We start from the raw sequence: 133,807 nt of genomic DNA on the forward strand, positions 1-133,807 counted from the left end.
CCTCATATGCGTGAAACAGCTTCTGACATAACTGAAGGTATTCAGCTGTCACTCACGTAGATGTGTTAAAAGATTGGTGTTAACTAATATGTTAAAGTTATCGTTTTGAAATTATAGGGTTTTACGTTAGCTCATATTTTAAAATTTGAACATAATTCATTGAAGTTTTAAATTTGTGACAACCCTTTCGGTTGCACTAGGTATCTCCAAGATTATGTCGAGGACTCCAAATCCAGTGCCTCGGAGAAGCCCGCCACCTGTACCATCATCAAGTGAAGCTACTAATTTGTCGACTTCAAACACTACTAGGGGTGGGCTTGTAGGCGGTGCTTTTTGGTCCACAGAGCATGCTAAGGATACTCTTGTCCCAGAGGAAAGAGGTGAACCGAAATTTGATGATGAAAAGCCGTCCCAGAAAGAAGATAGGAGCCGGTCAGAGAAATATAATTTGCATGGTAAAGCCAGTCCTTCTGGGAGGGAAAATAGTCAGGCTAATCCAATGAAGTCTAGTAGTGCCTCAACTTTTGAGAATGAGGCTTTCAACAGCTTTGTTGCTGATTTTGACACATCTAAACTCAGTCCTACTGGCAATGACACGAAATCAAAGAAGGATAATTCCTTGGAAGCTGAGATAAATAGACTACAGGAGCAATTGAAGCAAGCTAATGCAGAGAAGGCAGAAATTACTTCAAAGTATGAGAAGCTTACTGCAATTTGTCGATCACAGAGACAAGAACTACAGGAGCTGAAGCAAGCGTTGGCTTCCAGAACTCCTTCACCTAAAATGGAGTCTACGAGGAATCAACCATCCTCCAGCAGTAAAGTCGCTACTTCTCAGGTATCAATCCCCCCACCCCACCCCCCCCCCCTCCCCCTCTCCCCCCTTAACATACACAAAAAGAACTCTATAACAGTGCGGAGAGCTTTATTGGTAATAACCTTAAAGTATCAATTTGTCTTCCAGAAAACCTAAACTTTCGACATACTATGAGTTACTTAAAAGCTATAAAAGCTACACATCTTGTTATGAAACATCACATCTTTCCTTCATGGAGATCTTTCGTATAATTAGTTGTAGTAAATGTTCAATTTTTTTTGGTTTTAACATAGTTTACTTTGATCATGTCAGAGAGCAAAAAACGAAGGCACAGTGTTAGAGCTCCAACAAGGTTTGCTTGACAAAAATTCCACAACCCCAGAATTGAAATCATGGCAAGCATTTTCCCCTTCACCAACATCTCAAGCTGATTCATCTAAATCTGTTAGGACCAGGAATGGTCACTCTAGCAAGCAAGGTGCTTCAACTGGATCAACCCAAGATGGATGGGGATTTGAAAATGAAAGCTTCACTGCAGTTCCTGCTGCTAGCTCTAGGATCACTAGATCTGGCGAAGGTAATACTTCCCTACGTTTTGGGGATTCAAATAAGTTAGCAAGCAAGAATACTGCTTCTCAACCAGCTGGCTGGGCTGGGTTCTAAGTCTTCTTACTCAAAAGGAAGAATACATATTCTCTGTAAGCCTGTAATACTTTTGTTCATATAATTTTGCATGAGAAAACATCATTTCTCTTATTCTATGTAGCAACCGTCTCTTAGCCAATTGATGATTTTGTGTTGGCTATTGACTCACAGTTATAATCTACTTATAATCAATGTTGCTTTCATTTGTTATGTCTGTTTTATAATTAATAGAGATGATCACGCTGAAATTTTATTGAATTACGTATTTATCCCAAGTAGGTATACCATTAGAGGAGAAATCCTCTGTTGCAATGTACTCTGTATGTCAGATATTGTATTATCCTCTATTTGGTGGTGTAATTATCAGGTATAGCTATTATGTGATGCACAAATAGTTGTATATGAAATCTTTTCACATTGATAGAGTTTCCTTAGCCCGACTACCTGATTATTTAAAGCACAACTACCAGATTCAACAACAGAACTAACATATACAGGAATCGGGAAAAGAAAAGAGCAGAACTAATGAAGTTTCAGGTAATACGTATTGACATTTTTCATTGACTATTGCCATCTTCCTATCAGGTTAAGGATTAAACCGAGCAGCCCAACTCAAGGATTGAATATCTGAATCGAATCACTGCCCTGAATAAATAGGAGGTGTGGGCTATAGTTCGGAATAACTAAGAACTGATACTGTCATACTGATCAGCCAAAAAAATACAGTGATGTACGGTTTGAAGGGAAAAAAAAGTTTGGGTTTATAAAGGCAGACAATTCATTAGAATAAGGGGAAGCAATAGTAAAAGCCACATATATAATAAAAGACTTTCAAGTTTTATTTTCATTTACATGTAAGACTTAATATTAACAATATATGATTACTAGTACAAAATATACGGATCAAACATGGCCTATTCATGAATGGAGGGAGACTGTATAATTATTTTGAATCCTATAACAATAATTGTATACTACATACAATTTCTAGATTTCATGACTTGTCTGAGAAGTTCAATAAGCTGATAAACAAACAGTTCATAAACAACATGACAATCAAGTGCTGATGCTACAAAATTCACTCGAGAAGAGAAGAATTCAAAGGCGAGAAATACAACACTAGTATAAATTGTTTATGCTTGAAATATGTATAAAACACGCGTGGGAAAATTCTCTCAGTACTATACTCATTACTCAGCAAGCTGCATTTCACTATGGAAATTACAGAAGTAGCATCTTCTGAAGCAAAGATTACATTAAAAAGATAAGCATATAAGGCTTTTTCAGGCCGAGGCCACTGTGTTCTCAGTCACCCCTTCAGCTACTCCGTTTGCAACACCATTAGTAACTTCACTTGTAACCCCATTAGAAACTCCATTTATTACCCCATCAGAAATTCCATTAGCATGATGTTGAGTTGCCAATTGACTGAAGTTACCCTTTTGTTTGAACAGCTGGGAGTGATGGTGTCGACAGTACAGACGATGCTCATGGGCTACATAATTTGAAGGACTGATAACACATCCTCCATGACAGCATCTGAAGCATCCCTTGTGATAAGAACTGCCATCAACTGCTACCTGAAAGCCGAAATATATATACCAATTACCATTCAATGCTCAGAAAGCTTTAGATATGATATGAAATGTAGAAATTACAGTAATTAAATTCAAGTCTCACCTTTTCGATTGGATAAACTGTTTTCTGGCAAGAGACACACTTCTCTTGAGTACCACCAAACATGCTAGAGACTTTGCTACTGGTTTGAACCTGCTCAGATCATCAATTTAGACAGTATAATGGGATAAAGACGATTAGACGATAAACTTACTTCTGCTACAATTTTTTTTCCTCCTTTTAAACCTTTCTAAAATTAGAGGCAGAAGCCTTCCCATAGAGTCCGGCTAATTGCATAACAGTTAGTCGAATAACAGGTGGTCAAATGATGATTGTAGCCTAACTTGTTTAGCTACAGTTTGTTGCTTACTAAAGGTTTTCAGGATGGTTAGAAAAATTGACTTCTTTCGAAAAAAATAAGAGGAAAGGAAACATCAAGAAATAATAAGCCACTTAAAGCTTAACCATCTTACCTGTTCAGAAGATCTCTCTCTTACAGCTCTTGGAGCAGCTGCAAAGAATAAAAGCAACAAAAGCGTTACTAAAGTGTAGGTATCGCGATGCATTTGAGAAACCATAAAGAGGGAAGAAAAGATTCACCTTCAAAACTTTTGTCCAAACTACCAGTCATCTTGAAAAGCTGATCAAAGTGAGGCTTGCAATATAACACCCCTTCAAATGAGCTATAATTGTGCAGCTGCAAAAGGAAAACAATAGCAAATTAAATTGCAGAATTTATCAGACAAAATATAATCCAAACTAATGAAAAGAAGTTTGTACGAAATAATATGAAACAGATAAGCTCAATCATATCAGACTTGGCAGTGTAAAGTTTAATGGCATTGTCAATGTTAACCTCAAAGTTTTTTGAAATATGCTACTGTCTCAGACTCATTAGAGTAAAGCTGATCAAGTATGTTTCAGCCTGGCCTGATTATACCGGGCTTGGGTGCACCTTTCCTGCCCCATCCCGAAGCAACAGGCTGACTTATTAAGCCACCTACCCGTCCATGATCATTACAAGTCCGTGCTTAGTTAAGACCATCATAAAACCTAATTTTTGTACTACCTCCACTTATTATTATTCGCAACAAAGGGGTATTATTTGTGAGACATAAAATATTTCTTTGTTGCGAGCAATAAGAACCAGAGGTAGTATTACAATCAGTTAATTGGAAGAAAAAAAAAATGGAGAGGGTACTTCATTGAACAAGAAGTAGTGTCTATATTACCACTTCCAATACTTTATTGAGCATCCAGTATAATCTAGCTGTAACAACCTTAAATTACATTAAAAACAGTAAAGTAACTGTCATTATTACAGAGGATTTCAAAAACTGAACACTCCACCAATCTAGAAATCTCTTATTATTGATCCACAATTATCTTTGGAACCTAATCAAATTCAATCTAGTTAATATAAATAAAGTGTCATTAAATTCAAAAAGATCCTTTTGTTCACCTAATTTAAATTTAGGGGAAAAAAAAGGTATAATGATCTTATTTGTTCACCTACCCCAAAACACTCAAAAATTGAAAATGAATCAAAAAATTAATCTTGACCAAATAAAATAAAAACAAGTTCAAACAATATCAGAGAATACATGATCAACATCTTCAAGAGATAAACTTTGAGTTATACAATACCTTTTTTTTTAATCTATTGAACATAACTAATAATCGAATTCGAAAGGGTGATTCAAGTTGTTCATCTATTAAAAAAATTGAAATGAAATAAACCATTCAATAAACATTAACAATCAAATTTGAAAGGATGATTCAGGTTACATAAATAACATAGAAATAAATGCAAATTAAAATTTCCATTAATAAAAAGAAATAAACCTTGAGGGTGCTCTTGCAGTGATGACATCTGAAACAAGCTTTATGATAAACTTTACTGTCAGCTGTAAGTTGATCAACCAAATATACAGTCTTTTCACAGGCTTTACACTTCTGAGTTGTTCCTCCAAAACTTGCCATTTTTTTTTTCCTGACACTTTGATTCTGTGATTAATTTCACAAAAAACCCAGAAAAATTGAAGTAGAAATCTTGTAAACTTTTCTTTCTTTGATGCTTTTCTTTTGTTCTACCTCTTTCTCTCTCTAAAATTTCTTTAGTTGAAGGACTTTTAGTTGCTCTGCTTTTATGTAAAATATGACTTTGGGTGCTTATGAGATTATGACAAAGTTTGCATATGTTGGAGTTACAGCTCAGACTAAACTTATTTTCAAAAACTGCAAAATTTAATTTAATGCCTCTCATGTCCACTGCTGACCTGGGGTTATTTTTGTCATTTCGCATAATAGTCATAGGCATATTGTACATTTGTTCTTATCTAGCAAATCGGTGGTCGGTTGATCAGGTTGGGTTTGGGTTGGGTACTGTATTTTGTATACCTATAGTAGTATACAGTATGATAGGTTTGTGCTTTTAAAATTAACACTTAAATTTTTAATTAAACTATGTACACGTTCAGGTCATTTTTAGATCGAAGGTGGGTTAGGAATATGTGAATTAGTCTCAATCTTTGGATTTTAAGTGCATTTTATGAATAACTTTTGCATAATGAGCCAAAACTTTGTGCTCGGTTTACTTTTTAACTCCTAACATGTGTTTTTATAGCATCAATAATATAAATTGAGTTTATTTTTAATTTTTTTTTATTTTTTTTATGAATAGTACTTAATGTGATCTATTGATTAACCTATACTAAAAGCAAATCATTTCATGACACTGTTCACTTCTTATTCTAGACATATGCAAATAAAATCAACAACAATAATTTATCACAGCAAGTTGAATTTAATCTTTTTTATATTTTGACAAAAAGTTGAATTTAATCTAGTAAAGAAATATAAATAAGCAACAATTTAATAAAGTATTTTTTATTCTTTGAAGGGTCTCATTGACACAAGGATTTTATAATAACTTTTACTAGGTCTTAAAAAAAAAGAAAAAAAGAAACTTTTACTAGGTCAAATGGCGCAAGTAAAATAAAACCCAATTATATAGGTTTGCTGGTTTGGGTGGTTTATGTTGACACTATTATTAGGTCAAATGACGCAAATAAAATAAAACCCTAAACCCCCTATACCATACTTCTAAACCCTAAATCCTAAACCCCTAAAGTCCTCACTTTCTTCTCACAGGCAATTCGACACTACTTAGCAACAGTCTTCCGGTAAGCCAATATCGATCACAATTTCACAAAATTAATTTTATTTATTTTATAGCTTACTAGTGCCTGTTAATCAGTTTTATTTTGAAATTCATATTGATTTTTTTTTTCAATTTCTCATGTACGAATCTAATTTAATAGATTGATCAGAAGGAAAATTTTGATGGGTTTTTTTTTGTTTTTTATGATACTTTTTCAATTTTTGTCGATATTGATTAATGATTTGATCCTAAATAATGTAGTAATTATGATTTTGCAGTTGCTAGTATGTGTGATCAACTATTAAAGGATAGTTTAATCACTTTTCTTTAGTGATGAACGGATGATGATGTGATGTACAAGAGTGCTTTAAACTTGAAAATTTGTAGAATATACTTTTAAATTTGAAAGTATTGAATGTTTTAATCATTTTTTTTTTTGGTCTTATTTTGGAAGTTTGGAACTAGTCCGATTATTGGTCAAAGATTTGGGTCTATGATTGAGACCTTCCAAATGAATAAAATAAAATAAAATGGAGGGAGAAAGTATAAAAGAGAGTTAGGGTCTATTTTGTTCACCTTATTTTTCACTTATTAGGTTAAGTTTAGATTAGTTTAGTTTAGGAAAAATAAGTTTTAATAAGGATTATCCAAGTACAAATTACAACTAAAATAAGTTTTAATAAGGTAAAATAAGTTCAGAATCAAGTGAATAGAATTTATCCTTACTATGTATGCATTTTGATTAAAAGCTTCAAACCTTCTGCTTGTAATGTACTCCCTCCATTTTTTTTACATGTTGAAAATAGGATTGCGCGGAGTTTTAGAAGATTTAATAAAATAAGATGATTGTGGGGGTAGATAAGGTTATTATTTTGTTGAAAAGTAAAGTGGTGTGAGAGGAATGAGTATCATTAGAGGAATGGGAAATGATAAAGTAAAAAATAGTGAATTAGTGTGTACATTATTGGCTATAGATATTCTAGTATTATTAAATTGTACTCTCTCCGTCCCATAATTACAGGCAAATAACTCTAAAAAGTACGGTTTTTAAGGAGGATGAAAAAAGTAGAGGAATATTGTATGAAAAAAGATAAAAAGTGAAAAATGTTGTATTGAGATAATAAAAAGTAGATAATATTGTATAGAAAAGTTAAAAAGTAAGTAATGATTGTTTGGGTATGTGTGTACTTTGTATGAAAAGGAGAAAAAGTAAGTAATGATTTTTTAGGTATATGTTATTTTTAGTAATAGGAGGAACATTTTGGGACACCCAAAATAGTTTATTTAACTGTAATTATGGGATGGAGGAAGTACAAGATTTTTAAAAAGGAACTATTAACTTATAAAAAAACCTAAGAAAAAAAAAAGTGGGAGTATAAACAATGTATCTGTACAACTGTAATAAGTGTTCTAGCTTGATGAAAGTTGTAATCTTGTAAATATGTTCGTTCTCTAGGGAGTAGCGGAACTTGGGAAGTTAGATGCTTGTTCAAGATTATGCATTGTGTTGTTTGTTTAATTTCGTGTTTGTACTAGTTTTTCATTTGAAGGTGAAGATCGAAGTACTTATGTATGGTTTTACCTTTAATATCGGTTAATTTTGAGTTTAGTGGGATCAAATGGAAGCAAGGTATTTCCGAATCCTAAGGCTATTAGGAAAAGGTAACAGGGCAAGAGCTGAAGCAGATGGTCGCTTGTTGCGCCTAAAACTGGGTTACAGCCATGAAGTTGAGTTGCCAGTTCCGCCTGCTGTTCGTGTCTTTTGCTTTAAACCTGACAAAATCTGCTGTGTTGGAATCGATAAGGCAAGAACGCTTCAGTTTGCTGCTACTGTTAGGAGTGTTAAGCCACATGACACATACAATGAAATAGGTATACGTTACAACGATGAAGTCGTAAAGATGAAGCCTGGAAAGAAGGGCAGATTAAAGAAAAAAGGTTACATATTCTGAAATGGTACATGTTACTGAAATGCTGAATCTCCATGAGAAATTTAGATCAACTCGAATAATGTCTATCTTTTCATGTACTACCTCCGTTACATATTATGTGCAACTTTGAAATTTTTTCTCTTTTAAATAATACCCTAAAGTTGCACCTAATATGTAACGCAGGTAGTAGCATTTTTTTCAAAACCCCTTTTAGATAACAGCTGTACTAAAATGTTGCTAGGGATCCGCTCTCAGAGTCTCAAGGTTGTGCTCTATATTTTGAAGACACAACTGTTAATTTAATTGGACTTTACGACTTTCTTCCTTCCTTTATCATTTCTGTAGGCTATGCTGTTAAAAAAAATCCACTTCATTTCCGATCACAAGTCTATAAAAGGTTGTTTGTAGCTCTTCATTTTGCATTTGATCAATTAATTTTCTGTTGAAACTTGGGTTTACGCTAGTTAGGGTGCTAATTGAGTTGAGCAGCTTGCGAGCAACTCGAACTCAACTCGGTTAAAGCTCGGTCAAAACTTGACTCGATTTAGCTCGACTCGAGATGTTAACGATCACGAGTTGAGCAAGCTAAGATCTAACTCGGTTCGATAAGTTAGTGAGCAACTCGATGATAAATTTTATTAATACATAATTTACAAACTTAGTTATCATGTTTAAAGAAATTTGACACCGTAGATCTCTAATAATAAACAAACAAAAAACAAAACTACATAAAATGAACAAAAAATTAAATAAAGGCACATAATTTTAGAAGGATCAAAACCTTAACGAGGAGATCATGAGGTACTCCACTCGACTTGAAATTTTAACGAGCACGAGTCGAGCAGGTTTTCTTGGACTCGAAACCTTAGCGAGCATGAATTGAGCACAAGTAAAAAGTTATAGAATTGAGTCGAGCACCCCTCAGCTTGTGATCGACTCGCTCGATTAGCACTCCTAACGCCAACAATCTAAACAGTACTTCTAGAATTCTTGTTTTAGATTTGTGACAAAAACGACAAGGTGACATGATTAAAGCCCAGTTCTAGCAATTACGTTGTACTCCCTCCGTCCATTAATATAAAGCCTCTTTTGGTTTTTGCGCGGGAATTAAGAAAGTTGTAAACTCTTTAAAACTGATGATTAAAAGTAGACATGTGCATGTGTGGTTAGAGAGAGATAGAGAGAGAAAAAAAAGTAGATGGAAAAATTAAAGAGGAAGAGAGAGAAAGTGTTGGAAATTGATGTTAAAAATGCAAAAACGTTAAGGAAAAAAGATGATAACTCACCATATAGAGGGTAATAATGTCAAAAAAATACAACCTTTAAATAGAAAGAGACATTGTATTTTTGGTTTACCCAAAAAGAAAATAAAACTTTATATTAAGAGACGGGTGGAGGGAGTATCAATCTATGTATTATTATGGTTATTGAATGACATCTCAAGCTAGCCCAAAAATTCATCATTTGCAACTCAAAGTAGCCAAAAATCTTACTTGTATAAAGAATTATACATCCACGTATACAATGATAATTAGTTTGGCAAGCAATGAGGTCAAATTAGATAATGAGAAAGATATGTTGTCACCACTCACCAGCAGTATTTAATTCAAATATCCAACATTAGGCATTTGTCACGTTCCGCATTTCAAATTTTATTGGCGCAAAGTTATGGGCTCCAACCAAAGTAGCACTTTTAGGGTTATTTTTGTATAATACATCTTTTTTGATGAAATTTTGAGATTTCGGGACCCGGTGGAGAAAAGTATTGAAACCCTAAAGCTATTAAAAACTGACCCGACCCGAGTACCCGACTTTGACCGACAATGATCTGAACCCAGCCTATACTTGAACAATATTGCCACTTTTCGCCACCGGGCCCCAAAACCTCAAATTTCCTTAAAAAAACGTGGATTATAGCCTTCAATTTTGTAATTTTTTTTACCTTTTTTTTGTCCGAATATAAAAATAGCCGATATGTTAACCATGGTCCATAATACCCTCCAAGAGTCCAATTTCTCCGGTGGAACCATCGAATATACTCTTAAACGGCCATTTTACCTGTTCACAACTTGAAGTGATTTCGTAAAATCAAGCCTACCACGGACGTTTATGACAACATATAATGATCATATGTGGTTTCAAATGGAATTATATGACCCTGAGATGTATTCCTTAGTGTCTCAAATTTTTCGCCACCGGGCCCTGAAATCTCAAATTTTCCTCAGAAAGCGTGGATTATAGCCTTCAATTTTATAATTTTTTGACTTTCTTTCGCCCAGAACTAAAAATTTTCAAGATGTTTACCATGGTCCCTAATACCCTTCAAGAGTACAATTGAGTTGGTGGAACCATCCAATATGCCCTTCAACGGTCATTTTACCCATTCACAACTTGTAGCAATTTCGTAAACTCAAACCTACCACGAACGTTTATGACAACGTATAATGATCATATATGGTTTCAAATGACATTATATGACCCCGAGATGTATTCCTTAGGGTTTCAAGGCTTTTCGCCACCAAGCCCCGAAACCTCAAAATTTCGTGAAAAAGCGTGGATTATATAACCTTCAATTTTATAATTTTTTGACCTTGTTTCGCCCAGAACTAAAATTTTTCAAGATGTTTACCATGGTCTCTAATACCCTTCGGGAGTACAATTGGGTTGGTGGAACCATCCAATATGCCCTTCAACGATCATTTTACCCATGTACAACTTGTAGTAATTTCGTAAACTCAAACCTACCACGGACGTTTATGATAACATATAATGATCATATATAGTTTCAAACAGCATTATATGACCCCGAGATGTATTCCTTAGGGTTTCAAGTCTTTTCGCCACCAAGCCCCAAAACCTCAAAATTTCCTTAAAAGCGTGGATTATAGCCTTCAATTTTATATTTTTTTGACCTTTTTTCGCCCGGAATAAAAATTGACGGAAATTTACCATGTTCCCTAATACCCTCCAAGAGTCCAATTGGGTCGGTGGAACCATCCAATATTCTCTTAAAAGGTCATTTTACTCGTTCACAACTTGAAGTGATTTCGTAAAATCAAGCCTACCACGGACGTTTAAGACAACATATAATGATCATATGTGGTTTCAAACAGAATTATATGACCCCGAGATGTATCCCTTAGGGTCTAAAAAGGCTTTACGCCACCGGGCGCCGAAACCTTAAAACTTCCTCAAAAAGCGTGGATTATAGCTTTCAATTTTGTATATTTTTTACCTTTTATTCGCCCGAAAATAAAAATTGCCGAGATTTTTACCATGGACCCTAATATCCTCCGCAAGTCAAATTGGGTCGGTGGAACCATCCAATATGCCCTTAAACGGTCATTTTACCCGTTCATAACTTGAAGTGATTTCATAAACTCAAGCCTACCACGGACGTTTATGACAAAATATAATGATCATATATAGTTTCAAACGACATTATATAACCCCGAGATGTATCCCTTAAGGTTTCAAGGGTTTTCACCACCGGGCCCAAAACATCAAAATTCCTTAAAAACGTTGATTATAGGCTTCAATTTTGTAAATTTTTTGGCCTTTTTTCGCCCGGAAATAAAAATTGCCAAGATGTTAACCATTGTCCCCAATACCCTCCAAGAGTCCAATTGGGTCGGTGGAACCAGCCAATATGCCCTTAAACGGTCATTTTACCCGTTCACAACTTGAAGTTATTTCGTAAAATTAAGCCTACCACGGACATCACAGACAACATATAATGATCATATGTGGTTTCAAACGGAATTATATGACCCCGGGATGTATCCCTTATGATCTCAAGGCTTTTCGCCACGGGGCCCCGAAACCTCAAAATTTCCTCAAAAAGCGTGGATTATAGCTTTCGATTTTGTAATTTATTTCACCTTTTTTCATCCGGAAATAAAATTTGCCGAGATGTTTACCATGGTCTCTAATACCATCCAGGAGTCCAATTGGGTCAGTGGAATTATCAAATATGCGCTTAAACGATCATTTTACTCGTCACAAATTATAGTGATTTCGTAAACTCAAGCCTACCACGGACGTTTATGTCAACATATAATGATCATATATGGTTTCAAACGGCATTATATGACACCGAGATATATCCCCTAGGGTCTCAACACTTTTCGCCACCGGCCCCAAAACCTCAAAATTTCCTCAAAAAACGTGGATTATATAGCCTTCGCTTTTGTAATTTTTTGACCTTTTTTCGTCCGGATATAAAAATTGCCGAGATGTTTACCATGGTCCCTAATATCCTCCGGGATTCCGATTGGGTCGGTGGAACCATCCAATATGTCCTGAAATAGTCATTTTACCCGTTTGCAACCTGCACCGATTTCGTAATCTCAAGCCTACCACGAACGTGTATGACAACATATAATGATCATATATGGTTTCAAACGGCATTATTTGACCCCGAAATGTATCTTTTAGGGTCTCAAGGCTTTTCGCTACCGGCCCAAAACCCCAAAATTTCCTCAAAAAACTTGGATTGTAGCCTTCAATTTTGTATTTTTTTTTACCTTTTTTCACTCGGAAATAAAAATTGTCGAGATGTTTACCGGTCTCTAATACCCTCTAGGTGTCCAATTGGGTCGATGGAACCATACATCCAATATACCCTTCAACGGTCATTTTACCCGTTCACAACTTGCATTGATTTCGTAAATTCAAGCCTACCACGTACGTTTATGACAACATATAATGATCATATGTGGTTTCAAGCAGCATTATATGACTCTGAGATATATCCCCTAGGGTATGAACATTTTTTGCCACCGAACCCCGAAACCTCAAAATTTCCTCAAAAAGTGTGGATTATAGCTAGAGTTGTCAAAAACTGACCCGACCTGAGAACCTGACCTTAACGGACAAAGATTTGAACCTAGGCTGTACTCGAACGATGGGGTGAAATTAGTGACTTGTAACCTGACTTGAACTTGACCTGATCTTTACCGAAAACTCATTTGATCCAATACTTTATGACCTGAACTCGAACCTGCCCCGACCTGATAGTAATCTTCAAACAATTTAATCCGACCCGAAACAATCCGAACATGAACTAGTACCCGACTCAATTAAAACATGGACCCGATTCATGGAAGGTTTAATAATATTTTATATACCTTTTATTCAGCTTATATACTAGTATAATTCTGTAAATGTTCAATCCGATTTAATAAAATCTTTTGTTCAGCTTATTTAACTTTTGTTCTCTATTACTCGTATATAGGTTTCATAAAATCTTGATGATGCTTGATCAAATTATGGATGGCGTAATTATATAGTTCAACTTGACCACATCGATAGTTATTAGAATTGAACTTGAACCAGAACTCGACTCAACACTAACCCGAACCCGAATGTACCATCTCGTTAACCCATCCAAACCCGACTCAACACAACTCGAACCTGAAATTGAACCCGATCTGATTTTAACTCGAATTGAACCCGACCTATATCCGAAAAGGTGAACGAACCGTTATAACTTCAACTGAAATTGGCCCGACCTGAACCTGATCTACTCCTTTCTACCATGATCGAGTTCTTTTGAGCTTAATGTAGTTGAAATGGAAAATTGAAGAAGATGATTCCAAGTTTTATGTAGTTGAAGAGAAAGATACATAAAAAAAAAATTAAAAAAAAAAAAAAAAAAAAAAAAAAAAAAAAACGTGAAAGCATAAAAGTCGTGTTATCCAAAAATTGAGATCGAGTTCCTTGTACAGCATTTTACCCCTTTGTAACTCTCTTTGTAAACAAAGAAAAAGAAAAAAGTCTAATTAATCCTACAAAGTGGGAATTCACCTAAACAGTAAGCACAATATCAATTAAACTGAATTAACTTCTTAAGGGCTTGTTTGGCATCATTTTTGGTTTTCAGATTTCTGTTTTTTTTTATAAAACTAAAAACCAAAAACAGGAAACAAGAAACAAGAAACAAAAAAAAGGTGTTTTCACTTTTTTGTTGCCAGTTTTCAAAATTATCATGATTTTAATAAGTCTTAATATTTTTTGATCCATTATGTAACATATGTAATATACTTTTAAAAAACCAAAAAACAGAAAACCACAGCGATACCAAACGGACCCTTAAACTTTTGATTGTATTTTAAAATCCTTCTATAAATAGAACTAGATTAGTACCCATGCGTTGCACGGTGATGATAAATATTTTACCTAATTTAAATTTATATTATTATTTGAAATTAATCATTATCATGTGTTTTTTATTTAGTGAGATTAAAAGTTTACTTGTTCTTATCTTCTTTTATATATATATATATACATAATCAAATTAATATGTTGAAGTAATAAAAAAAAATAAAAGTAGTCGTACTTTCTTATACTCATCATAACATATTGGACATTTTGGTTTAGATGAATTTTACAGTAAAAGATGTGAGTATATATTGTATAAAAATAAGTTAGCATTAATTCGATAGTATCTAATCTCTATAATAATTGTTTTGTATTTGACGTAAGTATTTATTTTGAATATATTATCAATACCTTTTAATCGAGAAATAGCATCTCAATACTATAAATCATTTGGATTATCAATGTTTGGTGGCTTCCATCAGCGTATTATTCATATCTTAATTGTCATATTTTCCTTCATTGGAGTTATGTTTTTAATGAACTCATATTGTTGTGCAGTGCATGATTAAAAACGTTAATACCGAATAATCATAATAATTGACATCAATATGATCGAGCAAATTTAAATTGTTAATTGAAATGTGGAAGACAAATATTTTCATACCTTCAAATACATAAGACACACAATGTTGAAAAAAGTTGCAACATTTAAATATATATTAGCAAATGCTCCACATGATCACCGTGCATTAGATAAAGTTTCATATTTAAATATATATTAGCAAATGCTCCACATGATCACTGTGCATTAGATAAAGTTTCATATTCATAGTATAATTATTGCTTTTTTTTATTATTATTATTTACACTTATCCTCACAAACTTTAACTAATGGATGTTATCTAATTATCTAATAGTGTATAATACTTGAATTTAGAACAATATACAATTTGATAGATAGCTACGTAATTATAGGCAACCAACACCAAAACAAACTTTATCTAATGCAATTTGTTATGCAATTTGATACAACCGTATTTATAGTTTATAATATGCATCTATCTATCTATTATCTTATTTAATACAATATTTATAATTTGATGCAACTTGTATAAAACAAAATGGCGGGAAAATTTTTAATGTGGAAGTGACACGTAGGACAGAGAGGGGGGTGTATAATGTCAGCAAACTTTTGTTTTAGTAATAGTTAATAGATACCCGTAGTAGCTAGATTGGACTAATGCCATATTGCCACTTTATAATAATCAAGAAGTGTGACTAAAAATTATAAATGCCCCCCCCCCTTCCCCATAAAGCCGAAAGTAGGCCTATACTGTATATCATTCATACGAAGTATGTCCTACTAATTTACTTTTGTCATTGATTGCTAACAATTAGTAAGCAAAGACATATTCGTAACTAAGAAGTCTAATTTGTCCAATTAAGTATAGAATGGTCAAAGGGTCTGTTCTTATTTACTGAACTGAGCTGAACTGAACTGAAATTAAGCTGAATAAAACATGCCCTAAGCATACTCCATCGATTTTTAATTGGTGACAAATTTTTTTTGAAAATTGATCATATATGAAAAACTTGTTTGGTTGTTGGTTATCTCACCTAGTAACTAGTTTAACCATTTGGATTTAAATAGATGTTTTTATTGGTTGTTTACAAAAAATGTTTGATAAAATGATATACTAACTATTTATGTGTTCCAACTTCCAACACAACTACTCGTAAAAAGTAGTGTTAAAAAAAAATCCGAAACATTGGGTTAGGATATATTATGACCCAACCCGAAATGACTCGTGACTCAAAGTGACCCGACCTGACCCGATCGATCCGATTGACAGGTCTAGGCGCAAGTAAAATAAAATCAATGATATGGGTTTGCCGATTTGGGTGATTTTTGTTGACACTTTTATTAGGTCAAATGACGCAATTAAAATAAACTGATTCAGGATTTGTTTAATTACAAATTTACAACATTTCTCCTGCCGTATCTAAACCCTAAACCCCTAAAATCCTCACTTCTTCTCACCGGCAATTCGACACTGCCTAACAGTCTTCCGGTAAGCCAATATTGATCACAATTTCACCCCTTTATTTTTATTTTTTTTTAATTTTCTTTTTATAACTTACTACTGCCTAGTAATCAGTAATTCTAGATTTGGAAATTTATATTGATTTTTTTAACTTCTCATGTATGAATTGCCATAATTAACTAGCATTTTGGCCCGTTCAATGCACGAGTTATAATATAGGTTATTTTTATATAAATGTATGTTTTTCAATAGTTGAAACTCCAAAGTTATTGTTACATGACTTTAAAAGTAAATGTTGTGAGAACTTTTTTTTTTGGTTAAGTATATATAATTGAGAAAGAAAAATTAATTTAGTTAAGTATATATACTCCAAAGGAGTACATGAATATTGTAGAATATAAAATGACATATTAGTTTAAGCTATATTTTAAGTTTAAGAGATAAGACTATTTTTATTATACTTCATATGTTTATGTAATAGTTAATTCAACTTTATTCTATCATGATAGAAATTAAACACTTCATTTTCTTACTTAAATGTGCAAGACTTTAACATTATGTAATATTTTTAAGGGAAATTCTCAATGGTAGCCCTCTATTTTTGCTTATTTTCAATGGTAGCCAATTTTTATTTCGATTATCTTTGGTAGCCATATACTTTTATAAATTTTCAATCGTAGCCTTATTAAGTCTAAATCCGTTAAATAACCGTTAACTTTAACCACGGTTAACCTTATATCTCTATTTAACCATATTCTTTATCATTCCCTTATCTTTGATGGCTGCCAGGCACCTGCCACCGTGCACTAACCCCAAATCCCTCCACCAGCAACACCTTCCACAGCAAAAAAAACCACCCCCTCTCCATCCCCTCCACCGCAACCTCCCCCAAAATCGGCCATCGCCAACCCCAAACCCCACTCAAAATACCCTCCACCCACAAAAACCACAACCCACCAAAACCTCACCCACGAAAAATCCCCCCACGAAACCAGCTGGCCACCCACCAAGACCCTACCCAAGAAACCCCCAACCCACAAAAACAACATCCGCCAAAACCCCACCCATGAAAAATACTCCCTTTCCCACGAAACCGATCACCCATCAAGACCTCACCCAAGAATCGGTTTTAGTGCTTGAATTAGGGTGTGGCTTTGATGTTCAATTATCCAATAATGGTGCTAATCCATGAGGAGTAGAGAATCAAGAACTCTAATTTTTTTTTGAAGAGGAACTCAGGAAAGAGGGGAATGAAAATGGAGGGGGATTACTCTGGGTACTAACTACAAGCATTACATTTTTTTTTTTTTAAAGTTAACCTTAGTTTTTTAGTCATGTTTGATTTAACTGAATTTTAACGAAAAAAATATCATTAAGGTTACGGTTGAGAATTTATAAAAGTATATGGCTACCAAAGATAATCGAAATAAAAATTGGCTACCATTGGAAATAAGCAAAAACAGAGGGCTACCATTGAGAATTTCCCTATTTTTAATTTAATATTTTTAATATTGAAAAGGTAAGGGAAGTAACATTTGCATATGAGTGAGTTGTGAGGACATGTGGCATACGAATAAGTTGTGAGGACATGTGGCATATGAATGATTGTGGTTTGAGTTTTTAAATACTATGTATAGATTTGATTTTAGATTGATCAAAAGGATAATTTTGATGGGATTTTTTTTTTTTTTTTTTTTTTTTTTTTTTGGTAGCACTTAATTCTTACTGATCGATAATATGATACTTTTTCAATTTTTTGTCGATATTGATTAATTATTTAATCCTAAATACTGTAGTTGTTATGATTTTGTAGTTGCTAGTATGTGTGATCAACTATTTAAGGATAGTTTAATCACTATTCTTCTAGTTAGTGATGAACGGATGATGATGTGATGTACAAGAATGCTTTAAAGTTGAAAAATTGTACTCCCTCCGTCCCCTTTTAATATTGCTTATGGACATTTTTCACGGGAATTAATAAACACAAATAAGAATAGTAAAAGTACATTGAAAAAGTAAATTGGCAACAAAAAAAATAGAGAGCGAAAGTAACAAAAGTACATGAAAAAGTTAAACTTGCACAAATATTGTTGCAAATTGGAGGGAATTTTAGTTGGTCTTATATTGGAACTAGTCCGATTATTGGTCAAAGATTTAGTTCTATGATTGAGACATTCCAAATGGATAAAATAAAATAAAATGGGGGGAGTATAAAAGTGAGTTAGAGTCTAATCTTCACCTAATTAACTTATTTTTAGATAAGTTCAGTTTAGGAAAAAATAAGTTTTAATAAGGGTTATCCAAGTATAGATGACAACTAAAATAAGTTTTAAAAAGATTTAAAATTAAATAAGTGATAATCAGATGATTAGAATACACCTTTACTGATGTATGCATTTTAATTAAGACCTTAAACCTTCTGCTGATAATGTACTCCCTTTTTTTTATATAAGCTAGAGATGAGATTGTGTGGAGTTTTAGGAGATTTGATAAAATGAGATGATAGTAGAGTAGATAAGGTTATTATTTTATTCTTGTCAAAAAAAAAAAAAAAAAAATTATTGAAAAGTAAAGTGGTGTGAGAGGGAGTATGGACCATTAAAGGAGTGGAAAAAGATAAAGTAAGAAAGAGTGAAGATATTAGTTGGTTAAGATATTTTATGAAATTGTAAGAGATATCCAAAAATAGAACTTTAGTTTATAAAAAAAAAAGGTCGAAAATAGTAACTCTAGCTTATAAAAAAAGTAAAGTGAGCATAAATAATGTATTCGTACAAGTGTTCTAGCTTGATGAAAGTTGTAATCTTGTAATAGAGTTTGTTTTGCATCGTTTTTCGTTTTTAGTTTTTAGGTTTTATAAAAACAAAACACCAAAAGAAAAAAAAAAACAATGAAAAAAATGTTTTTCCTTTTTGTTATCAGTTTTAACAATCATCATTATATTAATAAGTATAATTAATTATTGATTCATTATATGTACTATTCTCTAATATGTTCGTTCTGTGGTGACTGGTGAGTGGTGGAACTTGGGAAGTTAGAATGCTTGTTGAAGATTATGTATTGTGTTCTTTCTCTAATTTCTTGTTTTAGAATCACAAAAAGTGGAACGAAAGTACAATGTAGAATAAAGTAACTTTGTTCAAACTTTTGGTATAGAAAAATTTTGATCTTTGATCAACTTTTACAGGTTTTTGAAAGTGTAGTAACTCCGATTAATTTTAGCTTGGGAACCTGACCAATACCCATGTTTAACCAATATGCACTGGTTATGTTTGTACTTGTGTATGGTTTAACCTCTAATATCGGTTAATTTTGAGTTTAGTGAGATCAAATGGAAGCAAGGTATTTCCGAATTCTAAGGCTATTAGGATTTGGTTACAAAGCCAGAGCTGAAGCAGATGGTCGCCTCTTGTGCCTAAAACTGGGTTACAGCCATGAAGTTGAGTTGCCAGTTCCGCCTGATGTTCGTGTGTTTTGCTTTAAACCTGACATAATCTGCTGTGCTGGAATCGACAAGGCAAGAACGCATCAGTTTGCTGCTGCTGTTAGGAGTGTTAAGCCACATGAAACATACAAAGAAGAAGGTATACGTTACAAGGATGAAGTCATAAAGTTGAAGGGGCCTTCTCTCAGGTGGCCTGCTCTCAGTTAAAGACAAAGATCCGCTTGATTTCCGATCACAAGTTTGTAGAACAGGCTGTTTCCACTTTGTAGCTCTTCATTTTGCATTTGAATTGATTTCTAATCTTCAAATTTTCGTTTAAAACTAGATTCTATGCCAGCAGTCTAAAAGAGAGAAACTTGCTACTTCTGGACCTCATGTCTAAGATTTATGACCAAAACGACAAGGCGGCATGATATGAACCTAGTTTTAGCAACAATGTACTCACTATCAATTTATGTCTATAATTATGGTTATAAAATGGCATCTCAAGCTAGCCAAAAAATCATCATTTACAACTCAAAATAGCCAAAAAAATTATACTTGTATGAAGAATTATATATCTGACCGCGTTTTGTAAGCCACACCATATGGCCGGACAAAGTAACCCCTATAACAGTACTAATAGAGTAAGGGCTTGTTCTCATTGACTGAACTCAGCTGAGCTGTACTGAACTTATTAGAGTTGAATTGATTTGAACTGAAATGAATATTTTATAAGAGAAGGAAATTAGGAGCTGAACTGAACTTATTAGAGCTGAACTGAACTGAAAATATACGTATGAGAACATGCCCTAACCCGTATAATACCGACCAAGTAACACAAATTAGATGTTTTTATTGGTTGTTTACAAAAAATGTTCGACAAAATGAGATACTAACGATTTATGTGTTCCAACACAACTACTCGTAAAAAGCAGCGTTAAAAAAAAACTGATAATCTCTTTCAAAATGGATGAAAAATCATGCGGAGTAATACCAATCATACGCTTTTTTTGTTGTTTGAACTCATGAAAAACCCAAAAAATCAAACTAAGGTATAATAGAGACCCTTCAAGACAGTCGCACATACCAGTATAATTAAGGCCAAAAAAGTACTCAAATTTACTAATGTTACCCATTATGCAATTGAATAAGATCTGCACAGAGAGAAAGTTATGCAACTCAACAGAAATGTACACTACTTTCAAAACAAAAAAAGCAAAGATTTTAGTCTGAGAAATTTTTATAAATAGTCGTAGGACTTGGTGACTTGAAATTTTATGGTTAATATGCTGAACAATTGAACATAGCAAAATAGATTAGACGAAAATAAAACATTCAACATAAATCATGAGTTCACCTTTAGCATGTAACACAGCTACGGCCAACAACATAAACCTTAGTTTGAAGCTGTGTTCCAAGCTGCGTTAAATTGCTAGCAATAATAGAAACCAGAAACACGTTCATTCTGTAATTTCTTTGGCAAACAAGCAGTAATCAGTTCATCCAATACTTCAAACCGGAAAACTATTTATGATTGATGTTGGAAAAAAGATGTAAATTTCAGAATACAGAAAAGAACCTTAGTGCCAAAGAATTATGTATGCTACAAGCAGTTGAAGATGACTTAGTTGGGCCTACTTATTCAGGTACTAATAGCAACCAGATAGCACCAGCCATAATCACAGGAATGTAACAAAAAAACTCATGCTTGATTTTGCACTTCAGCATTACTGCTTCCTGGAGTCCTCTCGGGTAGTAAACCTAACATAGAGCTCGTAGATACAGCCTACAAGCAAGACAGCAAAAGGCACTTTTAGGTTAGAGCGCAAGATGAAGCCAGACCAGCAAACTCCAATGACAGCATCACATTAACTCGCAAGAAGACCAGGAAAATGACTTTTTGACAGATATTTGAGAGTTCCTTTCAGTTGGTAAGAATGGTCCCTGATTTACATATAACTACTCGGAAATGCACAAAAATCCTAGGGAAGGGAAGCCTAAAAGAACCAAGCGCCTAAATAAGCAAGAAGCAGAACATAAAAGTGAGTGTTCAGATGCCATTATCCAGAGTGGCGATTTCATCATTCCAAAAGTTTGCATTGCCACCAACTCTATTTACAAGAGCAAGGGTACCATAATTAATCAATTATCTAGTCAAAACTCAACCCAATCCTATCTCCTAAGCCAATAGTCTAATAGTAACATTAATTTAGAAGTAATAATGATTAAAAAGATGACACAAGTTAAAAGGTCATAGTGGACTATATTGTTTTAATAACTTTCAAGTGTTTACAAGCTCTGAAGCTCATTAATAAAAGTCTTCGTCTTCTGATTTTACCAGTTTAAAATTAAGAACAATTGTTCTAAAACAGATTATAACAATCAGGGAGGGGAAAATTTCAGGTGCAAGTGAAACAATAGCAATCTTAACAACACGGAAACAGCCACATGGCTTTGCAGCATAAGATTTAATACAGTCAGCCAGTTAACACACTCATTCAGATTTCAGATAGTAAGTAGTGCACAAGTCATTGTTGCTTATCCAACATTATTTGTCACAGGCTCACAGCAGCTTACCACTGCCCCCCCCCCCCCCCCCCCCCCCCCCCCCCCCCCCCCCCAAATAAAAAAAAAATAGTAATAAAAATAATATAAAGACCAAAATAAAGGAAGAAAGAAAGGAAAAATCCCAAATAAAACAACAGCACGTCTCAAAGTACTTGTAGAAAGCAGAAGAATACCAGCCATAACAACGATCGTGAGAACATCTCCTGCTTTTTTAATTCTCTTTACAGTCTGTGTACTCGACTTGAACCGGCTCAATGCTGGGTCCTTTTCCAAGAGCTGTGAGGAGATTAGATAACTAAATCAGTATGCAACAGAAAATAAATGCTCTAAAGTTCTTCAGCAAATTATAATGGATATTCAATCCTTCTAGCCATAAAACTTCTACAAATAAAATGTTGTAGATTAATACCTTCTAGCATATCAAGTTGATGTGTTATGAAAAAAGCATAGTTGTAAACAGGCTTTTTTTTTTCCGTCGACATTGAAAATAAATAAATAAAAAAAAAAACTAACAAACTATGGCATAAGTTAGGTCACTAATCAGCAACTGACAAACACAAATTCAAATGACACTCAAGAAAAAATAAAAACTAAGCACAAGAAGCAGAATTTTGGAAACTATTGAGCGTCAAACAATCTATTAAATTTGTGCCTGATTTCTTTTCCAACAAAGCTAGATTAGTTGTTTTAGTAAGTTTTGAGATACTCGAAACAGTTTCCTAAGGTGTCATTGTCATATAAATAGGCAAATATAGGATTGACATGAAAATAACTGCATAAACAAGACAAACTGTGAGACTTGATCAAAGATAATTTACATCAGTGCCAGTAAACCTGCTATTCTAGTTAACGACAAGGTCACAAACCAATAACAAGTCAAACACCATGATAGTGTATAAGGTAAATCAAAATTTTCCTCTAAAGCAAATTATAAATCATATATAAAAGTCATTCTATAACATTAATGCAATAGTAAGTGTAAATTAAGATATCAATTTAATATGAAGTATTATACATCCCTACTTTCTTTTAGTTATTCCATTTTAAAAGTGCACATTTGCCAATACACAACTTTCCCCTTTAATATCAACTTTGTTGCTAACTCCCAATTAGTACAAATTATAAAAAGTTGATTTTATAAAAATATACGTTCAGTAACTAACAAGATCCAACATGACTAATTTCTATGTACTTCATAGATAACTAATTAATGATGGTCAAAGTGAAGTATGTAAATTGTGTCAAAAAGTAGGTCACGTAGTACTATCAATGGAATAGCCATTTCAAAATCAAAGACATATATAAATCCTAGTCCACAATTCCAATTGTAGTTTCCGACTTTCCGCTAGATACAACTTACTCTTGAGTCCAGTCTTGAGACTCTTGACAAGTACTTCATATAAGAATTGTTAATTGAGTTAAATTTGGATGAGGGGGAGGGTTAGATATTATTCTAAGGGCAGGATTACTGCCTTGATTTTTAAAAAGAGAGCCTCAAGAGCCAAGACACCTTTCATGGAGTCACTTAACTCTAGAGTCTGGACCATATTAGGTAAGGGCATCAAGAAGAATCATGTGAACCAAATCAAACGCTTCTGTTATTCTCCGTTTCCTGGTCCATATTAAATATAGATTGCTAATTGAGGTAAAGAACTACAATTCAGCAACATGATAGCAAGTTAGTGTTTCATAATGGACAAAATGTTGTCAAACTATTTAAAAGTATACTAGTGAAACCTTTATGCCTAGAGTCAATGATCCATGCACCTATGCCTCACACCTTGCGCCTTAAAATTGACATAAAGATCCTTTGAGCTCTAGTCACCAGTATATGTCGTGCCTTTTAAATCAAGCTTATCATTGCTTATGATGCTAATTGAATTGGCTGAAACTTGGTAATGATCTTTATGTTTGATGATCTTAGTGTTTGAGTTTCTCAAGCACCATTGACTACAGCGAAGCAAAGGATGTAGAAGCTTGGGTTAGCCTTACATAAAAGGTAAAATCTAATGAACCCGCCATCTAGGGCGTTGAATGGAAAGGTCTGTTCAGAATTTTTTTGGATACCGGAGTGTTAGAGTGTTGGACATACCATGGAACAAACAAACAAGCAAGCATGGCTGTCTCTACAGGTTCAAAACACCAATTATGCAAGTACATTCCTAAATAATGGTACTGTCAAATAAGAGTATGAGACATATCAATTTACTAATATCACTAATTTTCCAAAACCTAATTTTCCGTATCCTCGTCAAACCCTCCAATAAACATCTATGATGTAACCAATTTTATATCCATGCTATACTGTTAAAAATCAATAATTGTAACTAAAACCCAATTCAATTCAATTCGAGATTCTACAATCAATAGCTCCAAATAATACCCAATTCAATCAATTTCACACAGCAGCAACTCAGCAAGAAGCTTATTAGACCTGATCAATCAAAATTTCTAACCAATTATTAATTTCATAAAATGATCCACGAATCTGAAGAAATAACAATATTGATTCAAAATCAAAGAGAGAGAGAGACATACAGCTTTCTCACGCTCGCCGAGGTCGATGTGGAATTTCCGGCTTGGCTGCGCGAACAAACTCTCTTTCCCCTAATTTCCAGAAAAGTTATTTGCAATGAAGATTATGAATCGCTCAACCCATGAATTGCATTTGATATACATGAAAAACTAGGAAAGAAGAGAAGGATTGAATCGTAGATTACCTGAGGATGAGATCGCAGATGAGAGAGAACTGAAGATTTGAGAAAGGACGCCATTGATGTAGTTGAGCTTAAAGCTTCTTCTGGAAATCGTAGAGATGATGAAGGAGGAGTTGGTGAAAGTTTTCAATTTGTTCTTCTTTTTGTTCGGTTCATAAATTATTACTCACTCGAGTCAGTCTGCCCCGTTGTTGGCCCTGGATTTATTACGATTTACGAGTACTTATTCAACTACGAGTTGGAATTATTAGAAGTTAATCGCTCCACACAACATCATCAGCGAGACAGCAACATAAGAATTGAAACGATTTTAACTAGTATTTACAAGAAATAATTTATTTTTTTCTTTTATTGGTGTTTAGAGAGCCACAAGTCCAAGTGATGAAAATCGATCCCAGGATCACTTAGAGCCTGGAGGCTGGAGGGGAGCTCTAACTACTTGAGTTATACCTCATTCTCACAAGAATAATTTTCTAGCATTGATAAAAGTTAATTAGGTAAATGGTGTTAAAACTCAAAAGTCTCAAGCAAGCACTTTAAGAACATTGAAGGATTATTAGGAAGTGTAAAGTTTAAGGGGCCGTTTGGTTCACCCGGGGTAAACGGAATGGAATGAACAAAGGGAATGGAAGAGAATGGAACGATGGAATGAAAATACCCAATATTCTCTATGTTGTTTGGTTTAAAAACAAAGGGAATCAATCCCAACAGCCCACCACCCCACAACCACCTAATTCATTCACTTTCCACCTTTTCTAGCCACCATCCATCCACCAAACCACCAGATGGACCTTCGCCGCACTTCGCTGGTCGCGCGCATCTCTCTCTTCCCCGAAATCAACCCCGAAAAACCCATTTTCTCTGTCCTCCAAATACCTCCACGAATCCTCTCTGCTGCATTGCTCTTGTTTTCCTTTGATCGTGACAAACCACCCACCGGAATTTCAACAAGAAACCGTCGAAAATCAGGTTTGAATGCCTTAAAAACAAAAATCACACTCAAATCACCGGCAACAATGGTGGAATCGATCTGGGTTTTTCACGGCATAGTTACTTTGCTCAAGTATCGAGGGGAGGGCTTTTTGGGCGGCGAGGGGAAGGGAGTGTAGATCGGTGGGCGATGAGGGGAGGGGAAGGGGCTGCGAGGGGAGGGGAAGGGGCGGTGGTGGCTAGGGAAAGGGAATGGAAAAGTCTAGGGGGGTGGGGAATGAAGTTGGAAGGATTTGGGGTAATGGAAAGGGTAAAGGGAATGATTAAAAGTGCTTAGCAAACAACAAAGGGAATCGGGACAGTTGATTCTCATTCCTTTTTCTGAATACCCCCAACCAAACGGCCCCTAAATATATTCGGATAAGAGTTGTGCATAGAGATCAAATTTTAATACGGGCATGAGCATAACGAGCCGACTTGCTCAATTTTAACCAATTAATAAACATCTAAGCATTATTCAAGGGACTTCCTGACACGGCATGACTTAACATGTGTGTTAGCGTTGTACGCCTATGCATCATAAACCTTGTGTATGGAAGCATAGGAAAAGCTTAGTTGATGCCTAAAAGGGCCATGGCCCTAGCGGTGTTTCTCTTACTAATGCTTTGTCCTATTTGCACTAATTGAAGTAGCAAGGATGCATATTAGACCTGTCCCCCTCCTCAATCGCTCAATCGCGCTTATTACATCGGGCCCCCTCCTCAATGAAGTCTGACTTTACCCCTATATGGAAGGCTGACACTAATCTAATACCGCACAACTTTTTCTTAGCCAATTTCAAGGCTAATATGCTCAAATTAAGGCTCGGTGACACAATACATGAGCCAAATCAGCCTTGGCGCATGACCTCCTTTTAATTGGGCCCTTGGCACACAAACTGTTTACATGGATCAATTGTTGCCACGTTACACAACCATAGGCAGCAGCAAAAAAAAAAAAAAAAAAAGTTTCATAAAATCAATTCATACACCATAACAATATTCACACACCATCAAAGATCCCCCGAAAAATCAGTTTTTCCCTACACAAATCTCAAAAATGGCGCTGAGAAATGCAATTTCCATAGGAAGAAGACGAGCAAACCCAGTATTACATACATCAGCAGCAATTTTTGCAACTTCAAAGACTCCCTCTCATTTCCAACGTTCATTTCCTTTTCAACAAACCAATCCTGGTATAATGCTATTTCATTTGTAAACTTGATTTTGGAATGAATTTGATCATTACCCATGAAATTACATTGTAAATTCTAACAGAAATGATTGTTTTGATGGATAATTTAAAGCTTTTCGACATTCGATTCGTGCTATTCAAGATACAACATTGAACCCAGTAACACCCAACAAAGATGAAGAAAAGAAGCAAGATTATGATCAAAATTGGAAAATTAAAATGCTGTATGATGGAGATTGCCCACTTTGTATGAGGGAGGTATAAATAAAATTTATTCCATCAATTTTTTTTATTTATTTTTTATTTTTTAATATAGAATTATGATGACTTGAATTGAATGATTAGGTGAATATGTTGAGAGAAAGGGATAAAAAATATGGAGCTATCAAGTTTGTTGATATAGGTTCTGAAGATTACTCACCTGAAGAAAATCAAGGCCTTGATTACAATACTGTAATTTCTTCATTCCCCCTTGATTACAAAAGTTTTCCTTTAAGTAATTGAATGTGATTTACATCATGCTCTCGAGTGTAGGATATAAACGCTAATCTTTATTTACGGAAATTGCAATAAATACTCGAAAGTAACTGATGTTATGTTGTTTTTCTTGCTGTCTTACAAAGGTTATGGGTAAAATTCATGCCATTCTTGCTGATGGAACTGTAGTAACCAATGTTGAGGTACTTTACTATGGCTAATTAATAATCAATGATGTCTGAAGTATGATTTGGTATGGCACATTTTACTAACATAGAAACTCACTGATAAAATTGACTGCAGGCTTTCAGGAAACTGTATGAGGCTGTTGGCCTTGGATGGGTTTACGCAATCACGAAATTTGAGCCTGTAAGTCCTCTGCATCATCTTTTCTCAGTACATCAGACTTTATACTTTTACATATTGTGTTAATGCTGTTGGGAATCATTTCTTGCTCAGGTTGCAACTGTAGCAGAAGCAGTTTACGGTGTATGGGCAAAATACCGTCTTCAGATAACAGGTAATTCATACTAACCTCTCCAAGAGTGTTTTATAAGACCTAATTTTCATAATTCTTTACATTACAGTAATATATACTCCATATTTGTAATTTCAGGCAGGCCGCCTATAGAAGAGATCCTTGCATCAAGAAGGAAGAAGGTATACTCTGCAGCCAGATAAATGCTTTGAATTTAATAGCCTTTTCATTATAGTACTCCATATCTTAAATGCAAACGCTTTATCAATTTATCTTGCATTTTTTATAGTTCAGTATTCACATCCCAATATAATATTTGAGAAAATCCTACAAGTTTATGCCATCTGAAGCTATAAACATCATAAAATGTCGAACTTACTGCCTTTGCGTGTGTGGGTGTGTGTGTTTTGACAATCACTTCTATTTTTGTAAGCTGTCTTGTTTAAGTAGCTCTTATGGTATCTGATTTCCTGCTAAATTAAAGTAGATTTATTCAAATTCTGCACCCCGTAACTAGACTAACTTCTTTTCCCTACAGGTGAAATGTGTAATGACAGCAAATCTTGCAAAATGTAAAGATTCCAAGAGCTTGAGGAATGATCAGGATGTCTAAACAACACTTACCACTGACAATCCTTGCAGTCAAAAGCAGTGAAGCACCCCACTGTATATTTTATACTTATGAAAGTAGCTCATGTATACATAAAGAAAGCTCTATATTGTAGATTCAGATGAAACATGAATCCATATTGTACAACTAATATGGCATATTCGAAGTACACATTAATTATTTACTCTCTACTTATAGCTTTGTGCTGCTTTTTTTTTCTGCAGCGTCTGCAAGAACTTGTCTATATTTGACTCAGAACTACCACCTTTGCTTACTGTCCTAGCAGCTTGCTTACACCAGCTACAAGAATTTTTCTTTATTTCTTCGCTGCTCAACCCTGCTATAACCTCCCTTACACTTCTCTCTATTTCTTCCCGACTTACAATGCCTTCACTACCCTTTTTAGCTCTCACTCCCACTTTCCAAACGTCCTCCATCATCTTCGCATTCATAGGCTGGTCACTCCATTGAGGGATCGCTAGCATAGGCACACCAAGACTCAGGCCCTCCAACATTGAGTTCCACCCACAGTGTGTGATGAAACAGCATATGGCTGGATGGGCTAGCACCTCTAACTGATTGCACCATGATACAACTACTCCAATTTCATCGTTGAGTGATGAGAGAAACTCGGGAGGTAGCTTCGTATCTGATTCCCTGAAAACCCAAAGGAAAGGGCTTTCCAAGTTTTTCAAACCCCAGGCTATTTCTTCTACCTGTTTTCCTGGTACCTCTGCCATGCTTCCAAAGGAGATGTAAATTACTGAGTTAGAGGGTTTTGTGTCTAGCCATCTTAAGCAGTTTTCTGTGGCTTGATTCCAGAGACTTCCTCCATATTCTCTGTCCTCCATTTGTTGTCCAAGGTATGCAGATGGCAACATCGGTCCAACCATCATCAATGGCCATTTCTCTGACATCGCCTTTTCTATCTAGAAACAAGGAACCAAAAAAACAGAGAAGTGAATTGGAAACTCTTAACTTCTGCAGACTGCAGTATCAACTACTCTACCTTGTAAATTCTACGATATTGATACCAATCTAGCAAGTCAGATGTCATTGTTTCAGCTAGAATCTACAGCTCAATCTTTCGACTTCATAAGATAATAACTAAGATTGATAATTTAACCTCTTCTTCAAAATTAGTCATGTTTAGATCAGGTTATTACTTCATTTGATCCCAAATTACTGGAACTTTTTCGATCCTCTTTTACCACTGTTAAGAAACCTCACTTCATCTCATTATCACATTTGCTTACTTAAAAAAAGTATTTCTGATAGTTGGATCGAATTACAGTACAGTACTACAGTAGACTACATTATCACAGGCATACCTCGGTTTCCAGTTCTGCAAATGTATTGATAAAAACCCAATCATTTTCCTCCAGAGTAGAAAATTGTTCCATGATTGATCCAAGATACCCGGAAAACTCCAAAGGGTGCGCGATGAAACTAGGCAAGTCAGAAGGCTGAAGATCAGGAAGTCCCGGCAAAACCAGAGGAAAACTATTAGGTGTCAGAGGCAGAGAAAGAAGATCATGATGAAGGTACCAATACAAGGAGCAAACAGAAGCAGAATTAGTCAAAAAAGCAGCTTTACAAACTCCCATTTCCTTAGCCACATCAAGTGCCCAAGGCAGTAAAGAATCGTAAACTAAACAGTCAACAGGATAACAGGAGTTACTGAACTTCTGAATCAACTCAGTAAGTGACTTTGAACCTATGACTTTGAAAGAGTTTAAGTAGGCTTGTAGACTTGAAGCTTGCTTGAACCCACCTTCATCGAAACCATCAGAAATGGGCTCAATGGTTATACCAGGGGCTTGGATGGCGGAGGCAGTGTAACGAGTGGTTGCAAAGGTGGCTTTGATTCCTTTCAAGGCCATAAGCTTGGTGAATTGTAGAAGGGGGTTTATGTGGCCTTGTGCTGGGTATGTTAGTACCATGACATGCCTTGAAGTTTCACCCTCCATTTCTATGCTGTTTTATTTGACAGTATGAGTTTGTTACTTTTCTTCTTGATCACTAGTAGTCCAGTACCAGTCATGTATTTTATCTAAAGCACCAAACTTTAGCTCAATTATTTCAACACTTTCTTTAACTTGACTTTTCTTTTTCCTTTCCTTTTCTTTTCTTATATTTTTGTCTGATAACCAGTCAAATGTGTTATTCTTGATGCTGATGGATAATGAATTCACTGATGCAGGCCATTCGTGACTATGATGTGTACTCTCTCGGTCTCTAAATAAAAGTCTCATTCGCTTTTTTACACAAAACTTTAGGAGGAAAAATACTCCCATAGATTGAATGAAGAAAAAAAAAAGATAAGGTCTAGATTAAAGGTGATTACAAAAGCAAGATATATATATTAGTGAATAATTGTTAATAAAAATGAACATATATTACCTCCGTTTCATATTTTTTTGCAACTTCTACCAAAAATGAATACTACACATTATTTGCAACTAATGTGATCTTTCTTTTTAAGGTTGTCATTTCTCACTATCTCTCTCTTCATCACATGCGTTCCTATTTTTCTCTCTCTATCTTACACTCACAAACAAATTTTGCCTAAGACTCCGTACACCCTTCAAAGTCGCAAGAAATGTGAAATAGAGGTCGCCAAGGTGAATTATCCGTTTAAAAAAATAAATAAAAAAAAGAAAAAGAAAAAAAGCCTTGGTGAGTTAAAAATGAATTGTAGAAAATGAAAAGCTAGTACCATATGATCAAAATAAGGATATGCAGCTATTCAAAAAAAAAAAAAAGGATATGCAGCAATTATTTAATTTCTCATTAGATTGCGAGCCTCTACTTAAACATAAAGTTTAGCGGGCTCTATTGGTCGCAGAAATGATTCTATACAGGCACCAAGTTCAAAAGATTTTGACTTCAATTGATGAAAACCATTCACAAGACCTAATTTAGTAACCTACTTTCTCAGAATAAGGGCTTTAATATTTACATAAACCCACATTCTCAAAAGTAAAAGAAAAAACTACCTTAATCACCAAGTCATCCATTGTCCCGACCACTCACGAGTTGATACACAACATTCACCTTACCCGATCAGGCTTGATTCATAAGTTCTAATTGTGTTGCTTCGCAATTAGAGAACTGATGACGTGATATTCCTGCACCGTCTAATTACTCCAAAGGTATCTCTCAAGAATCGCCTAAATTTACAGGTGATATATACAGCCAATAGTCTCATACCTCTCACATTATGAAAGCACGTGCCTGAAGGCAACTTCTAGCTCCTATATCTGCAATCTCCAGCCAAAAAATGAAAAACCTAGCGATATTTTTGTATCCTGGGGCAAGGTGCTCGTCTAACAAGCCATCTTAGAACACTTGAAACAACTTTCCACCTTCTGTAAGCTTGTCCCCTAACAGCTTGACTAGAAGGACGAGACCTTAAGAAACCACTATATACACTCTGTAATTCAGCTTGCGAGTCCAAGATCATGTTTGTAGACTGCATAGTGGGGCAATCGATGTCCATGAACCCTAGAAGCTCATCATCATGGAAAGCTTGTGTTATGGAGTGAGAAGGGGAAAACAAGGAACTAGAGATTTGTAAAGGTATATCAAGAGTTTGGTCATATCTCAGATCTAAGGCATCTAAACCGGGCAAAGAATAATCATCTGGGCTGTTCAAGCTTCCCAATGTGTAGAGAGGAGAGAAACCATCAGAAGGAGATGTGCTTGGTTGTGCATAGTCAATACTGCCTATCTGTTGCGATGTCACAAGCTTATTTGCATCTGAAGTCTCCGTACTCGCAGAGCTTGCTGTGTGTGAAGACATACCAATGAGGGAGTTCATATCTTCGAATGTTATCACTCCATCCCAATGTTGAAAAGCTTCAGTGGCCATTCTTTGTGCATCAATCTGGAAAGGATGTTGATCGAAATTTTGTTAGAATTGACATACAAGTACACATAGAAAAAAGAGGCATCTTACATTTAGAAGTTAGAAAGCAAGCCTTGTCATTTTCGGATAGCTTATCAAATGGAATGTACTGGCTTTCCGAATAAAATCCAATTACTTGTCCCACAACATTGAAGACCACACCATTCTTGTGCTGAGACATAGGTGAATAATACAAGTATACTCTTTTGTCAAGTACACATGTCCGAGCATGCTCTATGGTTATTTCCCACATCTTGGCAGACATACCAGAGCCCAATATCTGAATATATGTCCAAGAACAACTTATGAGAGATAAACCATGTGGCCTAGCACAAAAGAAACGCACAAAGAACACTCAAAGTACATATATAGGCATGAATAGTTTTAACCATATTTGATCACACGATAGTGAGGGGGAAATCAAGAATCTAGCTTAGAAGGTGTTACATACAGTCCAAAAGATACTTGCTCCATTTTTTTAAAATATATATATATATATATATATATATATATATATATATATATTGTAGATTCTTAAACGGAAATTTAAGTCAGGTATATAAGTCCAAGATTCTTACATTCCTTAGCCTTGCAGGATCTAGATGGAGCAAAATCAGGAAGTCCTTCACAGTCCTCACTCTGTCTATGCTCAGTCGTTTGTGGAATGCTCCATCTTTTCCAATCTTTTCCAGACGCCAAACTTCATCAGTTAGAGATGGAGGATGGTGTTTCTTGTACACTGCAAAAAGGCCCGATAGCTTTCTTATTCAACATGGTAAGTATAAAAAGGTTGCTTTAATCCTCAAGATATGACACTAATAATCATCAATATATATTTTGAGTTTAATCATCATCCAATATCAACTCAATGAGCACATAATATAACAACAATTTGCAATTACTATAGATAAATTCATCCAAGTATCCAACTATTAAGAAAAAAAACAATTGATCTTGTAGACACAATCTCTTTAGAGTAAAGAAACAAATCTGTATAATAAGCATTGTTTTTTTACTTCAAATAAGCAGATAAAATTCCCAGACCACTATAAGAGAAGACAGTTACGTGGAGATCAGTCATACATTGAAGCTAATTACTAAGGTTAGCATTGTGGCATCTTCTAGTGAAGGTTCTTTCGACAGATAATATATATACCAATATTCAGATTTCCCATATAAATAAGAAAAAATAGAGAAATCAAGCTACTCACATTCTCCACGATGATCCCTGACAATGAAGGATTCTGTCTTTGCTTCTCTAATCCTATATCCATCAGCGTTTCCAACCACCCCGGCCCCTAGTCTAAATCTGCGGCTCCGTGTCCAGCTTGAGTTATCTCTGAAAGAAATTTCACCAACAGAACCAATGCCCTCTTTCAGATATACATTTACATCTCCTGTTAGAAGAGGTTTCTTTCCTTCCCGTTCTCTCACAATATTGTTTTTAAATTCTTCTATTGTCCAGTTTTCACCCTCGTCACCATCAAAATCACCTTCAAGAACTACAATTTCTACTTTTGCAGAGGATTCATTAGCATACTGGACAACTTCATCAGTAGCAGCATCTATTAGAACAACTTTAATTGCAGATCCATCTTCGCCTTCTATTCGGGTTCCAGTAAACACAGGCAGAGAGAGAGTGCTCAAAAACTTTAGCTGCAGATTTCTAGATTCACAAGGAAATAAATCTTCATCGGAATTCCTAAGAAAAATTCAGAAGATTGAATTATGTTAAAATAGTCATTTCTGGCAGTAAATCAATTTCAGTAATACTATAGCCATCTTTTAGCCAATAATGTCATCAAAAGACAGTTTCTTACCGCTTCAATTTCATGACATGCTTCTTTATTGCTAACTCTACCTCTTCCTTGACCTAAACACATGCGAGAAAATCCATATATCATGGTATCAGAGACAAGTTTGACAGGGTTGAGACCGCAACTATCTAGAGCCACCAATTTATCTAATGTAGTAACTGTGGGCTGTATAGGGTTATCTAAGTTTACAATTACATTTTTCACAATCCAAGCCAATTTGTTGAAACCACCACAATAGCAATTATGGAGTAGCATTTATCTTTAACAATTGGCAACTGGTATAGCAACCAATATCACACAAGACAAAATGACCAAATAGTATCAATGCATTTAAAACAAGAGTAAATCAAGAAAAGTCTTGTTGCATTTTTTGCTAGTGAATGAACTGGCTTGACTTATATTTTACAAAAATGACAAAGGCAAAATAAAATGGTGATTCTCAGTGACATCCTAAAATCATCAAGCATATGTTCCATAGTCTACAGAAAAAAAATAAAATTTCAGTGAACTTACAACTCTACGAAGCATAGGCTCCAATGCATTTTGAAAGCTCTTTTGTCTCATCACCTCCAGAACCACACTAAAATGTCAAAGAAAAGCATCGTTAATTTCTATTGCATATAACTATGACTGCTAATATTCAAAATGAATTAACAATACTTAATCTACAACCAAATAATTAGAACCCAGCATAAACCACATTCTGAATGATGCATAAGCAAAGCTTCAATGGATAAGACATCAACATTGTGACAATCTGACAGAAAGCCAAAGTGGAAGTTGCATTTCCTTTTTTTGGAAAATTCAGTCACTCCGCACTCTACACTATTATAGAGTGCTCCTTCTCATTTAACCTTCTTAAGTGCTGTAAATATTGTTGAAACTATTTCCTTCCCCCCAACTTGAGTCACTCAAGCATTCACTTCTACATTAACCTTTAACTATGGAATTATGAGCTCTCTAAAATGGATGCCAAGTAAATTCTCATAGAAGAAACTATTGCATAATTGCACTAATTAGCTTTGAACTTAGGGAGACCGATGATGGCCCATCAATTACTACTAAGTCATATAAACACCATGAAAATCCTCTTTTAAAATGCTTAAATAATTATATATATATACCCTTTAAAAAGGCTAGTCCAATTTGACAATGTAAACTACTCCAATAATATCTAATAGTACTCTTATTCTGAACAATTCACTAAATTTTCTGATCACCACAAAACGAAAATCATTTCTAATTTCACAGTATGTACAAGAATCAACTCATTGCAACCAAATTTAAGAAGTAAAGCAATTTCTCATAGCAAAAAGGTATGTAATTTATTAACAATAACGTCGAAAAAGTAATTGAATTCTCCATTTTCATCACTACATATTAAATTACCATACTCAAGCCACACTCACTACCTCAGTAAACCCAAATTGCAAAAAAAAAAAAAAAAAAAAAAAAAAACCCTATAAACCTTATACAATACTACTTCAATTAATTTTCTAATATGCGCGCCCAAAAACCTAATAGGACGATTATTTGTGGACTAATGGATTATTATCATACATACAATTATCAAAGTAAAGAAGAAATAATCATCAGTGCATGTTTCCTCAAATGGGTATCAATGGTTGCCATAATCAAGTCAACCCCACAACCTAATTCCATCCCAAAAACAACCAAACCAAGCAAATTCACCATCAAAACAAACACAAACAAAACCCCAGAAAACAAAAGAGAAAAAAGAATTCACCTTCTAAAAGAAGGAACACTTTTATGACGCTTATCATCAGGAATATGAACACCCTCTAAATTACCCTTACTAAACCCAGAAGCAGAAGAAGAATCATCCTGGGTTCTTTTCTGAGACATTTCATCAAACACATAGAGTGCAAACCCCAGAAAACAACATGAAACACAGAACCAATTGTGGGCAATTATATATAGCTAAGAAATTGAAGAAAAATAAGTAGAATCCAAAATAATTTCTGTTGTTACTCAAACACAATCTCCATCTCCCCATATCCTGAAAGAGAGAGAAAATAATACTACTTCACTCTTCTTCCTCAAGATTTGTGTTGTTGTTTCTACACTAGGGGTTGTTTTGTATGGATGGTACATAAAATAAAAATTTAATCTTTCAGAAATTTTTACCCAGAATTTTGAGGAGAGAGAAGAAGTGGGGTCCAGAGTAAGCGCGTTAAAGGTTGGAGGAAGAAGAATAAGAAAGGGGCATCCAAACAAACAAACGCGGCTTTATTCGTTTTTTGAGTTTGACGTGTCAATGGTGACTCGTTTGTCTGTCCACGTCAGCTTTCATTACTTGGACTTAGACGTCAAATTTTTTTAAAAAAATTTGGTATTAGTGATAATAATAATAATAATAATAATATAAGAATTAGATTATATATCAAATGGATTAGGAAACTTGATCATTAATAATGGTGGATTAGGGAAATTAGGCCATTTTTATAAAGGTCAAATGTTCCATATTGGCCTTTTAGAGATGACAAACAGATAAATATGGATTGGATCGGTTGCAGGTTCGATTTTGTGTCAATATTGAGTTATCCAGCAAATATATCAAGTTCAGTTGTGTATGTGTTATGTTAGATTCTTCGATAACTCTAGCATGCACTTTGATCGAATGAAACCCTTCACGCACAAGTCCATCGTGTATGTACAACTTTCAATACCTAATTACAATGTTGTTTGAAGTGATGTATCAAATTGATCATGTACTCGCGTTTCCAAGGTCGCAACCGCAAACAAAGATTTTTTTCTATCTATCAATATACACTTTTCCCATACACAAGTGTATAAATAGAGGGTAAGTACACAATACATGGTAAAGTTTTTGGTAGATGATGCATGAATACACAAACTATTTACAGTATTAAAGTATTACGTTTTACGTGTGTTAACCCTATATCTTTACCATTGCTATTGAATACGAAATACTTCCTCCGTTTTTTTTTTAGTTGACACATTTTTTTGGTCACATTTGCCAATTCACTTATTCAATCATTAATATCTTTAATTATCGATAAGCAAAAAATATGAAAAGTTGATAAATTGAAAGTATATAACGTGACGAATCTAACAAGATCCCACATGACTATATTTTTCATTACGTATAAAGCACAAAATACGGTCAAATGAAGATGGATGAATAGTGCTAAAGTCAAAACGTGTCAGTCAGGGCCGTTTCTGAGGTTTTGAGGGCCCAAGGGCGAAAAAATAAATTGGGCCCTACTTTATGTAATTTTTTTTTCATTATTACTTTAATTTGAACAAATAATCTTTCTAAAAAATAAAAAATAAAAAATAAAAAAAAACATTTTCAATAAATAATCTAGTTTTGACTACTGTTTTAAAAAAAAAACCTTATAATAATTAAACTATATACAATGCCAACAATGGTAAAATATAATGTACTTCTACAACTATATAGTATGATAAGGACATAACGTTATGATCGATTCTCTCTTGCGAATGAAATTGATCTTGTTCATAATCTATAACCATTATATTTTATTTTATTTTTTGACATATTTTATTATAATAGCAAAGATAATAGAAACAAGAATTTAAGCTGTAATTATAATTTTACAAAAATAGTTAAATAACAAGAATTTAGGCTACAATTATAAATAAACAAAGAAATAAAAAGTTCCTTTAAAAAAGAAAGAAAGATGGTTACATAAAGTGGTTTATATATAGTATTTAAAAAGTGGTTTATGTATAGTTGTATACATTAATATATAGTATTTTAAGGAAGGAAGGAAGGAAAAAAAAAAAAAAAAAACGCAAAATGTGGCTAATGGTAATCAAACTGCAAATCAAGAAACAAACTTTTACCTTAAATATTTACCCTAACCACCAAGCTACACAAACAAACATGATGACAAATGTATCTCTAAATTTAATATATCGGTAATTTTACTGAACTTAAAAGCTGAAAAATGGGCCCTCCCCATCCATGGGCCCTGGCCGGTTGCCCCGGCTTCCCTGGGTCAGACACGGGCCTGGTATCAGCTAAAAAGAAACGGAGGTAGTAGTAGTTTGCATTGCTTGACTGCCCTAATGCCCTATGTCCCTATATGTACTAGAAACCACATATATCAATTAATGCATCAATAATAATGTACCCCATAAGGTAATCTCTTGATTCTAAATGGACAAATAAATTTATGTAGACCAGTTAATTACTTATAAATTTTCGGTATAATTTGATGTGACCTACCTCAAGTACTCAATATTTAAAATTGCATCTATAAGCAACGAACAAGAATTACTAGTAAATAAAAAAGAAAGACATAGCTTGGTCCATGCCATTATATTGATGGGCAATAGCAAAGAAAGGTACTCCGTACAAAAACAATATATTCCGTTCATATTAACCATTTACATTAAGGGTCAAGTTGCCATATAATACTTCCTCCATTTACATTTATTTGACACATTTGATTTAGGCACATGTATTAAGAAGATGAGAGAGAGAGTGAGAGAGAATGAAAAAGTAAGTGGGTTAGCTTGTAAATACAAGGTAAGAAATTTACCCCAATAAAAAACGTGTCAACTAAAAAAAAAAAAAAAAAAACCTCTTAAAAAGGAATAAGTGTCAACTAAAATGAAACGGAGGTAGTATAACATATTGTATATGTAAATGTTTGACTACACTTATCATACTATACGTCTATACTATGGGTCTGTTCTCATTAACTGAACTCAGCTAAACTGAAGCGAAATGAATCTTTTATAAGAGAAGGAAATCAGGAGCTGAACTGAACTGAACTGAATTGAACTGAACTGAATTTCAATGTATTAGAACATGCCCTATATCTATTCTTTATAAAAATTTCATTTGCATTTTGTACCATGCATGTCTAATAATGCACACTTTTGATTAAAAATATCATTAGTTTGACATTATTTCATAGTGATGATAATGAAACATTGTTTTGAATAAAATAAATAGATAAATTGAATAGAATAACAAGATTTCACGTTTTTGGAGATTATTTTGATCATTGTCCTAATTATACCTACTCCATATCAAAGCTTTATTATTAATTTTGGGATAATTGAAAAAACATGGACTCAATTAACTAATCAAGGATGTATGTAGGAGTATGAGATAAACATATAATTATCTTGAAATCAGATAATCACATAGTTCAAATATAATACTACATATTACGAAGTATTTACTAGTATTTCATTCATAAAATATGACTACATGAGCAGTTGAGTATGTAATAGTTAACATGATTTCGATCTATGCGATCTTTGGCAGTGGCGGAGCCACTATAGGAACATGGGGGGACAGCTGCCCCCCATTTAAATAAAAAAGTTTGATTTTCGTTAGCATAAAAAGATATCGTAAAACGTTTATATACATTACACAAACAAATATGTGTCACAAAGTTAAGAGATGGTTTAGTGGTTGTTGGGCCTTGAATAAGGCTTCATTTTCTCCTCTTGTTCCTAGTTTTGAGTCTTTTGACTCCTTCCTCATACATTTTTTTGTATACTCCCCCCCTCCCCTCTTTTTATACTTAATATTTATTTCATTTTATAGTTTATACAAAGTGTTGTCATTTAACTTATTTTTCTTGTTTTTGGAATTTTTCCTTTTTTTATATACTTGTTTTGGATTTCATTTTATAATATATAATTTATAAATTTAAATTATTATAAGTTCTTAAACCTCTAAGGCCCCGTTCTTTGGAGCTGCTTTGCTCTGCTCTGCTCTTCTGAAATCTGCTCTGCTTTACTGAAATCTGCTCTGCTCTGCTTCAATCTGCTCTGCTCTACTTAAAATTAATACTTAATATTAAATTATTATGATAATAATTAATAATAATAAATAATTAATATTTAATATTTAATAATAATAATTAATATTTTATAATAATAATAAATAAATAATATTTAATAATAATAAATATTTAATATTTAATTATAATAATAATTAATACTTAATAATAATAATAACAATAATTAATTATTGATATTTAATAAAAAAAAATAAAAATAATAATAATAAATAATTATTAATATTTAATAATAATAATAATAATAAATTATTAATAATTATTAGTAACAATAATAATAATAATAACAATAATAATTAATATTTAATAATAATAATAATAGTAATTATACTAATAGTAATAATAATACTTATGACTAATAATATTAATTATAGTAACAATAATTGATTTTTATAATAGCAATTAATATTAAGATAATAACTAATATTTAAAGATAATACTAATTATTAATTTTTAATAATAATAATAATAATTAAATAATATTTAATAATAATTATAATTAATATAATAATAATTAATATTTAACTTTAAAATTTTAATGATTATAATAATAATGCAATAATATTAGTAGTAGTAGTAGTAGTAGTAATAATAATAATAATAATAATAATAATTATTATTATTATTATTATTATTATTATTATTATTATTATAATAATAATAATAATAATAATAATAATAATAATTAATATTTAATAATAATAATAATAATAATTAATATTTAATAATAATAATAATAATAGTAATATTAATAATAATAATAATAATAATAATAATAATAACAATAATAATAATAATAATAATAATAATAATAATAATATTTTTTTTGAGGAAAAGGTAGTACGAGCTTTTATTAAATTAAATCCAATTCCGCCAAAGTAATGGTACTCTGAGGGAACGGTTCAGTACAAACAAGTTCATCACAAGTTCCGGTATCCCACCTAGCAATGTGGTAAGCTACCGTATTACAAGCTCGTCTAACATGAGAAAAAACGCAAACATCAAAAAAAGCTTTATCATGCCTAATATCCTCATAAATAAGGTGAGTTGGAGTCATACCTCTTCTCTTGCCTTGGACACCACGTATGACACTAGTAGCATCACTCTCCACATGGACAATGTTAAAGCCGAATCTCTTGGCAATTGATAGACCATATCTAGCAGCAAGTCCTTCGGCAATAGCAGGGGTTGTAAAAGGAATGCACTTTACACCAGCAACCAAGAGCTTCCCCCTGTCATCTCTCACCACTGCCCCCAGCCCCACCATACTACCAGCACACACATATGCATCCACATTGACCTTTACCACTCCACTAGTTGGACAAAACCAGCCAGCAGCATTGCTAACTAACCCATTGCTACGTCCAACAACAGGAACACACCCCACCTTCTTCACATACTCACCATAATCCTCTACCAACTTCGCATATCCAGCAGCAACAAGGACTACATTGACTCTTTCATTGTTGAATATTACCTTATTTCTGCAAAACCATGCTGCCCACATTAAAGCACCCATTGATCTCAGCTCCTTTGTCTTCACCTTACATGCTAACCAACACTATCTCTCCTTGAAAGAGGCAGTAGGTGCCCCGACAAGCAAATTCGCCAGATTGCTATGCCTCCATATCTCTGCAGCAGCATCACAATGAAAGAGGGCATGGATAATAGTCTCGCTGCCAGCACCACAAACCTGATAAGTCTCAACATCCGTAATGTGCCTATAAACAAGCCGGTCTTTCACTGCTAAATTTCCTTTACACGCACTCCAAATGAAATGCTGCAGTTTTGGGGGTCCTCGAAGATGCCAAATCCCTCTCCATAACTTGGTATCCTCATCATTCATATCACCTGCCAATAATTCACCAGTTCGTGCAAGCCAGTAGCATGATTTAACAGAAAATTCACCATTTTCTGTATGTTTCCAGAACAACAAATCTTTCGGAGTCCTATTAGACAGAGGTGTGGCTAAGATTTCAGCACTTATATCATTAGGGAATAGATCATTAACTAGCTCCCTATCCCAAGACCCACCACCCTCCACCATCAAATCACTGACTTTCATATCCATGTCATACTGGCCATATGGATTAGGATACACCACCTTTCGGTCCTCAAAAATCCATGGGTCAGTCCATACTTTGATGTCATGCCCATTACCAACCCTCCAACCAAGTCCATCACGTAGCACTGATTTTGCCCCCCAATTGCTCCTCCATGAGTAACTGGGATTATGTCCGCGATTTGCCTCAATGACACTAGATCGCTTATAATATCTCGCCTTCAAAGTTTGGTGTAGCAATGTATCACCACCCTTTAAGAGCCTCAATGCTTGTTTTGCTAGTAAAGCTTGGTTGAAACTCTTCAAGTCACGGAACCCCAATCCCCCCATAACCTTTGGAAGACATAATTTTTCCCAACTCTGCCAATGCAACTTCCTAACATCCTCTCTCGAACCCCACCAAAACCTACACAGGAGAGTATGAATTTCATCTAGCAATCCATCTGGAATCTTGAAAATGCTCATCATATATGTCGGTATCGCTTGAGCCACAGCTTTGATGAGTACTTCCTTCCCCGGTCTCGATAACAGTTTCTCCTTCCACCCATTTAATTTTTTCCAAACACGCTCCTTTAGGCACAAAAATACAGCTTTCTTTGATTTTCCAATAACAGTCGGAAGCCCCAAATATTTCTCATGTCGGTCTACCTCCCTAACCCCCAAAGTCTCAACAATCTCCATTCTTCGATCTAGTGGCACACATTTGCTAAAAGTTACCTCTGTCTTATCTAGATTGACTTTTTGACCAGACGCTCTTTCATAAGTACTGATGATATCAGCGACCACAGAGCATTCCTGCAGAGTAGCTTTTGCAAATAATAAACTATCATCTGCAAAAAATAGATGTGAGACTCTGCTGAAATAATAATAATAATAATAATAATAATAATAATAATAATAATAATAATAATAATAATAATAATAATAATAATAATAATAATAATAATAAAATCTGCTCTGCTCTGCTCTGCTCGACTCGGCTGAAATCTGCTCTGCTCTGCTTTGCTTTGCTCTACTGAAATCTGCTCTGCTCTGCCCAGAAGCTCAAAAGAACAGGGCCTAACTATTCTCAGTTAACTATTTAATCAAGTACTGCCTTTTTTATAATGATTAATAATGCGCTATTCAACTATTTGTAATGAACACATATATCCGTATTTTTTATCTCTTTAATTATGTGTGCTTAAATTAAATTTTTTACTTTATAGTGTTTGGAACTAAATTTCTAATTTTATTTTTACAGAACACACCGTAATAATTTTATTAGTCAAATAAAGTTGTGTTTATTTTTCTTCGAATGTAACCCAAATTCCTTTAATTATATCTATTTTCATATTGTTTAAACGGTTATTATTTAATAAATCGTATTTTTCAATTATCGGGGATCACATAACTTACAATTGGGGTTTAGCAAATAATTTTTTTTTTTGATGATTTTCTTAATATGCAATCAAACTTATAAAAACTACTCTTTTGCCATATAAGAATAATTGTCTTCTCCATAACAAAAATATATACTCGTATTAAGCAATTTATGTGATCATCTTTTTTTTTTCTCAAAATTTTTGTCGATTTTATTAAACATTTGAAATTTGTCCCCCCACATTATAAATCCTGGTTCCACCACTGATATTCTTTGGATCAATTTTCATCACTTGTCGACTTTTTAACCACCAAAAAAATATATAGACACAAAAAAAGAATAGTTTTTTTTTAATTATTCCAATCATTAATCCTTTAGTTCATTGAGAAATGATCTACTTACGGATCTAATAAATTGGCATTTCATTAGATGATGTTTGGTACCTAACATTTAGGCATGCATTTAGGGTTTATGATATTGAATAGAGTTCATACTTTTCATGGAAAAGTGATAAGGGTAGAAGACCTAACAAACTTAATTAGTATAAGGAGGCAATTAATGTTGATGATTTGACCTTATTTTACTATTCAAGACAACCTATACTACTCTATAAATTTGAGCAACAATATTAATACTACTAGTAGTCATACTACGAGTACTATATTGGGAGAAATGATCAGCCTATACAAACTTTCAGCCATTTTCGATTTTTGCTTTTTATAAAAAAAAAAAAAAAAATTCTCATACGTATTTTAAAATGGTGTTTTAGTCTTTAAATCAAACAAAAATATCTTCAAAATTTATTTGTTCATGCTTGTAAATTAAAAGTATGACTTACAATTGATAATAGTGAGTTTCTTGGTCTTTGATGAAAGATTAAAAAAAAAAGGGGCGGGGGGGGGGGGACTAAACATTTACACATCGTATGTATTAGCTAGTTAAGTATTAAGCTTTAGACATTTTTTAAATAATGATATATTAATTTGCACCTGATATATATATTCTTTGTAAGGACTTGGCCTAGTAGAAAGGTTTGCACCTTTCAACCTCAAAATTGTGGGATCAAACCCCATTACACGAACAACATGGGTTAGTGGGGATTCCCTTACCCCCTCCTCCCATTCCCAAAAGGCTTTGCCTACGAACCCTGACTAAAATGATTCCTACATAAACTTTTACACTATTCACTTAAGATGTTCGTTCAATCGTTCTTGTATTGTTGATAAGGCTTCTTACCACTTCACTAATTATACTTTTTTAATAATATATAGTTGAATCATTCTCATTTTCTTATACTTTATACATCAATCAATCTTTTAATTATTTTATCACTCAATCTTAATACAAATTTATAATTATGTAACTACAATTCGTATTATAAACTAGATGGATAAAATAGACACATATATCATATTCGGTATATCATCGTGACTGTACACTTGTGTGTGTAGGGTAACTTAAGACATAGATATGATTGAGGTAGAGGATCAAACAATAACTAATTGAACCTTCAACAAGAAGTGATAACGATAGCAACTCATATGCAAAAGATCAGAGATTTCAGCGACCCACTACATATGTTCATGTTCATGGACAACAACTAATAGTGACATGACCTTAAAAACAAACACAAAATAAGACCGTTATACCTTTTTGGGAAGCTTCCTTCTTTAACTCCCTCATTTCGTTGTTTCTTTTCAATATTATATCATATAGTATATTTTTGCTTGCCAAATCACACTTTAATGCTACATATATGTAGTCAAAATAAACTCAAATTCAAGGTAAAAGACAAAATGGGGAATTCCCAAATGCCATGATTTATGTTAATTTGAAATTTAACATTTTGTAAAAAGTTGCCTAATAATAATAAACTTGTAGATATGCATGGGACCATGCACATAGTTGTGTTTATATGCTATATATTCTTTTATAGCATGCATGCAACAATCTAAAGATTTTTTGGGTATTTGCACGTAGGTTCGTGGAAGGAGCTAGCAAGCAAAATCCATGCACATGCATTTGTGATCACAATGCAAAAATCATTTTAACCTACATATAGATGATCTTCAAATATATAGATTCCTTCTACTATGTTAGTGACGTGTAGGTATGCATCATTGCTTGTATAAAGGATAACACTAGTAAATTTATTGAAAGTGATAAAATATAAAACTTATTCTTGATCCTCAAACATCACGTACCTTAAGTTTTTTTTGTTGAGAAGGTCCTTTAATATAAAATCAAGAGTATGTAGTCAACATGATATAAGGGTCACGAGTTCGAATTTCATTAACCCTTCCTTTTCAAAGTGGAATTTTAAGCATTATAAAACCTATCCCCGAAGTTCAATTATCAGCTAAAATTTTTTGTTCAATTGAGACTCATATAAAAGATTATTTAACAACATAGATTTTTTTATTTTTATAATTTTTCTATTTCTTTTATATAATACAATAATCAAGGGATGTTAACAAGCTGAGTTGAGGTCAATATCCATCTTTAGAGTACGCGGTTGCTTGTTAGCATGGATTATAACACTTTCATTGAATTCAATCACTACAGGAAAATTGGCTTTTTGTAGCGATTATTTTGTAGCAATTGTACATTCGCTACAATATGCAAGTATGTTTGTGAAATAATTAAGGAAATTGTATCATTTTACAATCGCCATGGTTTTCCCATATAAAATCAATTCGGAAAACATAATAATACATATCCACACTATATTTGCACAATTATAAAATTATGAGAAATCGTATCATTTACAATCGCCACTAAATCCCAAAAATCGATACTAAAAGTCTTTTCTACACTAGACATATAAATATTATTTGACAAAGAATACATAAAATATGTCATAATTTATTGGTGAAACATTTAATATAAGAGTTTGAGGTTGCATATTCGAATCTTATAAAGATCATATGTATGATTTTTTTTTTTTGAGAAAATAAGTTCAACATTTATAGCGATTATATAATCGCTACTACAATCACCACGATTGGATGTAGTTTTTCATATCGATTATTGAGGCCAACCCCAGCGATATTGAAAACCACTACTAAAGGCTAAGGCAACATGGAATATTGTATCGAATGACCATTCGTTGGGAAAACTTTTTGTTGCAATTACAATCGATACTAAAGGTTAAAATAATCGCTACGAAAAGGTTATTTTCTTATAGTGAAGTCCAAGTAAAATTCTCTCGAAATTCAAGAATAAAATTTCAAGTCTCTTATTTTCTTAAACTTTATCTTGCAATCTTATAGTTTGATAAAAAGTTACTCTAGCTAATTCTTAACTAGTCAACCTTTGAAATATGTAATCCTCCATATGAAAGTATTATTTAACAATCTAACACATTGCTAGTTTTGGCAAGAAGTGAACAACATAGATCAATGTATTCTTCTTTGACGATTTTGTTTGATATTTTTGCAATTGGTATCAAAACACTTGATCATTCATGCATGCTAAGCTACTCCATAAAACATTTTCATAAGTTTTTGTTTTTTCCTTGAGCTTCTCACTAGTATTATTGTGACTTTGTGAGATTCTTGAGTCATATGTGAACTAAAAATTATGATTAATTAAATTAAATAAATCAATATAGCAAATATGACATATTTGATTCATAATATAAATCATGGAAAATTCTTAGGATTGCATATAAAAAACTAATAAAAGAAAAGATTGAGAATAGCTACATTAACTATGTGTATAAATTGTTTAATTTATGCGTGTTTTTATCATAACTTCTAAATTTTATACGGAGTACTAATATAAACAAATGTACATAATGTTTATTTGCATCCCTTAGGGTTGTATATACGTCATTACTCATATAACATTATAAGAAATTTACACAAATTGTGATTAATATATTAGAAACTAATTGTGAAAAATGATGTAAAATGGTCACCAACATCAATTCAAACTCTTCCATGCTACTCTTGGTTGATTCGCTTGCTATCTTTTTCTGAATCTTCCCTCAACAAATTGCAATAAATAATTTGGTTAGCTGGATTGAGGGTATATCTACAACAACGACTTAATTAAACAATGACTTAAAAGAGCAACACTTTGCAAGATAGTAAATGAATTAAAAGTATTGTCTTTCTATTTTTTTTTAATTTTTATTTTTTTACAGGATTAAACAACAATAATAATGAATAGTCAACACTTCTAGAATTTCAAATACATTAAAATCTCACAATAAAATAAATTTATTATTCTGATTTAAAAATAATTTACTCAGAAGACGTTTCTAACCAAACAATGTACGAGTATATAGTATATTTCGTACATGTCCTATTGTACCTCTTACGCAAAATTGGTTAATGTCAAACATGGAAGTTGCATTAATCATGCACTAATTGATACTCGAGTACTAGTGTTTGGTGACGCAACCAGCCAAGCAGTGGCATGTACTCGAACATGTTAGGTTACCATTGGGTCTTGTCCCTTTAATTTAAACAGACTTTTATTAAGAGAATTTATTGATATCTTATTAGAAAAAATATATTTCTATGAAGTGTATATATAGGAGTAATTTAATTGCAATACTTTGACTTTTTACTATTCGTATAATAACTTTGGCCATATAATTTTTTTTTCCCCGAAAAACTGTACATTTTGACTAATCTGTGATGTTCAAAGCACACAAAGATTTTTTTAAAAATAAATGGTTATTACAATAAGTTCATTATATATCTTCTTGGCATATTAACGTTTAAACTTTTTTTTTTCATTAATATGAGTAGGTCATTTTAGTACATTGTTTAAAGTTGTACGTTGACGTGCGTACTAATCAAAGTATTATAGTCATTTTTTAAAATGGTGGAATTTTTTTCGAATTACTTTTCAAATTAAAGGTCCACAACTAGTGGACAAGGTTTACTTAATGAGATTATTGATCCCATAGACATGTAAATGTAATGGACCTTAGTTGTTTGTGTTGGCTATAACCTCCTCAATCAATGACAAAAACAAATTAGGTTTACAAAAATTTTAAAAAATAATAGCAAGAATGTGATCCTACCACCAATAAAATATTTATATATGTGAAACACTGGAGCGTCACACAATCTGCAAATGGTTTGACACGTACGCATGAACTGGAATCTTCGGTGACAAAAATTATGATGGCCACGCTCAAGATAACACCAAACTCACTAAATTCACTAGGTTGCTCTTTCTCTATTCGAAATTTGTCTATTTTGATCGATTGATTGCAATTTTGATAGAATAGAATTCAATTGGTGATTCCTAGTGTTTTGTGGTTAGAAATTAGAGGGCCTTTACCACTACAGTTTTGTCACTCTCTGTTTAAAATCTGATTACCTAGATTTTGAATGTCAGTGTGAACACGCCACACTGTCAATTGATAGCATGACCCGTCATATAAGTTAAGACTTGGAGTTTGAAAATAATTTGAATTAGGCAAACAAGATTAGGTTGTATGTATTATGTTAAATAAATTAATTCACTAGTTAAAACTTCTATCAATTGCATATCAAATATTCCCTCCGTCCCTTAATACAATGTCTCTTTCTCTTTATTATGTGAGGAATAAATGCTCAATAGAGGCATTGTATTAAGGGATGGAGGTAGTATTATTCTTCATGGCCTCTCACAGTGATTTGCAACCTTCTTTAACAAGGGGTTTATAGCTTAATTTTAGTCGTTAAGACATTTTCCTTCTAATTCAATTGATCTGATTGTAGTTGAAGGATTGGTCTCTTATATAAACCACTAAATAATTGTTAAAGACTTAATTTGTAATAGACTCAAACTTGCATTAATTCCACCATAGAGTAACTTAGTTATTTTCGACCTATATAACCCTAATTTTAGCGAGTTCCGGATAGTATAAAAAAAAGGGGAGAGACAAAGGAAATGGTGGCATTATCAAAGAATGCTTTAGAATATAAGATCAACCTTGTTGAAGAGCAAAGTGGACCAAACCATTTTCATCTAGAGAATAGAAATGACATGGAAGTTTCATTTGCCCCACAACAAAGAAAAATAGGACCATCAAATTATTCTTTTTCTGTCCTCTTACAATGACGAAACTTTGAGAGATTCGGCCCAAAATTTAGAAAAAATGAGTCAAGCTAACTTCAAAATATTTGTGCTATATGATACAAGTAATTGATAAACTACTGCTACTTCTTCATTCTCAGTTTTCACTACAATAATTCAGTATACAAATTACAAAGGTACAGTTTTGTAATAGATGCCGAATACTCATGTTCGATCAACATAAGTATTATGTCCAAACCTCAAAGCTCGTAACTTCAACACCGTATAACACTATTCCCACTTCATGCTTTAAAGCTTTACATTCTGTACAACTTAATGTATGGTTGTCAAGAATACTGTTTTACATGATTTACGGAGTAAATGACAATAAATAATATTTATCTCTATACTTAATCTACTACCTTCAGCAACGAGGAGATATTCGAGTATTTATCATTCTAGACTAGACTGATTGATGGAGATAGTAACATGAATCTGTAGACTGTCATACAAATAACCACAGCCCACAGAAGCCAGCTATGCTGCATGACCTTCGCCTACAACTGGTTGCATCAACACCACAGTCTTCATCAGTCAAACATCTATAATCGATACGGGCATCAGCGACATGGCATGCACTTTCGAGTTTCTGGTAGGCTTGTCTACTAGTGCTTGCAGTCATTGCAGGACATACCTGCAGTGACATCGCACTAGCTCGTCTCACCTTACTTGCTCTCTGTAAATAAGAAGGTTTCAGATTTTAATACAAGAATTTTATATTAACCCAATTATTTCACTCCATACTATAATTTTTTCAGTTTATGTGAATTGGAGTTAAAATTTCCAAAAACGATTACCTGAATGAAAGTATTATTTGCCAAGGTATACTCTTCTGGAAATTTATCATGCCAGGCAGAAAGCACGGGGAGAGGGTGACCTTCAGTTGTGAAGATGTAGTTCCGATCAACTAAAAATGAGTCATCATAAAGTAGATACAGGTATTTGCATCTGCAGATACAAATCGGAAATTTTGTAAGGGGATTGATATATATAAATAAATAAATAAATAAATAAATAAATAAAAATCTTTCATTGTTGAGTAGAAATATACGTCTCAGCAAGGAAGAAACTGTGCTGATGGTCTTCCAACACCATAGTTGAGACATCTCGAACACTAGCAAAACCACCTTTGACTTTGGTGTGCAAATTTAGAGAGTCTGTAATTGATTCACCCACTTCTAGGTACCACGGATCTGACAATAAGGACAAAATGAGAAATAATTGGAGCACGGATACGTAATAATTTGTTTAGGCCTATGCTATTTTTGACTCTTCATTTTGTCTCAACTCTTACATACCCAGGAGTCCAAGACAGACCCTCGACACTAATACAAGGTTATGTTATCTATTTTCACACATACACCTCAATTATCTTACACCAAATATTCATGAGAAAGAAAAATGAAAAAAGTGAGAAAAATAACATATGATAATGAGACATAAGGTCACAAACAGACTAGAGAGTAGAGACAATAATTTAACAAGAACTAGTGACCAAGTTCAACCTAAAAAGCATACATGTATCTGAAACATTCATGCAAATGTTTTTGAGATTAAAATTATATTTCATGCAAGCCATAAGTTTGTGTCCAATTTTGAGACAATTTTGCCGCGTCTAAAAATTTGAGACCTACATGTCCAGCACTTGGATATGTACCTATACCTAACCCAACACTCATACTGGTGTATAGAAACATAGGTTAGGTTAAACAGCAAGGACAATTGTATGAGTATACCTGCATCCCAATCACATTCGAGCAGTGTGATAGCAATCTCGATTATAAAAAAAAAAAAAAAAAAAAAAAATTAAAAAAAAAAATAAAAAATTGATGAAAACTTGTGCTACAGTGCTACCTATATTAGCATTGTTTGAAGGCTAATTAGCTAACCTTTGGTAGCTTGATACAAGTAGAAGGTTGATTCTGCCAATTCAGGACGTAGCGGATAATACTTTTCTGTTGGATGCAGCATTTGATGGTCAAGAAGATATCTAAAAACAATTGAGGCTCAATTCAGTGAAAAGTAGGGGATTCCCATTAGTTTAACAAAGAGACACAATAGAGGTTGCAGCTCTGATAATACCTTTCAGGCAAAACACCAAATCTCTCCCAAACCTTGAAAAACTCACGATGTGAGGAATTCGCAGCTGCAATATCTCCAACAAGAACCTATGCACAACCGCATAAATATAGCTATCAGATTAATCAGAATAATTTTGCTACACTAAACTGTAGCCTCAGACAACATCATTTCAAACTAGCCTGTACTCCAGGCCAAAATGCTTGGAGGCTCGTAAGTTGCCAGTAAGTAGCATGCCCAGTTCTCATATCTGCTTCATGATACCTACTCAATAAGAAACAGTTAACAATTATTAAAGAATCAACTATGCATGCCAATCACTCTATTTTTTACGAACCATATTCCTAAGGGTTACATATAAGCAAAATTCCTAATATGGGAATTCATGACAATATAAAGAATCAGTGTTATTAAATGCTTTTAGGCTTTTAGTATTCTATAATTTCTAGTTATACTTGTAGCCCTTAAGGTCACGTGTAGCCTTAGCATTTCAATACAACAGAAAACTTATTAGCTTTTCAAATAAGAAAGCAGTGTAATTCATTATTATACCATGGACCATGTCTGAAATATTTCTGGACAGCAACATAAGCAGACTGAAACATCCTCCAATACTCCTCCTTTCCAAAGAGAATGTAGGCTTTGACTAAATACTCATAAAATGAGTCAACTCCTACACCGCATCAAAAATAATTCAGCCACAAGAAAAGTAAAATTCAAATTCCTTAATACATGCAGATAAAATTACACAAGTGACGATTGAAAAAATGACAGCTTACCAGCACCAATCCCAGAAGAATGCTCTATCCACTTTCCAGTAACCACGTCCAGTGTTGTCCCCAACAGATTCAAGGAACTTCTTAAGCTCCATAACTTACGCAAAGCACGAAAAGCTGCAGCTTCATACTGTGGGTTTCCAGTCAATTTTGATAATGCCCCCATTTCGAGAATCAGGGAGCCTGACATTAGAATACTAAGTAAGCCATACTTATCACTAAATCTCCAAAATTCATATGACTGTATCCAAGAAAATCTCCTCACCAGAACCAGATGTGCTTGTTTCCGTTGTCTCATTCGCCATTACTCCATACTGTTCACATATTCATCATGAGTCATATATCCTTCTTACAGCAAAAGCAGTGGATCATCTTCATATATTAAAAAGAAGTCTAAGCAAAACAATAACATTTCACTCAGCACAAACTAATAACAAACTATCTTTCATCACAATGTGACTATGCCTAATTGCCAAGTTTATTCTAAAAACCCAAAACTAGGGAAAGGGATTCTGTTACAGAAAAAGAAGCACTAAAAAATGGCAGAGAAAACCTTGAATGGAATGACTCACAGAGTGAAAAAGAAAATGTGCTTAGCTACACTTATATATTTCCTGATAATATTCTACTCTTCATAGTCAAAAACACATTCTAGGAATTGGCATTACCTTAAGATTAATCCATGCATATGGTAATCCCGTTGGTGTACTAAATGCAGGCAAAAAACGTTGTCCCAAGTCTTCAGCTAGAGTAAGCAGCTCATTCTTGTAAGTTCCTGGAGTGAACCTGTTTCTAGAATCAATTGCAAGCATATGAGCAGAAACAAGTCCCCCAAGAACTCTTATGTTGCACTACAGATTGTCATCAAGAGAAGGAAATATCAATTAAGTTCTACATAAGCTAAGTTTATATGGCTTCAAGCATCAAGTTAAGGAACATTTATGAAATTTGAAATACATGCTGAAGGATACACATCCTTAGCATCTATTTTTGTTTCATTTATAGTGTGCTGCAAAAACTCAAATGATAATGAAAACATTAGAATTGGTTCCATTTCATCAACACATGCCGCTTGAGTTCTATAGGACTCTCTAGGCAATGTATTCCTTTACACCCAAATTTAATTACCCTTCCCAATAAATGAATCCTGTATTGGAGCCTTGGAGGTATTACTACAGCTAGCTCAGCAACTTGGGATAACAGAAATTAGTTGGTTTGTTAGAGCTGTGTAGCAAACTCTTTGTAGTATAACATACTCTTCTGTTAGATAGCTGGTAATGAGAATTGTATAATTATTCAACCAACAATTCTCTCTATTTTTCTCTTCTTCTACATTATTCTATAGTTGCTAAAATAAGCAAAGGCCTCTGTTTCATCATCCATAGTTCCTTAGTATCAAATTAGCCAATGTGACACTAACAAAGAAGCTAATTCTACAAATGATATACATCCAAGGAATTGTTTTTAGAATAAGAAAAAATGAAAATCATACAACCACTAGAATCACAATTGTGCTAACATGAATATCTTTGAACAAGATGTTTAATGCCTATAAAGCGTACCTCAAATAGATTCACCCTTGCATCCACATCAAATGTTAGGTTTTCAGAAAGCCAGGACACTGCCCGTTCAAACTCTGTATTGTTACCTAATATAAGAAGACTGAAACAAAAATTTTATCCTACAGTCAAAACACAAGGCTAACAAAACCGAAAACATAAACGTATAAAATAAACGCCCTCTATTACTAAATGAGTACCTGGATAATGACTCGATAAGTGTAAGTGCAGAACCCTTGTAATTTTGTGGCAAGTGTTCTAACTGAAAAAATAGAGCAGTAATCAACAAAAATGTAGGTGTAATCAATGGGATGTTAATCAATTTCTATGCAAAATATCTCTCACCCTCAAATTTCCTAGCTCGCTCAGCGAGTCCGTGAAAGATTTTGTCAGAGGTTTCAGCTCATCATGCTACAAGAATTACAAAACAAATGAAATTAATTTAAGTATTAAAGTTCCTACAAACTGCAATAATCAACGGAATTGCATATTAAGGAGCTTATACGAACCGGAAAGGCGTATTTCATGTAATTGTCATAGGCATGATAAAACCTGAAATGGAAATGTACAAGCTCATACTGTCAAAAGATCAAGCTCGATAATTGAATTCAAAAGAGCAATGAAAGATTATAACTTTAGGGATAAAAAATTGATGATTATGTTAGTATAATTATCCAAAATATTGAAATTTGAAAAGAAACTGTAAATTGATCCTGCTAAAATGATTTGAAGGCCAGAAATAGTAAGCTACAAGATTCTACTGATGCCTTCAAATTTATGAATTGATTATGTGGAATTGGCAACAAATTGAAGTAAATTGAACATACAAATCAAAATTGCAAATTGCAACAGATTTTAAAGAAAACAAATTTAATGAATCATGAATTAGAACACTGTAATTTAATGGGAAAACCCCAGAACATGAAAATCAACAAGATTGAGCAAAAACTGGAGTACCCAATAAGAAATTGACAGAAAAAGGATTACAATTGAAACAAGAATTGAAGTAGAAATTGTATAAATAGCTAGAATCTTACATACGGCGGACTTTCTCTCTCATCAGAAGTTTCTTACGGCAGAGATGGGAATCGGGATCAGATAGAGAAAGCTTGAGAAGGGCAGTCGAAATCAGGAAAATTATGAGAACCCATGTTCTCCAATGGCGGATTGACATGATTTTTCAGGTCAATCCCAAGTTACTGGGGATGGGATGATGAAGAGTTGTTCTTGTGGATGTTGAGGGAGGGAAGATGGTGGTAAATGTTAATGAAGGGAATCAGGGAATTCAATTGAGTCATGGAGATCTAACGAGAATTTGATGCTAACTTGGCTCTCCCGGGGTCAGTTTGTGACCCCGGGCAAGTTATGCCTATACGATGTGGCAATGGGTCACACATTGCCTATATAACTATAGTTGTATTACTCGTATATAGAGTGGTTGTATAGTTGTATTACTCGTATATAGATACATTGTTGATGGGGATTTTAGTTGATTTAGTCTAACATCAAAGTCAACATCATTCTAGAGCTTAATGCGTGGAGTCTTTTTGGTCGATTTTATTGGATATGCGGTAATTTTAATACAAGGATGAACAAGGGACAAAGGATCTTTAACAAGTGACAAAGGATCTTTAACAAGTAAGGAGAAATGGAGAATATCAGGGTTAATCTTAGTTATTTTGATACAAGGAGATCAAGTGACACGATTTTATGATGATCGTTTTACAAAATAATACTCTCATTTTGATTGTACATGTTTGCTAACATATTACTTTGACAATAAATATTTTAATTACATAATAAGTAAAATTTCAGTTTAGTTCAATTCAGCTCCAAACATAGTCATATTGACTCTTGTTAGTAAATATTTACTTATTATGCAAATTTTTATTTTATTATTATTATTTTTTACTTATTATGCAATTAATTTTTTTTTTTTTTTACTTATTATGCAATTAAATCTTTTAACTACATAATAAGTAAATATTTTTAATTCAGTTCAATTTAGTATAGCTCCAATCAGTTCAGTTCAATTCAGCTCCTAATTTCCTTCTCTCATAAACAATTCATTTCAGTTCTATTCAATTCAGTTCAATAACTCAGAACATGCCCTGAGAGTAATTTAAAAGTTTTTTCATCTTATGAATTCAAGATCCTAAGTGATAATATTTTTGAAACGGAGGGAGTACATTGAAATAGTTCATCTCATATGATTATGTTTTAACATAATTATAAAATACAATCAGAAAAAAATTTGTAAAACAATGTTAAAAAGTTAAAATATGTCAATTTACTCTTAAAAAAAGTCAATTTAAAAGAACTGAGTAAATGCTTCATTTTCAATACTTTGTATTTTACACTGTCTTTGTCCCTTTATTTTTGCTCCATAAGCCATATCCATTTTTAGGTCATTTGACTATAAATTGCCGTTAAATAATCTATAAGAGATAATATGGTCATGGGATCATCAAATTTTGTATAATTTTTACGCCTATGAAAATGAAGATATATACAAAATGCATTTTAAGACGCGACTTAAAACCATTAAAAGTCAAATGAGGCAAAAAAACGGGGCCGGCAACTCGGGGAGTATAAGGTAAGTCGAGGAGGAGGAAGTACAAATGGAGTGTTGTGAGACAAATGTAAATGTCTCACAACCATTAAAATAACATAAAAGTAAAAAAAGAGGAGAAAGGAGGAGAGAGATAGGAAGAGTGAAAAAAGTGGTGTGGACCCCACTAAAAATTTTCAGAAATGATTTCACGAGCAAAAACGACAATAAAAATTGGGAGCACAACTACTGAGAATATATTTTGTACCACTGAGGATTTTTATAAGTACCACTAAAACCGCATTGAGTACCACTGGCAGTGTATTTTGTACCACTGAGCTCTAATTGTTTTATTTGACAGTCTAATTAGACATTTGAACCTTTTTTTAAATACCACTAAAATTATATTTTGTAACACTGAGACTCTGAGAGTGTATTTTACACCATTAAATCTAAAAGGGCAAAATTTAAATCTCGTATAAAATAACCAATTTACCCCTGCGAGATACTTCTACCTCTCTCTCAACCCTCCGTTTATATAACCTCGTCCAGGAGAGGATAGAGTTGGCCACAAGCTGAGCTAGTCAAAGTAGGTCCCGCTAATTTCGGATAGGAGTCAAAAATTAAGGTCCCGCTAATTCCGTTTTTAAGTCAAAACAGGAAATTCATTCATTCAAATTCCCTCAAAAAAATTCCCTAATCTTCAAATACTGTAACAAAGTTGAGCCATATCTCTGATTATTCGAGTGAATGATCAACCATGGAAGAAGAAAGAGTGAATAATCCAGCCGATAAACTGCTGCCGGAATTATGGATGGAAATCTTCTCAAAACTTCCGGCAAAAACCCTGCTAAAATCAAGGTCTGTTTCCAAATTTTGGCGTTCTTTAATCGATAACCCTGGTTTCATTTCTATGCATATCACCCATTTCAAGAACAATTCCAGCAAACATTTCGTTTTATCCTATGAAACCCGGAATACAATGTGGATTTTAAATGAATTGGAATTGAATATTAGGGTTCGAACAATGGGTAAATTTAGAAAACGTGAAGAAATTTTGGAAACAATCTTTTTATCATCTGAGTATCATATTGATTATAAGGGTTATGTTGATGGGTTGATTTTATTTGGTCAATTAATTGGGGATAAATATGATTTGTTCTTGTTTAATCCTTCAATTAGGAAGCGTATGTTGTTACCCCAGATACCCTTTTGTCCTGGTGGTCGTGCTGATACTGTTATTGGGTTCGATCCTGTTATTAATGATTATAAGGTTGTTATGATTTTCTTTCCTTTCGTGTTGTCGGAACTTGAGGGGCCGGCTTCGATTCTAGTTTACGAGCTTGGCACAGGATGTTGGAGGGTTAATGTTGGTGTTGAGGTTCCAATTATGTGGTATTTTGGAGATAAAGTGTTAGCTAGAGGGGTTATGCATTGGATATCATTTAGTCTTGATGAGCGTCCTTTGCGTACGAATTATACCCATATTGTTTCCTTTGATTTTGGTAGTGAGACGTTTAGCTACACTGAGTTGCCTGGTGATCGATGGGATGATAAGGATAAATTCACTTGGCCTTTCCTTCTAGGTGATCAATTTGCTGTCTTGGATGTTGCTCGTGCGAGTGCTTGCATATGGGTGATGAAGAACTGTGGGGGGAGTAGGATGGAAGCGTGGAGTAAATGGTATCACACTACAGATTCAGACACCTATAAGTTTTTTCTGGAGCACAAAGCTGTAAAAAATTTGATATATATCGAGAGTATCCACAAGTTTCTGTTGGAGGTGGATGGAGTAGTGAAATCTTATGACTTGGAGAGCCATAAGATGAAGAATCTTGAGGTCACTGATTGTCGCTATGTTATGGATCCTTATGTGGAGAGTTTATTGCTGTGCAAAGGATTGAATGATCAGTTTTCAACAAAAATAATGGAGTACGGTGGTTTTGGCTGAGCAGCAGGGGAAAAATTGGTATGGCATTAGACTGCTTGTTTAATTTTTATCTTCAATCTTTTAGAAAGTAAATTACTTTACAAATTTAATTTACAGTGCTGTTGGCCTGTAACATCTTCTATGCTAATATTGCAATTTTCTTGGTAGCATGAGTAGAGCATATACAGCAATTTTCCTTCATTCAATTGGGTAATCAACATCTTTTCCGTCATTTTGTTGTGGCAGGCTTGTACACTTATGTCTTAAGATTATTGTGGAAGACTATCAAAATATTCATATAACTCTATAAAAACTTGAGTTGCTTTTGTATCTAATTCCAGACACTACATTTGAAGCAGAATTTTATGTAAGGTTAAACACTTTCTTGGCCTGTACTAGCTTCTTTAAATTATCACAGATCTATGGCTTGATATTCATAGTTGGGAATTGAGTTACATAGCTCATGGATATGATACGTCTTGTGCAATTGAAAACGTACAGCATTTTTGTTACTCAGCTCACTTGCACAATAGACATAGCTTTTGTTACAGAAAAGAGTATTTAACTTCTTTTGTTAATGGAAATGACCTCAATGTATGTGTGAAGTGTGAATCTTTGTGATATGTATAACATAATCTATCTCAAGATCTCTTCTTGTCTTCTTTATGTAATGAAAAATGTAACTTGGATTGTGAAAGGATTGAATTGCTTACTTTTTGTATTTCCATGGCAAAGGCTGAAAAAACAGAGAAGGGTAGTTGCGATGTTATGTTAAAATTCCTACTGCTACTTTGTTTTTACGTTCTTGTTCCTTTTCTTTTTATTAGTAAATGAGATCTCGTTATTTTCACTCTACCATTACTAGTTAGCATTGCTTAATCATTACAAAGGTGATCCTCTGTTTAATCTTAATGTTTAAGGTAGATTGCTGTTTTTATGATACAACTTGTATATTTCTTCTGTGCTTGCATCCCTTTCATAGATAGTTCAAGTATTTGTTTGCCATTATGTTATTCCTCTGTAGCTTAAACTTTGTTATGTTTTGTTTTAGGGAATTAACAGCTTATGATTAGGTGCCGATGAAGCTAATATCTGTTGCAATTTGACCATCTGTTTGGTTATCAAAGCCTACTAGGCAGAAGTTTTTCACCGCCAATCAACAGCAGATTGAATTTTGGTAATTTAATCTGCATCAGACTTCCTCTTTTAGTACTATGATCACAGTAAAATAATTGATGTTTTTAACTGCTTTTCATCTTGCCTAAGTAATTCGTTTTATGAGCCAGACTCCTCTAGATCCTGGTACTGTTCCTTTTGGTATTCTGCAGCAATTTAAGTGATGAGTCTAATTACTTGCGACTTTACGAGTAATGTTCTAAATTTTTACTACTCCGTGTCTCCGTATAGTATATACCTACATTCTGAACTGAAACACATTTACATCTTGATGCTTTACGTATGCTTGGTTCTGTCCAATGCACGTGCAGATGGGTTCGTTAATAACGTTTGTTGCACTTGAGATCAAATAATTGGTTGTGTTTGAAACTGTTTTTCACTAAGCCATAACGTCAGATCAGCCTACAATGCTACTGATAGAAGGTCAAATTTTTATGCTGCTGATACTAGTCTGTTTCCCCTTACTGATTTGTTTTGTTTCTGGTTTCTTATTTGCCTAGAGCCTATACTGTTATTCCGGAAAACCTTGAGGAGGCTCCCAAAACAATGATCAAAAGCTCAAAACTTCCATATAATAAGTTATTTTGATCTCTAAAACATGTTTATGCTAGTGTATTACTCAAAAGATTGAAGTAGGAGATCGACTTTGGTAGTATGAAATTTCTATCTATTTTGGGAAGTTTTGTAGGACAAGTCGTATTTCAGAAAGTCCTTCATGAAAACTACAATGATACTCTGATTACAATGTAGAAATAGATGACATCAAAGATGATTTGAGATGTTATAACGAATCGATGCGATGAAACAATTTGGGAACTCACCCTCAACACAATGTAAAATAAATAGCAAAAACACAATAATAAAAGAGACAAGTGTTTATGAGGAAATTTTCAAACCTTATTGTTTTATTAAGTTCCTACAAAATAAGACAATAACCCTCTTGATGATTTTCCTCCTCAATAAATCCTAAATTGATTATATCCCTAAAATCTATCTAATTTCCTAATTACATTCCTCATCAAACTAGGAAAACATAAAAGATAGAAATAAATAAAAGATACATCAAATCTTTTCCCAAAATACTTGTAGAAATATTTGAGTGTGTTGCAAAATGAAAACGAGATTTTCAATTAAACTTTATTCACATTTAATTATGAAAAACTGCTTATGGACAAGATCTCTTATGAAGATTAATGCATGCTTCAGAGTACTTCCTACTCCGTATAATCATTTAAAATATTTCATATTGGTAACAAACGACAAGTGAGTATACCCATCCAAGGTCCTTCAATAAAACAGCTTGGAGAGCAATCAAAAATACTTTTAAGAAGAACTAATTTTTGACCCTGTCCATTATAATGAAAGATAACTTTTAAGTTAAGATTAGGTTGATGCTACTTGCCTAATCCCTAATGTGCAGGAAAGAAAGCAAAAGCCCTTAATCTTCTGTTGTGAAACACATAAATTGGAACTTTAATCAAAACAATGGATAAAAAAAAAGGCGCAAATGAAAGAAACAATATCTGGATTTTAGTATTCAATCAATCAAATAGAACATGAGAGAGTAGGCAAATAGGCAAGCAACTAATCTAAAACTTTTACTTGTAGTACAGAAAACAAGTTTAGCACTTCAGCAATGGAAACTTGACTTGGATTGTGATCTGCATCTCTACGAGTCGAGGCAAATAAAACCAACGTAAAAGATAAAGAAACATAGGATTAGGATCGGAATATGTGGCAAATGAGCCCCATAACCTAAGACTTAAGTGCAAAATAGCCCCCTAAGTACTAATAACAGCAAATTAACCCCACTACTTTTTAAATCGTGCAATTTAACTCCCATTAGATATTTTCCGGTGACATTTAATCTTAATACATAATACAAACCGGAATACAACTACTACGTATTTTTTTCCCCAAATAAATAGTACACGTATATTTTGCTAATATAATTCATGACACCTGTATCCCATTTTTTCCATCTTACCAACTTTTGGTCTACTTCTTCATCAATTCTACATACAACTTTCTCCTTGTACCCACCTTTTCTCATTTTTTCTCTCTCCTTCCAATGACAAATTATCTTCAAATCTAAGTGCAAATTAAAGTATCTAATTTAATGAGAGGAATAATTGGGTTGTTTACGAATCCTATTAGTAGTCAATATTCACTACCACCTTCTACAACTTTCAAAGAATTTCTGTAGAACTTCTAGCACTATCGTATCGCCATATCCATTGTCCATCGGAGCTCCAACCAACATATAGCGCAGCTAGGGACTACAATTACAAAGGTAATACTCATTTGTCAATTACAAAGTTGTTAATCAAGTTCATAGATCTTATTATGAATGTTGTAAGTTTATTTGGTAATTGATTCATACAATTTCATGTCTAAAACTAATTGATTCATACTCATTTGAATAATCTGAATTTCATTGTTTTTTTACAAAAAAAAGTTATTAGGTTTTCCCAATTACATATTATCTTGATGTGTTTCTACAGGTACAATTTAAAATTAGGTTTTAATCATGGTTTATATCATGAGAGAGAAATCAAAGTTACCTGCAGAGGAAGCCATGGAAGAGAGTTGAGATGTTTTGGAGAGCGTTGTGCTTGAACGTGGAGCTGCTGTTCATGTAGTTCACTTTTTTTTTTTTTTTGGATGTATTTTTAATTTCATTATAGGGTTATTGTATGTAAGTTATAGATAACGTACTACAAATATACAAGGGTTGTATCTCAATGGTTTAAGGATAGTATAATGGTAAAATTATAGTGGTATTCCGGCGTAATTAAAATTTTCCGATTATATATGGCCAGAATATACAATGTATGGGCTAATTACACGTTCTCTAAAGGTGCAGGGCTGATTTGCTTCGATTAATTCTAAAGGGGTTGATTTGCACTTAAGTCTTAGGTTATGGGGTTCATTTGCTACAAACGCCGATTAGGATCAAACTATATGTGATAAAGTTTAGTCATTTAGATATGATTCAGATGGTTTTTTTATCTGTAAACAAAGATATGCTCCAATCTAGCCCTAATTATTTTGTGGGTTAAGCATGATAGTTCATTGTACTCCGTAACTATTTTGTGGGTTAAGCATGATTGTTTATTGTACGTGGCCCAGTGTTTTATATTATCAACTCTTGTCTCTACAAAACTAAAACCCTAAACAACTAAAAATCCCTAAGAAGCAACATAAAAGCCTAAAACCCTGGGAAGCAACATAAAACCCTAATATAAGAAGCAGCATTTTGCGTCTCAGAAAAATTAAACCAGCCCCAAAAGAAAATCAAATCAAAGCAAACAAACCAGCCATGCCAAGAAGAAGAGGAGGGCGAAGAAAAGGAAGAAAACCAAGACGAAGGAAAGTGAGACGTCTTCCGAATGATGTATTAACAGACATATTTCACAAATTACCCTGCAATTCCATGGTTCGCTCCAAGTTAGTATGCAAGGAATGGTACTCAATAATCTCTAATCCAGATTTTATGCAGGAGTATTTTAAGCGCATTGGTAAACATTTCATCTTTTTTGAGTTTGTTTCGTATAGGGAATTTAACATTTACGACGTTAATTGCTCTAATCTCATCAACAACAACGACACAGCAATATTATCATCCATACCTCCTTTAGAAGATCCCCGTAAATGGGGGTGTAAAGATGAAAATCTTGAGATAATTGGTTCTTGTAATGGATTAGTTGCATTAGCTAATGGTAATAACTTAATTTTATGGAATCCTATAACTAAACATTACAAGTCTTTTTCGGGGAAATATTGGTTCTTTGAGCCTCGTTGGGAATGGAATTTCAACCCTCGCATTCTACGGGGGACTTTGTTATGATGCTGATCGCCAAGAGTACAGCGTTGTGGTAGCTATAGACTATCAGAGTCCGCCACGAATTTCGATGTTAGTATAGATTGTGAAACTGAACCTGTTTACGTAGTGGATTCCAAATGACAATGAAAACATTAATTAATTATATATTCTCATGTCTCGTAGGATGTATTTTGCTTTGTGATAGAGCTGGCAAGTGGTTGATCGGTCGTTTGAAATAGGATTATCATAATGTTTTAATAATGAGTATATAATGATTATATATGTAGTTCATAATTGACGCATTTTTCTCCAAGTAATTAATTATACATAGTATTTATATTACTTTATTCACTAAGCCATACCGCCAAATTAGCTTACAATGCTACCAATAGAAGGTCAAATTTTTATGTTGTTGATACTAGTCTGTTTCCCTTTTCTGATTTTGTTTTGTGTCTGGTTTCTTATGAGCCTAGAGCCCTAGAGCCTTTACTGATAACCTTGATCGAGGAGGCTCACAAAACAATGTTCAAAAGTTTAAAACTTCCATATAATTAATTATCTTTATTTAAACATTTGAATGATTTCCTAGAAATTGTTTAAATCAAAATTATTTTGTACTTTGTGTTGTTTTAAAAACTTATTCCCTTATGTCCACTTAGGATCGAGATTCTAATTATTTTAATTATTTTTGTAATAAGTAAAACTACTAAAAACAATAGCGGTTTAAACAAAAAAATTGCAATCAACATTGGCGTTTTTATTAATATATAAAATTGCTGACATGTCGTCGTTATTAAGCCCAACCTTTTGTATCCTTCTTCACTTAGTAACTGTTCCGATTTACTGAAAAAAACTTTAAATGAATTGTTTATGAGAGAAGGAAATTAGTAACTGAACTGATTGGAGCGGAGCGGAATTGAACTGAATTAAAATTAAGTTGAACAAAACATGCCCTTAGTTGGTCCTTTATTCCCATATTTCCCACAATCATCACAACCGAAAATTCAAGAACGGAAGACTGGATTGAACAAGCTAGGATCGAACCGAAAGAATCGGTTTAAAACCCGGACCGGACCGCTTTGGACCAATTTAAGAATATTTTAAAAAAGAATACTAAATTTTAATAAAGTTATGGAAAACACGAAAAAAGTAAAGGAAAAATTATATTTTAATGTCATTTTTACGTCTTTTTTTGTATGTTTAGTACAAAAAAACTTATAAAGTTAAAGTTTTCTAAGCTATTAAGGATAATTTTAACCATTATTTAAGGTTCACGCATATTTTTTAATAAAAAATCGGTCTAGTCTAAGACTGGTTTTTATAGGGTTTTGGACCAAACAGAACCGAAGACCGATAAAATGAATTTCAAGACCCGAAGACCGGACCAATTAATTCGGTCCGGTCCGATTTGTGAAATTGCAATTGTAAATGTAAAATCGCTACCATCAATTGTGGTCTATATATGCAAAACCGCTATCAACAATTGCGGTTCTACATTTAAAAATAAAAAAAAAATCTAAAAGTAATATCCGATCTTATGTGAACACTATTCAGGAATAAGGTTATAAAACGACACAAAGTAGGAGTTTTAAACAATGTTTATGAAAATCGTTCTTAAACATGTTTATAATAGTGTATTTAAAAAATCAGATTAAAGTAGGAGATTGACTTTGGTTGTATGAAAATTCAATCTATTTTGGAAAGTTTTGTAGGACAAGTCTGAATTTAGAAAGTCCTTCATGGAAACTACGACGGTACTCTAATTATGATGGAGGAATTCTTATCCTCAACTAAGTTGGGTCCTCTTGGAGATACGATAATCCTCATAATGATGAAGAAAAAGCTAACATTGAAGATGATTTTGACTTATGATCTGAGGAAGCGAGCTGGTCAAATTAAATGTTAATGTCAAAAACCTTTGTTATATGATATAAGCAAACGGGGGTAACGATAGCATAACTCTAGATTTCTAGAGCAAGACTTTAATCCGAACTATTATTGATAGTCAAAGAAGCGTATGTTGAATTTAAGGTGCAATAGAAATAAGGGTTTGTTTATATTTACTGAACTGAGTTGAATTGAACTGCTTGGAATTGAGCTAAACTAAACTGAATAGAGCTAAAATGAATATTTATTAGAGAAAAAAAATTAGAAACTGAGTTGAACTGAACTGAAATTAAGATAAAGTGAACAGACCCTAAGTACTACAATTTGTACCTATCGGAAGTTTTTTTTTTCCCCTGGTGTTTAGAGAGCCACAAAGGCGGGGGTGAGAATTGATCCCAATATCTTCTAAAACTGGGAGGAAAGCACTTATCGGAAGCTTATGGAAGGGCGAGTTAGCCAGTTTTCTAGCCCTAACCAATAAGCGGATCGTACTCCGTAACAAATTTGTGGATTCAAAAATGATGATGATGCTTTGCCAGTATTTTATATCATTAACATATACTAAAAGCGAACCTAAAATGACACTTGTCACAATCTCATTAACAATTTTCCCGCCCATTTTACTTTCCATTTTTACGCAAATTCTTTAAGGAAATCATTTTATAAGAATTTAAAATATCTTTCTTCCAATTAAAATTCTTAACAATAATAATTCTCCATATAAATCCAACTAATATATTTTTACATATAAGTAGTTTTTTTATTTGGTATTATATTTGTAAAAAAATGAGGTAAATTTGATTAAACAATACTGCTATATATTATTTTAGTCTTCGATAATACTATTAACTTTTTTTTTCTTCCAATTTTGTTACTTTTGTAATAATGTTTAATTCAATTAAAAATAAATCATTTTGTGAAGATATATATATACACTTTATTTTCTACTCTTAAAAGTCGTATCAATACTACATTACTAACGCAACATGTGCGGGTACTATCTTAGTATCTTTAGAATTTTTTTTACAAAAAATAAAAGCTTCAAAGAACTCTTTTTTGTAAAAGTCTAAGTGTCACTAATCTTGACATTGATAGAGTTACATATAAAATTAAAGTTATATTTATTTTTGAATTAGTATTATGAGTTTAATTTTTTTTATAAAATTTAATGCAATAACTCTTTATAAAATTTAATAATAACCGTGCATTTGCACGGGACTTAAACTAGTTATTCTATAAAACTAAAACCCTAACACATAAAGCCTAAAATCCCTAAGAAACAACAAAACCCTAAAATAAGAAACAGCAAATTGCGTCTCAGAGAATAAAACAACCCCCAAAGAAAATCAATTCAAAGCAAACCAGCCATGCCAAGAAGAAGAGGAGGGCGAAGAAAAGGAAGAAAGCCAAGACGAAGGAAAGCGAGAGCACGTCTTCCGAATGATGTGTTAACAGACATATTTCACAAATTACCCTTCAATTCCATGGTTCGCTCCAAGTTAGTATGCAAGGAATGGTACTCCATAATCTCTAATCCAGATTTTATGCAGGAGTATTTTAAGCGCATTGGTAAACATTTCATCTTATCTATTTATTATCGTAAATTTAAAATTTACGACGTTAATTGCTCTAATCTCATCAACAACAACAACAACGCAACAATATTATCATCATCTATATCTCCTGTAGAAGATCCCTGTAAATGGGGGTATATTAATGATCTTGAGATAGTAGGTTCTTGTAATGGATTAGTTTCGTTAGCTAATACTAGTAACATAATTTTGTGGAACCCTATAACCAAAAATTACAAGTCTCTTTTGGGGGAATATTGGTTCTTTAAACCTCAATGGGAATGGAGTTACATTCTACGGGGACTTTTTGTTATGATGCTGATTGCGAAGAGTACAGCGTCGTGGTAGCCTATGAAACTCAAACAATTTACGTAGTAGATTGCAAGACGGGTAAAGAACGGAAGCTAAAGAATGCTGCTCTTCCTAACGGACAACTCGACTTTAAACTGTTTAATAGAGAAGCAGGGAAGGTTGTTTGTGGTGTACCTCACTGGGTGGTGAGGTTTCACGATTTTCAGAATTCAAGGGTTCAAGGAGAGATCCTTTACTTTGATAACAAGGAAGAAAAGTTTAAGCAGATGGCTCGGCCAAATCAAGGAGGAGGTGAGGAGAAATATATGCTCGGTCTAGCAACCTTGGAAGGAGAACGACAACTTGGAATCGTGTTACACCATTTGAGCACGTCTTCTCTTGAGGTATGGGTGATGAAGGAGTATGGAGAGCCGGAATCATGGACTAATTTGTTCGTGATTCCATACTTAAGTGATATTGCTAGTTTATTTGGTTTAATGGACGTGCTTGGATTTATGCCCAATGGGGAACTTTTGATTCAAAGCTTGGATATATGGGCTCATGATCTTGAAAATGGCACGTCGAGGATGATACAGATTAGGGATGGGGTCGCACAACCACGTTATGTTGTTGTTGAATATGAACCTAGTTTAATTTCGAACCCTAGATCAGAGAAGGCTAGGAACTCAACACCGAAGACTTGACCGAAAGGAGCTAAAGTGCACAAGTAAAAGATGTGTGCTAGGAAGTAGGAAACACTAAGCTAGCTTGTGACTAGTAAGAATGATATGGAAGTTTCAAGTATGATGTCTTAATTATAGTAGTCAGTTTTTATTTACACCCTCCGTCCCTTAATTATATGCCTATTTCTCTCTATTAAGGACAGGGAGTACAGTATTATTTGAGAACTTTTTTTTTTTTTTTTTTTGGCATTTCTTGATTACAAAATAAATTGAAAATTAGTTTTGCTTATCTTAATGATGTCTTGTATGTGTTTCCAATGATAATGAAGAACATGGATTATATATTCTCATGTCTCGTAAGATGTATATTTTGCTCTGTGATAGAGGTGACAAATATAGCTCACTCGGATATGATTTGATTAGGATCATATTAGTATTCAATCATTTGAGTAAGTTGCTTCAGTTTAGAATAATATAAATTAGTAATATTTGAGTGTGGTTGCAAATGAAAATTGGCTTTTCAATTAAACTTTGGAAAATGCTATATATAAACATTAAATTTACTCTTGAAAATTTTGAAAATTGTAAAAAGTTCAGAAATCATAAAAATATAAACACTAATTACACTGATTTACGCGTGCTTTTGTCATGATTTCCTAATTTTATACAATTTTCAAGGGTGAATTTAATGCTTATATATAGCCCTTAAGGCTACATATAGCATTACCCTTAAACTTTAGTCGCATTTAATTATGACAAAAAGCTAATGGACAGGACTTCTTAAGGAAATTAATGTCTGCGGAGTACTCTGTATAATCATTTACATCATATTGGTCACGATGAAACGACTTGAAGATCAATAAAACGGCTTGAAGATCAATCGGTAAAAACTTTTAAAAAAAGAACTTATTTTAAACCTTGTTCATTAAAATTAAAGATAAGTTTTAGTTAAGATTAGGTTGATGCTACTTGCCTAATCCCTAATGTGCAGGGAAGAAAGCAAGTACCCTCTTCTGTTGTGAAACACATAAATTGGAACTTTAATCAAAACAATAGAAAATAGATAAAAAGAAGGCGCAAAATGAAAGAAACAATATCTGGATTTCTTGCATCTTTTTAGACGAAACAGCAGTGGAATACCTTTTTGAAAGCACATTTGATACCTTATCTTAAGATATACCATACTTTAGATTCACTAACCTTGCTTGTTACTCTTTTTTTATTTCATGATTATGCACGTAAGAAAACTTTGGTTGTAAATTGCAATTAGCATACATAAGACGTATTAAATTCTAAAGCTCACCAGCTTAGTGGAACAACTTTAAACCATCTTTTGGCATCATAAAGTTGGACGCCAAGCCGAGCCGCCTATTTACGTTTCATATTAATCTATTTCGCTACATTTAGCCTGATCAAGTTATAAAATCTCAATTCCGAATAATTAAGTACATGTATAGAGTATAGACTAACGTTAGATTTTATTTATCCGAATGAGCCACAAGGACGTATAGACTATTGTGGAGTGGGAACAAACTTTTATATCCAAATTAATCAAATAGAAAATGAGAAAGTAGACAAATAGGCAAGCAACTTATCTAAAACCTTTACTTGTAGTACAGAAAACAAGTTTAGCACTTCAGCAATGAAAACTTGACTTGGATTGTGATCTGCATCTTTACGAGTTGAGGCGAATAAAGCTAACGTATAAGAAAAAGAAACATAGGAGTAACATCAAACTAGAAGGGCCTGTTCCGATTGACTGAACTCAGCTGAGCTGAACTGAGCTGAACTGAACTTATTAATTAGTGATTGTTAACTACGGATTAGTGATCTTTGATTATTTATTGATTATTTATTGATATTTATTACTATACATATGTGTATATACAAATGTACATATTAAAATATTTACGAAAAATATACTATATAATTATAATTATAAAATGTATGGAAAATATATTATAAAATGTATGGAAAATATATTAAAAACTTAAAACCTCTAAACATTTTAAACACATATACTATTTAATTTAAAAATAAAATAGTATTAGGACAAAAGAACACAAAACACTTATGTATCTAACCCATTTAAACAAATTTTAAATAAAATAATATAAAAAAAAATTAAAAAAAAATAAAAAAAAAACCAACAAGAAAAGCTAAAATTTGCTACGGCCCAACACCCTAACCCACTCTCTTTTATTATTTTTGTTGTTGTTGTCGTTGTAATAAGAGTTTAAAAGAATGAAATTTGGCTTTATATCAATAGCAATATCATTAGACATAAATTAAGAGCTGAGTTGAACTGAACTGAATTGAATTTCAACGGAACAGAACAGGCCCTAAGTGATGAAGTTAAGTCATATAGATATGATTCAGATGTTTTTTTTTTTTTTTATCTGTAAACAAAGATATGCTCCAATCATTCATAAAGTGCAACAAGTGCTTTTCTATCTATCCTAGGGACAACCATGAGAGAAAAATATAGTTGCTCTCCCTTTTCACAACTTTTTGAACCCAGGTAAAAGATGTGTGTGACTCCTATTTTAAGCTGTTTGGAGCATCTTCTTACCAGCCCTTGGGTCACAATAAAGCAAAAAGATCTTCCTATAACTTCTGCAGACAGAAAAATTCGCACTAGAAAAGGTCAAGAAATTTGAAACGAGATTCGATTGGGTTGATGTTTAAGTTCGCTTGATACACACAGAATTGATTAATCGGAAAATGACCCTAAGCACTCTGTTATATACAGCACTCCCATCCGAAACAATCAATATTGCCCCCACAACCTCACTTCCTTAGCTAAAAAGTACTCCCATCCGAAACTATCACTAAACTCCTAGGTGAGATCGTCTCACATTAATTTCTTGTGAGACTTACAGCTATCCAATAAGAAAAGTAAAAAGAGAAAGCCAATTTGGTCTCATTAATCATTATAAGCTATTGCAAGATCAGCAATAAAATGTTATGCTATGGTTCTAATAAAACAAGCCTTCTTACTCCATATTTTGATTCTAATAGAACCGTTTGCTATGCTAACAGTCTCTTAGAAGTTAGAACCTTTACAGATCATGTTGCAAATCTTGTAAACCAAGTCAATAGTTTCAGAAGCAACCTCTCTACTAGTCTCGACTAATTTGGAGTTAAGTTGCATTCACCTATACTAAGATTACTAACCCAGCAAAACGGTGGGACCTATACAAGGTTCTCTGCTGTTGTGACCATGTGAACAGGGATAGAATGACATAGAGATATAACTGAAGGAAGTTGCAATGTACACATGCATCTCTAATCAGACTTCTTACAGTGGTTTAGTAAAGGACAGGGCTTATTGACTGATTCTTTCTTCTCATGTTTTACGGTTTTTGTAGAGCAACTATTGCACATCTTACCATGTGTAAATAGAAGGCAGTTCAGATCAAATTTCAGTTCATTTGGAATTCTACGGTTTAGGTGAAGATACGTCTTCTTCGCATCAGCTCCTTCTGGTACCCAACACCAAGAGTAGTTGCTATCTGCAAAATCTGGATTTATAATTCGGTTTTAGAGGATTTTTCAAACATGTGAGTCTTTTCACCAGCACAAAAAACTTAAAACTTACATGTGTGTCAACTGGAAAGTCATCTAGCTGTAAATGGAACATGAGAACACAAGCTACCTGAAACCAATTACCAAATTATCACAAAGCCATAAAGAATAACAGAAGTTTATCTATTCTACTCATAATTTACCAAAAGACGTCATTAATGAAAAGGACTCAAACACCAGGAAGCTTATAAGTAATACGCAATTGACAGAAATAGGCACATATCTATGTTTTCGGATTATTAGGCACTATTCCCATATCCACATTTTCTTTTAACCACACATCCTGCAAAATTGCCTAACAAACAGCTAGTAACAAAAACTAGACACATAACACAATGTATTCCTCCTGCATGACATAGCATCTCACAATGCAAATAACATGTACAGATCACATATGCAATGAAACATAAAACAATACTCACAGTTTTAGGTCCAATTCCTTTGAAAGAGGAGAGCTCGGACTTGATTTCGTCTATTGACAAATCCCGCAAGAATTCCAAGCATAACTTCCCACTCCTCTCCTTGAGGCAACTCAGAATGTTTCTAATGCAGGAAGCTTTAGTTGGAGCTAAACCTCCGCATCTGATGGCATTCTCCAACAAATTTTGTTCAGCAGCAAGAACCTAATATTAATACATAAGTTACTAACAGATTACACAGACACCTAACAGAAGGAATAGGATTTCAAAACTCGCGAATCTCAGCAAAAAAAAAACTGATACACCAGTACACCACCAGCTATTAGCTACCACTCATCATAAACTCAACAGCTTTCATTCCTTCAGAATGGTTACTGATAAAAGGAACAATGACATTGCACATTTGCACCAACTTAAAACTAAAACCTTATCACAGAACCTTCAGTAGTATTGTATATGTGTCATTGAGCAATTTGAACCTAAATAATTCCCCATTAAACAAAATATAGCAGAGAACATTTAAATAACATCTTCATTCTTAATTTAACATGCATGACTTTTGCACATTCCAAAGTATACTTTCTAAACCAAGATAAAATCAAAAACCTGAGTTTTCCCACCAGAAAACAGTACAATCAACACCCACAAAAGACTGAGAACCCCCTTCCCATTTGTATTCAACAATTAAACCATAAATCTTAAAATAAAATTGAATAAAATTCTGAAAATTAATGCAAACTTACAAGTTCCCAAGTGGGAAATGCAGCTTTAAGAGAAGCAAAAGCCTTTTGAGAATTAACATCAGCAGTATTCTGGGAAAGAACAATGCTCACTAAACCATCCAAAACGCTTAATTTCTCAGCTGAAACCTCTGATTTCACTGACCCATTAATCAAATTTGAAGAATTAGGTTCTGGGTTTTCTCTCTCCTCGCGATACTTGGCGAATTCTTCAGGAAATCCTTGAAATTTCAATAGTTCATCTCTAATGGCTAAACAATCTTCTGGGGTTGGTCTTAGGTGAGATGGGTATGGTTCAATTGCATCTAATTTTGGGTTTTTCTTGGTTTTATTTGATTTGATTTTCGTAATTGTGATTTCTGAATGTTGTTTGTTGTTTTTGGAAGAAATTAGCTTCCTTTTTCTGGCGTTCTGCATTTTTTTCAGCCAGGTATAGATTTGCAATTGAGAAGGAGATTTTAAAAAATTAGCTAGATTAGAGATTTACTTATTGTCTATTGTATTTACACTTAATTTTGCCCCTTTCTTAATTTTCTCCCTATTTTTTCTTGGTCTAAAACATACATTTTGTTGGTTGGTACTTTCCACTAGAAAGTGATTGCAAAAAGTAATCTAACTAGACATTGGCTAATTATTTATAAGTTTGATAGACAATTATTGTTTGTCAAGATGATAAACTCGTATTTTCTCTAAGCACACACAATCTATCAAATAAGGTCTTGGCTTAATGGTGAAGATTTAAAATTGGGAGTTTGTGTACGATAGGTAGCAAGCTTAATTCTCTTGGTCCTCATTGTATATGATTATCATTGTACAACGCAAATCTATTTTAAGCTCACGAGTTTAAAAGATACACGAGGTCAAGGAAGAAATTAATTAACTACTAAGGATTTTGATTGTGCAACACAAGACCATTTTAGTTCATATATCAACTCAAGAGATTTGTAGCAAAGAATTAACATTGGTTATAGACCTTATAGTGTTATACCATAGAAGTTTCCTTTTTAGACCCTCTTGAGCATATTGTAGAGCTAACATTGATTATACCATGCATTAACATTGGTCTCCCGAGTCACCTTTTTTTTAGATCCTCTTGAGCCACCACTTGAGCAACATTGTACCGCAGTATGCTTCTAAAGAAAAGGGAAGAAATTTCCTTTAAATTTTCTAAAGCTTTTATTCCAACAAAACACTTCCCTCCAAAAATAAACAAACAAACAAACAAAAACTTAACCAGTGAAAATGACGATCTACATTGTCAAAAAGTGGTGGTTGTTGGTAGAGTAGTTGTTAATAATATAGTGATTTCTTGACAATGTATAACATTTCCTAAACCAACCCCAAACTGTATGTTGGGGTCACAAACTACATTATAATTTCATGCTAAAAAGGTAGCTATCATTATTAATGCACATTACTTGGTTTAAGATGGAATTAAAGAAAGTGGCTTATCCTGATTCCTATTTTTAGTTGATCTCATGCGCATAGTTTTACTTGCGTGGTTCAAATGTTCAATTCATGCATAGAGGAAGCACATGAAAATGGCCAAGAAAAGTAAAGTTGCTTAATTATTAATCCCACAATTTCCACTCATTAATTGATGTACAAATATGAAGTAGCTCACACAACTAACCCACAACGGTTAACGGTAGACCTGGTTATTGGGCGGGTCGGGTCACGGTCGGTGCGGGTCGGTTGTGGGTCAGGGTCAAAGAGGGTCACATTTTATAGGGTCAATATAGGGTAGGGACAATGCGGGCCGCGAGTCGATAATGGACGGGCCTACAAAATATCAATTAAAATAAATATATTGGATAAAGCCATTATTAAATACATATGAATACAAATTAATCTATATAATTATTTTTACATTATGTATTTTCTTTATCAACTAAGGGCATGTTCATATTTACTGAACTGAGCTGACTGAACTGAACTGAACTGATTGGAGCTGAACTGAACTGAACTGAAAAATTAAAATGCATAAAATTGAACTGAACTGAACTGAACTGATTAGAGCTGAACTGAACCGAACAGAACTGATTGGAGCTGAACTGAACTGAAAATAAGTAAATATGAACAGGTCCTAAATTGGAAAAACATGTTGGCCTATATTGACTCTACCCAATAAGGGCTCTGTGCATTAAAAGCCCTATAAGTTTAGCCCTGACCGTATTATCATTGGATTATCCTGTCCAATAACCACCTCTAGTTAACGAGTATTGTGTTATGCAAAGCGTAACGAGATACTAGTACTTAGGATACGTGATGTTGTAGACTTGTAGTACGGTAAAGACTGTAATAATGTAATGTAGATCGAGTTGGTCCTATGCGATTATAGTTATTTTAAATAAAAGAATATATATATAATGTGGTTTTATTTTTATTTATTATACTTCGTATTAAATTAAAATGTGTTGTGCTTCATAATTAAGCATTGTTATTGTAAGATAAATTATAAAAGTATTTATAATAATGACATTCGTAGGCCTACCACGTCAAAATTTATTATCATTCACATATAGCATCATACTTCCTATATAGAAAACAATTTGGAATTATCCCATAAAAGATGGAACGAAATCTTCAATGAAGATAACATCTGATATTATTAAAAATTATTCAGCATTCTACTTCAATAAATAAAAAATCAAATTACAAATTACATATCAGTATATCACTGTCTTGAAATTTATTCAATAAGTCTTCCCAATTTATAAATAATACAGTCAATATCATATAAATTCAATACTGCTGCGAGTAATAATTAAAGTATTAAAGTCCTGTAGTCCACTTTGCTGGATGTAACAACTTCTCATTAGTTAATCTTAATGGAAAATATATTAATAGTGCATCATAAAATTATATAGAAAGGGTTGAAAAAAATGGCAGTGACATAAAAAGATCTAGTTACACCAATGAGAACGAGGAACCTTAACATTTAAGAAATCAGATTTCTTCTTTCAATGTCTACTTTGTGGTCATAACCTCATTCCCCTGCTACTTCTATCTAGTTTGTAGTACTCCATATTTATTTTATAGCTGCCAAAAGAGAAATTTAAAAGTTATTTTATTCAACGACTTTAGTTACACGTACATTTTGTTACGCTACCTTCACTAGTGATTAGAGTATAGGGTAATTTGAATTCGAGTCAGGTCATATGCTACATCCTAATTTAAGGAAAACTAAACACGTTATTTGAACACAACTACGAACTACCTTATTGAGCCAAAATAATATGACGCATAAAATAATACAATTACAATAAGCACAAACATTCCATAACAGAGACAAAATGATGCATGAGAATAATAGTGAGATTGTGAGAAGAATAAAACGTGTTTAAAGAGACTTTCCAAAACCATCCATATTTCCAAAATGTAACACTAATTATTTACATAATCCACAAGTATTTATAGAGAGAATCCACAATAAATATAAATTAAATTCCCCAAATTAACAAAAACCCTTGACCAACATCCAGCAAATAATAATTACATCCTGTACCTAAATTTAATACCCAAAAAGATAATTAATCAAATACCAAATACTACTTCCGTTACAGGTTGCACATTTTCCCTATCTGTTTTATGTCAAATCGTTGCACATAACCTGTAACGAAGGTAGTAAACAAAAGTCAAATAGTCAAAACTCAGCTGTTTTACCACAACCAGGACCATCACCAACTCGGTTCCGAGCCCGACTCAGCCCACCACCACCACCATCCGACTCAAGAATCGCCTCCCAATCAATACTCTCCCCTACCTTCAGCACAACCATTATCCGCCTCGCTTTCTCCTTCGCTCGCTCGCTACCGTCCTCCTCCACCTCCTTCAACACCTCCATCACCCTCGCCTCCTTCGCTAGCGCCTTGAACCTCATACTCCCGTGACTCAGCGCGTACAACGCGGCAACACAGTTCTCCCGAGTTGACTCGGACTCGAACTCCCCCTTCCCCTTTTTCAACATCCACACCAAATGCGCCACCGCATTCCCGTCCAACATCGCCGCCTTCCCCTCCGCACTCGCCGCTAACTGATACAGCACCAGCAGCACTCTCCCGGCGATCGACTCCTTCTCCTGCCGGAGCACCGCCAACAGCGGCGGCACCGCGTTGAATTGCTTCACGAGTTTCACTCTATTGCTATGATCAAGAGAGAGATTATACAGCGCTAAAGCTGCGTCACTCCGAGTTCGCTCCGATTCCGACCTTAACAAGCAGTTCAACAATGGCGGCAAAGCGCCGAGAACTCCTATTGCTGTTCGATTCTTCTCTTCTAATGAGAGAGAAAATATCAACCCTGCCGCGTGTTCCTGCGCCTCCGATAATCTCCCTCGTAACAACTGAATCACCGTCGGAGCGATTCCTGACCGTACGATCTTCACCTTGTTCGTCTTCTCAAGCGAGAGGTTTACCAGCGCAGCAATGGCATTTATCTGAACTTTCTCGTAGCTCGAGAAAAGCAACGATCCAAGCGCAAGCAACAAACGTGGCGTACACGCTGATTTCCGCGCTTCTTCATCATTTCTCGTCGCTTTTCTCAGCGAAATCGCACCTTGTTCCTGTTCATACGGATCACAACTCTTGAATTTCGCGATGAATTCCTCGTCATCGGAGATATCAAAGCTAGGGTTAGGGTTCATCGCATCGTCGGAAACTAGAGTTTCCGACGACGAAGTATGAAACGGCGACCAACACGAAGCAGGCCGAGTTGTGAACGGCAACGGCGTAAGCGGACTCGCCGCCGCAATCACCGACTCCTCCGAACTCGTCGACGAGTCAAACCGGTTAACCCGGTGAGTCAACTCGGTTACAGCGTGAGAAGCGTCTGGGTCAGCCTTATCCTTTACCGACTCAATGAGAAACCTTTCCGACGGCCGAATCAAGTCGTTTTCTCTCTCCTCTTTCTCAATCATCTCCTTCACAATCTTCTCAATTGCAACCTTATCATTCTCCTGCGGCAAAGCGACGCCGTTTTTGGAGCACCAAGCAGGGATAGCAGAGCGCAGGGCCAAATTGGGGATTTTGGTGGAGAAATCGGGTCGGGTTTTATCTGGGAATTCGGGTTTATAGTTATGGGTTTCGCAAACCTCGGCACAAAGACGGTCGACGGTGTGACCCGACCCGACAACAACCGGGTCGGAGAAGAGGGAATTACAAATGGGGCAAATATACTCCGGTGGGGGTGTGGAAGAACGTGAAGGTGAGTTTCTGTGAAATGAAAATTTTAATTTGAGGAATTTGCCATTACCCTTTCCCCCCATTTTTATAATTGATTGAATTCGATTGGTTTTAATATATGTTTTTCATTTGGGATGAGAGAGAGAGTGAAGAAGAAGGAGGAGAGAGAAAGAGAGGAAGATATTGAGGAGGTTGAAGAAGAGACTGAGTCGTAGGAAGAGAAGATGTAGTTTAGTATTCAGTCGAGATGACTCAAGGAAGAGTGATGAATGAATGATGATGATGAGGTTTTGAGGTGAGAGTGAGACAAGAGAAGGGAGGGAGAACTAGAGAAGTATGGGAAGCAACTACTTTTCTTTTCTATTTTTTTTTTTTAAAAAAAAATTAATATAGATTATAGAAGGAAAAGTAATTAATGATAATGACTTTATTTTGTGTTTGGAATTAATGGTCATGCATTGATGTATTTGGTTATATGGTATATCCCCTATTGCTTTAGCATGATTAATGATCTCTTATTTATTTTGAGATTTTTTTTATTTTGAGATTTTTTTTAAGAGGAAAAGTTTACAAGGGTATTTTAAAATGTTCTTTGGAACTTTCTTTCCAAAAAAAAAAATGTTCTTTGGAACTTATTTTGAATGAATGAAAACGAATTGAATTGAAAAAAGTAACAGTAATGAATAGAATGAAATTGAATGAATATAATTTAAATGATCTAAACTAAACTTAGGATTTGTTCACATTTATTCAACTAAGCTGAGTTAGGGTCTGTTCTCATACGTTGAAATTCAGCTCAGCTCAGTTCAGCTCGGTTCTGTTCAGTTCAGCTCATAAATTTCCTTCTCTTATAAAATATTCAGTTTGGGATTAAAATTTATACTCCGTGAGATTAAAATTTTCCTAAATAAGTTTGGGATGCGATTTTATCTTCAAATTTTTTTTTTCTTATCGATTAAGAGTAAGATTTTGGTAAAACTTTTCCATTAAAAAAATGGGGGAGATAGAGATTTTAGTGTGGACTTCTTATTAAAATACTTCGATTAAAAATAAGAGATATTTGATGAGAATAATGGCCTCGTACTTTGGGTGATGTTTATGTTTATGACTTTAGTGGCAATAAATAAATAATAGGTCCATTCTAATTTGTCTGGTATTTATGTGGGTGTGTGTTGGTGTGCTTGGAATGGATGCTAAAATTGACCAAATTATCGTGTGGTCAAGACTCAATAACAACAACTGTATTGGGTTAAGCGTTGACAGCTGAGACTTAAAACAGGGTTCAAGAGTAGAGTACTTAAGGCTTTCAATTAGACGGCTAATCATAACATTTAACCATTTTTTAAACATGATTATTAGAAATAATGTGTGCGTTATAATGCCGATATATTCCATCATTTTCTATTTTATGCTACGATTCAATATGTCATTTTCATTTATGCAACAAACCTTATTTTTATTTGAGAAAAATTAATAATATTGGTGTTCCTAAATAATCGGTGTCAACAATGTCACTTGAGAATCGCTCAATTAAAGTTAATTAATTTAGTTTTAGATGATTCAAATTTTGCTTTAATTGGAATATGTGATGTATAAATTTTCTCCTTTGAACTTGGTCATTACTTTCTATAAAATTCTATAGTACTGTTACAGTAGAATTGAAGTTTGTTGCATGTCACATTGTTTTGATGTAATAATCACAATTAATTTCATAATGTTTGAGTGAATGCAATAATTGTCTTATCTATGATCTAGAGTGAGTGTGTATGATATACCTTAGATTTGATCTAAGATCTTGAATATCTCATTTTAAGATTTTAACTAATACATCTAGCTAATATCCGGAATAATTATTCAATATGTTTTATATTATGTCACCTTGGCATTCGCATATTATACATGTAAAATATTCTCTCTTTTAGGAAAGTAAAAATATTTTGAGTTGCAATTATTCTTTGTATGTGGGTGATAATTGACAATAGATTAACATAGTGTTGCTATGGTTTGAGATGTGTGTGAATGTTAAAATTTGTCATGTCATTATATATGGACATTTAAGAAACCACCAAACTATAAACTAGGGTTTAAAACTTTGTTTGTGGCCAAAACTAGTTTATGAGGGTTTAATACTAGTCAAGTAGTAGCAATCCTACCACTTGGTGTAGTGGTGATTGGGACTACACTTGGTAGGGAGGACTCGTGTTCGATCCCCCGCAACAACAATCGGGAGGGGACTGGAACCTTACCACCCAGAACTGATCCCCGAATTCGGATTAGCCCAAAGGGTGAACCGGGTAGAACACCAAAAAAAAAAAAAAAAGTAGTAGCACTCCTGAGCTCATGCCTCATAGCAAGGATTAAGTCCTTATCTACTAAAATGAGAAAAGACGCCTGCTAAGTTGAGTTTATAGGTCCTTATCTACTAAAATGAGAAAAGACGCCTGCTAAGTTGAGTTTATAGGTGAACCCTAAAAGTGACAATCAATATGAATTTCAAATTCCAAGTACTACAATACTTCATAAAATATAAATATCTAGTTATATTGACGAATAATTTGAAGCAATTAAAACAACTTAAATATAAAAATGAAATAGAATTTATACGAATATGTGATTTTAATACAAGTATATACAAGTCCTCGCGAATGAATTAATACACTACTTTAACAAGTCATAATAGGTGCTCCCCTAAAACTACGGAGTTATATGAAAAACACATATATCAAACATTCAAATAATTTTACTCAATATCCAATATTTATACTTACGAAGTATATAAATTATGGGAAAATACAAGTTAATCTGCCAGATAAACGATTTTTTGCTAATCTGATGGCATATTTGTAAATATATGGAAAAAACAGGGTCATTTATTCAGTATTTTTGGTGAACTGTCCAATTACTGTTTGTAACTTGTTTTTACTGTTTGGTGAGGAAATTACACATGTACTCCTCAATTAGTACATAAAAAGACGCATATACCCCTCTATTGGTACTTAAAAAGACAATTATACTCCCAGATAAACAAATAATCCACTTGTGCATATTCAAATAAATTAGTCCTTTTACACATCAAAGTTTGTAACATAATTATTTGTTTTTACTTGCAACTTTCGCAATTTAAGAATGTATTTGCAATTTTGCATATAATTTTTAATTTCTACAATATCTATAATTTGAGCATAAAAGTAAGGTCCACTTAGGCCTCGTTTAGTAAAAGGGGTTCAACTATTGTTGTGATTTTGGGTAGGGACATAAAGGTGGAGAATCATGTGGTTGGATTAAGATGGTATGCTCAGATATACCAAAAGGTTTACTTCTTTATTGAGGCAGGAATTGTTTGCCTTTTTAATTGATTTGATGTTTCTTGTACTATTTTCTTGGCATTTAATACTCATTTTATCATTAATATCCTTATAATGAGAGAAACGTGATATTTTTCCTCTTATAACTTGTGATGTAAATTTATGCTGAGAATGAATCCCTTTCTTGCTATTGTGTTTATTTCATCTTATAAGAGATATGATCTTATTATAAAAATAATATAAAGATGATAACATTCAAAGAATTGCATAGAAAGTATGATAGTATCTTGGATGAAAGCGGTTTACAATCATTTATTGTAAGAGTCGAAGAAATTTAAAAGGTATCATTGTATGAAAATGATAAATATAGTAGAAGAAATTAAAGTTGATATAAGAATTGAGATAGGAAATTAAAGCAATTAAATAGCTTATAACTATATTATAATCTATCTAAAATGTAATACAATTGATAAGAACTTATACGAGTATTATTTAACAATTACTTCTCTAGTTCTAGTAAGCCATAAAGACCTATAAAACCACTAAAAAATCCCAAAAATATTGAATTCAAGTGTTCTTCAAGGTCAAACTGTCAAAGAACCGTTAGGAGAACCAACAAGTTAGTACTTCAATAGAGCATAGTTTAAGTTACAATTTTTTAAGCTAAGATCCAGCTGTTACTTAAGAAAGACAAGATTAAATTAGTATTAATTTATTATTAGTATAAATACATATAGATTATCCATGTAAAAGTCAACTTAATTGGTGGTTAAGATTAGTTAGTGGACGATTTGGTAGTATGGAACATTCTAGTGCATATTCAGGACCTCCCCACTAATTGAACATCAATTTATTTTTTTAAATAAGTGGCCCAATTGGCCCATATATATTGTAATAATGTTGGGCCAGGATCGAGTTTGTATCAATACTTAGTAGGCCCAATAATAGTAGGAATTGCCTATTTTTAAAGAGGTCCACGCATTTCACGCTCCAAAAGATCAGCAACTTTAGTTTCAGGTAGAGTTGATGATTAAGCATGCCAAATTTGATTTAATGTTAGTTTATTAGAAGTACATTCTTCTAGTTAGCTATGACTAATGATTTAGAAAAATATTTTTGTATAAAAATAAAAAAAAAAAATAAAAAAATAAATAAATAAACTTGTATGAGATTTCTATCAAACTCTTACAAAAACTTGCTTATGGATAGATATTCGTGTAGAACATATTACTAAGGTCATGTTGATCATTAGTCTCAATTGTTTCACAACACGAGGCCGGGCTCGCCTTGACCTCCCCTTGGCTCAAGATAATAATTAAATTTGCTCCTAATTGTCAATTTCAATACGTAGGTATAATCGTGGCCCCCTCACTTGGAAATTTTGGCTCCGCCACTGGGTTGGCTTATGATTTTGATATCAGTGCGTGGAGACGTGTTTGTTCAGTTACAGGCTACTCAACAACAACAAAGCCGTAGTTCCAAAATAACTGGGTGTTGTAGTTGTAGGGCTTTGGTACCATACGTAAGGGGAGTTTTGCTGGTTCAGCTTCGGCGTCATTGAGGTTGATTGGCTTGTGCCAGTACCTCTTGGAGGGTTTGCAGTCATAGTCTTGAGCCGTCAACATAAGGGTTCAATCTTCCTACGATTTAAATCTTGCAACTCCACCCAAGTACTCAACCCCAGCTAGGTGGTTCTGGCTTGGTCAAAGAACCAACTAGCTTAGCTTGTACATTCTAATTAAGACTGAACATGTAATGTATTAGGCTGATGGTTGAGGCGCAGAAATATGTTTCATACTCTATCAATTATGACACAATAATACAGGGTATTATGTATGTAATGTATCTTATGCCACCAGACTGAACGATATAGGTTTAAGGATCTTTGTCACAAGCGAAAGCAGCATGGTATGTACCAAGAAAGAGGACAAAAATGATAAAATCTTTCACTGATGATGGATCGTTGTTACAAGATTTTGAGTATTTGTATTGTTGAACCAGCAATTCTCTGTGGAGTAGCGGGTTGAGACCTATCTATCAACAACAGCCATGGCATGAAATAGTTCAAGCCTAACACATCGAATTTCGACTATGGAGGGCTTCACTTGTACTAAATTACATGTTTTTGAAAATAAAAAGGGGTTTCATTAGTATTGGAAGGTCTATATATATTGACATTTGACAGTAATAGGGTTGCATTTGGAATTTGAATCCTATGCAAAATTCGAATACAACTCTACTAAATAAAGAAAGAAATTAAACTCCTTAAACGAGACTGTTTGCTAAGGGATATAGATGGAGAAAATATAGTCAAATATTCTTGATAATCTATGATTACACATTTGATCAAGCATACAATTTATTTTGTCTTAATCATTCGAAGGAGTTCAACAAGGGTCGTTTAAGCAATTTAATTGCTACCAAATTAATTAACATTAACCTTCAAAAACAAAATGGTACTTCGTATCTATACTCTATATTACTATTGGTTGACACCGAGATGATTTAGAATTTCTATATATAATTAAACCATGGTTCATACATCGTCTCTACCAAAAACTTGGGTGAACTATGCTGTGGATTATACGTACCTAAATTAGGTTTGCAATTAATCTGTGACGAATGATGTAAAGTTGTAAACCGTAAAGTATTAAGTTACGCGTTACAGGGTTGTTTAGTGTGTTAATGGAATTTGCTTTGTGAAGTGATGTCAAAAATAGAGCTTAAAAGATATGGCAATAAAACATGAAAACAACTTACCATCTAAACTTGTCCTATTTCACTACTTAATTAATTTTTTTTGTTAATAACAGTCCTAATTAGAAAGGAGAAAAAGAATAGGAAATATTAGCACCGTGAACACCGGGTTCAAAATATTCAACCATATGATTATAAAGCAACAACGCAACCCTAAATCACTCAAAAAGACTTAATTTTTGGAATCTTTAACAGTTTATAACTTTACCAATAAACTTTTAAATTAGGAAATGGAAAAACAAGATTAAATAATCAAGAAGAGATAGCCAACAAGTACAATCATTGATCCATACCATCTTTGCATATAAACTATACTTTACATTTTTGGGTTTTGAGGGAACATCATAGTAGACCTTTATAACAAAAGTGACTTCGTTTGTTGCAACAAATTTCAATATTGACAGTAAATTGCATAGGAAAAGATGAAATGTGTCGCATCATTTTAGAATTTTATGAGGTTTGAAATTATAGGACATATTGAAAAAGGATCCTTAGCTTTGTTGCTATCAAAACACGGAATGATATTATTGTCATCTACTAAACATTTTTTTCCTTTGGTAGTTTGACAACATATTATACTCCGTAGTTAACTTATCTACTCCGAACCAAACAAGACCACACATTATGCACATTTTTAAAGATGGCGGCTCGTTTACATACGTAGTATATCCTTTGTATAAATGAACTATAATTTCTATGTATCATGTGTCAACTATACATTATGTATATTATATATCAACCTTAGCTTAATTGAATATGCATGCATGAAGATAGCTAAGTGAGCTAGCTTGCTTAAAGCAAGATCCAAAATATGCTATTTCCAATCCTAATACTACGTATTACTTTCTGATCTCTAATACTATACGTAACAATTGATAAAAAGTCAAGAAAGTAATCCGAAGCTCTAGAAGCAACAAATTAGAATCATAAAAGAGTTGAAAATTTAGCAAATTTCATGAATCTAGCTATCTGGTACATCATTATTTCAATCCTTGAGAATTTTAGGTATGATTAGATTGGAGTACTATGCTCATGATGATAGACAGCTCATTTATAGCCAGGCATCATCAAAGATCCGGGTGACCGCCGGGTCAATAGGTTTTGTATACACCGATTTATTGTTTTACAACATGCTTAGTCACCTAAATCGCATAAAACCAACAATACTTATCGAGTTGTTATTCTGATTTGCGATGTATAAGTCTACAATATACAATATACTCGTTGTATTCTCGATCGTTATAGCTAATGATATTTGATGACTTGATGCAAGCAAATATTTCATACATAAAATCATACGTACAGTACAAGTATATACTTCCTCACATACTTAACATCATATACTTAGATTTGTTATCGAATTGAACAACATCTAAGGTAAGACATTAAGCTAGATACATAATTAGTATATTTTGTTCGTAGATTATCTATACAAACCCTAACTTGTAGGTCAAAGATTATGATTATAATATATTCTTAATTAATGAACATGGCATATATCATATAGATGGATTATACTTTCCCAATATAAATTTTGTCATGAAATAATTAATAATATAAACTTTTATCAATTTATTAGGAACATAGGTTGATTAAGATCGAGTACAAAAAAACATTATATATCACACAAGAAAAATAAATAAAACAAAATTCATAATTCCAGAAATCAAAGGTAATATACAAACTACAAATCAAAGGTAAAATCAAAGAAAATTAAACAAGCAATAATAAAGTTTATACTTATGAAATAACTTTGTTTCAAATTAATACAAAAACACACGAATACAATTAATTAAAAGTCACACGACATTAATAATACAGAAATTAATTAAAGAAGATAAAAACTTAAAATTTTGACGAAGATCTTGTGAAAAAGATTTAGATCTACCTAATTAAACAAACCAAAAAACCAAGTAAGCTAGATGTCTAGCCAACTAGGGCTAATTAACGTAGAAACAATCGGACCAAGATGCTTGATTCCCCGTGATGAGCAACTAACAACTCAAGAGAAAGAAAGAAATATTTAAGAGAGAATAAATTAAACCTCTTTTTTTAATTTCTTCAACTTTGTTGTGTTTGTTGCTTCAAATAGTAAGAAGAATAGTCATCATGTTGTTGTTGTTGTTCTTCTACTTCTAGTTGTAGTTGATGATGATAATAATAATGTGTCGTGTAGGTGTGTTCGAGGGGGAGGTTGAAATAGCGATAGTAACTACTGGACGATTATTTGAGGACAGAGGGGGTACGATGAGAGGGGGAGGATAGTGGTGGAGGAAATGATGGTGATGATGAGAGTTCAAAAAAGGAATAAGAAGATGAGTGAGGATGTAATGATGATGATGATGAACAAGAGTCAGAGTGTAGGGTAATAATAATAAGAGACTAGTAGTTTTAGAGGAGGAAGAAAACATCATCATGAAGTTTTTTTTTTTTTAAAAATTTTTTTGGGTGTTTAATTTTGATGATAATTTTGTGTGAGAATTTAGGTGTTTATTTTTTTTGGGATAATCAAGAAATATTCTTTGTAATTGAGTAGCAAAAATGAAAGAGGCTAAGAAGAAAAAAACAAGAATGGTTTGCGTGCACTCACCATCATCATCATTTTCATTCTCTCTCTTTTAATTTTTTTCTCTCTCCTCTTTGTTTCTGACTCTCACACATTCTATCTTTGAGATGGAATTATGATGATGGAGATAATTATGAAGAGGGGAAGGAGGCTCTTTTTGGTGGGTCCATTTTTAGGGGGGGTCATACACCCTTATTCTCTAAAGTATGTGCCCTAGCTAATTCATCACTATTTTTAATGGTTTCTTCCTTTTTTGTATTTGTGGTGGACGTATTTATATCATGATTCATTGAACTTTTTAATATTTTTTTCCCGAAGAGAAACCGCCTTACTGAATTGAGACATCTTACAGGTTAATTTAGTCAAATTTTGTATGTGAGATTAATTAAAAATGAGGGAAAATGATACTTAGTAAGATAATTATTCTCATTATTTTAAGAGTCTAAGTGAAGTTTGATTTAGGATATGTTCTGATTTACTGAACTGAAATAAAATTAAGTTGAAGAGAACAGGTACTTAGTACCATAATCTTTAAGTCACGAGGCAAATTTCTTAAGAAAACAAATGAAGAATAATAATGAATGAGGGATAAAAGTAAGCAATTTACAATAAAAATAAGATTAATAAAAGTAAGTTTTATAGTAAGTGCATGTAGATAAATTCAAATATGTGAACATCATGTGATTGAAATGAACTCTTAGCTTATGTATACTGTTTTTAGCAAAACCAAAGCAATTGATTTTAGCATTCCTAAAGCTAGGATTGTCATGTAATCATCCTCAAAATGTACGTTTACCTTATATTTTATGTACCTCGAATCCAGGCACTTATCCGGTCATCCCAAGTCCTTTTCAAAGTACTCCATAATTTTGTTAAAATTAAACTTAATTAAATTTTACACTTTCAAATAATCCTTGTAAATTTATACTCTTGTAATCATAGAGAACAAATGAAGAAATATTAGTATTCCCTTAATTAGTTGTTCCATTTTTTTTAAAAGGTACATTCACAATAATGACCCTATCTCATGGGTTACAATAATATAGAATAGAAAGGAGTGATAAATTGATCCTTAATGAGGTAAATAGCTTGGGTATGTTTTACAACAACTAGTTACATTGTAATAATTAAGGTCAAAGTAGTCCTCATCTCGGCCAATATAATTGGTAATCTATCATTGTGACTATATGATGTGGTGCATCATAGATAACAAGCAAGCATACAATCCATCGCTAGGTGAATAGTTACGTTCATATAGAATAAGAAGGAATTCGAGCATCAGATTAAAATGTTCCAATTTCATTCACCATTACATGCATGTAAAACTAACCAACTCATTAGGTGATATGAGCCATTGATAAAATGACTCCTTAATCTATGTTTTTGTAAACATTTGTTTAGTTGAATAAAGATAGCCACTTGTCCTAATATTGGTGTAGTATATAATTATTGGATAGTCTAAGATGCGGTTGCAGAGTTAAAAACATTCTTTTTAAGTGTCTCAATAATAATAATCTTGTTATACAAATATTAATTGTAAGAAAAGGCTGTTTATGACTGTATATGCATGCTTTATTAGAATATTGTTGGGACTTGGGAGTAGATTAGATGCTTTGGTGTACTTTATTGGGTTTAGTTATGAACAACAAAATCATGGAACTTAGGAATATATATTGATTGGAAAGTGAGAGATTAGAAAGCCTCTTTTTGGTTGTCCTCCTTAACCAACTTATTTTATGGATTCTAAGCTAGTTTGCAACTCGATCTACTTCACAATTCACCAAATTGTGTGACGCGCAAGTTTATGTAACCTTGATCCAGTCTAGTAGTTAGAAGATCGATTGGGTTATGCCCTGTTATTTTGAGCTAATGTGACCTACTATGCTAAAATCTATCCGATCTGCTAATTAAGTATAAATTAATTGCTCTACTTTGCTAACACCGATCCTGCACTACTCTACCAAAAGCTCAAAAGAACACAACTAATTATGTCTTGGGAAACTGTAAGGCATAGATGCGTAAGTTACTTTTGATCTAGTACTTGAATATGTTTATGTTCAATAGTGTCATTACTAAAAAATCACGAGTTTGATTCTCAGCTCTATTATTAGGGACACAATGTCTCGTGGGAGCTAATGATTTTTATTGATTTATGTATTTACATCTCTATAATCCATTAATCAACTACTTCTCCCAAATAATAATAATAAAAAATAAAAATGGCGAGATAGCCTTGTCCGTAGGACTAATTATCTGGCCATTAAATGTGCTTACTTCAAGACAAGGGCATGTATTTCAACAAGCTTTATTTGACTGCTTATATGTATGAGTGTGGCCTTGACTTCCTAAAGCATGATTAAGCTATTATATCTTATTAACTTTATACTTCGTTCTTCGAGATTATGAGTTCAATATGACACAGGTAGACCTGGTTATTGGGCGGGTCGTTGCGAGTCGGGTCAAATAGGGTCACATTTTATAGGGTCAATATAGGGTCGGATCAATGCGGGTCGCGGGTCATTAGCGGGTCGATAATGGGCGAGCCTACAAAATATCAATTAAAATAAATATTGGACAAAGTCATTATTATATACATATGAATACAAATTTATCTATATAATTATTTTTGCATTATGTATTTTCTTTATCAATTAAATTGGAAAAACATGTTGGCCCTATGTTGACCCTACCCAATAAGAGCCCTGTCCATTAAAAACCCTATAAGTTTGGCCCTGACCCTATTATCATTGGGCTACCCTACCCAATAACCACCTCTAGACACAGGTACACTTCACTCCAAATTTATTTTACTATATACTTCTCCCTCCATTACATATTACTCCGTACTTTACAACAAACGGTAATTATTTGTGAACTATAAAATATTCCTTTGTGACGAGTAATATATAATAGAAGGAGTATATATTTAGTTCACCTCTTCCTATTACATTTGTAACCCATCCATTTCATTGATGCTACAAATAGGAATAATTAATTTAGAGTAATACAATTATACAAGGATTAAATCATCCAAACTTTTAACATATAGTAAGCTTTAGTAGTGCATTACCCTTTTACTACACAATAATGCAGCCGTATGGAGTACTTTTCTTAAACTATGACATGTTACATAATATAACTGTAACATATAGAAATTCAGTTCATCATACTTCTATGAAGTTTATAGCATTTTGGGATGAAAAAAATATTGAAGGTTGAATTTTTATTTTTTTAATTTTATTTTAGAAGAATTTCAATCCATCATACTTCTTTAAAGTTTATACTATTTTGGGATGAAAAAAGATTTAAGTTTTTTTTTTTTTTTTTTTTTTTTTTTTTTTTAATTTTAGAAAAAGTTCAATCCATCATATTTCTATAAAGTTTATAGCATTTTGGGATGAAATAATTCAATTAATGAAATACACTTTCACTTCCAGTCCATCCACTATCACTCTTATGACCTTCTAAACTTCTTCCTTACAAATAGTAGAGTTTTTGATGCATTAAAGCCACCACTAAACTCTCAAACCTATTTTCTCATAATCCTTCATTATCTTTAATCTATCTTCTCTCTATACCCCTCTCTATATCTCTCTCTCTCTCTACATAAAAATGGGGTACCTGATAATAAAATTATTTCTAATAGTATTTACACTACTATTATTAATACATAATGGGAATGCAAATTTGGAATTAATTGGGGAGCAAACACATTGGGTGGACTGTCGCCTAAGAAGTCAATAGAATTATTAAAAATAATCAGATACAAAAATTCAAGTTGTTTGACGTTGAACATGATATCCTCCAAGCTCTACGAGAAAGCGATATCGAGGTGATGGTTGACATCCTCAACAACATGCTCATCCGCCTTCTTCTTATGTGGCTCATTCTCGGGTTCACCGCAACCTTAAATTAGCGCCTATCTCCACAGCTAGCAAAGATCCTGTTGGTATTACCTACTTTATATGTAGCTATTTTGTTAATTAAAACATCTTTCAAAAATTAACAATGCAAGTATATATATTAAATAAAAATGAACTTTATGGTTTCTCTTATTACTCCCCCCTCTATCTTCTATCTTATACGTAAATATTGTATTGGGTTAAAACATCTCTTAATAATATAATGCTAGTACTCCATAAGAGGTTTGATTTTGATTCGTGGACTCATTCTGTCATGATGCCTTTAGTAATTGTTTATTACTAACATAGTGGAATTGACTTTAAGTTTCAATTGCAAATTTAATCTCTTTATAATTTTATATGCAACAACCTTGTAACATATCATACTACGATAGTTTCTCTTATATATATCTCTATATTTTATTTTTAGATATGTAGTTGTTGGAAATGAGCCATTTCTAAAGAGCTACTCAAACCAATATATAACCCATGTCGTGCCTGCCCTTCTTAACCTACAATGGTCATTGGTTAGGAAAAAACTTGACGACTCCATCAAGCTTAGCTTTTAGTACTATGCAATGTAGGCACATATGGTGCAAACCTCCCATCTCATGGAGTATTTAGACCCGAGTTGGTTCAAGTTATGACTCAACTAGTGACCTAGTGTCGTGTCTTTCCTAGTGGCCCATAGTTCTCCCTTTGTGGTGAACATTAACCCCTTCTTGAGTGTTACGATGGATCCAAATTTTCCATTGGATTACGCTTTTTTTAAGGCGTACGTAGACCACCCAGTAATCGACGGGCCAAATACATACACCAACGCCTTTGATGGGAATTATGACACATTAGTCTCGGCCCTTCACAACATTGGATTTGGTGATGTTCCGGTAGCCATTGGGGAGGTGGGTTGGCCTACGAATGGATAGATAGAGCAAACACCGAAGCTGTTAGTTCTTTCAATCAAGGCCTAGTCAATTACATATTGACGGGCAAAGGAACGCATTTAAGACATAATGTGTCACCTATATGGTTTTGTATTTTTTGGTTTGTTCGACGAGGGTCAAAAGAGTGTTTTGCTCGGTAACTTCAAAAGGCATTGGGGAATTTTCACATTTAACGAGCAGGTGAAGTATGAATTAGACCTTGGTTTAGGAGGTGGACAATTACAAAGCGCTAAGGATGTTAAGTATATCTTCCTCTTAAATGGTGCATTGCAAACCCCTCTATTTATCCAACGAATAGGCATGCTCGTGGCCATTAATTACTACATAGCGCGTGTTAGTACTAATTGCACTTTGCTTGAGTCAGTAGGTTCTTGTAGTGGAATTGGGAAAATGAAGAGCTTGTCATATGCATTCAACAATTTATATCAATTTGGCTACCTCAAAGATAAAAATGCATGCTACTTTAATGGGCTTGGGATAGTTACAAATCAAGATCCTTGTGTTGAGAGTTGCAAGTTTCCCATTGTTGTTTCCGAATCTACTCCGTCCATATCTACTAGAGTATCAACTATAGTCATTATATTCTTAGTAGGTATTATTATAAATTTTTAATGTATCACTTGACATAACTCTCTTAAGTTGATCATTAAGTGGTACATTATAATTAATACCATGTAGAACATTATTGATCATGTTTTAGCTCTATAAGGTTGTAACTTGATCAATTACTCTATAATTATGAAATTCTCTTTATCAACATTTTTAGTCATTTACTTTAACAAAAAGAGGCTAAAATGTGTAACGAGCAAATTTTACGATAATATGTGTTTTTGTCTCCATATTGTATAATAGAATTGAAGTGATGTATTTCATACAAAATCTCCCAAAATTGTAAGTGTAAAACATAGTACACATGTCCACTGTTTCTGGAAACAAAATGCTCCTGGGAGTCTTAGGGTAATAAGGGTAATCAAGATGTCCTAGAGCTATGTCCAATGATTGTCCGAATGTCCCTCAGCTATGTCTTGCTGTCCGAGAGCTAGGCCTGCAAAAGAGAAAGAAGGTTAACTGCCCCGGGGGTGTGACCCGGGAAAGCCCCTCCGATGCTTAAGTCAGCGAATGTACTTTCTAGAGAGAGAAAGTAGAGAGAGAAGATTAGAGAATTAGGAAAAAGTTACCATCATCAATGATTGGAGAGCTATTTATAGATGTACTTTCAGGTGGCAGAAGTTGTACTTAATTGGATAGATTAGGGGTAAATCCGTACTTTTCTCTAACTAATGATGGGCTGGATCACGGAGGGGTATTTTCGTAATTCCGGGTCACTGGGCTTAGGACAATGGACTAGGCCCAAACATTTAGCCCCACGCGTGATGTGGGAACGAGATCGCATGAAGTTCGGATATCACGCGGAATATAGATGAGAGAAGTTGTCACATATGCTGAAGTAAATCCCAAGGCGTACCTGAGGGCTAAAACGAGCCCCAAGGGTATCCGAGGGCTAAAAAGAGCCCCAAGCGACTTGCAAGGGTACCAGCCCCAAGCAATGCATAGAAGGTACTTTAATTCAGATGATTGAGCAGTTTTGAGGGCTAAGCCTGATGATGATGGCTTAGGGGTAACCGATGAAATTTCCATTTTCAGAATATTTTCTTCAGGTTGAGCTCCATGTATTTTGCTGAAGGCATGTCTTATCTCCATTTTTAATGAGCTAGGGATTTCTAGAGACAATCTGATGATGATTCCCTGCTAACTGGTAATTAAGCTTAATCCTTCAATGGTGACTTTCTGGGATCAAGGATCACTTAGGCCCATTTGAACCAGGGTTTTAAGGAATTGTCATCTCCTTAGCTTTGAACATATGAACTCCCCCTTCACACTACTTGCTTTTCATTTCTCATTTGCCTTAGAGAAAATTCTTAAAAATTCTCCCAACTTTCTCTCAAGTTCTTGAGATTTTGAGTGTTCAAGTCACATCAATCGGTGTTCATCGGCTAGGGGTGTTATAATTGGTTTTTCGAATTTTGGGGTTTGTGTTTGATTTTTGAGGGGTTTTTCCTGGTACTGCCGAGTGATGTGAGGGAGAGCCGAGGGCTGAGGGGGTGTCCTGCATTACTTTTTGGGTGTCCGGCGCACCGAGGGGGTGCGTGGTGCGCGGCGTGCGGAGGGCAGCCCGGGGTTAGGAGAGAAATACGGGTGGGAGGTGTGATAAGGGAGAGAGGCTGAAAGAGAGAGTCGAAAGGGTTGAGGGCTGCTAGTGATGCGAGAGAGCCGAAAGGGTTGAGCATTCAGACCCTTAGGTATCCTTAGTTGAGGGAGGCGCGAGAGTGAGAGGAGCTGAGGCTTGCTCTTGGCCGAGAGGGTAGACGCATGTCCGAGGGGGTCATTGTGCGGCTGACGGGATTAGGCGTATGTGCCGAGGGGGTAGCTGTACGGAGGCCGAGGGGGTTTCGGGTTTTACTTGGGTTTTGCCTTCGAGTTCTGTGTCAAAGGGGTGTGAGGCCGAGGGAGCAGCGGGCGCGTGCTGAGCGCTCGGCTAAGGTGAGAGAGGGACGTGAGGCCTGAAGGTTTTAATGTTGGCCGAAAGGGTGAGGGATGATGATGAGTCTATTATATATATATTTTTATTCCCCGTCTCACGGTCATATTTATGCTTATTTGAGCTCTACGGAGCTATTTTTATTACTAATATATGTTTTCTAGTGTTTTTGTAGAGTTGGTATATTTTTGTAGGAATTTGCAAATTTATGACAATTTTCGAGATTATTAGCCACTACAAAGATATTAGAGTTGAATTATGACCGTATATTTAAAGCCCAAGACCGAGTTAAAGAAACTTAGTTTGGTAATTAAGGGCTCGATTAAGTGGAAAAGGTCCATATTTGCAACAATAAATACGGATCAACAAGTGAAGGAACTTGGACTTAGAAACTCTAAGGCCCAAGTGCAAGAGTTGCTTAATCAGGCGGCTATGAGGCTTTCTAATTGCTATTGGGCCTGCGAACTCCTTGGGCTACTTCGTTGGTTTGCTCCAAATTCCCACATCATTGATTTTGAGTGGGAATTAGAAAAAGTTAACTTGGATTAAAAATCCTATTTCTTTTCTTATTTAAGGAGGTAGGAATAGTACGTGGAGGGGTGTGTGCTGGAGTTTAGTTTTAGTTTGTTTAGCTTTTCCTCAATTAGTTTTTAGATTAGTTTAGTTTTAGTTTTAGTTTCTTTTCTTTTTTCTCTCTCTAATTTTTCTTTCTCTCTCCTCTTAATTAAATTCTTAGTATGACCTTTTTTTTTTAGACTTTCTCTCTCTACTTAGTATTTTTCTCTCTCTTAAATTCTCTCTAAACTCTTGTTCTTAATACTTCCTTTAATTCCAGATTTACTTTGGTACAATTTCTTCCCTTTTTAATTTCAGCTATTTTAATTGTTTTCTTGTTTATGCTTTTAATTATTTATTTGATTGGTTTAGTTATGATGATTAGTGAGTAGTTTAATTCTAGGGTTTTTGGGGATCCATAATTATTGTGAAGGGATAATTTGTTATTATTGATTGTTGATATGCATGATAATTTCCTATTGAATTGTTTTAATTCTTTGCAATTAGATTATGAATCGAGCAGATGTAATTTGATTGTGAATGTTTAGCAATATTGAATTGATGAATCGAGCAGATGTTGAATTAATACTAAAGGCTATTTTTAATAGGAACTTAGGTCTAATAAATTGCGAGAGCCTGTTAGATCTATGTTGGTTAATAAATTACGAGAGCCTGTTAATCATGCTATTTGTGCATTGTTAATTATTAATTACTTCGTTCTATCCCGGAATATTAATTATTGGTGAACCTGTGACCTTAGGTTTCCTTATTATTGATTCTTTTCTCCCTAAACTCATTCTTCGTAGTATAGAATTCACATTTAAAATATTGGTTACTTAGATAATTTAGAGTATAATAATTAATTAGAATTAAAAAGACAATTAAAAAGACTTGTTTCCCTGTGGAGTTCGACCCTACTTCCCTATCTACCTTAGTTAGTGATTTAGGTAATTATTTTTTATTAGGGGATACGACTTTACCCTGTCAAATGACGGCCTAGGGGTATTTCAGGCCGAATGAGTGAGTGAGGAGAGAGAGAGCTGAGAAGAGCCGAGGGCTCGGCTGGGCTTGCTAGGCCGAGGGGGTCACCTATTGAGAATTCTTGTGAAAACCCAAGTAAAGTAAAAGCGGAGGGATGTGCTCGGTTAGCTCAGTCATGCCGAGGAGAGCGAAAGGTGCCGAGAGATGCCGAGGTGCGCGAGGGTGAGAGATGTTTGGGAGAGGAAACATAGTTGAGAGCTTTGGGTTTAACTTAGGCTTTGAGGTGAGGTAAGTCAAGGAGAGAGCTTAAGTGTTTTGGTTTTTACTTGGTGATTTTTTGTGCTGCTAGCCGAGAGGGTAGCCGCGCGCGTGAGATTTTTTGCGAGGCATGAGAGAGAGAAAGATTAGTGAGGCCGAAAGGGTTGATGAGCAGTGCCAAGAGGTTTTACTTCGGGTTTTTAAGTTTTTCCCTTTAGGAACCTGTGAGTCAGGGCAATGCCGGAGAGAGAGAGAGTTTCTTGTGAGGTTTTACTTCGGCTTAGCTGGGTGTTACTCCGGGGTGAGGCAATATTGAGTGTGCTACCCCGGGGTGAGGGAGCAATATTGAGTGAGAGGGAGAGCTATACCCCGGGGTGAGGGAGATATACCCCTGGGTGAGGGAGTATTGAGTGAGAGGGAGAGCTATACCCCGGGGTGAGGGAGTATTGAGTGAGAGTGAGAAGAGGGCATGCTCTCCGGGGTGTTAAGGTAGTTTGATTGTCACCCCTAGGTGAGGGAGGAGTGAGCGAAGGTGAGAGGAGGGCATGCTCTCCGGGGTGTTGCTACCCATAGCTCTCGGCATTTCTGAAGTCCGAGAACTTTTGTATCCTAGCCGGAGGAACTTTGAGAATAAAAACCCAAGAAACTTTGTACCCTGGGGCGGAGGTGCTTTGACAACAAAACCAAGTGCTTCATACCCCTAGGCTGAGGTACTATTAAGAACAAAACTAAGTTCTTTATACCCCTAGGCGGAGGTACCTTGAGAAATAAACCAAATGCTTTAACCCCCAGGCGGAGGTATCTTGAGAAATAAACCAAGTGTCCTATACCCCCAGGAGGTAAAACTTTGAGAAATAAAAAGTCAAGAAGCTTTATACCCCAAGTCGAGGTACTCTTTCAAAATAACCCCAAGAACTTTATACCTCTGGCGGAGGGAGACGATGTTGAGAGAGTGATTGAATAGCCTGAGCGGAGGGAGACCAAGATGAGAGAGTGATGAATAGGCTAAGCGGATAGAGGCCAAGCTGAGAGAGTGACTTAATAGGCCGAGCGGAGGGAGGCCAAGTTGAGAGAGTGATTGAATAGGCCGAGCGGAGGGAGGCCAAGCTGAGAGAGTGATGAATAGGCCAAGCGGATAGAGGTCAAGTTGAGAGAGTGATTGAATAGGCCGAGCGAATGGAGGCCTAGATGAGAGAATAAATCAATAGGCCGAGTGGAGGGAGTAAAGAGCCAACTTTAGGCTGGGAGATGCCGATGGGCTTGACTTGTCATGTTGAGGCCTCCTCTAGGCCGAGGGCCTAGCTTCAAGTATCAAGAGCGTGCTCAAGCTGGGTCTATTAGTCAAGATCTCGGCATGCATTCTCTTTGCTAAAAATTACCCAAGGTTGAGGGGTGATATAGATAAGCCGGGAGCTGAGCCTTAGATAGCGACGTTGAGTGCCTGGGGTATGCCTTGTTTTTGAGTTTGTCACAAACCCAAGATAATTATTTTTCTCCTAATTGAAGCTTGATGATTATTTCTAACTTTTGAATTTTGTTGATGTTGTAGAAGCTAGTCCCCGGGGTGCGCTTGATGAGAGGTATGCTATTCCAATCATAGGGATAAGCTAGGGACGGAGAAGTACATTATCCCCAATCTTGAGATAGATTGAGGGCTAAACGAGCCCCTTGTTATATATGTATGAGAGCTAGACTATCCCAACTTTTAGGATAGGCCGAGGAGAAGTACGTTATCCCAAATCTTGAGATAGGTTGAGGGCTAAAGGAGCCCCTTGTTATATATGTATGAGAGCTAGGCTATCCCAACTTTTAGGATAGGCCGAGGAGAAGTACGTTATCCCAAATCTTGAGATAGTTTGAGGGTTAAACGAGCCCTTTGTTTTATATGTATGAGATGTAGGTTATCCCAACTTTTGGGATAGGCCGAGGGTTGAACGAACCCTAAGTTTTAGATGTATAAGAGGTAGGCTATCCCAACTTTTGGGATAGGATGAGGGGCTAATGGAGCCCAAAGTTAAAGATGTATGAGAGCTGGGGTATCCCATCTTTTAGGATAGGTTGAGGGCTAAACGAGCCATTTGTTATTTAAGCGATTCGCCAGGACACTGTCTCAAACATTGAGTATAAGCTAGCATCTTGCCCCAAACATTGGAACAAATTTGTTATTGATAACATTAGTTAGCGACCCGGGGTGTCTTGTACAAAGGATGGCCCGATGCTTTTTGAGAAGATAATGAACTCCCGAGACTTTAGAGCTTTAGGAAGCTATGTAGATAACCAACCCGAAAAATGAAAATGATGCACTATTAAAAGAAATATCTTCTAGTATAAGCTCTTATTGCCCCTAGGGCATCATTGTCATTTGAGAAGTTTCTCAGACACAACGTCTTAAGTCCGCATTCCAAGCATATCGGTTGCAAGCTCCAACTTGTAGATATTCATGATAGATGGGGAAGGATAACTGAGGACCTTTCTATTTGGAACTTGTGAGTGGAAGACCCTCGAGTGAATGACCTCCTTGATCTTGTAAAGTTTATCTTCAAGAGGGATGCTTGCACCTTAGCATTACTCTTAGCTAGGCATGTTAAGTCGGCTTGGCATGCCGAGGGCTTGATAGAAGCATATCCCTTGGCTAGGCATGTCGAGGGGATGATAGAAGCATAGCCCTCGGCTAGGCATGCCAAGGAGACGATAGAGGCATAGCCCTCGACAAGGCATGCCGAGGAGGTTGATAGAAGAATAGCCCCCGGCTAAGCATGCTGAGGAGATAATGGAAGCATAGCCTTCAACGGCGGTTGAAAGAAGCATATCCCTAGGCTAGACATGCCGAGGAGATGGTAGAGTCATAACCCTCGACTAGGCATGTCGAGACCCTCGGCTAAGCATGATGAGAATATTATAGAATCTTGCCGAGGAGATAATAGAAGCATAGCCCTCGGCTAGGTATGCCAAGGAGACGATAGAGGCATAACCCTCGGCTAGGCATACCGAGGAGGTTGATAGAAGAATAGCCCCCGGCTAAGCATGCTGAGGAGATAGTGGAAGCATAGCCTTCAACGGCGGTTGATATAAGCATATCCCTAGGCTAAGCATGTCGAGGAGATGATAGAGGCATAACCCTCGACTAGGCATGCCGAGGAGGTTGATAGATGCATATCCCTCGGCTAAGCATGCTGAAGAGATAATGGAAGCATAGCCTTCAATGGCGGTTGATATAAGCATATCCCTAGGCTAAGCATGTCGAGGAGATGATAGAGGCATAGCCTTTAGCTAGGCATGCCGAGGAGATGATAGAAGCATAACCCTCAACTAGGCATGCCGAGATGGTTAATGGAAGCATATCCCCCGGCTAGGCATACCGAGGAGATGATAAAGTCATAACCCTCGGCTAGGCATGTCGAGAAGGCCGAGGAGATAATAGAGGCATAACCCTCAACTAGGCATGCCGAGATGGTTAATAGAAGCATATCCCCCGACTGGGCATATCGAGGAGATGATAGCTAGAGGCATAGCCCTCGGCTAGGCATGCCGAGGCGGTTGATAGAAGCATGGCCTTCGGCTAGGTATGTAAGGGAGTAGCCAGGCAAGCCGAGGGGATATGCTGGCAGGTCGAGGGGGTATGCTGGCAGGCCGAGGGGGTAGCCAGGCAGGCCGAGAGGGTATGCTGACAGGCCGAGGGGGTACCCAGGCAAGCCGAGGGGGTATGCTGGCATGCCCAGGGGGCAGCCAGGCAGACCGAGGGGGTATGCTGGCATGCCCAGGGGATAGCCAGGCAAGCCGAGGGCCTTGATGTTCGGTGTGGCATGCCGAGAGCCTAATGTAGACTAGCTGGGGGCTCGGCTTGCCCATGATTCTTTAATTGTTCATTTCATTTGAGTGAGTTGTAAAATGATGAGAGCTTAGCTTGTATAAGGGTTTGCCTCTAATATTTTCCTCGACTTCATGCTTATGCCAAGCTGGGAGATTCAGAGCTTCTCTAGTAGCATCTTGATATGTGCTGCGGGGACGCCTAGTGTTCACCATGACTTTTTGTTAGCAATCCCCATAGACGGCGCCACCTGTTTCTGGAAACAGAATGCTCCTGGGAGTCTTAGGGTAATAAGGGTAATCAAGATGTCTTAGAACTATGTCCAATGATTGTCCGAATGTCCCTCAGCTATGCCTTGCTGTCCGAGAGCTAGGCCTGCAAAAGAGAAAGAAGGTTAACTGCCCCGGGGGTGTGACCCGGGAAAGCCCCTCCGATGCTTAAGTCAGCGAATGTACTTTCTAGAGAGAGAAAGTAGAGAGGGAAGATTAGAGAATTAGGAAAAAGTTACCATCATCAATGATTGGAGAGCTATTATAGATGTACTTTCAGGTGGCAGAAGTTGTACTTAATTGGATAGATTAGGGTAAATCCGTACTTTGCTCTAACTAATAATGGGCTGGATCATGGAGGGGTATTTTCGTAATTCCGGGTCACTGGGCTTAGGACAATGGACTAGGCCCAAACATCCACATTAAGGTGTTAAAAGCCTAAATTACAAGGTGCAATAACAATCAATCCACTGAGCTGTGCTATTAATACTCCAACAGTTATGTTAGTTAAACATTTGAGATTCGTCTCATTAAATATTTTCACTATATTATATATTGTATATTATATATTATATATACTTACTTTTGCTTTTCATTTTTAGAATTTTTCATTATTCAAAACTCAAGATGGTTATATCAGTGGATAACAAAAATCTAAGAGGATTCCTTCCTCAGTTTCATCTAATAGTCATCTAGAGATTTGTTTTCAATATGTGCGTAATGGATATTTAAAAACAAATAAATATAGTTGTTTATTATTGTTGATTATGTATGAAAGCCAAAATCAATCCGTCCTAATGCATTATATCGCTAAATTAGCAATTATATTCACATTTACATTTTGGGTTGATCAAATCTTCGCAAAATCCACGAGCACTATTATCAAAATGATTAGATTTGCATCTTAAATCACAGCAAACGTTACTACAATCTTTGCCACATTTTCCATCAGTTTCAAGACATCTTTTAGCTTCCACATCTATCGCCGTATGTGCCATGACAACTGCACAACCATTATCAACATGAATTATAGGAGTATTTAATTCATTAAATATCATACATATTATAAATTTTTCAAGTGGCAACACCAACAATGCTTATATTTATGCGTAAAGCAATGAGATCATTATCTTTCGTATTACAAACAATTAGAAAGTAAAAGATAAAAATGTTTTTTGTCAATTAAATAATTTAATATAGAAAAATAATATGACCACTAGCCACTCTATGTATAATACCATTATTTTTTCATTTTCCAATAATTGAATTATTTGTAATTTTGGATGATATTTGAATTATTAGACATCCTGGTTTATATTTTTTTTGGAAGGGAGCCTATTTACCTATATGGTTTATATAGTATATATTCATTGTTCATATCCCAAAATTTCTTTGCTAAGGAAAAAACTAAGAGATTCGCTTAATGAAAAAAATTAAAAAATTATATTATCAAGCCATGATTGATGCCTATATAGCTTAATAAAAAAAAAAAAGAAGAATATATATACCTATTGCAATCAGTAGCACAAGAGTGATAGAAATACACTTGAGTGAAGGAGTAGTCATCGTTACTTAGCTGTTGAAATCTTAATAGCAATTGATTGAAAACAATTTTATTTTATTTTTTTTAGGTGAAAATTGAGTACAAAATTTGATGGAAGATGTCTCTGATTTGGTTCGATTTTATATGGTCCTGAACGACACAAAGTTTGTTGATTAGAAAAGATTATGAAAATTAACATTGATTTCCTATTTATCTCTCCTATTTATCTCCATATTAGGAAAATTTTGAGAATCTGCATTGATATTCTATTTGATATATGGAGTATTAAAAAATTATAGATTGTGACAATCCACAGTTCTACACTGATCTCCTATTTACATTGATTTAGAAGATTTGAACACAAAAAAACCTGTTTTTGCCGTTTCAAAACCCTAGCCTCCTTTTCTCTCTTCTCTCTCCTAAACCTAGTCTCCATTGTTAATTTTAAAGGGCTTCCATCGGATTTCACCGGTGGAAAGCCCCAATCTTTATTTTCCTTTAAGCTTTTTAATTTGTTTTAGGTTACAATAATGTCTCCCTCGAAAGAAAGGGTTTATCTCCTTCGAAAGGCAAGGTTTTTTCGATCTCCTTCGAAAGACAAGTTTTTCGTACTCCTTCGAAAGACAAGGTTTTTCGTACTCCTTCGAAAGACAAGGTTTTATTTGTGCTTAATTTGGTCTCTGGTTGTGTGGGGCTACTATTGATTGTGGCTCGGATTCGGGTTACGAAATCAACACAACAATTTACTTTCTCACAAAATTGCGAAGCGACGACGGATCCACTCAAAAAGTTGTATGAGACAACGAATCGAGAATATGCCGAATTGTTATATTTATTTATTTGGATTCTTAGCCCTTCCCCGATTAATTCTTGTTTGATTTTGTTAAATTCGTTTTCATTATCGTTCATTGTCAATTGTAGATGCCGTATGGCTTACATTAATGAAATTTAGTGTCCTTTTAGGACTTTTTTCAAAAAAAAAGAAGATTTGAACACAATCACAATGATGTTAAAAGAAAATATGGAATTTTCATAGGCACTTATCACGTTGGAGTATTTATTATAAGTTCTCAAATATATTGTCATATACCTATTATGGAGTATACTAGATAATTTATGAGTCATGCTCAATTTTAAAATCAATGGTAAATAGGTTAAGTCTGGTGTCATACACGATTATTTAAATTGCTCCATATTTTGATTATTTTCTTTTGATAAATTAATTTATAGCATAAAAACTATACGAAGTCATAAACGTGGAATATTACAAGAAATTAATTAATATTCTTTGTTTTTAATGTATAACAATATCTATATTATCTTAATATAGGGAGGAGTAAAATTATAATTTGTTCGACAAAGATTTGCAGAATAGGATTTTTTTATTTTATTTTATTTATTTTTTTAGGAAAGAACTAGTTTAGATTAAAAAAATATTATTTGTTTAAAATAGTTGTCAATATTTTTATTATTCAAAAAAGAGTAATTATAATCTCATTAATTAATTTTGAAAGAAGTATTTTCTGGGAACTTAGGAAGAATTATTTTGTAAAAAAAAAAAGAGAAAAAACAAATAATGATGTCAAAAATAGTTTTGGTGGGAAAAAATTTCATAAGAAATTGACAAGTGTCGTTCAATGATGTCAACATGTTTTGTTTTATTAATAGTTAGTAATAGATAGGAATATTGTTTATCTAATGTTCTTTTTCATGAATTTGAAATAAAAAAGAATAACAACAACATTCGTTGCAAAGACTTTTTGTAATTATTGTTTGTAAATAAAATCAACTTAGTTTTTAGGAATCACTTTGCATATAAAAAGAAAAACCGAACCATTGATGTCAATAGATAATGAGAACATCTATCTCCAATGGTAAGCTATAATACTTTGTAGCTTCCCTTGCCACATCAAATATTGGAGCTAATACTTTGTTTAATATATTTTGTAGCTACAAGGTGCTCAAATGGTTAATTGTAGCATATTGAATTGTAGCTTAATTGGAAAAAATATAAATAATTAAAATAGTTTTTATTATACACATGTCATATGTTTAATGGGTGATATTATCATTTAAAAATCAAACAACGTAGCTTGTTTGAGCAGCGTTGCTTACTCTAGCTATATCAATTTCCACACCAATGGTAAACTACATGCTTGTAATTTTAATTAATTTGCAAGCAAGTCCTTATTTTTATACCATTGAAGATGCTCTCAGACAATCCTGCAACTTCAGTCACATTGCAGCTTCAACATGAAGATATGAAGCGCAAATTGAGATGTTTAGTTGAGACAAAAGTTCTAATAAACAGACTATGATATTGATCTACCATGAGATATTAATTAATTTTTGTGGTGTTGTAGGAACTCTAAACTACCAAATCCTTAACCTATTTATCACATACGCATAAAAATTTTGTGAGGCACTTAAAATTGGAAGCACGATTTAAAGTTTCATTGACTTCAATCCCTTTTTAACTCAACTAGACTGGACTTCTTTATTCTAATGAGTGCATATTAAGTGTATAATGTAGATTGATATCTATCTATAGTTTAAAAGCAACAAACTTTGCGAGCACAATTTCAAATGGGAAACTAAATAACTAATCACATTTCCAAATTGTCACTAGTGCGGATTGAATCTCTAATCTCATGGTTAGAAAATACTATTCTTTTTCACTGGAACAAAGTTAGCTCATATGGGTTATTGGAAACTATTGACTATCTTCAATTCTTCATATGATGATATCTCACCATCTCCCCCATAATTAGTAAAGAATACAATGTTGTGCTTGCGTAGTAAACTACTAAGCTTATATCATTTGCAACTATTAAACACTTTTTACTCATACTTTATGTCAATTCGTTGTAAATAATATAAAACGGAGGTAATATATATTTCTCATCTCCCTCACAACAAAACGAAAAAAATAACAATAATAATTTAAAAAAAAATCCTCAGCGCGGGAACACAATGATGTGCTTGCGTAGTAAGCTCATCCTATCCCCATTTTCTCTCAGGACTTTCATCGAACACCTTCCGTACCACAGACCCAACTCCTTCAAATTCACTGCAAACACTCGCAAATCTCTAATTACTGCAACACCAATCAATTCTTCCCACTTTGAAACCCTAAATTCTCATCAAAAACACCAGATTTCTCTATATGTTGATACCCTTCTTGAATGGAATCAGGTCCCTTTTCCCCCTCTTTCTTCTTCAATGTTCAATGTATTGCTGAATTAGTATTAATTTGTTTGTTTCTGCAATTGAATTGTGTTTTATTTTTTATTACAGAAGATGAATTTAACTGCTGTTACAGAGAGGAGTGAAGTAATGGAAAGGCACATTGAAGATTCACTAGCAATTCTTCCGCCTATGAATGAGTCTTACACTTCACATTGTGGTTCTTCGTGTGAAAGTTTGAGTCTTGTTGATGTTGGCACTGGTGCCGGGCTTCCGGGTTTGATCTTAGCCATTGCTTGCCCAGGTATTTGTTAATTTCACTTACAATTATAAATTGTTCTGAGAATTGTGGAAATTGATGAGAACTTTCTAACTGTAGAGACGTTAGTGCACACTTAATTGGTGTAAGTAATGCTACGAACGGAGTAATGTAGCCGCCTAGCCGGCAAACCCGAATACATGATTTGAATTTTAATCAAGGCATATTGCATATGGTCATTATCTTGTATATATAAAGGATTAGATTATAAGCTCATTGTTTTCAGAGTGATTGTTCTAGTTGGACTCTCAGTTGCATCTTTGAAGCATTTTATGCTATGCAAAGTATTAAGTAGTTGAATACTTTGGTTGTGTTAGTATGAGTCTATGAGTAGCTACTATTAGAATTTTATAAACTTTAAGTTTTCATATATTGGTAGAAAACTGTGTCATAGTTTTGTAAGTTTAATCCTGATAGTCAAACTATAGAATCACCTGAGTTCTGACATAATAATCGATGGGTTATAGAATCACTAGTGTTGGGTTTTGATTAGTCACCTTTGTGTTTTGTCGTATTAGATTTTGATTTTGTAGTGTTACTTATGTATAGGTTGGAAGGTTACACTTCTAGAATCAATGAACAAGCGTTGCTTATTCTTGGAGCATGCAATTAATGTTACTGGTGTGTCCAACGTGAAAGTTATTCGTGACAGGGCTGAGGTATTTCTTTCGTAATTTCTTAGTGTTCTTTGAAAGATATGGGCATGTGTGATTGATTGACTTACTTCTTTATTTGTACACTAAATATTCTTGGTTATAGGGCAGAATTTCGGACACACATTGGAGTTCAGAGAATCATTCGATATAGCCGTTGCTAGGGCTGTTGCAGAACTGAGAGTTCTAGGTGCTGATTAGGCTCTTTATTATAGCTGTTTATTACAACTGTGAAGCTCTTTATATCTTCTCACGCAATGTTTTGATTTTCTTTTATTGGTCAGCTGAGTATTGTATTCCTTTGGTTCGCATGGGTGGTCTGTTCGTAGCTGCAAAGGGTCATGACCCTCAGGTATCCAATGTTTCTTTTGCTTATATAGCCCTACTATTAATATTTTTGTTAGTTAATCCTTTTCATAATATAGTGTGCTACTCTTGACTCAGGCAATAGCTCCTTTCTCTAGGATAGGGAAGTGAGCTATGTATATAACTATGATCACAAAGTTTTCTAAAATAATCTCCATGTAAAAGGACTGCAACATTTAATGCTTTTGTTGAGTATGTTAGCATGTGACTGTTACTGCTGTTATCACATACCAAACAAAATGAAAAAGGAAGTATATATCCAAAGCTGGTAACCTTAAGATAAAACTATCCATTAAAGCCAATTATCAAAATTACTTCTCAGGAGTTATAGATGTTATGAACACTAAAATTTCAGATAGATGACTGGCTTTACTGAATATAGATGAGAAGGTTTTAATCATTGTGGAAGCAAAAGAAAATCTGCATCTATATTGCAGTAGTATGTAGGCAGGAAAACCTTGCTACATAGCAAGTAAGATTCTGATTTTTTTTATTTTATGGTATTATGGTCAATAGCACTCACAAAAAATGGAGTTAATGGCTTGAAGTTACTGTTACTTTTCACGTGCTATGATTATGTTTGAACTGCCATGCTCTTTGTGGAACTTTGTAATTTGTTGCTTTGTATTACATAAAAAGCAATATAAAACAAAACATGGTGAAAAACAAAGCCTGTTTATTATGAAAAATGAATACTTGTAAATTTCCTGGCTTTGCAATTATGTCTGTTATACTGTTCAAGTATTTTTAGTTTTCTACTCTAACTGGTTGTTATAAACAAACAATAATAAAAAAAATACGGCATATAAAGCTGGATGGTGGAATTTGTTGAGTGAGGGGAAGCCTTGTGCTTTATTCAATCAGAAGTTCACAACATGCTGGGGTACGAACTCTAAAATGCATAATATGAAGCTGTCTTGCACCTAAGAAAGAATTGTGTCAATTGAGCTTTTTTTCAACTGATGTTAAAATGGAACTACTCAACTACCCACTGTGTTGAGCCTTAAATTGACTTGATAAGAGCTGAGACTAATCTCTTTTGACCCCTGCACATTACCGAGCTAGGATTAATAATAGTGGGAATCATTTATTTAATGAACTGTACTGAACCAGCTGTTTAAGAGTAGCAGTGGCCACAGGGTGTCACCGTGTGTCTGTGTCACCGTGTATCTGTGTCAGCTGGTTTCTTAAGGTTAACTGATCTAACTTACAATGAAAATCAGGGGTTGAAGGAAAAAAAAAAAAAAAAAAAGAAGAGTGGCCCTATATTCAACATTATAGTTGAAGACTTTAAGTAACTTATCAGATTTTTATCTTTCATTTCTGTAATTTACATTTTGTCTTTATTTTTTTATAGGGCCTCAAGATTTGATTGCCAATAAATTGTGCATCCCTTCCCTTTGAGCCGATATTATTGTATAGTTTTTTTGCACTGTGTAGTACTAGACAGTTTGAACTTTAGTACTATCCCACATTGGACATCCCCCCTACGTTTATTTGGCTTTTTGGGATGATTTCATCTGTAAATGTTCAGCTTCTTAACTACAAAATATTTGAGTGATAAAGAACTAAATGGTTATTAATTTAGCTCCTGCCCAATCTTGCTGACTTCCTGTAGCCGTTTGGACAAATTGCTGGACCAAATTTTCTCCTTTTCAGCTGGCCCTTATACTATTCAATAAATGCTGCATATATAAGTACATAACTGACTAATGTAGCATCTAATTGTGAATAACTGAATATGAATGTTTAGATTTGATACAGCACACATAAGACTTTTTAATGAAAAAATAATTGTATTAGCCTTGTCGATTGTTAATGAATTTAAATCATAGTTATCTTACAATGAAGCTGATGCAATTGCCAATGCAGCAGTACTCTATCTCAAAGCTTCAAATGTTTGTTATGTTACTATCATTAGAATACTACCTATCCTGAGCACAAAACTAATTGGGGCTTCAACTTTAGTTTATAAATAAACATATGCAAAATATCGACTATATGATTTATGTCAGCTAGGTGTGAGTAGAGCTAACAAACGCTGCTAGAGGCTTAACTAATACTCCTCAACAAAAGCATATTTTAGAAATGCTCACACCTATGTTCGTCTACTATATGTCCTTGGTTAGTGACTTATTGTTTGAGCAGCAATATATCTACTTTTCAATGTCTCTACTTCCCAGTCAACCAATTTCCCTGTCAAGTTGCTTTTCTGTGTTAATTTGCTCTTGCTTATCTATTCTTCCTGTCGCCATAGATACAAATACGTCAAATAGCTTTATCCATTTAATATCCTTTTATAAGCAGTGATTTGATGACATACCATTAGATTCTAGAAGGATTTTGTTTTTGCTCTTATGCTGTTGTCTTAGGTTGCAGCCGTCTCAGCTGTGCTAAGATTTTTATTTTTATTTTTTAACTTTACCTACTTAATTTAAATTAAACTTTAATATATAAATATCTTTAGAATTATTAATCAACTGTAGTTGAAATTTGACTTTCCATTCCAAACATAAATCACTTTTCAAAACCGCTGTCCTGCTCCCAAGTGGTAAGGAATTTTAAATTATGATAGATGTGTATACTAGGTTACTCTGGCCATTGCAAAGTGGGCGATGTTTGACTTTTGATAGATTTATATTTTGTAAGGGGATGTTTATATATAGACGAGAGTTTTGAATGGATGACAAGTGTGAAGTTTGTGTTCCTAATACCTCCCCCCTCTCCTCTTTCCCAAGGAAAGGGACAAGATAACATACATCAAGAAAGCGAAATTCTATGCTGTTACATATTCTGCAATCTGATCCATGATTTTGTCCTTCGTGTTTTGGGGGCAGTTATGGCTGCACTCCTTTCAGCATGACAGTTGTATAAGTATGACATGCCATAGCCATACAATGAGCTCATGCCAAAAAAAAAGTCCCTTTTCAAATGTCCTTTTAGCTCATATACTTTGCTTCAACAGAATACATTGATTACTGCATGCTTGTTTTTGTAGTATTCCTAATCATCAACTGATTGTAACATTTGCTATTTCTGAACAGGTGGAAGTTAGAAATGCTGAAAGAGCAATAAATTTATTGGGTGCTACTCTTTTGCATCAGCATTTAGGTATGCTTTCGAGGAACTTATCTTGTCTTTGTAGTATTGTTGCTTATCATTATTCATTCTTACTAAAAAAAATACAGTATAATCATTGCTATAATAATGTTTTATATAATATATAATAAAAGGTGTTACTATTTATTGATTCGAGAACTTTGTTCATCTGCACTTTTATGATCATCACCACAGTTCTATTGCTATAATACAGACCATAAGTAAATCTTATTGATTCAGACAAACTAATATAGGATTAAGTTTACCGATTTTGACAAACTTAGTCCTGTTATAAAAGGAGCAATTTAGCTCAGTTTGATTAAGCCTTCTTATATGTCTTTGATTTAACTTGCTTAAGGTTGCCTTTTAAGTCCTCTTAAAGATATACTTTATATAATGCTAATGAGTATAACTCGAGTTATTTATGTCAAAAATGGGGGATTACAACATTCCCTCTTATTATGCAAGAGTAGGCTGTTGTTTTGGCTAACATCCAACTCGTGCTTTACTTCATCAGGTTTTACTGATTTTATTCTTTGTTTCCCGCCTATGTTTGATGAAGAACATATGGTGATTCCTCTAATCCTCTTTGACCCTAAAAATGGCGTACATTGTAATATTGTATATTTGGACTAACATCAACATTATTCCAAGGTAGGGTGGCTGGAAATATGCAGTCTTGCCTTATTATAATAAGTGGCACTGTAATAAAGGTTAAGACGCTCCGAGGTTAGGCAATAGTGTTAATACAAAGTGCATAGGAATGCCTCACCAATATCGCCTCACCTAAGAGTTTGTTTCCATGCGACTCTTGATTGATATGCAACAATTGTTGCTCCTACATAGCAATTCAAGCTGATGAGTAAAGAATCTTTGTCTCCTTTAAAACTTGTCATACATCAACTTGAAAATTGTAAGCTTGGTGGAAAATCTTAAAGTTCTCACAGTGCAATTAATAAATAGTGTTCAATTAGTTGGTTTTTAAAAGTTTTGGTATCGAGGTTAAATTTAAAACTTGAAATTAAAATTACAAACTCCATTTAAGGGGCACAAATAGCTTCCAACTGTTGGAGTATGCTCACTAGTTGACTAGAACTCAGATTTGTTGGGTTATGTGAATGCATGTTTTTACGTTGATGTCGTTTTAACTGATAAAGCCAGAAGAATAATAATTATTAAAAAAAAAAAGAACACTAATACATACGTCACGGTGGTTTAGATATCATGCCATGTATTACCTTGATGATTGTCTCATTTTTCCGCGTTTATTGAGATGAGAACATCTGTCTATAGATACTATGTTTGCTATTATATTTAAAGCAGATGCACATTGCTTATGTGTAAACAACTTTTTTGCTTTTTAATTAATAAATGAAGTGAGCAAATGACAATTTATTTTTTTGCTATTCAGTGGAATCACATGGCCCTTTTGGACAGCGAACTGCTATCATATGTTTCAAAGACCGTCCTACCTCTAGAAAGTATCCCCGCTCTCCAGGTACACCAGCAAAAATGCCCTTATGAGTGATCCAGATGAATGACTTCTAATCTTCTATTTGTTTCTACTATAGTCTGGCAACTTGCCTCTGTATTGCATCTTGGAGATTTATCATACATACTAATGTAGCCTGATAATATACTGTCTTTGCGCTATACAAAGATGTTGGCAAGAATCAATGTATCACAAACTTGAATACCTGAAATAGGCTTGGTTTGATTTGGTATTTGAAAATCTATAATGTTGCAATCCACATACAATCCGTGTCTCTTTCCCTCTTCTTTAGCTGCTTGTTAAAGTTCTGTTAAGCAAATTAGATAGTGAACATTTTGGAGTAATTTATTTCAACAATTTCAAGTTTTCAACCATAATGCACAATGTAACATAACTTAAAAGCTGGAGCAAGAGCTGCTTTTATTATCTCTTTGAACTCTTTGCAATGTTGCAAGTCATGTGTGACTTGATTGTCTTTTTCTACTTCTTCCTTCTTAACTAAACATTGGGTTCTGGTAGGCCAGTGAGGTTTTGTTTATCTGGTGAAAGATAAATTCATTTGTTGATGAAATAGTGTCTAGCAACATCTCAAGTAGCACCATTTTGTATGGAATACAGTCTTGTGATCTCTTTCAGAATGTCTGATAATAAAATTTTATTGAGAGAATTAGAAGTTGAGGATTCTGCTCTCGGGTTTTATAAGATAGCATATAATATTTTTGATGTCAAATTTTGATCGTCTATTTCTCACAATATATTGGTTGATTCTATTTTTAAGGAAATAAACATGAAAGTACTAAAATAATCACATAGTACAATAAAACTTGTGAAATGGTTTTAATCAAAAGGGTTTATTTTTGAAAGTTTGACCTTCACAACATGCAAGTGTCAGAGTGTTATTTTTCTTGATAAATTAGGGAATACAATTCAGAGAAGGGTTCCCTAATTTTATATAGTACCTTTTTGGAAAAACAAAATCTACATAATAATTTAATTGGAAATCTGTCAGTAGGAATGTAGGAACCATACAGAAAGTGCTTGGACTTCACGTTTTTTTCAGTGTAGAGCATTATATTGATTGCATTAGAGGGCTGATGTGAAGTGCTTCTCAGCCTGTGCAATTAATATCTGCAATTTGCTAATGCATCTGCCGTCTAAAGCAAACTTAGCACTATGATCAGCATAATATTGTTAATCATTGAGTAACTTTTCTGTTTTTGTGCTGAAACAATTGGCCAACATGCTTTTTGTCTAGATCTTTGAACACTATACAATAATACAGAACTTTGTAGATTTGTTATAAAGTTTGTTTACATTTTTTAATTTTCTATAATCCCCGACTGTTAAAGGAGTCTTTTTTATTAGCAGTGGTTTGCAAGTGCTTAGAAGTGCTCAAGGGACCATATTATTTTTAAGGCTTGATTGCTAAAGTGATTCATTTTTTTTTGTTGGGGAAGGGTAGGGGGTGTGCATTTGGTTGCTTCCCTAATATTTTGCTGGTTGACTTTACTCTGGTTGTTGTAGCCGATGAGTGTGGTTAAACTGGTTATGTGTCCGAACTATGTCTGGGACTTCAAAATAACAACTTTAGTTGTGGCTGTTTGAGTTCTAGCTACTAAAGGTGCTCCCATGAAGGGGGTAAAGTAAATTGATGAATTACACTGTTAATGGTACTAGTAAATGTGACCCAAGTTTTATTTTTGGAAAACAGTCAGAAGTGAATTTGTAGAAGATGACCTATGAGTACCAGACACCCACCTGCTAAGAAAGGTTTCCCTTAGAATGGTTTTGCAAGCAAAACATCATATTCATAGACTGATCTTATCTTTCAACCTTCATAGACTGATCTTATCTTTCAACCTTCCTAGCTGAGATCTGACCTGTCCTAATCTTCTGCTCATCTCCGATAATTGTGAGAGTCAGGTCTACATATGTTTATGGAATATTGGTTGCTTTTTTGTGAATTGCATAAATGATGTCCAAACTTGTAAATTTTAGGTGGATTGCTGTAGGTAGATGCATTTTCCATTTTTTAAGTTCTAATTGGTTGGAAAATGTAGAAAATGTTGATACAGATTGAATGAATTGCTTCTGGAGACATTGGCCAAGTGAACACATTTTTTCATGTTTTGCTTGAGAATCCTTTTTGTTGTTTCCGCTTCATATGTATACTTTTGTAACTATAATATATTAATAGGTAATAATTTTAATGCTTTGGTCAGTCAAGATGAACACAATTATGTTCTGTAAACTTTGTATGTTCAATGTCGCACCTGAATCTGCTAGTATGATAAACTGCTAGCCACCAATATAAAGAAAAAAGTTTTGTTTTTCCTGAAACTCAAGTTTTTAGCCTGTAGTTCATTAAGCAAGGACCAAATTAGCAAACATTAAGCTTTAGGGGCTGCCTGGAATGGGTGTAATGGGAGGGGAAAAAATACACCAGTAAAATTTCTGGAATTGTTTTTAGTATGGATCAAGGGTAATTAATTAGTGGGGTAATTTATTTCCTTAAAAAGGGGGTTAATAAGTACCCACCTCCCCCCTAGGGTAACAATCTCCCCTGTAAAAAAAATACTCTCCACTGTTATATTGTACCTTCCTTCTCCCCTGCTCATGCTATCTCCTTCACCTCCATATCACTCCGCCCAATTGAAGCTGTTGGCCGCCATTATTGCCACCCGATGGAAGCTGCCAGCCGCCACCATAGCTCATCAATTCTGGCGAATTACGAACAAGTGTCATGAATTGAGCCATTGGTTGAAGAGATAGTCGAACAAAAGGTTAGGGCTTTTGATCTTTCAAGTGAGGCGATGCTTGTGGTGGTCTCAAATTTATCATCGACATGATGGTTGCCGTCGTCCGTCGATTGCCATGAAGTGGTTGTCTTTACCCCAGGATACTTGCCAAACCTTAGAAAATGAAATATTACTCTCTAAATCAAAACTCAAGCAGAATCTACCCCACTAGATATTACCCCCTATTAATTTATGGAATTCCAGGCATGCCCTTGTAGAATTTCTTATCCTGTAAATATTATATAATTTATCTAAGTGACATCACATTTGACCCGACTCCAGGGCATTTATGTCATATCATGGTTTAATGTTGATCTGTTTTAGTGCTTGTTTTTTCTTCTCCCCTTTCCTCTTTGTTTGGAATTGTTAAAACCTATAGACTGATAATTACCCTGTTTAGGAACATTGGAGATGTGCAATATTGGAAATTTGCAATATTATCTTAAATTTATGCATCAAACACTAAAGTGCTCATTGCCAATCTGCAATTTGTTGAACTTAAATTTATAACTAGCTGGGAGATACTTTGCTATCTGGTACTAGATTTTTAGGCATAGATGATGAATCAATTCGATACCAACACCTGCCATACTCGAATATCACAATCTAAACTACCACTATAGACAAGATAATTAGACGATGGCATGCTATTATGAGGGTAGTAAGCATCAGCTGCTGCAGTCAAGCACTTGACTGGACCCTGGTGTCCTTCCAGTACTGCCAGGCAAACATAGCTTCCTTCAACCCTTCTCCAAACTCGTACAGTTTTATCAGCTGAACCACTGAAAATCAAGTCATCAACGGTGGCCAAGCACAATATGGCTTTGGTATGGCCCCTTAGTGCTCCTAAAAGTTCCATGCTATCATCATCACAACTCTTTTCCCACACTAATATTGATCTATCACACGCCCCTGAGTACAGCAACAGCCCATCAGGACTAAGTGCTAAGGCGTTTATTCCTGAAATGTGCTTCTCCAGCGTGTTGACCAGAGTATGCTTCTTGTCTCCTGGGAGTTTCTTCCATACTTTGATTTTCTTATCTGCTGATCCCGTGTAAACATATCCATCATAGGACACTGCGATTGCATTTATTGCATCATCATGTGCATTCGTAACTGACTCCAAACATTTGAAGTCAGATGTTTGCCAGATTTTTAGTGTTCTGTCCCATGAAACAGAATAGAGCAGGGACTGGTCTTGCGATAAAGCTATCCCAGAGACAGTGTCAACATGATGTACCCATGTACATTTCTTATGTCTACGAATCTCAACTTGGTTGTTTGGGTTTAGAAGTTTCTTAGTACGATCACCAAGTGTGGGTAGGGTAGCGACTTTTTCATATTTTATGTTCTTAAATGGTTCCTGGGCTTTTATCTTCCATATCCGGATTTTGCAATCTTGATGTGCACTGAAGAGCTGGTTAGCTAAAACAACCAGAGACTTCACTGCAGTTTTTCCAACTGCCACCACATTATCAGCTAGGCTCTCTTCATCAGCTTCATAGCTGAAGGGGTTGCGTTTCCATACTCGAATTTCATTGTCGGAGGAACCGGTGTAGAGATATTTTCCAGCCAAAGTAAGAGAGAATATGTAGGAGGTATGTCCTGTGAGAGTGGTTATGCACTGGCTTAAGGCGCTGGAAAGATGGTTTAGTTGATTGGGATGCACTGTAAGGCCTGGAACTCTTGGGAGGCTTGGGAGTGAAGAGAAGGAAGCTGACCTTGAATCATAGTGGTCATGCTCAGAATCTTCATTCGAGAAAGAACTTGAATGAGATGTTGAAGTCTGCATTTTATTGCAGAAAGAAGGGATTAAGGAAAAGATTGAGAGCAAAGATGGGATGAGTTTGTGGAACTAATAGCTGAATGTGAGAATATCGAATGAATGAATGAATGAATGAATGTGAGAAAGATGAATGATTGAATAGGTTATGATTATTTAGAAATGCATAAAAAAAATTGAATATCTGTTGATGGTAAAGAGTGGAGAGAATAGATATCCTGATAGAGGGTATGCCTTATATAGAGGTAGCAATTCTTTGGGTAGAGGGGTCACGGAATTACTAGTTTTTGACGTAGACTGTTGATTTTGATTAAGTAGTTAACACCAAACTTAAAAGTTAAACCCGTCTCTAGTAGTAGATTTATACGTCCATTTTTTAAAATATTAGTTACAAAACTTTCCTAAATATCCTTACACATGGCAGTAATTAATTTTTTATGCTAGTGTATAAAAAATCATTTAAAATATCGTTTTTCTTATGTGGATGATTAACTATCTTAATTAATTACCATCTTAAGGAGTGGTATGAAATCAAAAACTCATTTACATTCTTTGTCTTTATCGCTCTCACTTACTCCCGGAAAAAAAATTAAAAAAAAATAATATCAATCTTCTTATTGGGAGTAGAAAAAGGCATCCTCCACTATTTTAGTTATACAAATACGCAGTTGTATATTTCTACTTGCCAGTGTTTTAATAGTTTTTCCAAATACTTTAAACCTTTAAGCAGATTATCCATATTGTTAAATTGTAATTGTCTGATCTATGCCTGCTAATCAGTTTTTGTTTTTATGATGTGCTTTCATTGGATGATTGGTTGGCACAATATTTTAATTGCTAAACAAAGATTATGACCTTGGTAATTGGATAGAAATTCGACACTTTGTTTGGAGTAGTTGAAACCAATGGTTATTGAAGGAATCTAATCTTTAGTTTAGTCAGATGTATTCTTTTATCTTTTTGTGTAATCTAATTTTATTACTCTGTATAAGACTTGGTTTGATAGTTTATATCTATTCAGATACGAGTATATCTTTGTGTGGTATGACTTTTTATTTTTTCGTGGTTTGACTTTTTTAATATATACTTGAATATACATTTTTTATTATATTTGCCATTTGTATAAAATATGGTCAGGAAACCAATAGCCAATAGGCATCTTCTGATATTATAAGGCCGAGTTCAGATTAATTTCCTTAAAGTTTGTGAATGGTTTTTTTTTTTAATGGAGTACAATGAGCATCAAAATCGATGTCACATTGTTGATATTTGATAAATCCCTTAGGCTACTAGAGGAGCCTTTAGGCGTTCTGGAGTACCCTAAACCTTGGCATTTCCATTAATTCAGGAATTGCTAACTGATGGGTTATACTGTAATTCTATACTATTCATTCTTCCATGCTTGTCTACCACACTCGTAGTGCCATGAACATGATTATCCTATTTGTATTGTTTTTAGGCAAAGTCTCGTGTGAGATTGTCTCATTCGCATTTGCGGTCTACTAGCTAGGCTTGTATCTGTAATGTTGTGCGATTTTGCAAGGGTAGTATGCTATTTAAGTTTGGTATAACAGCTTAACCTTTCAGTATACGTTTGATTTATGCATTTCTATCACCACTTCGATAGAGAAAATGACCCAACCAGCAATGGAAATTAGTGAAGAAAGGAGTAGAGTTCATAACAGAGTTAATATTAGTATAGACGTTCAAAATGGTTTTTTTTTTTTTTTTTTTTTTTTTTTTTTTTTTTTTTTTTTTTTTTATTTGTTATGATTACCCGTAATTCTATTGTCTTTCATTACTGCTTACCTAAGAAGTCATTAGTGCTACTTCCTATTTTTTGGGTTAACTTTTAAAGCTTCATTATAAGTTAATGTGCTCGTATGTAGATGGTAATTTGTTACATAAAGTTACGGCCTATTATTTGAATTTATATTAGTAGGTCCCTTTTTTAATATTTTGGTGTAGAAGGTGTTTCGGGTGAAAACAATGGGACCTTGCCGAAGGTCCGCTAAAACGGAGAAGACTGGATTCGGTCCAAGTTATGTTGGGCCGAAGGTTTCCTGCACAGTAAACACACGTAAACTAGCCTCGGGGGTGTTGCCGAGGAAGGCCCCTCCGATGCTAAAGTCAGTACAATGTGTAGAAGAGAACACTATGCAAGAGAATTAGTTGCTTGAGGCTTTGCTTGAATATATGAGAATATATGAGAATGTATGAAATATGTAAATCTGTGAATGAATATGAATGTATGAATATTGATGGCTTTTATACCTCTTCATACATGGAGAGGTTGGGCCTTAGCCCAATTGACTTGCTTTGAGGGCTGACCTTTGACTTTAGCACAATTGGAGAGTTGAACCTTGACCTTGGGCTTTTAATTGGATCATTTAATGCCTAGGCCCAATTAGACTAAATTGGACCCAAACAACTTGCCCCCCAGACCCGATTTGGAAGGATGACGGGTCGGGTTTGATTTAATTCAGAAAAGGAGGGAAGTAAATGATTTAATTAATCCAAAAATTTGAATTTAAACCGTAATTAATGAGATAACAACGGTTAAGGCGGATGATTGTGGAAGTTGGACGGATAATGGGCAGTTTAATCACAAGATCGTGTGTTTAACGGTTACTTAGTGGGGTATTTAAGAGAAATTGAAACGCGGACTCCCCGTATCCCATTCCTGGAGATATAAACAGAGACGCGTCATCTCTCCTCACTTATTCACCAACACAAACCCAGAATTCTCGAGAGAAACCAAGAACCCGCATCAAAACTTCGCAAATTCCCCGAGCATTAAGCTTAGAAACTGAGACTTGCCACTACGAACTCGTAAATCGGCAACTTTCGCTTCAGATTAAGGTAAATTCCTTTGATTTCAGTTTATTTTTCTTCGAATTCGAACTCCTTCCCTTTTTTTTTCGACTTTTTTCTTCGAAATAATCAATGGCAAGAGGAGTTAGAGGTAGAGCCCGTGCTCCAAGAAGAGCAAGGCCAATTCCCGATCCTAGGAACAGGATTGGGACCTGGAATGGACAAAGGCCAGAGTCTGACCCTGCTGAAGGGATTAGGGCGACTCCAATTTCCTCGGCTCCTCCTCAGAGAACGGAGGGGCCGAGCGCTTCTGGACGGGACGATGAAGTTCCCGCTGTCCTTTGGGATATCCTCCCCGGGTTTTCAGAGTGGGAGAATGCCGAAGTAGCTTCGGCCATGATAAAGAACCGCCCCTACTCATGGTGGGTGGAGAATGCCGAACAATATCGGTTTGCCGAGAAAATTGAGTTGTATTACGGCATTTTTGAAGCTGATGGGTATTGGTGCCGAATGCCCGCGGCATCCGATAGAATCCATCGTCCACCCCCGGGGTATGTGGGGGTGTACACAAGACAACTTCAGTACGGGCTGAGGTTCCCTTTGGACGTATTCGTCCGAGACTTGCTGATCCATTACAATATCTCCCTATGCCAGTTAACGCCCACCAGCATCCGAAGGGTGATGACATACTTATGGGTCTGCAAGTTCTTCAAGTATGTGACGAACCTGCACTGCTTCAAAAAGCTTCATCGGCTAGTGCCAAATATTCAAAGTGGGCACGGAAGCCATGGTTCTGGGTGGTACCGGATTGAGTCCCGGCCCCAGTACCTAACCATGTGGCCGAATGACTCTTCAGACAAGGACTGGAGAGGTCAATGGATTTGGGTTAGGGTACCCACAGATCCGGGCCACCCTTGCGTCTTCAGCGCTCCCCGGTACCTTGCTGAGCCTGATCCTGACATGGGAAGTCTAGGTCCCCCCGCAGATGACGGGCCGGATCCGAACCTTGATCAACAACATATCTTCGGCAAGCTGCCGAACCGGGGGGGGGCAGCGGCCGAATGCAGCATATCCCGGAGACTTGGCTCCCCGATACACATTATGTTTTCCAAGAGAACATGCTAGCAGCTGTTGGCCTCAGCCGAAAGTTTAAGGATGGTAAGCTTCTTCGGCTGGGGCCGAGGCTTTTTAATTATCTCTTTTTCTTCTCTCACTTCGCTTTTTTTATGCTGTGCCAACCTATCTGAACTGACCTTTCCCCTTTTCTTTTTCAGAGCGGGACAAGACCAACGTTGGCATTAACTACGCTCGTCTTGGTGTCAACCGAGAACGAGTTGTAACTGAACGGGCCCCGTCTATCACTGAACCGAGGCATAGGGAAGTTCATATAGACTCTTCCCACTTCCAAATTGAGGCTGTTGCTCTGTATCAGAGGCAGAAGCCTTGGTGGAAGAAGAGAGACCCCTGGTTTCAGCTGCTGGACGAAGAAGCTGAAGCTGCCCGTACAGCCGAAGAGGTTGCACGGGTTCTCGAAGCTTGCGAAGGAGGAGAAGGGTCCTCCAGAGCTGCTGAAGAAGAAGCTGCAGCTAGGGCAGCTGAAGAAGACGAGGCTTTGCTGAAGACCTCGGTGAGCTTTCAGACTTAACTTTGTCTTTCTTCTTTTTTCTTTCTTTTCTTTTTTTTTTTTTTTTTTGTACTCACATTCTTCCTCCCCCCTGTCTGTTACAGTCTGAAGAGAGTAACAGACACAGAGAAGGGAAAGCCCCTGTTCGTCCCGAAGACCAAATACAAGAAGAGTCTTCAGACTCAGACATGGACGAACAACCTCTTCAGAAAAGGCGCCGAAGAATGGCCATCATCGGCCCTCACGACTTTCAGCGAAGGCCGATGACCATCGGCGTTGAAATAAGGGAACCCGAGGAAGGCAATGGATCGCCGAGGGTTCCCCGGCCACCACCCCAATCACCCCAAAAGACCCCTCCGCCACCCCCTGAGATGGAGGTGGATCAGAGAACTCCCGAATCTAAGGGAGGGGTCCAAGAAGCAATTCAGGAGAGTGTTGCTGAGCACAAGAATAAAGATGCCGTGATGCCCAGTGCTGAGGGTTTCACGGCAGACATTGCAAGGGAGGTTGAGGCTTTCGTCCTCACCCCTGAAGAAGAAGAGGTCATAGTAATTGACTCTTCTGAGAAGGATGATGCTGAGCCATCCAAAGCCAAAGAAGCTCCATCGTCATCCTTTCCTTCTTTCCAGACTCTGCAATCTGGAGAAATGGGTTTCTCGGCCCCCCGAATTCCAATCCCAGATCACATCTGGGACCTTATATGGGGTCAGAACCGTGAAGGAGCTGCAGCCTACTTCGGCGATTTTGCTGGCATGTCCGAAGTAGATAGGGCAAGAATCTGGTCGCTGAAGGCCACTGCTGGGATGGGCGAATCCAGCAGATCAGTTCCTGACCCAGCCAGGTCTAACCAACTGCTGATGATGCAGGTGATTTTCCTTGCCTCTATTTCCTCTGAAATTCAGCTCTATTTTTATTATTATATTTTTTTTTATTTTTTAACTTGTCTTCCTGTTTTCAGTTCGTGCACAATCAGACTCTCACTGTAGAGCTGATAGATACCCTACAAGATAGGGTAGACGCTGCTGAGCACGACAAGAAGGTAGCTGAAGAGGAATTAAAGCTTGCTAAGCTGAAGCAAGGAGCAGCTGAAGAGAAGCAGCAGAAGGGTGAGGAGTACGAGAAAAAAGCTGCTGAAGCCCTCAAAACCTTCTGCGACGCTATGGAGAAGGAAGTTTTTCCCCCACTGATGGAAGGGGAAAAATTCCTCCAGGAGCACATGGGAGTGGACGTCTCCAAATTCAAGGCTTCCGTTGAGAGCCGTATTCAGGATGGAGCTGCTGCACAAGCTGAAGTGCAGCAACGACTAGAAGCTCTTGAAGCCAGCCGAATGGCTGCTGAAGAGCTGCTCCAGGCCAGAGATGTCCAACTCTCAGAGGCTGCTGCTGCTGCTGAAGCTCAGAGAGCTAAACTCCATGAGGCTGAGGATCAACTGATGGCCAAAAAAGTTGAAGTGGCCCAGGCTCAGACAAAGGCTTCCCAAGTTCAGCAGGAGCTGAATGAGCTGAAGGGTTCCTCCTCCAAGCTCGCCGATGAGCTGAAGAAATCCAAGGAAGACTTGGAGGAGACCCAGAAGAAGCTGGCTGATGCTGAGGCTCTACTCAAAGTCCGTGTCTATACCCAGGAAGAATATGAAATGGGTTTCAGAAACGGGTTCAGAGTATGCCGAAGAGTCTGCCTTCATGCTGAGCCGAAGCTGGACTGGTCCAAATGTGCTGAATGGGTCCAGAATCCCGAAGACCCTCATATGAAGTATGCAACTCCAGTCGAAGCTGAAATTCTTAAGGCTGAGGAAGCCGAAGAGGAAGCTGAGAGAATGGAGTTGGAGGCTGAACAGAGGGAAAGGGAGGCTCGGCAGAGTGCAAAGCCTGCTTCTTCTGCTGCTGGGGCTGAGGCCACCATGGGGCTCAACAACGCTGATCAGTCTGATCCTCGGGCTGAAGCATAGGAACTCGGGCAGTCGTCTTCAGAATCTTGCGGTTCATCATGCGCTTAACTTTAGACTTGCCGCTTTCTGAATTTTTTGCCTTGTTTTTTGTTCAGCTTGCCTTGTCGTACAACAGTTTATTTTTTTGCTTATGTACGTATTTCGGCAGCTGTTATTTTCCGCTTGTGGGCGGCTGCCGATACAGTTTAATTGAACTTGTAGCTCAATTTCTGAGCATGAATTATTAATTTGATGCTCTTTTCTTCAGCTGCTTTATTTTTGAATGCTTTACTGTTTCTTTCATTCTGCCGAACATAAACTTGCACTGATACAACTTCTTGCTCCCCCAGAAATTGAAGTATGGCTTCAGCTGAATAAACAATTTCTTCACTTCTTTAAAATGTGTATCCGAAACACAGGGCCAACTGAAGGCAGTGCTTCTGGAATACAAGTCTTACTGAAGATTGACTTCTTCTGAAAAATGGATATTCGAAACACAGGGCCAACTGAAGGCAATGCTTCGGATATTAGCTTTCTGGGATACAAGGCTCAGTTAAGGCAATATCCCAGAATTGTCCATGAACTCATGACTTTGGAGAACAAATCTTACTAAAGTTGGACTTCAGCTGAAAGACTTGTGTTCTTTAAAAGACGCATATCCGAAACACAGGGCCAACTGAAGGCAATGCTTCGGATAATGGCTTTCTGGGATACAGGGCTCAGTTAAGGCAATATCCCAGAATTGTCCATGGACTCATGTCTTTGGAGAACAAGTCTTACTGAAGTTTGACTTCAGCTGAAAGACCAGTGTTCCTTAAAAAGATGCATATCCGAAACACAGGGCCAACTGAAGGCAATGTTTCGGATAATGGCTTTCTGGGATACAAGGCTCAGTTAAGGCAATATCCCAGAATTGTCCATGGACTCATGTCTTTGGAGAACAAGTCTTACTGAAGTTTGACTTCAGCTGAAAGACCAGTGTTCTTTAAAAAGACGAGTTTTGTCAGCAATCTGAAACCCAGTTACCCGAAGGCGAAGGTTTCAGACGAGGCTGAATAAAAAATTTTCAACTGTTGCTGTTATCCTTGATTTTCTGTCTATCTTTGAAAAATGGATACCCGAAACACAGGGCCAACTTAAGGCAATGTTTCGGATAATGGCTCTCTGGGATACAAGGCTCAGTTAAGGCAATATCCCAGAATTGTCCATGGACTCATGTCTTTGGAGAACAAGTCTTACTGAAGTTTAACTTCAGCTGAAAGACCAGTGTTCTTTAAAAAGACGAGTTTTGTCAGCAATCTGAAACCCAGTTACCCGAAGGCGAAGTTTTCAGACGAGGCTGAATAAAAAACCCTTAAAGAGTAGATAGAACAAAGAAAATTTTGAAAGGATAAAAAGTTGTAAACATTTATATAAATGGCGGCTCCAAGGCCTTTTATTAGTTCAAAATGTACTTACAAAGATTGTTCTGCCCCGAAGGGTTTACACATGATATTTTTTCAGTACATCAGCGTTCCAGTGATTTTTCAACTCAATTCCATCCAACTGCCGAAGTCGGTATGTCCCTGGCTGAAGCTCATCATAGATTTCATAAGGTCCTTCCCATGCAGTTGAGAGTTTCCCATGGATTCGGCCTTTCTGAACTGCAGCAGCATTCCGAAGGACAAGGTCTCCAATTTTGAGAGGCCTTGCATGGACCCTTCGGTTATAAAATTTGCTGATTCTCTGCTTATAGGCGGCCATTCTGTCTCGGGCTGAGTCTCTTACCTTCGTCGAGGAAATCGAGAGATTCCCTCATCAGTTGCTCATTCTCAGCCGAGAAGTGGTGCACTCGAAGGCTCTCAGAGCCTTTGATAGGTTGCCCCCGCATTTTTCAATCCGAAGGGCATCATTTTGTAATTGTACACCCCAGCGTTCGTGACGAATGCTGTCTTTGCTCGATCGTCGGGGTGCATAAAGATCTGATGATACCCCGAGAATGCGTCCATGAAACTAAGCAAGACATGGCCACTTGTCGAATCGGCTAGCTGATCAATCCTCGGCAAGGGATAGAAATCCTTTGGACAAGCCTTATTTAGGTCCGTGAAGTCAACGCACATCCTCCAGGTACCATTGGGCTTCTGAACCATCACCACATTTGCCAGCCATTCTGGATATTGGCAAGGTTCGATGAATCCTGCCTCCAACAATTTTTTGACCTCGGCTGCGATGTCTCGGTTCTTATTGGCGGAGTAATTCCGCTTCTTTTGCTTAACTGGTCGACACGTTGGGTCAACATTAAGCTTATGGGAGATGAGGTCTGAACTTATCCCGGGCATATCAGCTGCCGAGAAAGCAAACACATCTCTGTTGTCCCGAAGGAGCTGAATAAGTTCACAACGGGTGTTCGGATCAAGGTCCATCCCGATTGTTACACATTTCTCAACGTCTCCTTCGGTCAACTCAACTGTTTCAGTCTGTTGGTCCATGTCCATTGCTGATGGACTGGACTCTTCATAATCTGGCCTGCTGCCAATGTCAGCAGGTGTCCCAGTCTTTTTGTTCTTCGGCTGGCTCTCTGAGTCTTGCGGCTCAGCTGAAGAGCTAGCCTTTTCCCTTTCGGGCCCTTTACCTCTAGGTACAGATCCTTGGGCCGAAGCACTTAGGCCTTTCGGCTTTTTTGTGCTCGGCTCTCTTTCTTTTTCTTTCTCCTCCTCATCCTTGTCATCTGGGCGACTATTGGATGGTTTGAGGTAGTTGCACCTTCGGGCGTCCTTTTGGTTGCCCTGTATCCTTTCGGGGAAGCCGGCGTCTGAGACGTAAATCATCAGCTGATGATAAGTTGAGACGACCCCTTGGATCTCGTGAATTATGGGTCTCCCCAAAATCACGTTGTACACTGAAGGAGCGTCAATTACCAAAAATTCAATCATGACGTTCCTGGCTGCCTCATCGCAGCCGATGGTGACAGGAAGTGTCACCTTCCCATCTGGATAAATTGAAGCCCCATTGAACCCGGAAGGTGCTTGGGCTTCAGCTTGATTTGATTGTAGGCCTTTCGGAACAGAATGTTTGCTCCACTTCCACCGTCAACAAGGACCTTACTGACGTCGTGGTTGGCCACCGTGGCGATGATCACCAACGGATCCTCGTGAGGGAACGTAATCCCCCGGCAGTCGGCGGCTGTGAACGTCATGTTCGGCACCGGCGACTGGGGAGATTGAATGTCAGCGTTGTTCACCTGGTGAGTCAAAGCTCTAAGGTGTCGCTTGTGCTCCCTCCGAGAGTATATTCCTCCCGAGATAACATTGATCGGAGGGAATTTCCCCTCCGGCTTTTTACTATTTTTCCGGGGGAAGTCGAGGTCTTGCCGAGAGTCCTTTGCTGACTTCTCGGATTCTTTTTTCTCGCGGTGATCCGCGATGTATTTTTTCAAGTATCCCTTCCGGACCATGTCCTCTATCTGGTCCTTCAGTTGGATACACTCCTCAGTGTTGTGTCCCGAAGACTCGTGGAACTCGCACCACTGATTTTTATTTTTTCGCTGATACCACTCTGGGAGTGGTCTCGGCTTTCGGTAACTCTGCTCCTCCTTCGTCACGCTGTAAATTTTGGCGCGTGGAAGAGGGAGCGGAGTGTAGGACTCGTATTTGCCTGTGTATGAGGCAGATCTTTCCTTCTTTGGGTCGCTTGCCAAAGATTGCTCCGAGGCCTTTGACTTTCCCTTTGCCTTATGGCCTTGGCCTTCAGACAAGGGTATTTGCCTTTGTTTCCCTCCCCCAAATTGAGGTTGGGTTTTCGCTTTGTTCCATTCTTCGGCTCGGATGAACTTATCCGAGGCATTCAGAGCTTCCTCCAAGGTCTGCGGGGTATGCATGACCATGAAGTCTAGGAACTTTCCGGGCTGAAGGCCATTCTGCATTGCAAAAACGGCTAGCCCCTGGTCCAGCTGAGAGACGCTGGATGACTCGTTACTGAAACGGGTCAGATAGTCTCGGAGGCTTTCGGTTTCCCCCTGTTGTAGACTCATGAGCTCTGCAGTAGTCTTCTCTCGGCGGTTTGCCGTGGAAAACTTGCTCCTGAACTTGGAGGACAGATCATCCCACCCTGTTATGGAGCCTTGCCTTACTCCCTTGGAGATCCACGCTTGCGCGACCCCCTTGAGAGTGGTTGGGAAATATTTGCACCAAGTCGCTTCGGATCTGGGGCAAAGATGCATATGAGTCTCATACGAGGCCACGTGATCCTTCGGATCCGAGGTCCCGTCATATGTGATGTGCGACGGTATTTTAACCGTGGGTACGCGCTCTTCCAGTATCCATTGCTCGAATGGTGAACTGGCGGGTAGCATAACGGCCTTGCCCTTGTTCCTGGCCGAAGGGACCGCGCTCCTCCCTCTTAAAGAGGTAGGAGTGGTTTTCGTCCCTGGCTGGGAAGTCTGGGCCTCGACTGCAGGGAACGAGAGGCGACTGCGCACGCTCGGTTCCTTGCCGCCGAGTCGGTCAAGGACGCTTCGGCGAACAGTCTCAGGTTCTCGGTGAGTAGATTCTGGCCGAGAAGCTGAGCTGCTGCTCTTATGCGCTTCTGGTCTTGAGGATGAGGATCCTTTTAAAAATTGAGGGTTCTTTTTCCTCTCTTTTTCATTTTTCCAGGAATCCTCTTCCCACTCTTCCAGTTCCCGGAAGGAAGGAAGCTTCCCACCATCATGGTCTAACTTCCTCCGCTGATGCCGGGTATGCGGAGGAGTTCGATCACGAGGTGGTGGCATATTTTGTGCCCTCATCGCCTCCATGAGCACTGCCAGCGCTCTTGCCACCTCTTCCGAGCTGGGCCCCGTCAAAGGGGTCCTCGGCCGAGTATGGGAATGAGGGCGCGCAGCCGATGGTTGGCTTTGGGGCACTGAATGTGTCCTATGATCGGACTCACCCCTGCTAGACCGAGAGTGACTCGGCCTATAATGAGAGTCATGAATTACGGGAGAAAGGGAATCCTCCTTGTATGATCCTCCCCCCGAGCTGGCACCCTTGGGAGAGTTCCGGTCCGGCGAGGGTGATGGTGTAGGGGTTTTAGGCTTTTCGCCCGCTCCTTGACGGAGGCTTTTGCTCTTGCGGTTCTTAGTCATTGCTACTAAGATAATTGCAAGATGATCTTGGTTAGAAATTTGGCTTAAAGATTTTTGAAAGTCTTCCCCACAGACGGCGCCAAATTGTTTCGGGTGAAAACAATGGGACCTTGCCGAAGGTCCGCTAAAACGGAGAAGACTGGATTCGGTCCAAGTTATGTTGGGCCGAAGGTTTCCTGCACAGTAAACACACGTAAACTAGCCTCGGGGGTGTTGCCGAGGAAGGCCCCTCCGATGCTAAAGTCAGTACAATGTGTAGAAGAGAACACTATGCAAGAGAATTAGTTGCTTGAGGCTTTGCTTGAATATATGAGAATATATGAGAATGTATGAAATATGTAAATCTGTGAATGAATATGAATGTATGAATATTGATGGCTTTTATACCTCTTCATACATGGAGAGGTTGGGCCTTAGCCCAATTGGCTTGCTTTGAGGGCTGACCTTTGACTTTAGCACAATTGGAGAGTTGAACCTTGACCTTGGGCTTTTAATTGGATCATTTAATGCCTAGGCCCAATTAGACTAAATTGGACCCAAACAGAAGGTAATCTTTTTTTAACACTAAAAACCCTTAGGAGTTGACCTTTTCTATGGTGCTTTGACAGAATAGTTAGTCCTCTCAGCACTAACCATTAGGGTAATGTGGCCAGTAGCCAGTTTTGTATTGTTAGATTTTTCTAATCAAGACACATGACATGAAATCAAGCAGCTAATATTCTGCATTTGTTAAGGAGAAAAAGGAAGGAGTTTCATGGATGCCATGATGGCAAAGTGATGCTTTTTAAAATAATTTGTCCTAGCTATTATTAAGGCGTTCTTGGAAATAAATTATTGAAATAACCGTCTGCGGTCCTAATTGCTCCTCTTTTCTTTTTGCTTGTTTATCCTCTTTACTAGTCTAAAACACATTGATGATAATTAGTGAGCTTGGAGATGTTATTTTGAAATAGAATGTAGTTTAGTCTTCCCCTATAAACTCTTTGCAAGTCATTTTAAGATGACCATAAAAATCTAATGGTTGAAAAAAGGTTATGAAATGTAAATAGAGTCCTAGATGAGCTAGATCATTTATAATTATTGAGTTTTATTGGTCATTTGTAAAATAACTATCATCAAAGAAGTTGATAAAATTTAAGTATTAGTGTCACGGTCCGGGAGTTTGGACCCCGAAACGTGCGGCGCGCTCTAGCCTTTTGGCGGCAAGAACGCTAGCCTCGAGCGGAAGAGGGGCTTGTGAGCACAAAGCAACACAAGCGGGCAATAGAATCTCAGGAGCACTCACGTCTATCTGGGCGACGGAGTGCGGGTGGTCGGGGCTTGTGACGGCCGATAATTCAAAGCGGGCACAAGCGGGTCCGAACCACGAGTCCTTAGCGCATCAAGTTGGGTTGGAGGGGAGCTAATATGCAAGTAAGACACAATATCTATAAAGGTCTAACAACAAACAAGCATAAAAGCAAGGCAATACTTGGTAGAAGGCTTTAAGATTTCATTAATCATTCGCCCTCTACCCCGTTGTTATTGTTTTAAGACTTGTGTGTTGTTTAAGCCTTTATAGATATTGTGCTTGCCTTGTTTTAAAGCATCCCCCACCAACCAAGAGACCCTAGAGACGTCCTCATTTTCGTCGGTTCCGCTTGTGCCCGCTTCGAAGTATCGGCCGTCACAAGCCCCGACTCCGCACTCGTTGTTCTCGTGTGCCCTCTTGAGACACCGTAGGTCCGTGTTGCTGTGTGCTCACGAACCTCCTTGCTTTAGGCTTGCGCCCTCGTCGCCAAAAGACGAGAGCGCGCCGTACGATCTGGTGTTGAATCACTCGGACCGTGACAATTAGCCTGTTTCTTAATTCAATTTTTAACCATTGACATGACTTAAATGCCCCTAGAGAATGTATCATTTTGTCCAATATCAAAGAGTTATAAATACTATGTATGCCATTTTTCCATCCCACCCCACATGTCTAAGCCATGCCTACCTTCTTTAGGAACCTTGAATCCAGAAGGACAAAAAAAGGGAATCTTTACAATGTCATTGGTTGTATCTTATATGCCACTCAAGTTTTAACCAATGTATCTTTTCTTGATTATATTAACATGGCTACTTGTGAATTGTATCATTCCCTGTAACAGTGATGGCTATTCTTGTTGTTTTCTCTGGTTTATGTTTATCAGTGATTAGTTTTAGTTGAACAAATGATTTAGAAATTGATTGCATTTAGTGGTTAGAAAGTGCGCCAAAAATAGCAAATAATTTAACTAAGATCTGTTCTACTTATATACATACTATTAGAAAATTAGACTAGGCCGAAAGCAGCAGCCTTTGTCACTTATGATGGTCGGTAAAAATTCAATTGGCTACCTTAATTTGATATCAAATTTTCATATTTCTTTGTTTTATTTTGGTAACTGCTGTTTTGTGTTTGGTTGTTCATAAAGTTAACCTTTTTAAGTAATTATATTGTGTTTTCTTCTGTCCTAATTCAGAGCAAATAGACTATATGAAGGTAGTGGTCCAAACAGCAGCTTTTCTTAAGCTTTATATTCCCTTTCTTTAATCCGCATTTTAAATTTGTTTGCTTACATTCTAAACTGTTACTTTAAGATGGAAGATGCAATGTGTTATTGTTACACCTTCCAAGATCCTGGCATTTGGACTAATAAATAATTTTTTCCAGGATTGCCTTGCTTATCAGTCAGCATGACAACATGAATCATCATAATACATTAATACTCTCACATTATGTATAGATTGTTGCTAAAGTTAAAAAGGTGACAACTTTTCTATTTATCCTAAATGACATAAGTGACTATTAATTCCGGACAAAGAGATTTGTTTTAGTTTTTGATTCTTCCTTGAGGATGGTTTTCATTTATTGTGAAGTAAATGCTTTGGATCAGTAAAAGTGTATAACCATATTGCACGTCTTATACTTTTTTAGAGCTATTTGATCACATTCACGCTTTTGATTTGGTGGAAGTCTCTTTCTTGAATAGTTTCTTTTAAAATAAGATGTTTATAGTTTGGCATCAACGCGACAATGCCCTTAGATTAGGCTTTAAGACCCCTAGATGGAAATTCGAATCGACCCATGTGCAAATGTGCAATGTAGATTCATAGACCTATTTTTTCATGGTCTTTTTGTTTCATCCTTTAATTCTATTTTTCACAAGATAACTGTTTTTTTGCTAATTTCTTACATTTGGTGAGAGTACCATCATCTTGACCTCACTTGATTAAGTTTCGGTTGGTTTTGGCCGTTGGAAAGTGATCAAATATCAACCGTTGAGGAGTCTTTGAGCTGGTACAATTGGTTTCGAAGTCTGACATCTGTACCACTCAAAATAGCATGGTAGGAAACACCTAACCTGAAAGTCTAATGTCCACAACTAGAGAAATGAATTCTGATGCTGCATCTAAAATCCTTTCTGTTATGTTAATGGTAACATTGCTGTTGCATGTTCTTTTGGTTCATTATTTTCCTGCAAGAAATCGGAAGATTTTCAGGAAATACATGTGTGGAATTTCACATCGCACTCTTAAGCCCACGAGGGCCATGACTATTATCAGCTTGATTTGGTTGCAGCTTTCTGCTGTACTGCTGTTAATTGTTTCAGACTGACAGCCATGTTTTTGTATAATGTTAGTGTAGATCACAGTGAAAATGTTTGCCATTAGATCTTGTTTAACTGTTTATCTTCGATTCAGAACAAGGGGTGATATATGAGTTGACCTTTGTTCAGCATCGTGCAACTTGTTACACTTGCATGTTAGCTCGAGCTGAGTTTCTGAATTTTTCAGAGTTCAGACTCAGAATATCAAGTTTAACTTATCTACTCAACTTGACCTTGAAAATTGTGACAAGTTTATACTCTTCTATATGCCAGAACTTTCCTATGACTCAGATTTGGCTAATGTTTTGAAGTAGTCCTGCTTGGCTCATGAACTTCTCAGGTTGAGTTTTAAGTAGTTCGCAACCCTGCTAAGCTCATTACCAGTTTACAACCCCATGTTAAGGGAAGGCTTCTAGAGTCTGATTGGAAACGTAGCCAAATATCTTGCTGATAATCCATCCCTTTCGCTTTATTATTGGTTACTTGTCGTCGTGCAACATACAAAATACATCTGGTAGATTGACATTAGGGACAGGTAAATCACCTTATTATAGCCTGAATCACGTATTGTAATTTAAGGAAACTTGAAAGCAGCCCTCTTTTTACTGATGTCTTTCCTTTTTTACCCTTTCTTTTATCCCATACAAGCATTACAGAAAGTGGATGTTGAAGTGCTGTTAACTTCTGATGGAACATTTTTGCTTCAGCTTACCATTGTCGTGCCCTGGTTGTCACTAGAAAGCCAATTTTAGACAAACTGTGTACGTGTACGCGTGTGCTTGTTCGTGTACTCCATACGTAATGAATTGACCATGAATCTTTTATATCTGCTGGTATTCTTTAATGCTACTTGTATTATCTTGTTTAAGATCTTTGTATGGAGATTTTTTATCTGGGACCCTGAAACTCATTTCATGGGAAAGGAAAGCAGGCAACTTGGTTTTAATTAAACATTAGTAGCCCAATTAGTTGTTAGCTCTCTTATTATATGGGTGTATTAAGATGATGGAAATGATTAGATATTCCAGCTTAGCTTTGATTATAGAGTTGATCATCAGATATTTTCCCAAGACCGATGTTACTCTTGTGTAATGAGTCCAAGTTTCGGCCTTGGTTATTAGATAAATTTTCATGCTTTTGGTTCAAAATAAAGTGTCAAGGATCTGACATATCGACGTGATTACGTGAACCAGGTAGTAAGTTAAGAATTTAATCTCCTTAAAGATGCAACATAATGATTAATTTGCCAATGTTAACTCAGTTTTGTATACCCTAGTTCAATCTGCATTTCTCATGTTTTATGTATATTTTTTATGTTAAACATCAAATATGTTAGCTGTTTATGAGTAGAATTTTCCGACTCAAATGCTAAGTATAATGTCTTGATGTTAAATACTCCGTACGTATCACATATGTATGCTAGGCTGTGTTACTTGTGTATCATTTGGTAAATAGTACATGGAAATAACACACTTTACTTGCTTCTCTAAGCTTTTATGGGAAGAATTCCTTTTCATTGTTGCTTGCATATGGAACCCTATCCTCCTAACATGTTCTGGACAGCTTTTGTTGGAGGTACTCTTCTATTTTCAATTTTTATTAATAAGGTTTTTTTTTTTTTTTTTTTTTTTTTTAAATAATGATTAGAAGGTGTTCCTTCCATTTCAAAATTCTTCACAAAAGTTTGTCTTTTACAATATTCATATGCTACCTCCATTTTCGAAATTTATTCCTTTAATTTCACGTTAATGGTAGCAGTTTAAACTTTTATTTTATGTTTTAGAATTTTAATTTTTATATGATGTTTACGATTAGGAGTCTATAGTTACAAATATTAATGGTCAAACTTATATACTGACGAGTATTTCAATCAAGTTGTCGCAAATACTCTGAAATGAACGGAATACCTAGCCAGGGCAATAATGTGTATAGGGTAGGAGTAGGTGTTGAATTCATTGATGAATGAAGATAAAAAAAATGGGAATCGCTCCATGTGCTAACTCAATCATGATTTAATTTCTTAACACAATTGTTGAAACTTCTTTTCAGTTTATAAGTTGTATGTTTGTGTATATTTGGCCAAGTTTCAACTTTCTTGAGATGGTGTTTCATTTCTTCTTTCACCTGAATTCTGGAAATAAAATCTTACGATTAATGTCATCTTGCCACGTCTCAAAACTCTTCCAATCATCTTGCAACAAACCTAATTATTAAGATCATCTTACTTTTGTGTAGATTTTTTCTCCTTTTTGTTTAGATTCTTTTGAATGTCCATGAAAGGTGTATGTTCTTTACTATAGTATTAAGTTTTCCAAAGTAATTCCTCTCCCTTTGGTTTTTGTTTTCAAAACCCAAAATGTATTTCCAAATATTGCACATATAAGTACGATTTAGGATGTTCAAGAAAAGTTATACAATTTTAAAACTAATATGGACAAGCATTTATCGGTTTTTGATTGATTTACCGGTTGCATAAATCATGCATTTCTTACCATAAATTGTATTAATCGGCAAAAATAAATTAATTAAGTTTCAAAGAGCTATAAAAAATTCGAATAAGTTTAATCCATAACTATGATAGAGTTCATATTATTGGTTTACACAAATTTAAATAAATTTTGATCAAATTGTTTTTAACTCAAATTTAGTGTAATATTTGTAGGGACGTTATAAATGTAATATTTCCCTTCAAATTGATTGTTGATTTGTTAGTGTTGCTTTTATTAAAGGTACTTTGGTGATTTGGTCTTTTTACTTAGAGCTAATCATCTAATAACTCATTAATACCTTTTTTTTTTTTGGGGGGGGGGGTTTGATTAGGAGATTAGTGAATCTTTTGTAAAGTCGCAAACATTGATGATTACAGACATTGAACATGTATAACTTGTGACAATTTTTTTTGTTAAAGTAGTAATACATAAATTGATTTAGATTATTGTATGATTGCCAATGAAATTATTGTAATATTTAATGAAGGGGTATACGTGTCAAATTCAATTCATGAAAGTACTTTTTTTTTTTCTCTCTTTTAAATATTGAAAACTCATAAAATTTTGGATAGTTGATGATTGTAAATTGACTCTCTATATAGGCGTATCATGATTTGTTTGTTACAAGTGTTCAGAATCTTCTGATAATGGATGTATACTTGTATTCATTCAAATTTGTGTATAACATTCAAAAGATAATAATTGAATCTAGTTTTTATGTAATGAATGATTTTAAGGTACATGGTGACTAATGCATATTGCTAATATTACTAAGAGTGTCTTTTTTAATAATGTTTGAACTTAGGTATGCCATCCATTTGATCATATCATGAAAGCTTTATTGTGTATATGTGACTATGAACTCTAATATTTCTAGGATTTGGAAAAAAAAAAAAAAAAAAAAAAAAAAAAAAAAAAAAAAAAAAAAAAAAAAAAAAAGGAAAGATGTATATGTGCTAAAATGTAGATTGATTATTATAATGATTAATCATCATGGAAAATATGTTGTAAGCTAGATAGCCCGATATC

The 133,807-nt window shown here is 35.2% G+C and overlaps 17 protein-coding genes and 1 pseudogene across 19 annotated transcripts in view; 9 read left to right on the forward strand and 9 right to left on the reverse strand.

The window, feature by feature from the left end:
- LOC110700447 (probable serine/threonine-protein kinase DDB_G0280111) overlaps positions 1–1,735 on the forward strand; it is a 5,928-nt gene extending 4,193 nt beyond the window's left edge. The window contains exons 6-8 of the mRNA XM_021877988.1: positions 1–37; positions 201–838; positions 1,130–1,735. The exon at positions 1–37 is cut by the window's left edge and continues 63 nt beyond it. Of these exons, the coding sequence (XP_021733680.1) occupies positions 1–37; positions 201–838; positions 1,130–1,480 (1,026 nt within the window). The 3' untranslated portion in view covers positions 1,481–1,735. The remainder of the gene's footprint in view (positions 38–200; positions 839–1,129) is intronic.
- Positions 1,736–2,482: 747 nt separating this feature from the next.
- Positions 2,483–5,295, reverse strand: LOC110700448 (LIM domain-containing protein WLIM1-like). The gene is made up of 5 exons (XM_021877989.1): positions 4,925–5,295; positions 3,680–3,776; positions 3,553–3,590; positions 3,143–3,232; positions 2,483–3,042 (listed from the first exon to the last, which is right to left on the reverse strand). The coding sequence occupies exons 1-5, from the start codon at positions 5,060–5,062 to the stop codon at positions 2,746–2,748; spliced, it is 660 nt and encodes a 219-aa protein (XP_021733681.1). The 5' UTR covers positions 5,063–5,295; the 3' UTR covers positions 2,483–2,745.
- A 2,536-nt stretch (positions 5,296–7,831) lies between these two features.
- Positions 7,832–8,194, forward strand: LOC110700883 (60S ribosomal protein L6, mitochondrial-like). Its single transcript, XM_021878466.1, has one exon. The coding sequence runs from the start codon at positions 7,862–7,864 to the stop codon at positions 8,192–8,194; it is 333 nt and encodes a 110-aa protein (XP_021734158.1). The 5' UTR covers positions 7,832–7,861.
- Positions 8,195–19,406: 11,212 nt separating this feature from the next.
- Positions 19,407–20,370, forward strand: LOC110700780 (60S ribosomal protein L6, mitochondrial-like). Its single transcript, XM_021878378.1, has one exon. It carries the CDS (start codon positions 19,652–19,654, stop codon positions 19,970–19,972), a length of 321 nt encoding a protein of 106 aa, XP_021734070.1. The 5' UTR covers positions 19,407–19,651; the 3' UTR covers positions 19,973–20,370.
- A 725-nt stretch (positions 20,371–21,095) lies between these two features.
- On the reverse strand, positions 21,096–25,234 carry LOC110700449 (succinate dehydrogenase subunit 7A, mitochondrial-like). Its single transcript, XM_021877990.1, has 4 exons — positions 25,036–25,234; positions 24,854–24,922; positions 22,489–22,591; positions 21,096–21,533 (listed from the first exon to the last, which is right to left on the reverse strand). Exons 1-4 carry the CDS (start codon positions 25,087–25,089, stop codon positions 21,475–21,477), a joined length of 285 nt encoding a protein of 94 aa, XP_021733682.1. The 5' UTR covers positions 25,090–25,234; the 3' UTR covers positions 21,096–21,474.
- Positions 25,235–26,787: 1,553 nt separating this feature from the next.
- Positions 26,788–28,940, forward strand: LOC110700453 (uncharacterized protein At5g50100, mitochondrial-like). Its single transcript, XM_021877994.1, has 8 exons — positions 26,788–27,196; positions 27,308–27,453; positions 27,541–27,648; positions 27,819–27,875; positions 27,976–28,041; positions 28,132–28,192; positions 28,289–28,332; positions 28,689–28,940. Exons 1-8 carry the CDS (start codon positions 27,061–27,063, stop codon positions 28,761–28,763), a joined length of 693 nt encoding a protein of 230 aa, XP_021733686.1. The 5' UTR covers positions 26,788–27,060; the 3' UTR covers positions 28,764–28,940.
- On the reverse strand, positions 28,792–31,399 carry LOC110700452 (UDP-glycosyltransferase 74B1-like). Its single transcript, XM_021877993.1, has 2 exons — positions 30,092–31,399; positions 28,792–29,689 (listed from the first exon to the last, which is right to left on the reverse strand). The coding sequence occupies exons 1-2, from the start codon at positions 30,728–30,730 to the stop codon at positions 28,949–28,951; spliced, it is 1,380 nt and encodes a 459-aa protein (XP_021733685.1). The 5' UTR covers positions 30,731–31,399; the 3' UTR covers positions 28,792–28,948.
- Positions 31,400–31,530: 131 nt separating this feature from the next.
- LOC110700451 (calmodulin-binding protein 60 A-like) lies at positions 31,531–36,688 on the reverse strand. Of its 2 annotated transcripts, none has more exons than XM_021877991.1 (7): positions 36,235–36,688; positions 35,001–35,067; positions 34,491–34,543; positions 33,882–34,372; positions 33,249–33,409; positions 32,744–32,950; positions 31,531–32,649 (listed from the first exon to the last, which is right to left on the reverse strand). In XM_021877991.1, exons 1-7 carry the CDS (start codon positions 36,351–36,353, stop codon positions 32,053–32,055), a joined length of 1,695 nt encoding a protein of 564 aa, XP_021733683.1. In that variant the 5' UTR covers positions 36,354–36,688; the 3' UTR covers positions 31,531–32,052. The 2 variants fall into 2 exon arrangements, with proteins under 2 accessions (XP_021733683.1, XP_021733684.1); XM_021877992.1 differs by having other exon boundaries at positions 32,557–32,649; positions 32,722–32,950.
- A 4,486-nt stretch (positions 36,689–41,174) lies between these two features.
- Positions 41,175–41,840, reverse strand: LOC110700884. The gene has a single exon (XM_021878467.1). The coding sequence runs from the start codon at positions 41,838–41,840 to the stop codon at positions 41,175–41,177; it is 666 nt and encodes a 221-aa protein (XP_021734159.1).
- Positions 41,841–49,867: 8,027 nt separating this feature from the next.
- On the reverse strand, positions 49,868–55,630 carry LOC110700454 (alpha-mannosidase I MNS5-like). Of its 2 annotated transcripts, none has more exons than XM_021877995.1 (15): positions 55,282–55,630; positions 54,754–54,796; positions 54,590–54,655; positions 54,445–54,506; positions 54,248–54,347; positions 53,354–53,536; positions 52,951–52,999; positions 52,689–52,868; positions 52,462–52,582; positions 52,092–52,173; positions 51,913–51,998; positions 51,720–51,820; positions 50,882–51,023; positions 50,628–50,778; positions 49,868–50,506 (listed from the first exon to the last, which is right to left on the reverse strand). In XM_021877995.1, the coding sequence occupies exons 1-15, from the start codon at positions 55,416–55,418 to the stop codon at positions 50,276–50,278; spliced, it is 1,734 nt and encodes a 577-aa protein (XP_021733687.1). In that variant the 5' UTR covers positions 55,419–55,630; the 3' UTR covers positions 49,868–50,275. The 2 variants fall into 2 exon arrangements, with proteins under 2 accessions (XP_021733687.1, XP_021733688.1); XM_021877996.1 differs by having other exon boundaries at positions 55,286–55,373.
- A 1,757-nt stretch (positions 55,631–57,387) lies between these two features.
- On the forward strand, positions 57,388–60,153 carry LOC110700455 (F-box protein CPR30-like). The gene is made up of 2 exons (XM_021877997.1): positions 57,388–58,764; positions 59,777–60,153. The coding sequence occupies exon 1, from the start codon at positions 57,556–57,558 to the stop codon at positions 58,744–58,746; it is 1,191 nt and encodes a 396-aa protein (XP_021733689.1). The 5' UTR covers positions 57,388–57,555; the 3' UTR covers positions 58,747–58,764; positions 59,777–60,153.
- A 3,070-nt stretch (positions 60,154–63,223) lies between these two features.
- On the forward strand, positions 63,224–63,751 carry LOC110700885 (F-box protein CPR30-like). Its single transcript, XM_021878468.1, has one exon. The coding sequence runs from the start codon at positions 63,224–63,226 to the stop codon at positions 63,749–63,751; it is 528 nt and encodes a 175-aa protein (XP_021734160.1).
- A 3,709-nt stretch (positions 63,752–67,460) lies between these two features.
- On the forward strand, positions 67,461–68,180 carry LOC110700886 (F-box/kelch-repeat protein At3g23880-like). The gene has a single exon (XM_021878469.1). The coding sequence runs from the start codon at positions 67,461–67,463 to the stop codon at positions 68,178–68,180; it is 720 nt and encodes a 239-aa protein (XP_021734161.1).
- A 2,268-nt stretch (positions 68,181–70,448) lies between these two features.
- LOC110700457 (putative DNA glycosylase At3g47830) lies at positions 70,449–73,475 on the reverse strand. The gene is given in 5 exon segments (XM_021877998.1): positions 70,449–71,654; positions 71,657–71,683; positions 71,761–71,817; positions 72,170–72,370; positions 72,910–73,475. Coding segments are annotated over 5 exon segments (906 nt in total). The 5' UTR covers positions 73,324–73,475; the 3' UTR covers positions 70,449–71,447.
- Positions 73,476–76,227: 2,752 nt separating this feature from the next.
- LOC110700458 (U-box domain-containing protein 38-like) lies at positions 76,228–78,362 on the reverse strand. Its single transcript, XM_021877999.1, has one exon. It carries the CDS (start codon positions 78,170–78,172, stop codon positions 76,553–76,555), a length of 1,620 nt encoding a protein of 539 aa, XP_021733691.1. The 5' UTR covers positions 78,173–78,362; the 3' UTR covers positions 76,228–76,552.
- A 12,149-nt stretch (positions 78,363–90,511) lies between these two features.
- Positions 90,512–92,674, forward strand: LOC110700887 (annotated as a pseudogene).
- An 11,793-nt stretch (positions 92,675–104,467) lies between these two features.
- Positions 104,468–111,017, forward strand: LOC110700459 (ribosomal RNA small subunit methyltransferase G-like). Its single transcript, XM_021878000.1, has 7 exons — positions 104,468–104,711; positions 104,814–105,006; positions 105,571–105,680; positions 105,786–105,864; positions 105,959–106,026; positions 109,085–109,151; positions 110,551–111,017. The coding sequence occupies exons 1-7, from the start codon at positions 104,490–104,492 to the stop codon at positions 110,661–110,663; spliced, it is 852 nt and encodes a 283-aa protein (XP_021733692.1). The 5' UTR covers positions 104,468–104,489; the 3' UTR covers positions 110,664–111,017.
- A 2,880-nt stretch (positions 111,018–113,897) lies between these two features.
- LOC110700460 (protein JINGUBANG-like) lies at positions 113,898–115,912 on the reverse strand. Its single transcript, XM_021878002.1, has one exon. It carries the CDS (start codon positions 115,219–115,221, stop codon positions 113,995–113,997), a length of 1,227 nt encoding a protein of 408 aa, XP_021733694.1. The 5' UTR covers positions 115,222–115,912; the 3' UTR covers positions 113,898–113,994.
- Between the last annotated feature and the right edge of the window lie 17,895 nt (positions 115,913–133,807).

The sequence above is a fragment of the Chenopodium quinoa genome, unplaced genomic scaffold (assembly GCF_001683475.1).
Source record: "Chenopodium quinoa cultivar QQ74 unplaced genomic scaffold, ASM168347v1, whole genome shotgun sequence".
In the NCBI taxonomy this organism is placed as follows: domain Eukaryota; kingdom Viridiplantae; phylum Streptophyta; class Magnoliopsida; order Caryophyllales; family Amaranthaceae; genus Chenopodium; species Chenopodium quinoa.

What these genes read in the sequence shown, in the direction of transcription:
- LOC110700448 (XM_021877989.1), bottom strand. Translation starts at nt 5,062, where the DNA reads ATGGCAAGTTTTGGAGGAACAACTCAGAAGTGTAAAGCCTGTGAAAAG. An exon ending in TTTGGACAAAAGTTTTGAAG is followed by an intron (nt 3,591 to 3,679) that starts GTGAATCTTTTC and finishes TATTCTTTGCAG; the next exon opens with CTGCTCCAAGAGCTGTAAGA. An exon ending in GAGAGAGATCTTCTGAACAG is followed by an intron (nt 3,233 to 3,552) that starts GTAAGATGGTTA and finishes TGATCTGAGCAG; the next exon opens with GTTCAAACCAGTAGCAAAGT.
- LOC110700883 (XM_021878466.1), top strand. Translation starts at nt 7,862, where the DNA reads ATGGAAGCAAGGTATTTCCGAATCCTAAGGCTATTAGGAAAAGGTAAC.
- LOC110700780 (XM_021878378.1), top strand. Translation starts at nt 19,652, where the DNA reads ATGGAAGCAAGGTATTTCCGAATTCTAAGGCTATTAGGATTTGGTTAC.
- LOC110700449 (XM_021877990.1), bottom strand. Translation starts at nt 25,089, where the DNA reads ATGGCGTCCTTTCTCAAATCTTCAGTTCTCTCTCATCTGCGATCTCAT. An exon ending in ATCTGCGATCTCATCCTCAG is followed by an intron (nt 24,923 to 25,035) that starts GTAATCTACGAT and finishes TCTGGAAATTAG; the next exon opens with GGGAAAGAGAGTTTGTTCGC. An exon ending in CACGATCGTTGTTATGGCTG is followed by an intron (nt 21,534 to 22,488) that starts GTATTCTTCTGC and finishes TCTTGCTTGTAG; the next exon opens with GCTGTATCTACGAGCTCTAT.
- LOC110700453 (XM_021877994.1), top strand. Translation starts at nt 27,061, where the DNA reads ATGGCGCTGAGAAATGCAATTTCCATAGGAAGAAGACGAGCAAACCCA. An exon ending in GCCCACTTTGTATGAGGGAG is followed by an intron (nt 27,454 to 27,540) that starts GTATAAATAAAA and finishes TTGAATGATTAG; the next exon opens with GTGAATATGTTGAGAGAAAG. An exon ending in ATACCGTCTTCAGATAACAG is followed by an intron (nt 28,193 to 28,288) that starts GTAATTCATACT and finishes TTGTAATTTCAG; the next exon opens with GCAGGCCGCCTATAGAAGAG.
- LOC110700452 (XM_021877993.1), bottom strand. Translation starts at nt 30,730, where the DNA reads ATGGAGGGTGAAACTTCAAGGCATGTCATGGTACTAACATACCCAGCA. An exon ending in TTGCAGAACTGGAAACCGAG is followed by an intron (nt 29,690 to 30,091) that starts GTATGCCTGTGA and finishes CCTTGTTTCTAG; the next exon opens with ATAGAAAAGGCGATGTCAGA.
- LOC110700451 (XM_021877991.1), bottom strand. Translation starts at nt 36,353, where the DNA reads ATGTCTCAGAAAAGAACCCAGGATGATTCTTCTTCTGCTTCTGGGTTT. An exon ending in CATGTCATGAAATTGAAGCG is followed by an intron (nt 34,373 to 34,490) that starts GTAAGAAACTGT and finishes AATTTTTCTTAG; the next exon opens with GAATTCCGATGAAGATTTAT. An exon ending in ATCCTGCAAGGCTAAGGAAT is followed by an intron (nt 32,951 to 33,248) that starts GTAAGAATCTTG and finishes ACATATATTCAG; the next exon opens with ATATTGGGCTCTGGTATGTC.
- LOC110700884 (XM_021878467.1), bottom strand. Translation starts at nt 41,840, where the DNA reads ATGGGTGCTTTAATGTGGGCAGCATGGTTTTGCAGAAATAAGGTAATA.
- LOC110700454 (XM_021877995.1), bottom strand. Translation starts at nt 55,418, where the DNA reads ATGTCAATCCGCCATTGGAGAACATGGGTTCTCATAATTTTCCTGATT. An exon ending in ACATGAAATACGCCTTTCCG is followed by an intron (nt 54,656 to 54,753) that starts GTTCGTATAAGC and finishes TAATTCTTGTAG; the next exon opens with CATGATGAGCTGAAACCTCT. An exon ending in AACAAGCACATCTGGTTCTG is followed by an intron (nt 52,869 to 52,950) that starts GTGAGGAGATTT and finishes TTCTAATGTCAG; the next exon opens with GCTCCCTGATTCTCGAAATG.
- LOC110700455 (XM_021877997.1), top strand. Translation starts at nt 57,556, where the DNA reads ATGGAAGAAGAAAGAGTGAATAATCCAGCCGATAAACTGCTGCCGGAA.
- LOC110700885 (XM_021878468.1), top strand. Translation starts at nt 63,224, where the DNA reads ATGCCAAGAAGAAGAGGAGGGCGAAGAAAAGGAAGAAAACCAAGACGA.
- LOC110700886 (XM_021878469.1), top strand. Translation starts at nt 67,461, where the DNA reads ATGGGAATGGAGTTACATTCTACGGGGACTTTTTGTTATGATGCTGAT.
- LOC110700458 (XM_021877999.1), bottom strand. Translation starts at nt 78,172, where the DNA reads ATGGGGGGAAAGGGTAATGGCAAATTCCTCAAATTAAAATTTTCATTT.
- LOC110700459 (XM_021878000.1), top strand. Translation starts at nt 104,490, where the DNA reads ATGATGTGCTTGCGTAGTAAGCTCATCCTATCCCCATTTTCTCTCAGG. An exon ending in CCCTTCTTGAATGGAATCAG is followed by an intron (nt 104,712 to 104,813) that starts GTCCCTTTTCCC and finishes TTTTTATTACAG; the next exon opens with AAGATGAATTTAACTGCTGT. An exon ending in TGCAGAACTGAGAGTTCTAG is followed by an intron (nt 105,865 to 105,958) that starts GTGCTGATTAGG and finishes TTTATTGGTCAG; the next exon opens with CTGAGTATTGTATTCCTTTG.
- LOC110700460 (XM_021878002.1), bottom strand. Translation starts at nt 115,221, where the DNA reads ATGCAGACTTCAACATCTCATTCAAGTTCTTTCTCGAATGAAGATTCT.